Source organism: Pithys albifrons, chromosome 7 (genome assembly GCF_047495875.1).
Source record: "Pithys albifrons albifrons isolate INPA30051 chromosome 7, PitAlb_v1, whole genome shotgun sequence".
NCBI classification, from domain to species: Eukaryota; Metazoa; Chordata; class Aves; order Passeriformes; family Thamnophilidae; genus Pithys; species Pithys albifrons.
In genome coordinates, this window is record NC_092464.1 from 9563707 (window position 1) to 9707885 (window position 144179).

The 144179-nt window shown below is 40.3% G+C and overlaps 2 protein-coding genes across 4 annotated transcripts in view; both read left to right on the forward strand.

Moving 5' to 3' along the window:
• The first annotated feature begins 19186 nt into the window (after positions 1-19186).
• Positions 19187-87715, forward strand: UBE3C (ubiquitin protein ligase E3C). Its single transcript, XM_071559872.1, has 23 exons — positions 19187-19364; positions 28324-28377; positions 31026-31100; positions 31792-31938; positions 32670-32785; positions 33893-34050; positions 37109-37262; positions 38026-38246; positions 38518-38672; positions 39253-39440; positions 43882-43968; positions 44573-44730; positions 45287-45519; positions 50479-50583; positions 50937-51024; positions 54304-54401; positions 56670-56802; positions 58022-58269; positions 70621-70833; positions 78821-79009; positions 79102-79168; positions 80041-80171; positions 82993-87715. Exons 1-23 carry the CDS (start codon positions 19299-19301, stop codon positions 83161-83163), a joined length of 3255 nt encoding a protein of 1084 aa, XP_071415973.1. The 5' UTR covers positions 19187-19298; the 3' UTR covers positions 83164-87715.
• A 9117-nt stretch (positions 87716-96832) lies between these two features.
• DNAJB6 (DnaJ heat shock protein family (Hsp40) member B6) overlaps positions 96833-144179 on the forward strand; it is a 60422-nt gene continuing 13075 nt past the window's right edge. For 2 of the 3 annotated variants that reach the window (XM_071561155.1, XM_071561153.1), the window contains exons 1-8: positions 96833-96928; positions 106862-106970; positions 107702-107811; positions 110467-110526; positions 110822-110932; positions 123088-123219; positions 124090-124234; positions 126242-126312. In XM_071561155.1, the coding sequence (XP_071417256.1) occupies positions 106906-106970; positions 107702-107811; positions 110467-110526; positions 110822-110932; positions 123088-123219; positions 124090-124234; positions 126242-126312 (694 nt within the window). In that variant the 5' untranslated portion in view covers positions 96833-96928; positions 106862-106905. Of the gene's footprint in view, positions 96929-98140; positions 98208-106861; positions 106971-107701; positions 107812-110466; positions 110527-110821; positions 110933-123087; positions 123220-124089; positions 124235-126241; positions 126313-144179 lie in introns of those variants that run through there. The other variant, XM_071561154.1, reaches the window with a different exon arrangement.

A 144179-nucleotide genomic window follows, 5' to 3' on the forward strand; every position in this document is an offset into this window, starting at 1 on the left:
GAAGAAATTTGTCTTGTTTCTTAAATAAAAGGTTTCTTCTACTTCATTACTGCTTTAAAAGCAGCAGAGATTTTGTACCTTGATCATTTCTGTCTTTCCAAGGTGGGGTTGAGTAATTTGGAAGGTGCATGCTGTGGTTTCTCTGATCACAGGTGCCAGGGTGGGAGTTGTCTGTCTCCAAAACAGAGAACTGATGTCTTACCTACCAAATGGCAGCAACTGAAATGAAACAACTGTTAAACCCAAACCCTCTTGGAAGCCCTTTGACAGACCATCAGCACAGCTGCCAGCCTCTTGTCTCTTGTGATGTCCTGACTCACCAGCTGCAAGGCACCACAGATTGCTGGTACAGCCACGAGCTGGCTGAAGTAGTCTTAAAACCCCCAAATAATAGCATACCCTAAATAAATTTCACATGAAGCCCAGGCTGCATAAATGCAATGGATTTCCTACCCTGAATGTCATGAAAAAAAATCAAACAAAGGACACAAGCCCAGTTTAAAAGAGAAGATTTCAGGAAATCTTGGTCCAGTAAAGGAGTAATTTGTGGCCTTTAGACTGCTTCATTCCATTTCCTCCTTTTCTTCTCTATATGTGCATGGTAATGTGTGTTGTAGATGGTAACACATGACATAATGCTCACATCCACAGAAGGATTGGTACAACAGTCTGAGGTCATATACACCTAAAATAGCTTAACTGGGAGAAGCCACTATGGGACTATGCAAACTTTTGGCACCACCTCCCTTCACTGTAGAGCATGTGATCATTCATGGGAAGGTGTGGGATTGATGGTGGATTTCCTTAGGTTTATATATGGTGTCAGATCTATTTCTCATGGTGCTCTGGGATTGAAACCTCTGGCTGAACATCTTCACCATGGCCCTGGAGCTGCTGTATGATGGTGCATTGAAACAGTAACGATGGGTTCAAATCGCTGTGGGAGAATCCCTCCCTCCTTCCTCCTCCATAGGAATGAAGGAGGTGTTACTCTGGGTCACTCTGAAAGCTCTCTTGCATGACTTAAAAATTATAGCAAAATCCATAAGTATTTGAGTGCTTTTCACTACTGGCTTGGGATCACTCTTGGTTGATTTGCATTTCAAGCTTTCCTCTAGAGCCATGGACGCTGTAACTTTGCAGCTTTGGAATCCCACAGAGCCACTGGCCCTAGGAGCTGAAACAATGGCAGGAGGACAGAAGAAGGGCAAATTTTGGGCTCAGACTGTGGCAATGGGGTGTAGTGAGGGGCTTTTTGGCCATGAAGCTCTCACCTTGTAGGAGATGAGTTTATAACTCAGTGAAGTGCTGAACCACTCAACTGGCAAAGCTGAAGTTACTCCTCTGATAAAATCTGTTATCTCTGCCACTCTCTGTGTGACTTGTGCTGGAGGAATACAGTGCACAGCTTATCTTTCACAAGTGATGAATACAAAACCAATTGTGTGATGCAGTATTTGCCACAACAAAAACCCCCAAAACTTGATGACAAACTAATTTGAAAAGTAATTTACAGCAGATACATTTTGGGAAGAGGATTCTATGCCAAGCTCTGGAATGTAAAACTGTGGTGACTCTATAAAAGCCAACAATTACACATTAGTAAACCTTAAAATATTCCATGTCCCAGATTTTAGAATAATCTACAAAAGGGTAATTTTTCAACCTACACACTTCAAAAATAACCGTTAGACAGCTCCAAAGAAGAATTTATTTGCCAATAAAATTTTCCAAAGGAACTGCTTTAAAAATGGTTAGAACATAATGTAATGGATTTATCTAACATTTTCAACTAATGGTTTTGGTTTCCTATGACTAAGACTTTGGGACAGAGACATCTTATTATTCATATATTAGAAAACAATTTCATTCCTATTTTGAAAACAAATGTCCATGCAAACCCAAGTTCTGTGCTGCCTTTTCAGTATTTATCATCAAATCCATTAATCCTCCAAACTTTAAGTCCATTTGTGATTAGATTAATTTGTCATATTAGACAGTGTTCCTTCTAAAACAGTAATCAGTGGAACATTAAGTGAGAACACCCACACGATGACCTACAGATTGCAGAGACAAGGCACAAAAAGATATAACTAAACCAATTTTTAATCCTTCTCCAAATTTATAAGATTTTTAAACTGCCAAAATTTAAAAATAGTATACTGCTCCTGCCATGGACATAATTAAAAAGGAACAATAAATCCAAGGAATAAGAGATGCTACATTAGCAGATTCACACAACTGGAATGTACCTTCTGTCTTTGTTTTGCTGCAGTCCAGTACCCAGATTTCACAGCAGTAAATCTCTGAAATGTATTTTTTTACCTTTAACACTGCTTTTCATATGAAGGCATCAGTACAGGGGAAAGATGACCAAAGCTTCGTATTTTTAAAATATTTTTAATAGACATTTTTATAGATAAAACCATCTACTAATAAATTGAAAAACAATGAAACACCCAAAAGAAAACATTGATTTTCTTATATAAACTCTTAGTCAAATGCATTTGTGAATTTTCAGAAAACTTACTGTAGTCAGCTGCAGCACTCTGTAACACACAAAAAAGATCTAAATTCTTGCTTTAAGGACATATCTCAATGCAACCTTCAATGGAGAGGCACTTTGGTGGTTTCACATTAAATTGTGCCTCCAAAACTGCATTTGTCATCTTGTCAGAGAAATTATTTGTACAAGACAAATAACATGATAAGTCTTTGATTCTTTCTCAGCACAAGATTGCTACTAACCTTAAAGAAATTATGCAACGTTGGAGTAGCTAAATTAGCTCATCCCGTTTTAACTCTCAGATTTTGAAGATGAACATTATAGTTCTTTTGGATGATGGAAAACTGCACCATTTGCTAACCATTGGCCTGATACTTGGAGGGGTCAGTGAATTAATTTAGTCTTGGTAGTGTCATTGCTACAGAGGTAACAGAGTTTATACTCCTCTAAGTTTTTTGAGGTAGATTCACTTGAGTTATACTGTAAACTAACTTCCAAATTGTGTCCATATTGTTCTGCATTTATTCATTTGTCTGACAAAGACAAGTTTTACAACTAATGGCAGTGGTAGAAGTCAACCTGCTCGGTAATTTCATTAAGCACCAAGTGTGGACCGGGCTATTTCAGCACCTTTCCCCCAGTGGCTTTAATCAACTCGAGTTCAAGGCATTATCTCACTAGATTAAAAGTTTCTGAGTGGGGATTTGACTATGACTAGAAACTACATTTCAATCATGACATCAGCTAGCTCTGGTGTAAATACCAGCCATGTCTATTTTCTTTTAATTTCAAAAGTATCTGTCACTTGATTGCCTGAACACCAGTAAACAGAACTTTTTTGAAGCATCGTGGATTAACAGTGAAAAATAAAATGTTGAAAAATGGAACCATTATGGGATTCAATAACTTTGACACGTTTGAACATGAACAACAGATGACCTCACTGCAGAACTACAACAGCATTTTCTGCTTTTTAGGTTAGACTTCCATGCTGGAGTAACCTTGCAGCACAGCCTGTTTACAGGAACAGGACACAGAGATCCACCCTGAATTCTGCTGATCTCTCCTAGTGCTTTCCTACCTGATCTTGGGAACCTGTGCAGTCCCTGCATTGTCTCTTCGGGGTAATAAATACTTTCAGCCTTCTCTCACTCTCTATTAGACTTAAACTCTTAAAAGTAATGGCTGCTTTTTAGTACTTTTTCAAAAACACCAATTTCAGGAAGTCTCTAGATGATCTACCATGACCAAAATACTTTGAATTCTTGGCATTTCTCCCTCTTGCCTGTCACGTTGTATGTTTTTTGCAGCTATACTTCTTGTTTTCATCTTGCAGCATTTGATCCTGCACACCTCAGCACTGCTGGTCATCAGTGAGTGTTTCCTGATCACCTTTTGCACTTTGCCACAGTGATTTTTTTATCATATTAAGTTATCAAATTCAGGGTAAATACATTATATATGTATTGTAGGCAGGAGACTTCCAAAGTTAATGCAAATAGAGCAATAATTGCTCTTTGAATATGATTATACTTTCTTTGTATTCACTCAGCTACATTTTTTTCCCTGGATACCACAGTCATGCTGTGGAAAATGCTACTTTCCATCAGGCCTTGTTATTGGACTTCTTGAGATTAATGTTCTTAAAATCAAAATACAATCCACAGAAGATGTTACATGTTGGAAAATTGTTATCAGAGACACTTTATTTAGTACATTAGCAATCAGCAGTGACATTCTGCTATGGCACATCAAGTGGAGCATGAGACTGCTCTGCAAAACTGTCACTCGAGCAGCAACACTCTGAAACTAAGCAAACATGTTTTCTTGAGTTCAGAAGTTAAACATACCTGTAAGATTTGGTTCCCTTTCCGGTTTTAATTACTAGATACATAGCGGACAGTGCAGTGCCAAAAAATACATATCAAAAGCTATATATTTTTTTGCATCCCATGGTATTTTGTTTGCTTGTGTGGCTTCTGAAGACAGGAGCTTTACCTGGGAACTATGTCAGTTTGATGCAGTCAGGAAAAAAATGAAACTTTATGATGACAATTTCTAAAAATAACTTAATTACAGCTAACAACTAGCTAATATTCAGGATCTTGTTGCTCTATCTCTATAGTCAGTTAAGTAAGTATCTGAAGGTTATCTGTGGTAATTACCTGGTGACTCCCAACCACGTTAAACACACCATGTCTTTGTAATTTTAAAATAATTGGAGTCAGAGGATTTAGTTAGCTGCTAAATAAGTAACAACAAATAGCATAGTCACCTGAAAATTATTAACAACTAGTGTAAGCAACAAGGAGATCAGATAGATGGGCCAGTCTTCTTTTGAAACAAATCCATGACCTGCTGTTGTTAAAGGTTCAAACACAGGAAGGTGGTGTTTGGGAGGAGCCCCCTCAGAGAATTTTTCTCACCATACCAACACAAAAGGTTGGGCTTGGAGTCCCAGGAGCGAGAACAAAAGACAGCTAACGATTTTCAGATTCAAGCTTAATGGTGGGGTGGGGGTGAGGAAAACAGAACCCCAGCACCCGGGGGTGGGGAGATTTTTTGTTTCTTTCTTTGTTCCATGTGTGCTGGTTTGACTTTTTGGTTTGTTTTTTTTTTTTTTCCTTTCGGCAGCTGCAGAAAAAGAGCCACATCTTGCTGGTGAGCTCTCTTTTTCTGGCTCTGCTCTTTGCTTTTCCCCCTCCATCTCTGGGCACCCTGAGCTTCAGAGAGAGAGAGAGAAGAGAGGAGAGAGACAGCTGATTCAGGACACTGCAGACTTTTCCCCCCTCTTCCTGGGGACCGATTTGGACTGCAAGGAGATTCCTGGAACTATCACCATTTCCTCCACTCCCAGCTTTCCTTCTGTGTTTGGGACAAAGGACAAGGAGAGAGAGAGAATTCATCTGAGTGCTCACCGGTCATCTCTGCCTCGCTGGGAAAAAACTGAGAACTCACCCTGCAGCCAGCCAAGGTGTGACACTGACTGTCCATAAATATAACTGCCCCTGGAGGAACCTACCATTTTGGGGTTGTTCTCTTTTGTTTTTACTTGTGGTGTTGGGGGAGTAGTTCGCTCTGGTCTGTTTACAGTTATATCTATATCCACATCTATCGATCTGTCTGTCTATCTATCTATCTTAGTTAAGAACAGTTATTCTTAATATCCTTTTTCTAATTAAAGTTCCTTTTCTTAAATTTAATAAAGAGTGACGTGATTATTGTGGAGGAATCCTCTCCTCTGCTTTTTGGTAAACATTTTGGGGTTTTTCCCTCAAACCAAAGCTGTTCACTTGAAGTTAATTTTAAAACATACTTTTCCCACAAAGCCTTCTAACTTAGCATTGAGCAATTGGCATTTTGCCAGCTCAAACCAAGACACCTTCCAAAGATAGTCTATCCCGGAAACAAAATTAAAAAAAACTTTATACAAACAAAATTAACAGGAGGAGTACAGTAGCTGATTGCATTGAACCTGTATATTTTTTACTCTTTTTTTTCCTTTTATTTATGGTTTAGGCTTTATGGTACTTTGATGGGAAGGAAAAAAATCAAGGTGAAGTTGTCTGATATAATCCGTCTGCTTTACAACATTACATTTTCCTTAAAATTACTTTACTCCCAGTTTGTGGAAGAAAAAATTCAGTTGAGTAGGAGTTGTCAAATCCGAGAGGTCACCAGAGATGGTTTCTCACTCCTCCCCAGCCTCGGGCTGGTCTTGTACAAAGTTTCTATCAATGACTGTGCCACACATATGACTAATTTGACAAAAATTAAAAGTTGAGAGGCATTGTTGACAATAAAAGGAATCTGAATATCTATGAGAAAGTACTGAGAAACCGAAATTACTGGAATTCAAAACTGAGCCCAAATTTCTTTGTGCAAAGTGTCCTGCCTTAGGAGAGCCATCAGAGGGGCTCCTGCTGCAAACTGAACTCATCATGAGAGAATGTCTGAGGAAAAGGAGGATCAGGATGTACCAGTGAATATCACGATATTAGGAGACAACAGTGTCATGCAGAGATAAGAAAAGCCAAAGGAAACACGTTCACAGAAGTACTTCAAAGAGTGCTCTGCAGCAGAGCACTCAGCTTTACAAAAAGTGTAAAGAAGGTCTGTCTAATGAGTGGAGTGGGGACCTGATCTTAAAAGTTCCTGGAGGTGGCCTGAACAAGCCCAGTTTAAACACCCTCCAAACTGATTAAGCTCCCCAAACCAGAGGAAAACTCCTTGTTTTCTGCTGCATTATTTCTCTGTTGATTTAATCAGCTAAACTGAAAGGTCAGACAAGAGCCAGAACCAGTTGCACTGGTAATATACACATGGACAAGAGAGGGAGGAGGAGAACAAAATCATCTCTCTAAAAAGCAAGAGGTTGACAGGTTGACTCAGCCTGTTTCTGGCAACCTCACCTAAGGCAGCAGAGCGAGGCTTCCTCAACCTGGCAGAACTCGATGGGGCAGAAAAACATTTTGCCTATCAACACTTAAACTAGATAAGACAGAGACCAGTGCTGTAGTATGAATAAAGGGATATAAACTGGCCATGAACAGAGCTGGGCTGTGAGTTAGAAGAATGGTTTTAGGCTCTGTATCAGCCACATTCTACAACAGCTTCTGATGGGATTAGTCAAGAAAATGGGAAAGACATAAACAAACATTGGGGGATACCTAATAAATACTCAAGTGAAAATTTGGAACAGAGGGTGTCACTTGTTCATCCACAGAGCATTTATAGGCATGCAGCAACAGGATTCTGCTGCTGGAGGATGTTACAGAGGTGACAAGGATAAATGGACTCAAACAGGGATTGGCCAATCTGCTGAAGGGAAAACAAATCAGTTTTCCCTTCAAACAGCCAAAGTGCTCCTATGATGGAACTCCATAAATTTGTGCAAAGGATTATATGTATGGAGCCTATGGTAGCAGGGCACCAGGGTGCAGAATGCATTTTTAAGTCCTAAATCCAAAGTGTTTGGATCACTCCAAAGACAAATAGACCAAATTCCATGTCATGTATTCCACAAGAGACCAAACAAGCATTTTTACTTGGCAAAAATATTTATTTGATTATTTATTTATTTGACATGGGTACCAGATAACACAAATCAAGCACAGCTTGTAGGCAAGCTTCCATTTCTCAGTTAAAAGTACTTTGTTTTTATTCTCCACCATCCATTACTGTTATTGATTCCACTTGCTGTAGGGACTAATTGGTAAGCATAGAAAATGGAACTGATGAAAGTGAGTCTATAATTATTACAAAATACAGTTTTGTAGATGTTGTATCCATTATTTGATTCACATAATTTAATTTTTATATTACAGGTTTGTGTTCCAGAGATGCATAATACACAAAATTTAGCAAATGGTCATATTTGTGTTACAGAGTTCCATAAAAATATCCAAAAATTATGAATGAGACCCCAATAATCATGATATAGCCTTAAAAATATTTTTGAAGGAATCAAGAAAATTCAGACTGCATTAAAGTCAATGACAAACCCCTTGTAAAGTCAATGATGAAATCCATATAGGATTACTTTTAATTGCCTCTTGTTTTTTATGAGCCTTCAGGACTCACTTACTTACCATTTCCAGGCTCTGTAATCAGAAAATTAATTTTCCTCTTTAACTGACTGCTGGAGTCTTCCTATAGTCTAATAGGAGTTGACGCAATAAGAGAAGGACAAGTTATCATTAGGTTTGTGCTGTCAAATGGAGAACAAATAACTCTTTGAAACTCATCCTGCAGGAAAAGGGTAGTGTCTCACAGTGAGATCTGGTGAACTGGACAGGAATGCTCTCAGAATGAAGGGCTGGGAGTGTGGTTCAGTCAACTCTAAAAAGGTGGAAGGACCAAGCAGAGACGAAGTCTGGGATGTAGATCTTGGCTGAGCTCACTTTACCATTGCTCCTCAGGGAGAGACAGGTCTGCTTTTGGGACTATCTACCTCCATCCTCGTTGCTGCCACTTTTTATGCCCTGTGTCCTCCTGCAGAGGCAGGAGCTGCTGTTCTTGTTCTCCACGTGAGAGCAGAGCTGCTGTCCTGCCCTGGGCAGTTATTGTTTCATCTGTGCTCGCTGTCACTCCTGATTGCTGAGCTTCATGTGGGATGGAGGGAAGCAGAAGACAATCCTTGGAAAGTATTTAATTATCAAGCCACTTTTGTTCAGTTTAAACTTCACACTTCACACAACGGCACTGGACTTGATGTCATTTTACAGAAGGTGGATTTATCTTCTGCTGTTATTAACTGACTTTATCTTTTAGACCTGATGTTCATTGCTGGTTGAGCCTCCTGGGAGCTGCTTCATTCAGGAACAGTCATAGTGGAGCAGTGAAGAGTTCTCCTGAGGCTGGAAAAAAACCACGGAGGATAGCTGGAAATATCTGATTGGAAGATAAGAGCTCAGCCTAACAAGGGAAAAAAAGAGAGAAATCTGCGAGAAAAAGGGATGGCAGGAGGAGACCAAGAGGGACAGAGATGTTTTAAACTAAAAATAAAACTCAATTCTGAAACTTAAATATATAAAGCTGTCTATTAAAAATAGTACTAGATTACATCTCTACAGTGCCAAATAATTAATAACTTTTAATAACCCTAATAAATTTGGATTTCATCAAAACCTTGTTGCATATCATTGACTATTTCAAGCAAGGACTATGAGTTCTTAAGGCAGACTAACACCTGTGTTAAAATGTACACTGCTGACATCTTTCCCAGGTACATAAATTATCATTAAAGAGTAATAAGAATGCCAGGATGGACTTCTCAGGCATTTTCATGTAGGAGCCCTAGCATTTAAAATTAAATTCATTAATTGTAACTACTGTACATTTGTGATCCCTCAGCATACAAACTAATTCATTGCTTTTGCAATCATGCCAGTTTTTGTTAATTACGGTTCATGATTTATTTAATTTGATCAGGGATGTATCAGAGTGCCCTAAACTGGACTGATAAAAGGTCGTTAGTTCATACTCTCCAAGACAATTTGGAATCTGATAATGAAAAATGTTTCTAGGCGCCTGACAAAAATTGATTAGCAAAATGGTCTCTAATTGTTTAAAGGAAAGCTCCATATTTTCTTCAACCCAGCCATGTGAAAGTTCATATGTTAAGAAGTTCTTCTCACTCTGAAGTGGCTCTCAAATACATTTGAAGATAAAAGGCTGATTTAAAATTATTGTTGGCATTGCTCAGGGGAGGAGGGAGCCACAGTGCTGTCGTCATCTGGAAGGCTTTATTTCTTTTTTCTCTTTCTGTACACAGCAGCCAACATCACAGTCTCTGAGTGAGACTCAAATATTACCAAAAGTGTTCCTCAAAAAAATATTTAGGTAGGAATATCTCTGCTTTAGAATTGTGAAAGAGAGCTAAAGATTGTGAGGCTGATCTGACTAAGTCACTGTGGCTTAGAGGAGACTTCCCTTTGCCATCAGAAAGATGTCAGCAATTGAGCAATAATACTGACTATGGCCTGGTGCATCTCCTTGTAAAGTCAGCATTGGATGAGTCACAACTGTGATGTCAAAGGGAATCCAGAGCAACCAGGTCAGATGTAAACAACCACACTGTTATGGTTAGGGGAACTGAATCACAGAGTCAGAGAAGAGTTGAAGTTGGAAGGGACCTGCAGACTTAGTTCAAGTCCTCTGTGCAAAGCAGGGTGACAGACTACTCAGCACACTGTGTAGGTTTGAACGTCCCCAAGGATGGAGGTTTCACAAGGTGTCTATCTGGGTGTCATGCCAGTGTTTGAGCACTACCAGCATGAAAAGTTTCTTCTTAATATCTAGTTGGAAATAATCTAATTTTCCTCATTGCAACTTGTGTCCATTGCCCCAAGAGGAGTCTGGTTCCAGCTTCTCTATACAATCCCCCTACATGGTTATAAACTGCATTAAGGTCTTTCCTTCAGCTTCTGGTCTCAAGGATGAACAAACACAACTATTTTAGCCTCTCTTTGTATCATACAGTCTAGCCCCTCATCATCTTGTTGGTCCTCTGATGGATTTGCTCCAGTATTTCAAAGTCTCTCTTATCCCAAGGAGCCCCAAATTGCATGGAACTCTCTAAGTCAGCCTCATAAGTGCCAAAGGGAAGATTCACTACCACCAAGCTGCTGGCTGCACTCCAATTAATACAACTTGCCACACAGTTGTTTTTTATTGCTGCAAGGGTGCACTGGCGACTCATGTTCAACTTCTTGCCAAGGTGGACCCCAGGTCCTTCCGTGCACAGATGTTTTCCAGCCACCTTACTTCATCACAACTGTATGGAATCCCAGTGGAAGTGTTGGGCATGTAAACTGTTGTTGTAGTTTGGGATTATTATGTAAATTCTCTCCCCTGCCACTTAACTGCCCAGGCCAGCGGTTAACAAAAGAAGTAGTTAACTGTGATCGCTGGGGTGGGGGCAGGTTTGTCTCTTTTGGTTTTTTTTGGATATTCTCCTCAGTCTTGGCTCGGCGGAACGGGGGAGTGGGGGCTCCAAGGAGGCAGGCTGCCCTGCTGGTTACTGCTGGGGTTTTCCCTGGCTGTCTTGCCGCTGCCTACTTCGGATTACTTTTTCCTGCCGTGCTGCTACCTGCCTTGGATTTGCTGCTGGTTGCTCGTACCTGTCTGCTTCTTGGACGGGGAACACAGGGGAAAGAGACTGAGTCCATCTGAAAGCCCACTGCTCGTCTGTTTCGCTGGAGAGGGACTGAAACTCACTCTGCAGCCAGCGGGCTGTGACAAGGACACTTAAGTATAACCTTTTCTCCCGGAGGAAAACCTGCTGGGTTTTGTTGTTGTTGTTTTTTTTTTTTTTTTCCTCTTATGGTGTTGGGGAAGTGGGTTGCACTAGTCTGTTTACATATATATATATATATATATAGCAGTTATCCTTCTTGTATTAAAATTCCTTTTCTTAAATTTGATAAAGAGTGGTGTGATTATTGAGGAGGAGGCCCCTCCCCTGCTTGTGGGTAAAACATTTTGGTTTTTCCCCTCAAACCGAGACAACTGTATTTCCTGAATCCTGGCTGTGGCATCTTCACCCCTTCTAATGGTATTCTGAAAATCTGAATTTACTGGCAGAGATCAAAAGACAAAGGTAGTTTCTGTGTCTTTTTATACAGTAGATGTTGACTACAGTCTTCAGAATGGGTAAAATGGGAATTACTCAAGTCTCTAGTACTTTTTTCAACAACCTTCTGTGACACTAACAGTAAATCTGAGTAATTTTACTGCTCATTTGTCATTTAGGTGTTAAAGTCTGTTTAGAAGTGTCTAGGCAATAATGCTCCTTCTTGAAGGATGAAGGATAGATTTCTTCTTTATTGTGTGTCTTGTCTTCAGTCACATGGAGGGTGAACTCACTCCAACCAACTTCAGCCTCGCACATGGCAAGTGTCTACACTCTCATCATGAACTTTCAATCAACACATCCAGTGACCTGAACCTGTTACAAGAGAGGAGTTTAGAAGAGGAAGAAAGTGACTCTCTGTGTTGAGAGGTCTAGATGAAGAGGTTAGACCAGATGCCTAATATTTAGACAGCTAAAATTAGATTACACTGAAATATATGAGTAGGTAGGAGTAAAATTCAGGAACTTTATTCTAAGGCAGCATAAGCTGTCTTTACTCAATTCAGTGTAACCATGTCCATTTTTATCAATGGCTAAGCTAAATGGATGGATCTGAGCCATGGAAAATCTAAGCCTAGAGGTGGAGCTATACAGTTCATATAGGACTAAGCTAAAAACTCCATGCAGAAAATTAATTTGAATAACTTTAGTGATGCACAGATGTAAATCAGAACAATTTTCTAGGATTCCATGGCTAGCTGTAGTAAATTCCCCAGAATAATTTTAAATATCAGAATACTATTGTTTCCTCTTAGTTATATAAACTGGTTTCTGTGGTTTTTTCTTTCTTCCTCTAATCACTTTCCACAAGATCATAATTTTTGGCCCTCAAATACATTCTGAATGAGTCTTCACAATATGAACTTACCATCTGCTTTTAATTTCCATCTGTTTCCAGATGAAGGCCACTCCCATCTCAAAAGAGATGGTCAGTGAAAACTGATCTGCTTAGTGGGCATGGTCTTGGCATTTGTTTTCATTTATTTTTTTCACTGTCACAAGAGCCAAGTCCTTGTACAATGAACAACCCGTCTGAGTGTTCATCCTTAACAAAGGTTGGAGTGTACTGGGATCTTTTTGAGACATTCAAGACTGTTAGCATTTGTAATTATGAGTGGTTTGTCCTGAAGGACTTCTTTAAACTCTTTTGAGAATTCTTGCACAAAAACACTTCTGTATATTCTTGTATCAATACACACACATGTAAGTATGCATGTCTGTATGTGCTTTTCTGGATCACAAGGAAGTTCAGGGGACCTAATTCAAAAAAAGAATCTGGTCTGGTTTTCCTGAAACCACATGAAAGATTTGAGTTTGATAAAGTTCTTGTTTATGTGGGCACCAAGAGAGGGTGAAAATACTCCAACCAATTTAAATAGGAAATGAAATGGAACACGTTTTAACAACAGCTGGATGTGTACTGGCCCATAGCACACACGTTTCTGTCAGGATAAAATCAACTTGTTGGAATTTGCTTGGAATAGCAATTTTTATAGTGCTTATGTATAGGGAAAGCTTCCAGGTGTATTAAAGGTGAGCCAAAGATAACAAGGTAAATATGAAGTTATATTTGTGCTCACTTGAGGGCAATTCTTTACAATTGGATCTTGAATGCTTCATTCCTATTAAATAGATACTTCACTTTTGAGGTAGACTTGAAAAATTGCATCCTAATCCTTTCATTGCTACTTAGCTGAATATCTGGAATTATATATGTTTATATTTTTAAACCCTAGAAAATAAAATAGGATTTATGGTTAACTAACGCTTGCCAAACAACATAATAATGTCTTGCAATTATAGCTATAAAACTATAATAAGCCCTCGCCCCCAATGCTTCTCAGAAGACTGGATGCTGAAAATAAATATCTTGCTGAATTAGAAGCTGTGAATGAAATATGGGCATCTCAGGGGGGAATTTTACCATGTAGATATTATAAGGGATCTGACACCCCAGGGTAGCAGCAGTCTGATCCTAGAAACTATGGGTACAAGGTTCCTTAGTCTCTTCACCTCAACATTCCTTTAGAGGAATACAGTGTCAATATTGAGGAAGGTACAACTTCTTTGACTGTTTTACAGCCTTAAGAACATGAACAATATGCAACCAACAGATATTTGAAAATTTTTAATGGAACCCCAAAAATCTCATTGCACCAAGCCAACAAAACAAGGAATGATAGCCCCAGACTGGAATCCAAATGCTTTTCTGGAGTTTGCTGATCTGATTGGCTCTGTAGCACAGGATGGAGCCCATCCATTTTTCAGAACTGGGCTAAAGCCTTGAACAGTTGTTTTGGTAATGTAGATGAGGGTTTAGGTCTTAATAGTTCCTACAATTACTGCTGAATGTGGCCTTGGCTCAGGAATAAACTCCTTGTATTGAAAAGATTTACTACCCTAACTATATCTGTATCTCAATTTAATGAAAATGTTAAGGATAATTTGATGGTCTTTTGCCAGTGTAATTTTAAATAAAATGTCTTCATTCCTTGGCAGTGTCTGTTGGCACTCAGATTTAACTAAAGGAAGTGCTTAAGTGAAGTGCTTTTTACATTGCAGTCTTGCCAGTATCTCCTCTGATAGAATACATTTAATTTTCAGTGTTTTACCCAGAGTAAATAAATTAAAAAAAAAAAATTACCTCCCACCATCAGTCCATATGATAGCAAACCATACTAAAATCATTACTAGAAATCAGATATTGGCCTATCACAGCATTTGGACTAATCTCAAGCCTCATCTCCTGTAAATTAAAGTATTGCTAACTTATTTACTGTTCATTTATTATGCACTTTTCTAAAAAATCTTTCTGTATCTTGGGAAATAATGTAGCACATAATAAAGTGCTGTCAGGGCATCTTAGATTTTCGTCTGAGTTCAGCAAGTCAGCAAGAAAGTTTAGGACACTTTATTATAATTGCCCAGGGAATGGAAAGTAATGGTAAGATGGTGACAATTTGGCCATCATACTTTACAGAATGAGGCAATTGCCAAATATATTCTTGATTGCTTACCCTGTCTAAATCAGGACTGTGTGTACAGAATGAGGCCAGAAGGACAATGCATCAGAAGTTAAATTGTTTGGGAATTAGTTTGAGAACAAAAAAAGGTTGTCAATATAAAATAGTGCTCACTCAAAGGGTATTTGTAATAGTATGAGTAAGTAACAGTATGAGTAATATTTATTTTCTTTTTAAATATTCTTTTATTTTTAAAATTTAAGTGTGATTGATATGTTTTAATATGTAGAAGGAATATTTACAAAAACTATAAAATCTCCCTGGCAGAGGCAGAGTGTGCTACTACTTACATTAAGGTACCAGAAGCTCCAGAGTTTAAAAGTTCATAAGTCATCTCAGTTATGTTTTCCTTAGTACCCAGCACAGCTCAAGATCTTCATAACTGCTAGGAAGGAATTATTTTTTCTTGTTGTTATTGCTGCTCACCAAATCTTCATTCCTCTTTTTCTTCTGCTCCACAACAGACATTTAGAAGCGTCAACAAGAGACTTTTAGAAGATGGCTTTCCTCCAAGTGAAAAAGGAAGATCTTACAACAGCCACACAGGCACCCCAAATTTTCTTTGGTGCCTAGAGGTAGGCCCTGGAGAGACCCTACCGATAAATTTCTCTGTAATGTGGATTGAATCACACTTCACCCATATTTTTGACAACTGTGACTATCTTTATGCTGCTGTTTCAATTTCTATGGGTTGTATTTAAAAGAAAAAGATGGTACTTGCACACACTGGAAAAACTTGATTTCAGGGAGTGAAGAAAATGTTGAGTAAAAGCATCTTTTTAAGAAACTGCATCTAATAAACAATTGGACTTCTGCAGGCCATCTGGGAGCAGTGTGTACATACATCTGCAGAGGCAGAAAGGTGTAATCACAGGGCAGAGAACTGTGCATAGAACAACACAAAAAATCTTGTGAAATGTGCAAATATGGGAAACAGCATATGAAGCTTCATTGCAGCAGGTGAGGGAGTCGGTTGCTAACACAGCATTCATACCATTATTCCTAGATCCTTGAGTATATGTATGTCAGGCCCTGGGTCACACTTGGCACCCTCTTGTCTTCCTTCAGGGAACAACCTTGTTCTTCCTGCTCCCTGGGGATATTAAACCATTCTCTGCTCTGACTTTTTGACAAAGTGACACTGAGTTTTCTGACTTTTATCCTAAACATAAGTATATATATATATATATATATGTAAAATAAAACACATTTACAATTTCTTATTGCTTCCAAAAATTCACTATATTCAAGATGTAATACTAATTTTATTCTCTTATATAAATTTTTATTTAATAAAACTTCACCTCCAGAGACACATGCAAATCATAGAATCATAGAATGACTTGGACTGAAGGAGACCTTAAAGACCATTTATTTCCGCCCCCTGCCATGGGCAGGGACACCTTCCACTAGACCAGGTTGCTCAGAGCTCCATCCAACCTGGCCTTGAACATTCCCAGGGATGGAATATCCACAACTTCTCTAGGCAACCTGTGCCAGTATCTCACCACACTCACTGTTTCTTCCTAATATCTAATCTAAACCTGCTTTCTGTCAGTGTGAAGCCATTCTCCCTCGTCCTGTCACTACATGCCCTTGCAAAAACTTTGTTTCCATCTTTCTCATAGGCTTCCTTCAGGTAGTAGGAAGCCACAATTAGGTCACCTTGAAGCCTTCTCTTCTCTAGGCTGAACCATCCTCCTCTCAGGTTTTCCTCATAGGAGAGGTCCTCCATCCCTCTAATCATCTTGGCAGCCTCCTCTCAACTTGCTCCTTCAGGTCGATCTCCTTCCTGTGCTGGGGACCTCAGAAATCACCAAGACTTCTCAGACATTCATTAGTTGGGCCCATGTAATTTAGCAACTACTTCTTCGGAAGGTAAAAGGCAGGGTCAGCAGAGAATCTTGTGTTCTGCTGAAATTAGAGCTGAAACATATCAAATGTGGATCAGTCAAAAATCTGTTTCATAGAAACCCCACTCTCTGCAGTTCCATGTTTCTTTGGCTTCTTACAGGAGGAGGGACTGCATCCCTAAGCTGGCTTAGCTACTGATAAAAGTTGGCAAACATGATCTAACAGGTTGCTTGTGTGCTAATGAAAATGGATTAATTAAATGCTAGGGACAGCTAGACTAGTCCTTTTCTGTATGAGACTTACGAAGTTTATCAAGCTTTAAGTCCAACTGAAAAGTGTGCTGTCATGTTTGGAATTAAACTTGCTATCACTGCCATACAGAGTGGTGGGATATTTCATCAGCAATGCAATATGTTGAAACCATGAACAAACATTTGATGTGGTATTTCACAATACTCTACACACCATCTGCATTCGTAAACAGTATTTAGGGAGGCCTGGCTTGCTTATACTGAGACTGTGTTATCTGGGGAAATGCTGGGCTAATGTTTACTCTTGCCAAGCACTCGCTCCCTTATGAAAAGTCTGAAATTTTAAAATTTAGACTCTTCTGAGTCATCTAAATCCAAAGAAATCTCAAGAAATATTTTTTTGTCAGTCAGTTTGGCAGTAGTTGAACAGCTTTGTGCTCATGGTATGAACAGCTGCGAAGCACACACATCCTCTCCTGACATGGATCCTTGCCATTTGTTTGTTGTGATACACCAATGTGAGAATTCACGAGTTAGGTCTCAGTCGAATTTCCGCTGAAGGAAATGAAAGCTGGATTTGGGCACCATGAGCTGCAGATGGAATAACTACTTTTTATTACTGCTGTTGTCTGTATCACCTCTGGATTTGGGAGGATTCAGTCACTGCATTGAAGAACGGAGAACAGGCCAAGAAGTGTAAAGGAGCCCGAGGTGTGGCTTCACTGATTGGTTTTGCTGCTTTCACATTGCAGCCTTTTTCTCTTTCCACTCATCAAAAATAGTGTGGCCAGCATGACCAGGGCAGTGACCCTTCCCCTGTACTCTGCATTGGTGAGGCCACACCTTGAGTGTTGTGTTCAGTTCTGGGCCCCTCAGTTCAGGAAAGCTATTGAGGTCCTGGAGCGGGTCCAGAGAAGAGCAACAAGGCTGGTGAAGGGACTGCAGCACAAGTGCTGTGAGGAGAGGCTGAGGGAGCTGGGGGTGTTTAACCTGGAGAAGAAGAGGCTCAGAGGTGACCTCATCACTGTCTAGAACTACCTGAAGGGAAGTTCTGGCCAGGTGGGGGTTGGTCTCTTCTCCCAAGCACTCAGCAATAGGACAAGGGGGCACAGGCTCAAGGTCTGCCAGGGGAAATTGAAGTTGGAGATCAGAAAAAAATTCTTTCCAGAGAGAGTAATCAGGCATTGGAATGGGCTGCCCAGAGAGGGGGTGGTTTCACTATCCCTGGAGGTTTTTAAACTGAGATTGGCCGTGGCACTGAGTGCCATGATCTGGTAAAGGGGCTGGAGTTGGACCAAGGGTTGGACTTGATGATCTTGAAGGTCTTTTCCAACCCAATCCATTCTACAATTGCAGCTTTTTGCTCTTTCCACTCATCAGCTGCTGAGACCCCAATGCCGTGCACAGTCCACTTGCACTTTCTCAAGTGTATTTTCACGTCTGTATAAGCACAAAAGCCTGTACCGGTGTGTTCAGTGTTCAGGCTTCACACTGGTCTGGAAACCCTTGCAATAGGGCAATGTCCATCGTGTGTCCATCGTGTGTCCATCGTATGTCCATCTCCTCCCAGAGAGCAGGAGGCTCAGGCAGACCTTGTCGCTCTCCACAACTCCCTGACCTGAGGGCATAGCTGGGTGGGGGTCAGGCTCTTCTGTTCAGGCTGGACATGAGGAGGAACTTCTGCACAGAGAGGGTGATTGGACTCTGGCATGGGCTGCCCAGGGAGGTGGTGGAGTTGCTGTCCTGGAGGTGCTTAAGGAAAGCAGGACATGGCACTCAGGGCCATGGGGTCTGTTTGAGACTGTGGTGTTGGGTCACAGGTTGGGCTTGGTCATCTCAGAGGTCTTTTCCAACCTAATTCTGTGAGTCTGCGACATGCTTATCCTACATAAAGTATAAATTATATATAAATACATGTGTGTGTGTGTGTGTAAGTGTGCTACCCCAGCCCAGTGGCGCTGAGCAAGGCCGTGCTGTGCCAAGGCCGGGCTGCACCCTCAGCTCAGCGTCTGGGAGGACGCGGCACGGCAGCCCGTGCTTAACCCACACGCGCAGAGCTCCTGCGGGCGGCGAGATCGCGGGAGCTCCCGGGCCACCGGGATCGCAGGAATTCCGCACGGATACCCCGCACCGGGAGGCGCTGAGGGCCGGGCTGGGGCGGGATCGGGGCGGGGCGAGGGCCCGGCCGGGGGCGTGGCCGTGGTCGGGGGCGCGGCCACACGTCGGGAGCGCGCCCGGCGGGAGCGGGCGGCCGCCATCTTGTCTGCGCGGCCGGCGGGAGCGCTCCCGCTGCCCCCTCCTCCGCTCCCTCCTCCTCCGTCTCCCTCCTCCCACCACGCTCAGCCGGTCAGGAAGGGGGCGACCGGGATAACGAAGGCCGCGGGGAAGGGGGGAAGGCGGGGGACGGCGGGGAACAGCTCCGCGGGGGCGGGCGGGCCGCGGGGCGCCAGCCCGGGGGGTGCGTGCGGCCCCTCCACTCCGCCCTGCCGGCCGGCCGGGCCCCGCTCCCCATGGGATAAGCTGTAAACATGTTCAGCTTTGAAGGGGATTTCAAAACAAGGCCCAAGGTGTCCCTCGGAGGAGCGAGTAGGAAGGTAAGGAGCGGCGCCCGCCCGTCCCTGTGTCTGTCGGTCCCCTCGGCCGGTGGTGTCGGTGCTTTCGCCGTCAGGGCCTTCAGAGACGGGAGCGGCAATGACTAAGGTTTAATACAGGGGGAAACCGTCCCCTCCTGGTGATGTGTTTATCTCCGAGCTCCCCATCTCGGTGTTAAAATTTTTAGTTTTTTTGGTGTACAATCAGGCCACACACACACCATCCCAGGCTTGTAGTGTGGTAAGAATTGTGGGAAGCGAGGAAATGTCTCCTTGGCTCGTCCACCCCCGCGGGGCGATCGATCCAGAGTGTCGCGGCCGGTGGCACCTCCCGAGCAATCCGTGTCCAGGTGTTCCCAGGAGGGAGACCTCCTGTCATTGCCCTCCGGAGGGAATGTCTGGCGTGCACCCGCCTCGCCGGAGGGATGTGGGACACACACAGAGGGATGTGGGACACGCACAACCTCGGGATCCGCTGGAATTGCAGGGGAAGGGCCACCCACGTGAGCTCTGTCAAGTTCACGTTCAGTAAATATCGTGTGCAGGGTGAGTAGCAGTTAATTGTCAGCTGTACCAGACTATTGGATCTCCTTGGATTTGTGGATGGAAAGGAAGCGGGATGGCTTATTTAGGTCTTGCTGATTGGACAGGGTAGTCAGATGGTTAGTCAAGCGCTGAAGGGCGCAGGACCGAAGAACGAGAGAAAGGACAAAGTGTTTTTAGAAGTGGCTTGATCTGTAGGGGTCACTTTAATTCAGTGTGAAAATGAAGATCCCCGTGTTGTCATTGGAGATGACTGTGTGGGAAGTAAATCAGTGTTTTCACTAGTAGTTTTGAATTTTAATGGAATAAAATTAAGTCTTAAATTTTTGTTATTGTGCACTGTGAGTTAGGTTCTTGGAAACTTTTCAGGTTTGACACTACAGTTAGGAAATGGGCCAAAATTCTGCACTATGTGATACTAAAGTCACAATGCAGTTTGCATTTTGGTGTATTGTCTTAACATAAGGGCAATGTGTAGCAAAATTGTATCTGAATTGTGCAGTTTTTTTCTGATTGACTTTCTGTTTATCTTGTGACATTTTGGTTCATTATGCTTCATACAGTGGCACTACATGAGTCAAAATGCCGTAAATATTCCCCAGCTGAAGAACATTGGCAGGACATGCCCTGGTCCTCAGCCATTCACTTTAGGTACTTTGTGACTTTTGACACTGAATTGCTCATAGTGTTTCCTGCTGAACATTCTGCCTTCTACAGAAGTAAACAACTGCCATAACATCTTCTTTTACACTTATCGATTCATGAAAATTCATCAGAATTGCGCCTATTTAATTATATGGAACAAATTTATTAGCTGTTATAAATTTTCAAGGGCAAATATTAAAGGGTAAAGGATTGGAAACTGTAACTGATGCATAACCTTCACTCGGTGCAATACAGAGGTTGTGTTTTTTGATCAGATTGATGCTGACTGGCCCCCAGATTTCATGATATTCCATTGGTTCATTGAAGTGCTTGTGCTGAATCAACACAAAACAGTCAGAGCTTTGGGCATCGTGGTTATAAGGACACTGTGCCCTTGAAATAGCTGCTTATTTTCAGAAACTATATACAGTACCACTGAAAGAATTTATTTTAACAATACTAAAAGCTACTTCTACAATGAACTTTACTTGAACTTCTATGAAAACATTTTATAGCAGAGATCGATGTGGCAGCTGCTTGTGTGGGTTTCATGGGTTTCTTGTTATTTTCCAGCATGGGCTCCTTGTGATCATGTTTGTCGTACCCATAGGCTTTTATTTTTATAGAAGGCCAAATTATAAAATGCTTCCTTGCAGCTTCTTGTCCCCATGCTAAAACCCTCCAATCTGTGACCAATGCCCTTGCTCTCCCAAAAGGTGTATAATTTTCGAATGATACAGTTTCAAGTTCCAGCCCTGCGCTTCTGAGGTGCTTTTGGTGGTTAGTTGGTTACTGAGGCTGCCTCCTGTGATTCTTTGGGTGGAATAAAGCACAACTCCCAATAGTGTGTGGAGTCTGCTTAATGGTAAGAAACACTCCCCATTTTGGGGAAATTTTGCATCTGTTGTTGCACCGGTGTAGCTACACTGGCAAACCCCTCCTAGCAGGGACACCCCTTTCAGGAGCCAGTCTGTGTTAAAGATGCTGGTGGAGTCTGATACAACTGCACTAAAATAATGATCAGAAATAATCTAAATAATGGTCAGCAAAACTGACTATTAAAAATGTGGCTTTGCTGATGTAAGAGCAGCTGCAAAGAGTAACTGTGTTGGTCACAGCTGAAACCTGTCTGACACCACCACTGATGTCTGTAGCATTTCCTCAGGCCTCACAAAGGACTTCAGTAAGTTCTGCTGGTACAGGCACAATGATGTAAATGTAATTGGAGACATATGGGAGTTAGGTACTGAATCATAGAATCGATTGGGTTGGAAAAGACCTCAGAGATCATCAAGTCCAACCCTTGGTCCAACTCCAGCCCCTTTACCAGATCATGGCACTCAGTGCCACGGCCAATCTCAGTTTAAAAACCTCCAGGGATAGTGAAACCACCCCCTCTCTGGGCAGCCCATTCCAATGCCTGATTACTCTCTCTGGAAAGAATTTTTTTCTGATCTCCAACTTCAATTTCCCCTGGCAGACCTTGAGCCTGTGCCCCCTTGTCCTATTGCTGAGTGCCTGGGAGAAGAGACCAACCCCCACCTGGCCAGAACTTCCCTTCAGGTAGTTTTAGACAGTGCTGAGGTCACCTCTGAGCCTCCTCTTCTCCAGGCTAAACACCCCCAGCTCCCTCAGCCTCTCCCCATAGGGCTTGTACTCCAGTCCCTTCACCAGCCTTGTTGCTCTTCTCTGGACCCGCTCCAGAATCTAGTGTGCCTTCTCATCACTAATTTTTATGACATTTTTGAATTATAAAAACAGAGCTTCAGGTCTGTTTTTGCATTATTTGCATCTTATGTCCATGTGTGTTATGATAGTCTGAATTGTGGATCAGTCCACCCAAATACTTTGCCAAAAGAAGTAGGTTATGAGTATCACTTGTTTTTGTTCTAGTCATTGGTTTCAAATTAATGGTCTCAAAATGACTCTACCTGTGACTGATACTTTAAGAAAATTATTGTAGTGTTATAATATTGCATTGTACATAAGTGTAAAAATATAAGTGATACTGTCAGCATTTGGGCTTTTTCCTCCGTATTTTTTTTCAAGAATCTGCTGGTTCATTTGGACTGTTTGAACTGTTATGTATGTATTTGGGGGTGTAGATACAGTGTTTTATTTACAGTGTGGTAAGTTAATTGTAGTGGGAATTTTTTAATTTATTTACTTTTATTTTCAAGGTGCCTTATTATCACCTTTAAAACATGTTTGCCTGCTTTATGAGGCTCTTCAAAAGGTATTTTTCAGATTTAGTTTCATTGTAACTGGCAAAACATACTGTTTTGCTTCTCAAGTAAAATAATTCCCAGTAGTGAATACGATTATTGGAGTTCAGTATGGGAATGTCTTGAGTGACTCATGGAGCTCAGTTGGTTAAAACTTGGTTGTAGTGATGCCAAGGTCATGGGTTCAATCCCCTATGTGGGCCATTGACTTAAGAGTTGGACTCGATGCTCCTTGTGGGTCCCTTCCAGCTCAGAATAGTCTGTGATTCTGTGACATGGACTTTTTATGCCAGACAGTAATTGTTGCCTGACACATTGTGGCTGCAGGATATCTGTGGTGTGTTAGGCTGGAATAGAGAGCTGTGCTTGAAGAGCTGGCTTGGGGTGCAGTTCAGGTTGGACTCACCCAACCCAGCTGGGCAGGGGACTGAGGCAGATGGTCCTTCACCTGAGTGTTTCCAGCCCGTCCTTTGTGTCCGGAATAGTGACCACATTCCTGCTGGGTGCAGTTTGGCTGGGCCTGCTGGTGGCAGCGGGCAGGTCCCACTGGTTTGAGCATGAATTGGAGTCTTGGTGTCACAGTGCAGGGTTGGTTTAACCAGGTCTCCTTGACTTGGTCCAGTCAGGCCCAGTGTTCTGTATTAATTCTGTCAGTATTAAGAATACAAGTCAGCAGTCCTTTAGTACCTCCGTGGAAGGGGATAATCAAGGGATATACCAGGGGCTCTGTAGTTTCCACACCATTTGGTTACGTGTAAAACGTATTAATGACATCTTGTAAGTCTTTACCAGGAAAAATAGTTAAAAGAATATTCCTGAGGCAAATTTATGTATCACTTGAGATATCTAAACCGTGCTTTTTGTGAATCTAAAGGCTGTTTAAAATACAGTGTTTTTAAATTGTAATACATTATGAGATGATTTTAGAAACCCCTCTTGTTGTGATACGTATGAGTTATCAGTGTCATGAAAGTGAAAGCGAAACCAACTTCATTGAGTTTGGTTTTTTTTTTCTTTTTCCTTTTTTTTACTGGAACACATGGAACCTTACTAATGAGCAAATAGTGATGGCTCCATCTGTATTTTAAGAAGTCTCTGCAGTTTCTTCTGATATGAACATTTTTATCAGTCAAACATCTTGAATTTACAAAGTTTGTTTTTATTTTACTCTCATAGTTACTGATGCACTTTCTTAACTAGTAGCATAATATTAAGCATTACATTCCTGTGTATTTTTCCCCCTGCTCTCAGCTGAAGATGTAGAACTCCAGAAGCACCTTGTTCTTTATTCTCCACATGAAGTAACTTCTAAAAGAAAATCTAATGTTTTAAAACCAGTGGGCTGTATTAGGCTGCCAGTGTATGGAGAGATCTGCCCAGGTTGGGATTGCTTATTGTGAGAGATCTGTATAGAATATAAGCAATGATGGGACAGAGTTAAAAAATAGTTTTGTTTCTCTCTTACTGACCGAGGAAAATTGTTAATAATTTCAGGAAGGAAGAATTACTATTTTATAATAACTTATTTGAACCTACACCACGTCACAATGGAAATAAAATGATGATACTGATTTCTAGTGCAAGAATTCCAGATTACAGTTACAAATTCACTGTTTGGTTTGAATGCTGGAAAAGACCTGCACTACTTTGCTCCCTACAACCTTTGCCCTGTAAAGCACGTGATGTATATCCTTATGCAGGTACATCCCTCCTTCTGAGTCAGAGCTGTGTTTTGTCCAGAACATGGAAATGTCAAAGCCTAAGTCTTGAAATACTCTTTGAATTTCCTATCTGTGGTGTGGAAGTATGGGGAAGTATCTGTCTGTCAGTAGGAAACTGTACAGTTAATGTGTATTAGATTTTGGGGGATTTTTTTTTCTCTCTAACGTTTAAAATTCTCTTCACTTGAAAGGAGGCTACTGAAGATGCAGTAGTGGTTCGCTGACAGCAGTGATTGCACTGCTACTCTCAGTTTTGTGTTATTTTTTTCATGTCCAACACAAAAATTGTTGCTTTTTTAAATATATTTTTTCTCCTTCTTGTTGCTGAGAAAATGAAAAGTCATGGAGTGGTTTGGGTTGGAAGGGACCTGAAGTACCCGGTTCCAACCCTCTTGTCGTGGGCAGGGACACCTTCCACTAGAAGTTCCTCAACTTGTAGTGTACAATATACACCTTAAAAACCAACAGAGGTAAACTGAGTGTAATGTTAAAAGCAACTTGTTTGCATTCCATTTGGCTTCTGGAGCCGCCAGTCAAGTCCTGGTTCCATTGTGTGTGGTTTTTTAGGTACCACAATGAAGTAGTTCCAGATCCTCCTGACATCCTACAGTAAAATTTCAGCCAAAATGCTGTTAGAACAAGCCCTGTGGTGTTTATTCTGGTTAGGCCAGAGCAAAGTCCTCCTTCTATGGGCACAGTTCAAAATACCTTCTTCTGGAAGATGGTCTTCTCTGCATATAAACATGTCTCTGGTCATTTGCATCATGATTGAGGAGAGTCACAAACTGGTCTAAAGGAGAATATTTCAAGCTGCTGAGCATGTTTTACTCAGGCGTGTTCAATGGGGTTTAAATTGTTGAAATCCAGTTTAAGACCACCGCAGGATCGAGGCAAGGAAGTTGGGGGTAGGAGGGAGCCAGGTGTGATCTTTGGGACTTATGTCAGACCATCTCCTGCCGTGAATGGCTGTGCCGTCAGCAGGCAGGAGGAGGCTGTGGAGCAGTGACTGTGGCTGGATGGATGGGAGTTGTCAAACGCTCTTGTGCTGTTGTAGTTCACAACAGAAACAGAGCAACAGCTGCTGAGTTTGGCTCTTTTTCAGGGTGCTGGTTGACAGGGTGCAGTTGGGGGAGGATTTCAGAGATGAGTGTGCATTTCGCTGTCAAGAGAAGTAATTTTGTTACAATGCCCCTTCTTACAGGTGAAGAAGATTATTTCATGGTTCTCATCTCCTTCCCACAGCAGGTTTATTTCTATTGCACGTGTACTGTTGCTTTTTAATTTCTGAAGAGACAGTGTGTTCCAGTTTGGTTTAATAACTCTGAAGGAGATACATTTATCTAGGATTAAATTTATATAATCTTTAGCCGTAGTTATGATCTGTGTTTTTTGTGAACAAGGACAACAGTATTATCTGACTCATAATAATTCTGTAAAGGTGGATTTACTTACCTGAATATTTTATTGTCTTAGGACAGTTCCTCAGTTGTTTTTAATTTATACTTTAACAAGTTGTTTTTCTTCACAAGTACTCCAAGTAACTGACTGAAAACTTCACTTAGTTTTTGAGGAGTGGGTTGGATTAGGGCATGCTTGCTTCAGAGAGACCAAATTCCTGATCAATGCAAAGCTAGGGATACATTAAGTGAGGGTGTCCTGCCCTGATGTAGTTCCCTCCTTCTTCAAATGCTTTAAAATTATTTGTTTCTCATAAACCCTCTGGACACTTATTTTAATTTACTAATCACTTGCATTTACTGGATTTGATTGGGGTGTTTTGTACCATTCTTTTCTTCACTTAAACATGGAAGTTTGTCTTCCTTTTTTTGTGTGTTCTGCCTTTTCTTCCAATTCTCACTTTATATGATCCTGTTGCAGAACAATCCCTTCTAAATAGGGACATTTTAGTAACTCCTATAATGCTGTGGGTCTCAACTGTTGAAAAGTCCTGAAACTCTTTCTTAGTTTGGTCAATTATTTTGTCTCTGTGTGTGTGAGTGTGTGTGTGTGTGTGTGTGTGTGTCAGTGTGTGTGTGTGAGTGTCTGTGTGTGTGTGTGAGTGTCTGCGTGTGTCCCTGTCTATGTGTGTGTGTGTCTGCGTGTGTCTGTGTCTGCGTCTGTGCGTGTGTGTCTGCCTGTGTGTGTCTCTGTGTGTGTGTCTCTGTGTGTCTCTGTGTGTGTGTGTGTGTCTCTGTCTCTGTGTGACTCTTCCCTGATGTTACGAGGCAGACTTGGTGCTTTTCCTGATGCTTGAGTGGAGATACATCATCTTATGTATTGATTTTGTATTTTGTTTATAGTGGGTTTAACACATGGAAAACCCTGTCTTTAGAGAGCAGTAGCTGTAGTTAGTGGTGTCTTTGGCCATAAATACCATCTTTAGAGGAACAGATGGTTAACCTTCTTGTGGGATTTTTTTCTTTAGGCTTGCTCCAGTAAATGATCTGAAATACAAACCCAAATGCAAATTGCTTTTTTTACAACTGTGTTAGTGGTTTGTGCTATGAGTGTTTTCTATCCTAAAGAAAGTAAGAGAATCATGACTTTGCTTCCTCTGGATCAGCTGAAAAGAAATGCAGAGGAGTTTTGCCCTCATGTATTTCAGCACAGTTGTTTCAGATACAGTTGAGTATTTTATAAACATTTGTTTGTCAACTTCAAATTGATTTTTATATATTCAAATATAGTACAATTTTCAGCTTGATAGTGTTTTATTTAACTTCTCTAGGCTAATAAGGGCATAGGGAGAAAAAGGATGTCATTATATGTGTCCAAGTGGCAAAAAAGGAAAATAGTTTCAATAAATCTATTGTGTATTTTAGTTGGGGTTTGGGGAGGTGCCATGGTACTTTCAGCTCTTGTTGTCTGCAGTGAGAGCTGAATATTCTCCGTCAAAATTGAATTATTTTGTATATTTTCTTGGAAATGACACAGAACCATCCAGTAAAAGATTCTTGCAAGCAAAGCCTTGTTTATATGTGTAATGTGTGTGCACTGATTTAAAGATTTTGGTTTAAAAGCTAGTGCACAGATTTTCTATTTCAATGGTATTGTCTTTCAGGCCTCATGAATGTTTAAATGCTCTTTTTTTTCTTTTTTGGTATTGGAGAGATCACTGTCCTGAAAGTTTCAATTTGTATCCTTAACTTGGCTGAAGAGTTCATAATTTTAAAAGAAAAAATTCCTGTCATTTGTGCTGTGTGTCTCTCTTGACATCTTTCCTGGACAAGTTCCAAGGAAAAGGATAAGTAAATATAAGAGCTTCATGCTTTCTTACATGTCAGACCAAAGCTGGGGCCTTGGAACAGGATGTGATTGCTCTGAACATGCCACAGCTTGCTGTGGGCAGGTGGGTCTGCTCCAGGCAAGGAAAACTCTCAGATGTTTGGTCCTGTCTGGTGGGATTGGGACCTTGGTGCGCTTCAGCCTTGCCATCTGTACATGGGTGTTGCTTGGCGAGGTTCTTGGGATGCTTAGAACACAACCCTGGGCAGGGATCAGTACAGTTTGCCTGTCCCTTCTCACAAGGACACAGCTTCCCTCCATCACTGTTTCATGTATTTATTAGCAAGGAAAATGATTAATACCTACTTTTCTCCAATCACAGAATCACGGACTATGCTGAGGATCGTGGAGTCCAACTCTTAAGTCAATGGCCCATACAGGGGATTGAACCCATGACCTTGGCATTATAACAACCATGTTTTAACCTGAGCTAACTTCATCTATTATGAACAATCCCTGGAGTGAAGTCTAGCTTAAATATTGTGAATGAAGCTGAGTTGTGTTTAACTGAAAACACAGTAGTATTTTATTTGTGTCTTACAGGAGGAAAAGGCTTCTCTCCTGCATCGTACTCAGGAAGAAAGGAGGAAACGAGAGGTAAAGTAGCCTATAAGTGTTTGCATGCCCAGTGAATTTTGATTTAATGTAACATTTGCAGTGCAAAGTACTCTTACTGCAGTTCATGCTTAGTTCAGGAATGTTCTGATTCAGTTGCAAGTTCCAGTCCAATTGGTAAAACAGTTTGACTGCTTTTAGGGTGTTTCTTGGGAGTGATTTTCATCTTAAAAGAAGGTGGTTAAGAATGCACGAGTTGGAAAGGGAATTTCCCCCTTTATTTTGATGTTTATTGGAACTAGTCCTTGTTGAGAAAACGTAGATATTTGGCTTTGCAGTTTTTACCTTGTTGGTATCTGTTAAAATGTATTGGTCTCAGTAATCCTTGGATGACCTTCAGTAGTTCACTTCCCCAGTGTGTACCTCGGTTCTATGAAGGAAAAATCAGAGCAGTGATTCCTGAATGCATCCTAAAGTGCTTTGAAATCACTTGATAATTAACAGCAGCAAAAGCTGATATGTGAAGTTTTAGGCAACTTTAATACTGGTTTCTGATGGAAACTGACTGCTATGGATAATTCAGTCTGGAATAATGCATAGGAGGAATAGACATGGAAAGCCAAACCCAAAAATTAGTAGTATGGAATTTAAGCTCATGTGTTAATTTTGTCATTCTCCCCTCCTCCCTCATATGAGTTGAAAAACATTTGGTGTTAAAAATTATTTTAAAAGTATAACTATGCTGGTTTCATGCTCATAAAGAAAACAGATGTTTGGCCCTTAAAAGTCTGTTTGATCCTTGCTAGATTAAACACAAGTTCTGCAGTGACTCCTCAGTTTCTGAGCACAATGAACTGCTTTTATCTCTTCCTAACATGGGTGTATAATTGTGGACCAAGTTTAAGTAAACTTGTAGGATTTCACCAGCTAGTTCAGAGTTACGTGAATGAAATTTATGGACAAGGAGTCCTTACCAACATGTGTAAAATGTGGTTCACAAACTTTTATCCATACACTGAAATATCCCTTTCAGTTGCTCAATTCTGTCTTCTGCAAAGCCAGTGCAGAGTCAGTTTGCTCACATCTCTGTTTGTACACATGTATGCAATGATTTTCTGTGGCACATTCCCACAAAATGAATGACCCCTCTGAGAACAAAATCAGTTATGGCTCTTTAAAAACTGCCTGCAGCAGAATCTTAGCAGTGACCTCAGATTTAGAACCTTTGCAATTACAGGTCACTAATTGACAATTATGTATTCTGAGATAAAACCCATAGGTAGAGAAAAGGAGAACATGTCCCTGTTTTAGTTGAACCTTTACACTGTGGTTATGAAGAGATGCTGCCTCTCTGTAACTGCAGCTCACTGCTAATTGCACTTTTACTGTAGATGCTTTGGAGAGAAAAACACCCTTTGGCCTATCAAAATTTTGGTTTTGGTTCATGCTTCAGATGTGATTGAAATCTTCAAGGATATGCTTGTGCAGAGAAGTTGCTTTAGGAACAAGAGTTTCCAGGAAAAATAAAACAGGCCTTGAATAGCAATTTTGTCTGGTGTTTCTCTGGTCAGTTCAGGTTCTGTTCTTAAGTTGGATGTGTCTTTATGGGACAATAAATTAGAAATCAAAGGTTTTGTGAGTTAAAGGTTTACGTGAACTCTCCTAAGTGTATTTTAATGAAATTTAGGAAAACATTTTTGTGTTTTATTTTGCTTGGTGTCCCTCAGAATTACAGGCATATTATAGTTCAAGGATAGATGATTAGGTTAAAATGTCACTTTTTAAAGCAGACTTCGCAGTCCTGATACCTTTCCTTCCTCAACCACTGCTTTATAGCTCTAGGCTCTTGAGCAACCATTTACTTCCCTGTTGTCCCCTAAGAAACTATATGGGCATTGTTAGAAACATAATTACAGCAGCCACTTCCTGTGGATGTTTATTGTGACGGGATGTGCTGAGGGTGCTCTCAGGGAACCCTCAGAGTGCTCCTTCTGCAGCGCCTCAAGCAAGTTGGCTTTCAGTTCCTCAGAAAGTGAGACTAAAGGAGTGATTTTAACTGCTCTTTTCAGCTGCTGAGGAAGACACATCATAAAAGGGCTCACTTGATATGTCTGGTTTAAAGAGGAGAGGAAGAATTCTTATTAATTTCCATATTGTGCTCCTGAGCTCAGAGCTTTAAGCCTCATTTTCCTTTTGGCAGAGATACTGTCTCCAAGTAACTAATTTTTTGTTTGTTTTCCCTGTGTCTAAACTTCACCAGCATCACAATACTTGTGTATTATTGGAATGAAAACACATGAGTGGGTCTTCAGGATTAGTTGATTTATGAAGAAAGAGGAGTGCTATCATAGAATTTGATGAATTTTTCAACATTTTTCAACACAGTATTAAGACTTTAATAAAATACATTAACAATAAAGTGATGAAAATAATACAATGTTTATTTTGATTTCTGTAGTAGTACATACTTATTATAAAAAATTCGTTTGCAATATCTCAATGGTAAATTTGCACTTAAAAAGCATCTCTGGTTTATCCGTATTGGATACAAGCATTAAAGTATTTAACTAATGATTACTGCTTAATTTTAATTTAAAAAATCCTTTTGAATACAAATATATTTGATAAAATGGTAGAAATTAGAGTCAGTCCCACAATGTTGATTTCAGTTTTCTTGCTTTGTTTTACAGGAAGAAAGACGGAGGCTGAAAAATGCAATAATAATCCAGTCATTTGTGAGAGGGTACAGAGACAGAAAACATCAAGTCAGTACTTATTTATTTGTTTGTTTGTTTGTTTTGCTGAAAATGAGACTTTCTAGTAATAAATAATTTCATTGAAAAATATTTTTGAGTGTAAAGAATTCATTGAAAAATCTTTTTGAGTATTTGCATATTCCACAAAGTGGAAATTCTTTTTTCCCTGCTTGACATTTTCACTTGAAACTCAGAATTTTAGTAGACAGATGTGTATTCTGCAAATCATGAACATAACAGGACCTCAGTGGGATCGTGCAGTAATTTTTTTAGCTGATAAAACTGATGGAAACCATTAGATATAAAGAGCTTTCACACACCAGTGAAGCTTTTAGTTTTTTCCCAATATAGATGAGGTGGTAGTTGGAGTCAAAAAGTTCTTTCTAAGCTGCCATTGGGTCGATTCTTCTAAGAAAGACCTTTATCTGTTTAAATTTTTTAATTTGAGTAAACTAGATCAAAATGTTTGATGTGATGTTTTTGATAAGCTGCAAATTTGTTGCATGTGTATGTTCTGAGCTGCAGAGTGGAACTGTGATACCGTGTGTATGTTTTGATCTCTTATCAAATATGTGTTGCATCTGTTTTACTACTTTGCAACCTCTTTGGATGGGAAACTAAAATGAAGTTGTAAAAATGTTGCATCTTTCTTTTAAATCACAGCCATTATTGATATATTGATGCATGTTTTATTTTTAAGTACTCTATCCAAAGAAGTGAATTTGATCGCTGTGCTAATTTGGCCCAATCGGGAGGAACCTTTTCCACTGCTAATGGAGCCAATTTGACTCTCTTAGTTCGGCAGTTACTCTTTTTCTATAGACAGAATGAGGATTCCAAGCGTTTGGTGAGTACTGTTCATACCTTGATTCATACTTGTGTTTCATGCACTCTCAAAGTAGACTTCTACTTAGAAGATTTTGAAGAGATGTAAAAAAAGCTTTGCCCACTTTAGTAAATTCATGTAAGAATTCTGCCTTTTGCTGGCCTGCAGTCTTCTGTTTTTCATTTCAGCACTATAACTTAAAATCAGATTTTACAGGTGCACACACACACACACACACATACAAAATATGTGAATGAAACCTTGAAAAATCCTGTGCTTATTATTCATAGTAATTTTTCTAAAATAATATACTATTAGAATTTTAATTTTTTAACAATATTTTCCACTTAGCCCCCTAATCATCTCAAGGTATTTGAGTGATTTTTTTTTTCTTTTCCTTGCTCAATAATGTTGGCATATCAGTTATAAAGTCACTGCCAACTTCCCAAATGTTGGATGAGTGAATGTGACTCAGTGTCTATTAATAATGGACATTAAAGAATTATGGCCATTTAAAATCAAAAAAACCAGATAATTTTGTTGCAAGATAAAGTTACTTGTAAGTGTAATTCAGTCTTTGAAAGTTCAGTACTAGCAGTCGTATAGATGGTGTTGCATAACATTTTTTTTTTAACTGAACATGATTCAGTCTGTTTTCTTTAAGTCCTCCAAAAGTACCCACAACAGCACTGAAGTATTACTGTCCAAGTTGCAGTACACAAAACACTAAACTTCTGCATATCTTGTTGCAGGTATGGTTGTGTCAGAATTTAATTAAACAGAGTTCTCAGTTTGTTAAGCAATTGGATGGTCCAGACAGACTTACTTGCTTATTCCAAATAAAAAGACTGTTGGGGCTGTGTTGCAGGTAAATTCTTTTTTTTATTTTTTACTACTATATAAAAAGTGTTCAGAAATTATGTTGGTCACTTGTTTGTTTCTTTTTGCAGCAAGTGAAGCATTAAATGTAAGTTTATTTTATGGAGAGGACTGTTTCTGTTAAATCTTTGTGTGGGCCATGGTGGAGGATACATATTCCTGTGCTGAACAATGCAATATTCTCAAGCTCTGTTGACTTTCAGGGTCAACATGTGCTTAAGGGATGCTCCCCTAGGAAAGGCTTAAGGATGTTCTTACCTGCTTTTATATTGTGTATCGTTAGGAATATTTGTGGAAATCAAGTTTTGTTGAGAACTGATAAGGGTTTAGAAGTTATTATCTAAGGTAGACTGATGTTTCAAGGATATTCTTTGGATACATGTTTCAAAACTAAGATTATTAAAGATGCCTTCCCTCACACTTTATTTTGAATTTGAAGCATATTAAACAGTTACATTACTGGCTTCAGCATTGCATTTATTTTTTTGTAGTGGAAGGACTGCAGGAAGGTAAATCTGTTAAGGTGACTTGAACACCTGGGAGCTAAAGCCTAGAAAACCTAGAAAACCAATATATATTTTCTTATCAATAATAATCTTCATAATTTCTCTGGTTACTGGTAGTTGTTATATAAGCAACTTGTTAAAAGGATGGGATTTTTAATATTTCAGTCTGTAATCAAAGATATTATCATATGGTGTTAGTTATGCATGTGATGTTCCCTGGCATTTGTTCCCAGCCCACATTGCTCTGGGGCTTTCATGGCTTCAGTTTTAATATGTACAGTAATATATGTTGGAAAAACATGTATTATCCTTTGCTTCTCTTCCTGTTCGTGCAGTAGACCTCCAAACTTTTCAAATAATTGGGAGCAAGAATTTAGTAGGATTTAAAGGCAGAGTGCCATATTCATAGAAACCCTAAAATCAGGAGTCACTATTGTAAAGTTGCCAACAAAAAGGTGTAGCTAAACTACTGATAACACCTGGAAACCAGGTAGAAATAAATTAATTAAAGGTGACTGTGAAAGGTTTTTTGTAATCGTGAAATAAGATAAATATCTTGTTAAATAATTGTAATTTAATTTCATTTCTAGGCTATTGCAGAATTGCAATGATGACAGTCTGAATGTTGCACTTCCTATGAGAATGCTTGAGGTATTTTCATCTGAGAATACGTATTTGCCTGTTTTACAAGATGTCAGCTATGTGACATCGTTAATTGAACAAATTTTGCACTACATGGTTCAAAAAGGTGAGTGGCGAGGAACTTGAACTTCTGGGAAATACTCAAAAATTAAACAGAAGGTGTAATAACCGAAGCCCATGTTTTTTAATCACATTTTTCCTTTACCACAGGGAGGATGAATAAAGTGCTGCATACGCTGACCTATACATTAGATGGATACTGTGCTTTTAATGAGATCACTGGTTGAGAAATTACTGCTTGCTTTCCTTGGAAATTCTGTCTGTAAATTGAATATTGTACCAAGTTACAAATACAGACTTTTACCACAGATTTTGAGAGTAGATGGATGTTCCCTGACAAAAGTTTATTCCAGTAGCTGTTTACGCGCACCCGCAGACGCGCACCCGCAGACGCGCACCCGCAGACGCGCACCCACAGACGCGCACCCGCAGACGCGCAGACGGACACACACGCGCAGATGCGTGCGTAGACACGCGCAGACACGCGCGCAGACGGACACACACACAGACGCGCGCGCAGACACGCGCAGAGACGGACACACGTGCAGACGGACACACACGTGCAGACGGACAGACACGCGCAGAGACGCGCGCAGACGGACAGACACGCGCAGACACACGCAGAGACGGACAGACGCGCAGACGCGCGCGCAGACACGCAGAGACGGACACACACACGCAGACGGACAGACGCGCAGACGCGCGCGCAGACACGCAGAGACGGACACACACGCGCAGACGCGCGCGCAGACACGCAGAGACGGACACACGCAGACGGACAGACGCGCAGACGCGCGCGCAGGCACGCAGAGACGGACAGACGCGCAGACGGACAGACGCGCAGACGCGCGCGCAGACACGCAGAGACGGACACACACGCGCAGACGCGCGCGCAGGCACGCAGAGACGGACACACGCAGACGGACAGACGCGCAGACGCGCGCGCAGGCACGCAGAGACGGACAGACGCGCAGACGGACAGACGCGCAGACGCGCGCGCAGACACGCAGAGACGGACACACGCGCAGACGGACAGACGCGCAGACGCGCGCGCAGACACGCAGAGACGGACACACGCGCAGACGGACAGACGCGCAGACGCGCGCGCAGACACGCAGAGACGGACACACGCGCAGACGGACAGACGCGCAGACGCGCGCGCAGACACGCAGAGACGGACACACGCGCAGACGGACAGACGCGCAGACGCGCGCGCAGACACGCAGAGACGGACACACGCGCAGACGGACAGATGCGCACACACGCGCAGACGGGCACACACGCGCAGACGGACACGCGCAGACGGACACACGCGCAGACGGACACACACGCGCAGACAGGCACACACAGAGACAGACACACACACTCTCTCATGGGCACACAGACACACAGTGGCAGATCTAACCTTCAGTTGTGTAAAAGTTGGTCATTGTGTTGCAATACTGTTCTCTGGAAATGTTACCATTCGTTATTACTCTAAATCTAAATCACATTTTCATCCTTTGGACACCAGAGACACCTTACAAAGAGATGGTGACCTGGCTTTTATTGCACTTGTACTGTCATCAGCAAAACTGTTTGCTAAACTGCAGTGAGTTACACCTGTGCAAACATGCCAAAAGTTAATGAGTTTTGTAGTTACCACTCAAATTATGTTTTGTCTCAAAGAAACTTTATTATTCTGGGAATGCCCTAAAAATTAATTTGCCTTTCTGATATCGTCGCTTGAACTGGCAAATACATTTTGAAATAGACGTCTCAGATGCAGCCTGATTGGTATAAAATTAGTATAAATTGGTATAAAATGCAGAAAGAGCACCTTCCAATGTGTTAGCTAGTTGTTGGAATGATTCTCTGTAAGTCTTAAAGTACATTCAGTAGACTAGATTATCTTATCCTGTTACTAAGGATTTGGTTTTAACTACCATATGTTGAAGTCACTGTGAGAAAAAGAACTAATTTTATTGTAGCACATTTATTTTACTTGCCGTGATATAGCAGAAACTATAGAAATACTTGGGTTTGTCTAATTAACTTCTTACATAATAAATGTCTTCCAAAATGCATATATTTTTAATATAATACTCATCCCTCACAACTGATATATGAAAGTTTATCAAGATCATAGAATCATTAATTTTTTACTAAAATGTAGTTTTCTGATGACCTATACTGAAAACAAAAAGAAGCAGTTTTGTACAACTACAAATGTTTTGTCTCTAGTCATTTATGATGCCTAATTTGTAAAGAATCTGTTACCAGCTTTTGTTAGTGTATGGTTTAGCATGTAATTTGTCTTTCTCATGCACCTTGTCAGCATTGCTAAGTTATTCCTTTATGGGGACTTCCTGCATGTTACTTTGTATGCCAAATTAGGTGATCCCCAGCAAAGCATCTTTGACTGGACTCTTGATGATGTGACACTTATTTGTGCCTTTACAGTGTTCCTGTAGTTGTGAGACTTGTGTCTTAGTTTAGGAGTTCACTGAGCAAGGGGAAGTTGGTTTAAAAAGAATGAATCATGTGATTCCATTTGTACTTCTGTGAGAGAAGTACAAACGACCCTCTACACGTGTCTTTATGGCTTGAGGGGTAATGCATTTTATTACTGTCTGAGAGCCCTGTTTTGGAAACAGTGATTGTGTTCTTCAACCTGCCATGGTGAGGTGCTCATAGAATTGAGACATTCTGCCAGCAGGACTCTTACCTGTGTGGTGCAGCCATGCTTTGATCCTCATTTCTGGAGTGGAAGGACAAAATGGACTACAGGCACTTAAAGGAGAAGAGAGAACATCTTCTTCATAGGTCATTATTTATAAAAATCAAATTATTCATTTCATCAGAAAGAATTGATTGGTCTCTGAAAATCAAACTGACTCTGAATACTGACACTTGTGAATGATTTTATAATGTGATATTTCCAGAGAGGTTGCTGATAGAGCCCATTAGTTGTGTGAATATGACTTGGACTGTTGTAAAATCTCTCCTTAAGTCAAGCTTCGTGCAACAAATTGTAAAGTACTTTTCAAGTTAAGTATATGTTTTTTTATAAGGAAAAATAGAAAACTAATTTGTATTTAAAAAGTGATTTTCTTTTCTTGCAGGCTACTACAAGTCGCTTTATTTGTTAATTAACAATAAGCTTCCCTCAAGTATTGAGTATTCTGATGTTTCTCGTGTCCCTATTGCAAAAATTCTTCTGGAGAATGTTCTGAAGCCATTGCACTTTACATATAGCTCCTGTCCAGAACGTGCAAGGTAAGAAAATATCATATTAGATATTTGTGTACTCATTTGCCATAGTCAGAGGTGTGGGGGGTTTATTGATGTTGTGTGTCTAGCCATTCTTCCAGTGCAGTTTGTTGATTTATTTGCAATAGTATGGATTTTTTGGTAACCCTGTATATCAGTAAAACAATGTAGTTTCAGGTGTGTTTAAGAAAAAGGCAATAAAATGCTAAATGCTACAATAAACAGCATAGAGAATAGCAGGGATTGTGGTACATAGGAACATGGAAAAGCTTAGATGAGAGCTGAGGGCAGATGAAAAGAATTTTAGAGTTAAAAAGAACTTTGTGACAGTTGAGCTGAGATTTATGAAGAGAAATAACTAAGCTTACAAGCAGAAAGAGTCAGGTATGTAGACAGAGGGAACAGAAATCAAGCTGATTCTATCACATGTGGAAGTGTGTTGTGTTAAAGTAGGAATTTGTGTAAAGAAGACTAATTGTGCTATTTAGATTTTTTCATAGATTATAAGCAATGTGTTTAACTTCAGAATAGGTTTTCATGAGTTCATGAAAAATTTAAAGGAAAAAATGACATGTAAGATCATCAGGAAAAGGAGTTAATTTTTTACAAATCTGAGAAATTTGGTGTGCTAGGACAGGATTAACGGCATTCATCTTTGCAGTCCTCTTGATTGATATGTGCAAACTTACAAGTTGATCTGTTATCCCATAGGATAATTGTGGGAAATTTTGCCTATATTTTCCATAACAACAGTTTTTCTTCTTTTCAGGCAGCAGATTTTTGCAGCCTTCACAGAGGAGTTTCTGGCAGCACCTTTTACAGATCAAATACTGCATTTCATCATTCCAGCGCTTGCTGATGTGCAGACCATTTTCCCCTATGAACTCTTTCTGAATGCACTATTATTAACAGAAAGTGGATATTCAAGAAGAAGTGATCAAGCCCCTTGGCTTTTCTACTTTGTGTTAACAGTTGGAGAAACATATTTAGGTGAGCGAGCCGAGTGGCCAATTAATTGTTTTTTTCATATTGAAGTTAATACTTTATGTATTTCCGCAAGATTAGCAAGTATAAAGGGCAGCTTGGGGAGAAAAGTATTGGAGAGATCTTTTACTGCCTGATCAGAACCTTTCCAGTAGAAAATGCACTAATTTGATAAGATTTGGTGTAACTTGTTTTGGTGAGGTATTTCTGGTAGAACACGTTTCATGGTACGGTGTGATCTGGCTGACCATCTTTTGTTTCCATGTACATGCTGTAGGATCCCTCTCAGAGGAAGGACTTCTTGTCTATTTGAGAGTACTCCAGACTTTCCTCTCTCAACTGCCTGTGTCTGCTGCTGGTACAAACTGCCAAGATGCAAACAGTGATTCTGAAGATGAGGATGAAGAGATCAGTAAAATGACAACTGCACCGGTGAGCAGTATAGGATTTCTGTGAAGGAATTGGTATTGTAGCAGCAGCACAGATAGGCAAGAACATGATCACTCCAAGTCCTGCATTTTTCTGGCTGTGTGTGGAAGGGGGCATGACTGTTTGTGGTTAGCAAGTGAAACTTGTTGCTTACATTAAAAACAAACCCTTTATTATAATAACAGATCTTAAACTACAGATAGTGTGTCTGCAGAGCTTTTACTTAAAAAAATTTAAGCTTATCTTCTTTAAATTTGTATTTTGCAGAGACTTTTTACTCTCTATATTCTGTAAGTCTGAGATGATGCTAAGATACCACAAAACATACAAACCTGATGTTCCAACCTAGTGTTTTCTTCCTTTTTTTTTTTTCTCATGGAAATACTATAAAAGCCTGGGGATTTAGGATGACTCTTGGGTCTGATACTTCTAGGAATGGGATATACATACGTGCTTCCATTCTATGTATTGTACAAGAAAACTTTATGTTCTAGTGATGTTTGGAAGTATTATTTGATATTGAAAATGGGATACTGGATAATTAAAAAGAATTAAAAGCAAACTTTTCTTTATGTGTTTAAAGGGTGATGGGAGAATATCAGTTCAGTACATAACTGAGGAGTGTCTAAAGAAATTGGATACAAAGCAGCAGACAAACACTCTGCTGAATATGGTTTGGAGAGACTCAGCTAGTGAAGAGATCTTTACCCTGATGGCATCAATCTGCCACACGCTGATGGTGCAACACCGAATGATGGTGCCAAAAGTCAGGCAAGTATAAATAATAGTGATCTTGAACTTTAACACATCTGAAATTGGGTTTATTAGATAGACCTTTTTAAATACGTTGGGGCTTTTTCTTTGTTTTCTTTTATGATCAGATGAAATAAAAAAGAATTTCTGAATTTAAATCATAATTGCACACAAACCAAAGAGTGAATTCCTTGCTTCTTATTTTTCTTCTTATTCATTGTGCCCTCAAGATTCTTGGAAGGATGTTATCCATTCCCTTGCTCACAGGCAGTGTTGAGTATCATTCCAGTGGAAATCGGTCCAGCTTGTTTTTAAAACATTGTGCTATGGATTCCACAGTCTCTGTCCAGCTGAGCATTGAAATCAACTTGTTCTCTCTACTCTCTAGTATATAACCAAAACATCTTGCTACAAATTAAACCAATTCCTAATTATTGAAAAACATCATTGTTTGGGAAGGGCTTTGGCACCTGAGATGGAGATAAAGGACATGTTCATTTGCACAGTATTCTTTTACAGAGATGGCAAACCACAAATGTCAGAACAGTGGGGAGATGATTTTTCACCTTGTTATTATCAGACTGAGGCCCATAAGTATTAACACTGTTCTGGTGCAAGTAGTTTTGAGTAAGTATTTAGTTGCTGGTGGTAAAGTAAGTATTTAGGGAATGCTGTAACCATAATTCAAACTGCATTGTAAACAGTGATACAGAAAACTAATTAGGTGCTATCTTAGCCCAGTGGTGTTTATAGCTGTTAGAGGAAGTAAGATGTCAGTGAAACTGTTGATTGCTCGATTAGGGTAATTAGTTCTTTGTAGACTAATTGCATTAGAGCAGGATGTGAGACCTGAAGATCATAGCAGCACTTGAATTAGTGTTCCTGCTTTATTGTTGCATTGCCTTGGATAGTAATTACTGAGCTGAAATGCATCAGTGCTTTGACTTGAGGTTTGCTGGTGAACTGTGTGGAAAAGGGTGTTTAATGAATAAAGAAGTCACAGAACTTTAATTGTATGAGTATGGCATCTGTTTCCTCTGAGAAGCCGTAGCAGGTCTTTGCAATTATTTGTGATAACAAGCTATTTACACATTGGATACTTCCAGGAGTTACGAAAGGTCTACTCAACATCTTCTGTTGGAAAGTAATTTACAAATTTTAACTTTTGAATAGCTCCAAAACAGCTGAATTTTAGAAATAGGTAGTAGAGATACTAAGATCTGTGTCAGTGATACCGTGGAATTATTCCATGGTCAAAATTATGTTAATTCACACAGATATTTGGTAAATTAAAGTAGGCATTAATTACTAGTTCTGATTTCCAAGTCAGCCCCAAGTGGTGGGATCCAGAGGTGGATAACTGGAAAAACACATTTCTTTGGATTAGTTCTTAGGAATTTTAATAAATTCTGAGTAAGTTCTGGAAATACTTAATAAAGCCCAATTAAAGAAAAAGATCATTTGGAAAATTAGGTCATTATGGAAAAAACAAACTGTAGCTTGTGTTCAATAAATCAGATGAGAGATGTAGAATAAAATCCTGATTGTAAAGAAGTCATTGGGAATTGTGCTTGGTTTCAGAGGGACAGACAGGGCTTTCATCTTTTCACTGTGAAGTTGATAGACATTACCGAATACAGTTATTACAGGCTTGGAGTGTAGTTCTCATTATAGAGAGACAACACTTTTTTTCATCAAAACTGTGCTTTCAGTAAATAGTAAATTCTGTTTCAAAATATTTAGGGATGTAACTTAATACTTTAGACTTCAGGTCATCACAGCTGAATATTAGATAGTGATGGAAACCGTACTGGACCATCAGTTGCTGTCAGTCCGATTGGTGCCGCTGAGCGATCGCTAATCTGGGTTTAACTGTTTCATACTGACCGTATGTCACTACTATTTAATTAATATAACATTGCTAATCTCAGCCTGTGGTTCAAAATTGTTTGGAAAATGACATTGTGGTGTAATCTGAGCAGCCTGTCTTCATTCGTGTGCTGAGATTTAGGCTTTACGTGAGGCCCTTGGAGCAATTCTTTAGGGAATGGTCTGACACTGTTGTGTTTTTCTTAAAACCAGAATCATTGCATATGAAGTATTCACAGGGTTTTTTTAAGCTTTGCTTTACATTTCTTGGTCCAATACATGAAGCAGCCTAAAGAGCAGGACAGTTGGTTTGGTGATGACTTTGCTGCTGCCTCGTGTTTGCAGCTCTGGAGTGACAAAATCAGCTGCCCCGGCACCGGTGACCTGTCACAGGCTGTGAGAGCTCCTCTCGTTCTGGGGTATTCTCTTCATTAACTTAAATGGTCTCAGTGGGAAACTGCGCCCAGTTTATGACCTAGACTGAAAATCTTGCCTTTAACTAATTAACTTGTAGTGGTGCCTCAGCTAAATTAAGCTTAATGGGTCATTTAATCTGTCCCATTGCACAGGAGGAATTTGACACTTTTTTTAAACCAGAGGTGCCCAAAATACCGTTCTGGCAAGTACCCATAAATCATGTGGCCTTTGTGGACAATTAGATACCCAGAGAGAGAAACAAGGTTATAAATAAATGATTGTTATGTTCTTACTTTTGGGAGCAGATAATTTAATTTGGTATGATTAAAATTGATACAGGAATCACTGGGTTGAATTTAACTATCATAGCCTGTGGCTGAGTCCATGTGCATTTATCCTTTTGAAAGGAGTTTGTCCTTCCTGGTAGCAGAAAAATGGTTCTTCTCCCAAATGACAGTGCTAAATCTTAATATTGGGCTTTACAGAAAATCTATTAATGAATCCATTATACAAAACATGCGTAATGATCTCATAATAAAAGGCATTCAGTGAGATTTTCAATAAAATGCAAAGCCCCCAGATGGGAAGGGTTTAAACTGCAGCTGCTTGGTTTGTTTTTAGGATAGTACAAATATTGAATATTAAACCCCTGATCTTTTTTTTTCCCTTTTTTCTTTTCTGAGGGTGTTTTTTTTCTTTAAAGGAAAAAGTGGTGAAGCCTTTATGGGCACTCAGACTTTCTATTAACTGATCTCTAAACTTTGTGGATTGATAAGGAATTGTCCTCAGGATATATAAGCCATCCCTGTGAGGTTCTGCCATTTATCAGGAATTCTTGCACTGCGTTATTTTGATGTAGTTCTGCCTGGAAAGGCTGTTTTTAAGCAGATGTACATCTCTTCTCTGCCAAAGAAAAAGACCAAAGAAGGCAGATTTTTATCTATTTTAATTATACATTTTTGTAATTTTTACTTTTTGATTTTTTAAAAATTTGTTTTTTGGTTTTTTTTTTCCAGTGTGAAGCTAAAATTTTTGAACTTTAGCACAGGCAACTTCTTAAGCTTTTGCAGAGATAGGACTTTTCAAAGCTGTGCTTGCATTTTGTGGTGGATTTGTTGATTTTTTTTCCTTTGTTGCACTTCTTATCTTGAGCTTTGAAAGCCAATTTCTGTACTTATAGTGGGAAGGTAGCAGGTTTTTTTTAATTCCATCTTTCCTTTTGCAATGTGTTATATTTCAGGTGAATCTGGTGATGCAAAACATTTGTAACACAAGGCAAATTCACCAGTTCTGTGTTTAGTTTTCAGTTTCATGTTTATTTCCTGGTCACAGTATGGAAAGTTTAGAATTGATGAATTCATCTGCTCCATATTTGTAGGTATTTCACCTTAACAAAATGGTTGCATTATACCATTCTCTACCAATTTTGCTTTTTTGTATTTAATGAGATTTTCAGGAAAGGGAAGTGTGAAAGTTGAATACATTCAGCATTTCTGGAATTGGGCCATGAGATAGAGCAGTTGCTACAACTGACTGCCTGGATCACAGATATGGAATAAAAACAGCTAAAACTTAGACAAAGGTTATTATTATAAGCTCTTAAGGTTTGTCCTTTTTTCCCCTTCATTAGTGCTGAATATTGCTAGAATGAAAATGTGAATTACGTTATGATGGGTTCAGTGTCCATAATGTTTGTTCAGATCTGCTAAAACTATTACATAATTTCCAGGGGCGATTGTAAAATTAAGCAGTTTTCTCTTGGAAGCCACTGAGACCTGACGGCGCTGGGCCAAATCACTCTTCATTTCAAAAGCTGAAGGTCACTGAGGAAATTTCTCATTTCAGAAACCAAGACATCTGAGCTGTCATTCACATACTTAAAACATTAAAATGCAAATCCTTATTTTAAATTAGCTAGGTATGATAAGCCTTCTTTATGTGAAAAGGGAAAATTTTCACCCAAATGTCAAAATATTGAGACTTCAGAAGGAAGTAGAATTCCCATGTGTCTGGTTGAATTTTTTCAAAAATTCCACATAATTAAAATATAACTTAATTTTACAGTGAAAGTGATCTTAAAATGTAATTTTTTGAGAAAAGTTCTTACAGAAGCATTGTGTTTTGTGAATGCAGTATTTTGGAAGACACAATTTATTTGAACTTCCTCTTGCAGGCTTCTTTATAGTTTAGCCTTTAATGCCAGATTCCTGAGGCATCTTTGGTATTTGATATCTTCAATGACTACACGAATGATTACGGGGTATGTATTGCACCATTTCTGAACTGAGTCTTGGTTAAAATAGAGCTTATCTATTGAAAAGGGAGTGGGACAGTCAGAGGTGTGGTTACCTCCTATGATTTCATAAAACTGAACAAAATCTTCGAAACTGGACAGTAGTAAATCTAGAAAATACTTATTTAAAATAAGTTGAATATTTTGTAGTTTTTGGAGTGCTTACCAGCATCAATGTAACAAACACCAGACTGCAAAGTCCTTCATCCTGAGTCTGTGAGTTTTATTTTACATACTTGGACTTGTGCCGAAATTGATGGTGGCAGAAACATGTTCCGGGAGCTTGAGGCAGATGAGTTTCTCTCTTTGCTTTGTGTCTCGAAAGTATCTGCAGTCTGTAACAGTTAATGCCAAAGTTTATCCATCACCAGACAGTGAAATACCAGTGACAAGAACTTGCAAAGAGTAACCTCATTTTGCAAGAATTGGAAATAGTTAAACTGAAAGCACCTTCGTTATTTTTGCTGTGTGAGCCACTACCATATTTTGTTTTTTACTAGAATGCTTAAGGTAATACTTTTTTAGAGTATTTAAGTAACCATCTCTTTTATATTACATTTTATATTTTAAGGTCTATGGTGCCACTCCTTCAAGTGATTTCAAGGGGCTCTCCAATGTCTTTAGAAGACTCCAGCCGAATTATCCCTCTCTTCTACCTTTTCAGTTCTTTGTTTAGTCATTCACTTATTTCTATTCATGATAATGAGTTCTTTGGTGATCCAATAGAAGGTGAGTTTCAAGCATACTAAATAGCAGTGCTTTGCAAAGTGTTCTTGTGTAAGGCTGGAGTTCCCTGGGCGATGATTTGCTGACATCCCTGAGGAAGGCTCTGGGCTGGCTTCCTGATGGTCCCTGAGCACTCAGCTGTCAGCTGGCTCTTTCATGTGATTGCATTTAGAAAAAAGAGAGAAAAATTGATGGGCTGAACATTGGGAACAGGGTCTGATATGGAAGTTATTAATCACTGTAATTTTTAATGAGTTAGTGAAGAGAATGAACTTCTTCAGGGCTGAACCTGTAGTCTAATGTATAAATTTAACATAGCAGGAATCACAAAAGAAAATAAGAGGATATTGTAATTAAAATAATTGTGACTGGAAACACTTCCAAGACTTGATCTCCTTTATAAACGTTTACTGATTCTGGTTCTGGGTGATGTTTCTTTTCTCTGCCTTTAGATTTGGTATGTGAATATTACAGTTTCACTGAGATAAGTATATTTTTTAAGTAATAAAATAATTATGAGAAAGTCATTTAAGGAAACTTAAACTTATGTTTTATGTAGCTGTAGGTCAAAGACAATCATCAATGATGCCTTTTACACTAGAAGAGCTTGTAATATTGTCACGCTGCCTTCGAGATGCATGTCTAGGAATCATAAAATTGGCTTACCCAGAAACAAAACCAGAGGTGCGTGAGGAATACATTGCAGCATTCAGAAGTGTGGGAGTAACAAAGAATACGGAAATGCAGCAATGTATCCAGACGGAGCAGAAACGGTGGATTCAGTTATTCAAGGTAAATTGTGCCAATTTTCAGAACATACTTAAATACAATTTTCAGGTTTCTGCTGAAAATAGGAGATCTGTTTTGTTTTTTCCCCTCTGATTTTAATGTCTTGTAACAAGGAATATGGATTTGGGAAGGTTGTTATTTGGCATATATGAACTTCAGTAACTTAATTCACAGACTTTCACAGAATCTCAGACTCTTCTGAGTTGGAAGGGACCCACAAGGATCATCGAGTCCAACTCTTAAGTCAATGGCCCATACAGGGGATTGAACCCATGACCTTGGCATTATTACAACCAAGTTTTAATTCTCATAACTGACGCATTTTCATTTGCTTCTGGCAACTCTTAATTTTCTTGCTGATCCTGTTTACAAAAAAGTTGCTGTATAAATTGTGGGGTATAACTTGGACTCCCATTCAGCAAAGTACTTAAATGTGTCATCACAACCTTATGCAGGTGTGAAATTCTAACAGAATCTTATGATTACTGAGGTATTTCTGCATTAGAGACTTCACTATATTGGGACCATCTGTATTGGTTTGGTTGGTGTTCTACTAAAATCTGACGGTACTACTCCTTTTGGATTTGCTGAAATACTAAAGGGAAGGTGAATCTGGCTTAGCAAATGTGAACTTAATGTATGTTTTTCTGGATACCTACCAATATATTTCTGCTAGTTTTATCCATGGCATCCTACCTAAGACATGAGTTAAGAGAAGCTGAAAACGTTGGCAGAAAAAACCCCTAATATAACTGTTGCTGAAAAAAAGGGAGTGCTTGACTTGTCATGAAAATTCTGCAGCAAACACATCCAGTCAGCTAAAATTGCTCATTAAAGAAGTGGGAGCAGAAGAAATGCATTTTCCAAATTGAATGCTAGATTTACAGTCTGTTTAATACTGGCGACCTCTCGCACACTAATGTTCAGTTCGAGTCATCAGCTGTCCCTTCAGGTCTTTTATCACTGCTTTTGTCAAGCTATCTATTTAATTGAAAGAAGTTAATTGAATGAAAATGATCAACTAAGCTTGTATTAATATTGCTAATGGAACTTTCTTCTTGGCCATGTTTGGAGAAAGATGTCATGCTAGACTTCAGGAAAGGCCCATTAAGGCTTGCACTTAACCTGATGTGCTAATTAAGGAATGCTTATTCATTCTACAAGTCTGAGATAGCCTCTATCCAGCCTATTGTGCCTGATTTTACAACACATTTCACTTATGAGCATAAGCATTAATAGCAGTGAGAGTAACTGATAATGTTTTGATTGCATCGAATACAGTCCTAATGCACCACTGAATTTGTAATTTGCACAGATTGATCTAATATATGTTTGCACAATTTAATTTAATTACTTGTCTTTAAATTGCAAATAAACTTTCGATTTAAAGGTCACAAGTGAAAACCTCAATATGTCTATTTTTCTAAGAAAGATGGATGTCAGGGGTATTTTTGTGTGTGCAGTTCGTGTCACAATATCTTCCAGCTGTGCACTTTAGTTTGCTACTCAGTCTTTGTGTAGGCTGGGTAGATTTCAGGTAAATTTGATCATATTTTACTCAGGAATTAAATTTGCAGTGAAACTGTCTAAGCTCAGAGTACTCTCATTGTTTTCAGGAGCCAGGGTTGCCTTCCATAAGCTGAATTATTTGAGAGTATCTCAAAGGCTCTGGTGCTACCCAAAAAAGAAGCTGATAGATAGCAAAGCTTTCCTCGTGTGCTTCTTCAGAAACATGTTGTTACAGATGAAAATGGAATGTGGCTAAAGTTCATCTCATCAAAGAGACTGCTGTGCATAGCACAGTCTTTCCTGAGGGCAGCCTCCAAACAGCTTCTTGCCAGAAATCAGGCAGCCATTAAAACAAAGCTAAAGTACTTCATTATGAATTTAAATAGAAAACACTTTTCTTTCTTTTGCATTATGTTAAATACATACATATAACTACCTGAAGGGAAGTTCTGGCCAGGTGGGGGTTGGTCTCTTCTCCCAGGCACTCAGCAATAGGACAAGGGGGCACGGGCTCAAGCTCTGCCAGGGGAAATTTAACTTGGAAATCAGAAAGAAATTCTTTGCAGAGAGAGTAATCAGGCATTGGAATGGGCTGCCCAGAGAGGAAGTGGATTCCCCATCCCTGGAGGTTTTTAAACTGAGATTGGCTGTGGCACTGAGTGCCATGATCTGGTAAAGGGACTGGAGTTGGACCAAGGGTTGGACTTGATGATCTCGGAGGTCTTTTCCAACCCAATCCATTCTATGATTCTATGATATATCTCAAATGTATTAAATTTATCTTTGCTAAAGCTTTTGCAAGCTGCCTGCAGACAAAAAGACACATTCTTTCTTCACCTGTGCTTTTAATTCTCTTTTTCCTTTTTTTTCTTTTGATTCCCCACACTTGTTTTGTGTATTTTCCATGCCTGTGCTGTCTAATGAAATACATTTGTGTATAAATGAAACAAATGAAGAAAAAATATTTACACACATGAACACACACAAATAGAGGCTTTGCTTCTGCGGGGTAATGGTAAATCTGTTAACAATGAGGCTGCTGACAGTGAGGTGCATATTTGCTAACAGATTGGAGGTCATTGGTAAGACTGACATGTACAAATGTCTTCGTTGAACAGAATCTCCTCTTTTTGGCTTGGTACAATAATGAATAGCTTAGTCAACTGGTACAGATTCCATAGAAAAGCTTAAGTTATGAGTACATGAAAATTGATTTTTGTCAAATAAAATAATTATTTCACTATCTTGAGTTAATCCTATGAAATTAAGTTGCTAATTTTACTGAATTTTAGTTTAAATGTTACTTATACTTTACACTATTGGAAAGGACTCCCCATTTTAATATTATTTATTGTACTACATCTTCCCTTTCAATAGAATACATACTTAGGAAACTTTTTACAAAAGTGTCCTGAATTGATGTGGCAGGTGTTGTCAGGGCCCATGCTTTCTGCAGGAGGAGCTCCAATCTCACCTGATCTGATTCAGCTTCCTTGAGCTGCTTGTAAAATACCTTATTCTCATGCCTTTCATGTGGATAGTCTTCTCTGATTTTATTTTCCTTTTAAAAAATGTTTATCTTACTTACAGTGGGACCACAGAGTTTCAGTGACTCATCTCACCTGCACTGAGTTTTATAAGGGCAAGGTGATGGAAATTCTTGTGTAATCAGACAGTTCCCCTAACAGCATTCTTTGTTGTGTCTTTGTTCAAGATGTTACTTTAAAAACTGGATGTTAAAAGGTCTATTTTGTAGCATTGAGACACAGAATCCTTTACAAGGCCCATTAAACTCTTTGCGACTCTTGACACCTGTCCACTAACACAGTCTTTTTGCAAGATTATTTCAGAAAAGCTTTGTGTACGGGTTTTTTTTCTATTAGTTTTTTAAGTGTTGTACTTACAAGTTGCAAAACAGAAGGCTGCCCGTTGTAGCAGTGATAATGTCTTCTTAGGCTGGTAATTTAATATTCTATTGATTCCACTTAGTTATGTTTTATGTAGTGCTGGTCTAACGTGATTCAGCTTTGGACAGAAGGTATGAAACCAAGTATGGCAGTTGTGCTTGAGACGAAGTACTTGTTAGCTTGGTATCTCTACCGAATTTTATTTTTTTCCTGGATTGGAGGAAGCCGCCAAAAAAAACCCTAAAATTGCAAGGACACTCTAGTGACCATCTTAACTATTTTTCTCAGCCTCCCAATTTTCTTTGGAAGATGTGAATAAACTAGTTATCTATTCCGTTTTCTCATTTCCTGACTGTATGGTTATAATAATAACAGAACTAAATTTCATAGTTCAAATTCGTTATGAGTAAAAATGAGTTAAACTTGATGGTTTAAGCTGATGTGCTTGTGGTTTAGAAAAGTGCAGGTGTGTGCATCATCACCCCCTGTGGTTCAGCTGATCGTCAAAATTTGTTAAACCCCTGGTACTGGGTGCTCTCCAGGTGAATGCTGGTACCTTCTTTGGGAAAAGGCCTTACTAACACACTAAAGGCCTTACTAACACACTAAAGGCCTTACTAACACAGTTTTCTTTGGAAATAGCATTATGAGAACACACTATATGTGCATATTCAAATTACAACAAGCCACCCCACACGTATTTTGGGGGCTGGAGGTGCTTTTTCTGCTTTGTATTGTAATCACCCAGGGGCGGTCCCGTGGTGTAATGGAGAGCACTCTGGACTCTGAATCCCAAGGACCTGAGTTCGAGTCTCAGGGGGACCGTCCCCTGGCAGTTCAAGCCTCCCTGCCATCTGATCCTGTCAGATCTCAGGGACTCAGCAGGGTCAGCCCCGGTTAGTACCGGGTGCTGTGACAGTCCTGAGGACTTCACTGTCACTGTCCAAGCTCGCTCGGCCGTGGCAGATGGACCTCAGGACTTAAACGGTGGGGCCAGTTCTGCACACGCTGTGCCTCACCTAAAACATCCACTGTGCAGGCTGGAAGGGCACGTGGGGAGAGCCCTGCCCAAATCTTTGTTCACCAAGTCTGGCCATACATACATGCTAATCACCTCTGAAGAACATTTGGTAACCATCCTTTTTGTGGAAATGGTCATCTTGCAATCTGCTCTCAGGCCTGTGTGGGCTGGGCCCTTCTCAGAAGTGGTTTTACTTTCTGAATGTGGTGTGTTGGGCACTTTAACAATCCTATGGTGGGGTTTGCTGTGCAGTGTAAAGAGCTGAGCTGGTCACACCAGGGTCTGTTTCAACGGAGACAAGAACTTGGAGGGTACAGTTTATTGGATAAATTTTTAGCTGCTTCTGGATGAGATGATACGTATTTCTGCAGCCAGCTTTGAAAACACTAAAACGATTCATTGACAAGAAGAGAAACTGTAGTGCATTTTCAGATATAGACCTTTACCCTGCAGATTTTCTTTAGATCATATGATTTTATTCAAAGTGTTAAATGTATATTGAATGGGTGTGTTTCTGACACTTAGGTCATCACAAACTTAGTGAAAATGTTGAAATCTAGAGATACAAGGAGAAATTTCTGCCCACCAAATCATTGGCTCTCAGAACAAGAGAACATTAAAGCAGATAAGGTAAGAGTCATGTCCTTTTCCACAAGGCCTTACAGGTGCCAAAATTTCAGTGGTAGAGTGTTTGATTCCCAACAGTATAATTGATGTTGCACAGATTGTGTTGTGTAAAACCTGGAGTAATGTTGCTTTTTTCTAATACACAAGTCTTGTATCTGTTAAGAAAATTTTATGTTAAATCACATTTTCAATCCACGAAGGAAAACTTGCTGTGCAGTGCAACAGTGTAAGTCATTTGCATTTGTAGCAGAGAATCGAACATTTGGATGTGACTGCTATATATATTTACTATGTAATAGTAAGTTATAATGTGTAATTAGGTCATGTTTAACTGTAAAATACCATTAATTTATTAGGTTACACAGCTGTATGTGCCATCCGCCAGACACGTCTGGAGAGTCAGGAGAATGGGCAGAATAGGACCACTGCAGTCCACTTTGGATGGTAAGATACTGCCTAAGCCATCTTTACTTTGCTAGGTCAAAATAGCAGTTTGCCTTTTGCAAAGAAAATCTACCTCTTCTAGAGCTCTGTTGAGTATTTTGTATTAAAGTCTTGGTAGCCAAAAGCAAGGCAATCTTTCATAATTTTGTTTCAGATATTTAAAAATGTGTATTTGTATACATTTGTGTATGTCTAGAATATTTAATGTTATTTAATAACAGTTTTACCCAAGCCTCTGCTGCCCTTGATGAGGGGATGTGATGAGGTGGACAAACATGTATTAATATGTATAAAAGGCAGTTGCATAAGATAGAAAAATTAGTACAGTTGTGGAAGATGTAAAGAATTGAGGTTTTGCTTTTACTGTTTGCTATAAAGAAGGATCCTTATTATATATTAAACTGTAACAAACAAGCTTTACATGGTAAATTTTGATTGCTGTTTATAAATATTGTCTCTAGTTAGACAAGAAACTTAACCCCTTGAATTACTCAAAATATCTGGATTTTATGGAACTTCCAGAGAAAGATGAGAGAATTGAACAAACAGCAATCAGGGTAAATCTAGTTGTTCTGAGATGCTTTCTCATGCAGACAGTCTGTTCCTTTCAGCTTTTCATACCTTTTTAGGTTCACTATTGTAGAATTTTACCTCAGATAAAATAATGATTAAATCAGTAATGCTTGTGCAGATTTAATAATGAATTAAAAATGGGGCCTTTAAGCAGCAAAATGATTAATCTGCAAGAACCCATACTTTCTCTCAAGGTACTGTAATCTGCTTGAGTTAGCTCAGCCTTATACAGTAGATCATGTAGAGGAGAATATGGCCTTTGAATGCTGCTGTAGAGTTGTACTGAATTAAGAGCTTTGTCCAAGGTTGAAACCTAAGGACTTCTTATAATGATATATTTCAGCAGCTATGATGGCGAAAGTTTATTTTGATTACCTTATTAGTGTAGTTTCCAGATAACAACTGCTTTAATCCAATGTAATTATTCCTCAGAATTTTGAGTAGTGTAATTTATCAGTTTAGTTTCTTTCTTTGGAAAACACCTATTTTAAGTGGTTGATAATATGAAGTCTTAAAAGCAGGTGTTTTTAGCCAAAATTGCCAGGCTTCAGCTGGCCTGTGTCCTGTGACCCTTCCAGACTCCACAGCAGCAATCCGTGTTCTTCCATTGCCCTACATGGCTCTTGACAGCTGTGTGTACTGTATCCAGTGTCAGACCTGTTCCACATTTATTACTTACACATTCTCCTACTGCTTTTCTTCCCCTCACACATACGGTATCTCGAGCTCTGCCTTGTTTTCCTTCCCACAATAGCACCATTCCCTCTGGTTGGTTGGTTGCCTTGCTCTGGGCAGTCTGTGGATAAGGAATGCATGTGCTGTGGTTGGTTTGGAGCACCTGCATGCCCTCCTGTCCTGGCTGCCTGTCAGACACCTGACACACTGAATAGAGTTCTCCTTGCTGTTCCTGTGTTGAGGTTCACTGAAGGAATTTCTCTGCTCTGTCCAATTGAACATTTTCACAGTACTTATTATTCTGGGATCTCCTCTGTCAAAGTTGAAGTTCAGCTGATCAGCTCAAAAGGTGTATTTGGAAAGAAGATGAAATGTGTTCATGTAAGCCTCGTTTTCATATGAAATCAGGCTAAAAAAAAAGTGCAATGAACATGAATGTGTGAAAACAAGCAGGTAACAATGTGCACATGACTTGTTTAATCTCTCTTGACTCCATATGGGTTAAAGCCAATTAGCATGAAAGTACTGCTGAATCACATATGGCCATGTTTATTTGTGCTTTTTCATTTACTTAAATGGCAGACTCGTGGGCTCTGAATGCCCTCTGTATTGATGGCTCCATCCCATATTTCTCTCTAAAGAAAGAAGCTGTGATGGAGAAATGCAGATAAAATTGACTAATTGACTGAAATAATTGAACTGTCAAAGTCATGTAGTAGTTTACCTTTGCTGTACATGCACTTTTTTATTTAAAGTGCTTTTAACTGTTAGCTTAATAGTCTGCATACATTGACTTTAATTAAAAATGTTTACTAAGTAAACTAAAGGTAATCACAGATAAGCATTTTGTCAGAAATTCCAATGGCTTGCAATGTTGAAATCTGCCCCAAATGAATATACCTAAAGTATAGTGGTGTTTTGAGTCACATCCTATTAAACTGGTGCTTAAAATTGCCTTCTTAAAGTGCTTTGAGGAGTTAAAAACCCCAAAAAACATAAAAAACATAAAGCATTTACTTATTTTGTAATATGGTCTATGAGTAGTCTAGACTCTGGAGTCTTTTTTCAAAAAGATGATTGTTAAAGGTGAAAATGAAACAACAAAGGAACTGTGGGTGTTGTTTCCTCTGTAGACTGAAGCCTGGGTGGACCTTTAACCACAGTGTCTGAGTCAGTGAGCAGTGCTGATTACAGTTAATTAATTTATGGTCAGACATGTGCTCAGCAGCTGAGTTTCCTCCCATGATGTTAAAACAGGATTATAATTTCTACATTTGCATCTCTCAGCATTTAGTTGTTTCCTATAAACACCCTCTGTGGGTGTAAGAAGGTTCAAGAGAGCTGCACAGGGGCTTGGGAACTGCACCTGAGTGAGTCTCTCTGCTGTGGCTCCCTGAATTCTTCTCTAACATTTTTTTTACTTAAAGTACATTGCACAGTTTCTTGAAGATGTTTTCACTGCTTCTGCAGTGACGGGGATTTAATGTGATCACCATGACCTTGCTGGTGGGAGAGAAATAAATGCTATCTTTCTGTTTGTTTCATTAGATTTGGTTTAATTCTTAGATTTTTCACCTAAAATGACTGGATCGAAAGTAGATGGTGGAATTAAAAGCACAAGCTTTAAACTGTTTTGATCATTGGGATGGGAATATTGTGTATTCCTCTGATGAAAGTTCTAAATCATTGCAACTTACAAATTGTCTTCTATCACATATTTTTTCTTAATTCAAAAGCTAAAATGTCAGGAATAAGAAGATATTCTTCTCTGGATAAACTAAAGAGATGCAGAAGTCCTTATTTTTATATGCATTTTGGTTTTAGTGTGTTTTCACTACTTATATTTCAGTTTGCCTGTAGCAACTAATGTATAAAAAACGGTAAGGCTTTGTGTGACTAAGTAGTAAATAAACTATTTTAATGTATGTATTTTTATACAAAGTAGATGGAGTCACTTCACTTGATACAAAATAAACTGTTTAAAAAAAATGTTCTTTCCAAAATTTTTAAAATTATTATTTCTGTTTTAAGTGGGTTTGGAACCAGCACCTCTTTCTGTATCTGAAGAACGACAACTTGCAATTCTGACAGAGCTACCTTTTGTAGTTCCTTTTGAAGAAAGAGTAAAGGTACCTAATTTCTAATTTAATATGCTATTTGTTTTTTAGCTTTTATTGTAAGTAAGTGTACAAAGATCACTTAGTGAAGTAGAAACTGGATCAGTTCCCTGCAGAGGGATGGGCAGTCTGTACTGGTTTTCTTCAGTATTCATCTCACACCTGAACATTTAATTACTTTTATTTAACAAGCTATGCTGCCCTTTATAATGCTTCCATTAGAATTAGAAACATGTATTGGGGGATACACAGGAGCAGTTTGCAGTCTCAGGTCAGTGACTGATCCACGTGATTGCACTCCCTGGTGTGAGCAGAGCGCTCACCAGTGGTGTCTATAACGAACAGACTGCAAGGTCACCACTGGAGGCTTTTGGGCAGTGGGTGGGTTAGCTCAGAATGTCCATCTGGGGAAAATAAAGCCTAGAAATTAAGTTCCTGCATTCATAGCTGAGTTGCTGAACTTCAGGAGAGTGTGTGTGTGTGGTTCGGCTTCGCGAAGGAAGATTTGGGCAGGGCTGTCCCCACGTGGTTGTGCCCTTCCAGCCTGCGCAGTGGATTTTTTAGGTGAGGCTCAGCGTGCACAGAACTGGCCCCACCGTTTAAGTCCTGAGGTTCATCTGCCACAGCCGAGCGAGCTTGGACAGTGACAGTGAAGTCCTCAGGACTAGAAACTACAGCACCGGGAATTTCCCAGAAGGTCTCCCATCCAAGTACTAATCTGGGCCTGACCCTGCTTAGCTTCCGAGATCTGACGGGATCGGATGTCAGGGAGGCATTGAACTGCCGTACATACATACATACATCAGGAGAGTATGGAACTTGAAACATGCAATATTCTTATACTGGGCTGATTGGATTTGCTTTTGAATGGTTTTTAGGTTGTATATATGTGATTGTTAGTTCTATGACATATTTCATTTTACATCATAAATATTTTTAGAGCTTTTATTCTGTTATATACATTTTTAACTGGTTTTGTTGTCAGCAATGTCAATTATCTGAAAATTGCTCCCTGAAGTGTCTTGGAAACGTTAAGTTTCGGGACACCATCAAGGAAATGAAGAATAATTCCAAAGGGAATGCCAGTCTGTACCTGTCAAAAAGACAGTGACAGCTTTGGTAGAAAATGAGTGGTTTTTCCCAGGCTTCTATGAAACTGTTGTTCCAACAAACATCTTAATACTGTCTGGCCATATTGCACTAGAATTACAGGGAAACATTCATTGTTTCTCTTTCTGGAGCTTAGTACTATTTTTCTTGTCTTCCTCCTGTGTACCTTAGGGAAGCATCTGGCTTTGCCTATACTATAATATTCCTGGTTGGAGAGCATCTTCTCCACCAACAGCAGTTGCCCATAGAAACAGTAGATTTGAGACCTTACTCCAGCTTTGTCTGCTGTGGTGAGATTTCCTCTTTCATGGTAAATGTGTTGTTTTTAAGCATCCCTGCAGACTCTTTCTTCATCTTTTTAGTTAAAAAGTAGTCTGAGATGTTATTGGGACATTACATCCCTTGGTAAATGTACTAGACTATTTACTGAATATGGGAATGGTGCCAAGAGGGAATAAAGTAAATATATACTCACTGAATTGAGGGAATATTTTTATACATTAGACAACTCCCTCCTGTGCTACATCTTGACATAGGAACACAGTTAGCTACAGGTACTCTTCAGGTGAACAGGTTCCTGTTGTGAAGACTTAAGAAGGGACAATGTAAAATTCAGTTTGTACTTCATCTGGCATAATTTTTTAATCGGTCTGATGTTCTAGTTCTTATTTTAATATAGCAGTGCTATCCGTGATTTTGCTTTGAATTACTTGTTCATTGCTTGTGAGAGGGGAACTGATACCTAATTTCTTATTACTAAGCATTGCAAACAGCAACAAAAAATTATTTACTAGCATTGAGGATTATCTCTGTGTGTGCAAAATACCAATGTGACTTTTTCTTTGTTTTTGAATACTTTGTGTTTCAGAACTTTGAAAATTAGGGAGAGAAAAAGGTAATCACTGGCACAATGTCTGTAGATGTGCCTCTTTATGTAGGAAGTACTGAGGATGATATCTTGGCACAAAAAGGTTTTTTGCATATCTGTCCCCCCTTGTTCCCTCCCCTGGGTCATGCTCTGTATTAGGTTTCTGCAGTTCAATGAGAGAGAAGACAAATCACTTGAAAGTGAGTGCCAGGAGCAACTCAAAGGAAAGTAACAGTAGTGAATAATCATCTCTCACTGAATATTTGCAATGACATGACTGCTCTTTTCACTCATTTCAACAGATTTTTCAAAGACTGATCTATGCTGATAAACAAGAAGTTCAAGGAGATGGGCCATTTTTGGATGGAATTAATGTCACTATCAGAAGAAATTATATTTATGAAGATGCTTATGATAAACTTTCTCCTGAGAATGGTAGGTTTACAATTAAGTTATCAGCTTGTTTACAATACATAACTGTGCTTAACATGTAGTTACATATTTCTTACTTAGTAAGCTGCATGTATATCAGCTCTGAGTTGTGAAAATTCCTAAAAAGTTAAATCTCCTCATTTTTACATTTCTCATGCACATGCTTCCTGATTATTGCAGTCTGATTTTCTTTCCAACCTACTTTTATGGGGCTTTTCTTCCCATTTACCTGTCCAAAAACTGTACTTTGTATATTTGTCAGTGTAGTTCATTAGACATTATCAGCTTGGTGATCTCTGCCAGCAAATACACATGGACTGGGCAGGATTTGGCAGGTACAATAGAGCTGGTGAAGGGTCTGGAGCAAAAGGCTGGGGAGGAGTGGCTGAGGGAGCTGGGAGTGTTTAGTCTGGAGAAAAGGAGGCTCAGGTGGAACCTCATCACTCTCTACAACTCCCTGAGAGGAGGTTGTAGCCAGGTGGGAGTTGGTCTCTTCTCCCAAGGAAGAAGTGATGGGACAAGAGGAAATGACTCAAGTTACACCAGGGGATGTTTAGATTGGATATCAGGAAAAATCTTCACAGAAGGGGTTGTAAAGCATTGGAACAGGCTGCTCAGGGAAATTCTGGATTCACCGTCTCTGGAGCTGTTCAAAAATGGGTGGATGTGGCACTTAAGGAAATGGTTTAATGGCAGTTGTGGTGAGGGTGTTGGTGGGTTGATGGTTGCACTTGATGATCTTAAAGGCCTTTTCCAACCTCAGTGATTCCTTGATTCTGTATATACAGTGCTGTCCAGTGCTGCACTCACACAGAGTTCAGAATCAGTGGGAATACAGCACTTATCAATGGCTCTTCAGGCAGGAGAAAGCTGAATCTTGCATCAAAAATATTTTATATGAATAGAATTTTCAAATTCTTCTTGGGTCTCTCAAATATTTTACAGGATTTTTTTTCTTCCCCTAACTGCTGTCTTTCCACTCCTCCTTGTGATGGCTCTTAAAGCAAGACAATGAGAGTCAGTGCAAATGAGACAATGAGAGTTTCAGAAACTGAATATTCCAAAACTCAAGCCAGTGCTGGACTTTTGCTAGTCAAGTTACTAGTTCAGTTTTGAATATAACATTAGATGTGCTTGTATGTGTAGTTAGATGTTTTTTTACCCAAACAAGATTGAAACAGGGAGCTGCATTTGAGTTTGTCTCTCACTTCTTCCTCTGCAGAACCTGACCTGAAAAAGCGCATTCGTGTTCACTTACTTAATGCACATGGTCTTGACGAAGCTGGGATTGATGGTGGTGGAATTTTCAGAGAATTTCTGAACGAGCTACTCAAATCAGGATTTAATCCTAACCAGGGATTTTTTAAGACCACCAATGAGGGACTTCTTTACCCTAATCCTGCTGCACAGATGCTCGTGGGAGACTCGTACGCCCGACATTACTATTTCCTTGGAAGAATGCTGGGAAAGGTAAAAGCAGTGGTGTGTAATATAAAACTACAGCAGTACTGAAATTATTCTGTAATATTTTTTTTTATTTAGATGGCATGGATGGGAAAAAAATGATTTTTCTACACTTGAGGGAAAATAACTTTCTGATGTTGAGTCTGAACATTATTTCTAGATATCACCTACATTTCTTTTCCTTTTAACAATCTATATTTGAATAATACAGAGGGTTTGCAATAACATGACTGCCAGTTGAGCAAAGTGGGAATATGTTTGCTTTTGTGTATGTCCTCTTGCTTCAAGTTGATTGAAGCCACTGGATGTACTCTGCTTATAGTGCTTTTTGAACTGGACCCTTTTGCAATATGATTGCTGTTACATTTTCATCATTTGGAATATATGAAATTAATATTTTACTGTTTCTAGTTGTACAGGGTGTAGAATTCTTGCTAGCATTTAAAATTTGCCAGGAGCATTTACCATGCTTGAGAGCCACATGGAAATTAATTTTTCAGATACCGTGTTAGGGTGTTTGTACATTTTGCATATTTCTTGAGTTTCAGTGCTTGATATTTTGGTGATGTGAATGTTCAAAGGCTGACAGACACTTGTTGGGCTACATGAAAAATGAGGGGGGAAGCAAAGAAGAGAGGAACCATTACAAACATTAATTCTATTCAATTTTCTTTTATGGTCAGGTTTAGTCCTGAGGCTGTTTCATTCTAAGCCCTTGAAATAAATTTTGTGATGTGAAACAAAGTATGGATTACAAATTCTATTTTATAAAAAACAAAGTGCATTGATTGCTACTTAGCCATCTAAAACTGAAGGTACTAATAATGTAAAGTCCCATTCAACTGCCTGAGTTATTTTGGAGGCTAAAACGCTGCTCACCGGCAGTGAGATTTAACCTGCAGTTGGGTGTGTTTGTAGTGTAGCTGAAAGCGGTTAAGTGGATATTGTTGGCAAACTTGAGCTGTTGAAATGATCTGAGGGTGTCCAATGAACTGATTTTAATTAAACTGCCACTTTGTAAGCAAATTCTCTGCTAATGCATCCGACCTACTGCCATATCCAAACTCCTTAAAGAATGGAAATTTCAAATTGGCCATTTCAATAAAATGGTCTTTGAATGGTGTTCCCGCTCTTAATGGCAGATGGATTCAGTAGTAATACAACAGTTTGTAATTGTGACCAATATTACTCACTCAAGGCTTTATTTTTTTTCTGCATGTATAGATTTTTGGAGTGGGGAAGCTCATACTGTGGCATTGTAAGGAAGTTTCTTCACCACAAATATGTTTTGTTTCTATCCAGGAACAGAGCAGGGCTCGACTGGTAGGGGAAGTTTGAAATACTATTTAAAAAAAAAATTAATTTCAAGTCTTTAATTTCCTCTGTCAAAACAACACATTGCCTTCTGTAATTGAATTTCAAATATTAGAATAGAGGCAGAAGTTGCAAAATGTGTTTTATCTCACAAAGTGCTACAAATACAGTTTTACTTCTGTCTTTTTAAAATCCGAGGATCTATTATTTAACATTTTGAAAGCATAAATTGTTTTTGTATTTGCAGCATGTTTAGATAAGGTAAGAACTGGCAGTGTTACTTAATAATTACCCCTACCCAGGTGCACAGACACCTTTTTAGGAGTGTATTTAGAGACTTGATGAATTAAACAGAAAGATAAGGCACGACCACACTATTCCAAACCTGCCAGTATTGTGCTCTTGGTTAAGTTATTGAATATTCACTCATCCGTTTTCAAAAATGTGTCCATTTTATGCTTTGCACAGGGTTGTTTGAGAGCAGTAGTGGATTATTAAAAGCCCCTTTGTAAACAAAACAGATATAATGCAAAGGAAGCAATCAGGCATCCACAGCAATTTCTTATTTGTGGAAACCAGTATGTAAAGAGTTCTGCCACCCGAAACTCGCACCTAAGAAGCTTCAATGTTATCAGAAAACAAATACATTAAAATATAATAATTTATAGAATTTATCTGTCTCTTGGTAACCATCTAATACGAATACCCAAATGCATTTAACTTTCAGTACCACCGAGTTACACCCAGTTCAGTATTTCTTCTCATCAGGAAGTTTTCTAACAGCCTGGCATCTTCTCTTTTAATTGGCCAGTTCGGAAATGGAAACATCTGAAAATTTAAAACTTAGCTTTAAAGATGGTGTATCTAAAAATGTAAATTATTTAACCCTAGATCAATTATTGACTATTTGAGGTGTATTTTTTTAGTTAGTGAAGAAGTTCCAATTTATGTGCAAACTGCATGGCTTGTTCATGGAACTTTTATAGTCACTGAATGAGCACAAGGTCTTGTAGAAGTAATACCATGTGATCATGTAATTGCACATGTTGTCTGAAATCTTTCTTTAAAAAAAAAAGCAGGAATGAGTTTACTTAAACAACAGCTAATCAAACACTTCCAGAGTTTACCTTTCTCAACTTTCAGTGACTTTACTCTGAAATGTAAATATTATGTTAGCATTGGTGCCTTTTAAGCATTTTCCTTGCTCTTCCTTAAAAGTAAAAGCTCAGCTCACCATGCACCCTCCAGTGACAGTTTCCCACCACTGGAGGGGTTGGAAACTTGGACCTCTCATTTAGCCCACTGGAAGCACAGCAATGACTCCCTGAGTCCCAGGCTTTGCCTGAGAGCTGGAGGTCCCTGGGCTGCCAGGAGCACTCAGGCAGAGGAGTTCCAGCCCCACATTCTCATCCTCTGTGGGAAGTAAAGTCTTCCTGGCCCATGTGGTGTCCCAGAAGAGTGGATGATCTGGACATTCTAAGCCTTTTCCTCTCTCACTGGGTAGTTTTGGGCTATGGGGAGACACCTGGTGTGGTTTAACTTCCTTTGCACATGCAGTAGTTGTTCTGGCAGCTCTAAACATCGTGCAGACTTTGCTGCTGCAGGTTTGGCAGTGAAGTGGACTTGGCTCAGGACAACACAAAAGTTGCTGTTTGGACAGGCTGCCAAAATTTCAAGCAACGTAGCCAGAGCAAGGGAATTTGGAAGCAGCACCTGAGAATATTAAATGAGGATTTTCTCCACTCTGACTCTTGAGTGGTCTGCTGCAAATGTGGGAAGAGGAAAGCACTGGTTATCCATTTCAACAGAAACAGTGGTTGGTAGAACAGTGACAGAGAATTAAAATCTGAACTTCACCATGTTTCGACCTAAACCCAGTGTTGTGTTTACCGTGTTATCTTTCTCCATTTCAGTTCACATTTGCATTTATTCAGTGATGCTACTGTGGCAGATGTTGAGGAAAAGAACAGTCTGCATTTGGAATTCTTTGACATCAAGCAGCTAATTCTTAGGATAATTTACCTAAATTTCTTGAAGTATCAGCATTAGTTTAAGAATACGGCAGGAAATCCATAGATGAATATGATAATTTTTATGGTTTCCTCTTCTTCCTTTTTGACATAAACCTGCTAGTCCTTGCATTTATTTTGTTTTGCAGTGACTGTCTTTGCATCTTAAACAAGGCGATTTTTTCTGACACTTGAGATTTTTGTTTAATACACTCAGCATCTTTGGTTATACTGAGTTTTACCATCTCCACCTCCCTTATTCCAGCATATTGAGGAGCACTTGTGAGGGATGAACTCAGGCTGCTGAATAACATCAATTTTTTGAAGTATTAATTCCCCTTGTCTAAGCAATAAGACCTGCAGTCCTGGGAAGACACTAAAGTTTTCTGAAAAGATCTAAAATTGTTTTTGCCGAAGTCCTGCTTTTGTCTTAAATGGTTGGGAAAACAGTATGGAGGACAAAATGTCTTTTGAGAGTCTTCCTTAATGGACCCAAATTAAGAACTTTCATAGAAGAGGCAGCAAGGACTGAGAAAAAGCAATGTGTTAATTTTGAATTTTAGCATTATTTTAATGATGGATAGATGAGACAGTCTGGGTTTAGTCTTTAATTATTAATGGCACATAGGAGGTCAGGTCAGTAATTTCCATGGCCTGGTGGATATTATATTGGTGAAGGTCTAACTTGTTTATTTTCATATGACTTTTTATAGGTTACTATACTGATTTAAGATATAACAGACTGTTCTGTGCACATATCTAAGTGTTGTTAAAGATTGTAATTGAGGAAAACAGTTTTAAAATAGATCCCTTGGTAAAATTAAACTTTAGGAGAGTAATAGTAGATCAAATACAGTTTTCATTACCCTAGAAGTAAATGTGGGACCTAATTATTTATTAGATTATTTTTCTGTGTCTCAGAGAGTGTGCCTTATGCTTACTGTTTGTAACTCTGAATAGAGCTGTGATAGCTTCTTTGTGGTGTGAGATATTATTATGTCTGTCTGGGAGGTACAATTCTGAGGTTAGCAGTGTCTGTAGAACCCATTCTGCTGAAGAACAAAAGTAGTTCTTGAGCATTCTTGATCCTTATTTAAGATGGACTGAATCAGTGGGAGTCTTCTCACAGCAGAATCTGGATCAGATCCTAAACCCTTCACTTATAAATAGGCTGCACATATGGATTTAAAACGTTCAAGGAAATGTGTCTATCAACATATTTGAGTGCCCTTTCTGCACCAAAAGCTCACAGAGAGAAAACAAAGCAAGAAAAGTGAACAATGAGAACTGGGTTTTGCATCCTTGAATGTTTGACAGGATGGTGCATCAAGCATTGCACTGCTGCTTTCTCTGACTGTTGAAGGGTGAGGGAGTTTTTCCTTATGATTTTTAGACTGCTTGTTCCCTTTTCTTGCTGTCCACTTAATTAGATCCACTCTGGCTTGTCTTAATTCAGTACACTCTTAATGGATTTATGCTGCAGCCACAATTAATACAAGTACCTAGAAAGGTGGGTATGAAATTAGTGATACTGATACAAAGAGGAGGTAATTTGTGTAAACTCTTTGTTTTATTAATTTCAGTTACCCTGCATGTGATTTTATAGACTCAGCATTTTGCTTAAAAGCAAGTTAGCTGATAATCATTTGTCTCAGGAAATCCTGAATCATCTGAAATGGAATCAAAGCAGGAATTTACCATGTAAGGTGTCATGGTCCTTTAGTTACATGCCATGTGCAGACACACAGTCATAAGAGAGCAAAACTGATCCCTTACGGAAGTTATTCCATGATTTATGAATGCACATGTAAACTAATCTGAATCTGTTTCTGACACAGTTACTCAGTTTGGCAATTCCTTTGTGTACTGGTGCATTTAACACACCCAATTATCTTTTGATTACAGATAGCTGTGTTAGTACTAACCTTGTAAATATATGTCTAGTCCTAAAAGACTGCTGAAATGTGGTATTTTAACTCTAAATCTTTAGGAAGGAAAAGTGTGTATTGATGGATTGTGATATTTATTGGGGCATAATGTATTTAAATTTTCTTTAATGCATATGTTAGTGATTGTTTACCGTGATAAAGTGCATAGGGGTCTCTGCAAGGAGTTCTGCATGGAAAGAATTACCTCATGTCAGTGGTCACTCCTCAATTAAAAGTTCCATTAGCAGATGATTCCTGCTTCTGGTTTGTGTACTGATTGCATTTTATTGCCTCTAAATCAGGTTCCTAGACAGGGAATAAATAAACAGTTAGAGTGTGTGGTAATGGTATCCTGATCTCTTTTCACACTTGGGAACACCTACATCCATTTCAATCAATTAGGTTTGGAATATTTACTGAAATTCTTAATTCTATTTGAACTGTCTTTAAAAATTACTTGTTTCACTGCTGTTAAAATACAGATTTATCTTAGAGGTTAGTTATATAGCAGTAAGTGTTTCAGTATTTCAGAAAATTAAATGAGGAGATGTCTTCCTTTTATCTTCTGATCTTCCTAAATTATGTTTAAATTTGAGGCAAGAAAAATCTATTAAGCTTTTACTGGAACTTCAGTAATGAATGATAACTATCAGTTATCCAGTGCTCCCACAGGTATCTACAGCCCTTCCCTCTCCCATCCCTCAAAACCCCCCAGATGACATTGTTTTATATAATTTATATGGCTTAAGTTACAGAGATCACTGTTGTTATTAAACAGAAAGTATCAAGCTGATGAATTGGTGATTTGCTGCAATTGCTGGCATTTCTGAAGTATTCTTTTGGTACTACACATTATAGTAATTAAATGTCCTAAATTTTTAGAATAAAAATACTAGCATGACTTTCCACTTTAAATGCAAAATTAACTCAAGGTCCTTACACTTGATATGCTTCAGTGGAGTCTTTGGAAATGGCTCCTTACATTTTCCTGCTATTGTGTTCAAGAGTCATTTAGGAGTTTGTTCTGTGCTTGTCACTCACCTGCCATCCATTCCAGGGATTTACACCCACTGCAGCACATCTGACAGCAGGTCCTTCACACCTGAGTCTCACTTGAACTTGTCTCTCTATGAACTTGTACTTGCTGACCTTCAAATTCCCAGTGAGTGGGAAATCTGAAATAAAACCAATTTAAAAAAGGCTTTATTTTTTTTCTAAAAAAAATATTCTGAAATCTTATTAGCACTGCCGCAAGTGCTATTAAAAAAGCTCTCAGAAGTCAAATTACAGACATCTACCCATAGAATTCTGGACTCCTACTTTTTTAAAAGACAGAAAGGGCATCCAGTATTTGAACAAAAGAGTGAGCTATGAATTTGCGCAGTCTCATAGGGAAGATAATATACCAGATTTTCTGTTACTCTGGTGATACGAATTTATCTCAATGTCTGCTACTGGAGAGCTCAGAGAACTGGAAACAGTGACTTAAAGCTCCCAAGTAACAGACACAAACTGGAGAGAATTAGTTTTATTTTACCACATTGGCATTAGGAACAATATCATTTTGGTTTTGGCCACATTAAAGCACAGTATTAGGCATATTGGTAAGAAGTTATTTCATCTATAAATTTCTAAATGTTAGCTTTTAAAATGCTTCAAAAACATGAGTAAATGTTAATTTTAATGTAACTTAAATTTTTAGGTTTGTCTTTTTCATTAGGGTTGAAAAGTCTTTGCTACCCCCAAAGGCTTTGAGAGTGTGATATTTCTAGGATATAAATAATAAGATAGAAGGAAGTTTCTAATGGTTTTGCTATTTTTCGATCATTTTTATTAATGGTTCTGTACAGCTTTGAAGATCTATTGCACTCTGTAAGTGCTAAGTATTATTTAATAGTAAGTGTTTAAAATTACTGAAATAGAAGAGGTTGTGGCCTCGGGGGCTGATTATGGAATTTAAGCCCAGTCATTTTCTGCCTCAGCCCAAAAGTCGTGTGTCTTTCTGGGGATATGACTTAAGCATTGTTTGTGTTTTACAATGCAGTTCTGGTTTGTAAAGGATTAATGCAAAGTAGGAGCAATGGCTGATTATTTTTCTTAAAAAGTATTTTAATTAGAATAATAATGGAGAGAATTAATTGGAGACCTGAAAGTGTAAGTAGCAGCACTAAAGCTGCCTCACAGGGAGAGAGGAGGGTCTGGCTAATTCATCTGTGAATTTGTTTGTGCAATTTGAGCCTTATTCAGGATGTTGTAATGCTCATGTAACCTCTCCTATGTACAGCTAATCTGGCTGAAATGACCAGAGTAGCTTAAATTTTGTTCAAATTTAAAACATGGCATGAAATCTTTTCTTTCTGAAAGAGCCATTTCCTAAGTCTTGGGGTCACACATGATTGTGTGAGTATGTGGTACTTCAGTGTCACCATGATAGTTCCCATGTATAGTCCTGATCAGGTGTTATTACTGTGTTGAACTAGGAAGTTCTCCTTGGCCAGAGAACTGTCATTGCTCTCCTTTTCTCACTACAGACTGAATACAACTGTCCTTCCAGCACAGATTTTTCTTCCTTAATTTATTACAGCTAATTGCATGCCTGTATTCTGAAAGGTGCTTGCCTTGAAAAACTATTCCTTGTTCTCCACATCACAGATGTTTAACGTCTGCAATTCAGTATGTTCATAAATATCTGAACATCATATTTTCTATCACTTTAGATGCCCACATTGTGTTCTGTGTCCCTGAACTGAGTAAAGGCTTTTGTAGCCAGTCCATGCTGCAATCAGTTAGTCCAACTATACTGTAATCCCAGGTAGCTAAGATAATTTAGAGGAGAATCAATAGACTTCAGACTGCATGTGAAGTGAAAACCTGTTAACTGTGATAGGCTTTCTGTTATTGTGCTTGTTTTCAGTATTCTGGGATGTCCTGCAGACATTGGCACACAAAGGGGGAGAGAGGTGTGTGAAGTTCCTTTTACTGAATCCTACTTTTTCAGTAGTGAAATAATTGCTCTTGGCCTTCTAACCAGAAAAAACCTTATTTTAAATGTATCTTAAGAAAATAAAAAAGGGTTGACATAACCAGGAGAAGACAGGGGTGGGGAGTACTAAAAATAATTTGTTACTGAAAGCAGACTTTTTTGTTGTTTTGGAAGCTTTTAAGTTATTTTATTTGGTATCTAGAGATGTCATAACTTTGCCTAAGGAGCATCTCTAACCTACGTGAGTTTGAAATAGTGCTGGAGAATATAGGTTGGCCCTTTCAGCAGACATAACCTTTTAGCAGCTGGGAGTGTGGCACTTCTGCCCAGCTGGAATGCCAATATCCCAGCCTTTCACAGAGGCAGAATTAAATGTAGGCTCTGTTAAGGTGTTTGTGTTGACCCCATGTCTAAACATTAGAGACAAGGAGTCTAATGCCACATTTGACCACCAGTTGCTCCTTTCATGACTTCCTACTTGGATTTTTTTGCATTATGTAAGTCAGTTGCCGTTTATGGGACTTGGGACAATGAGATCAAGTCCGGAACTCACTAGAGACGACAGCTGGGAGCATGAACTCTCAGAAAATATTGTAGAAATGCATCAGTTAAAGGAAACTTGCCAAAGGATAAGAATACTTGAGTTTGAGAAGAGATTAATTTTAAAATATATATTGGTTAAATGTGCTGGCTTTGATCACTCAAAGTGGTGTATGAACAGTTTGGGTTAGGCAAACAGAGGAAGAGCAACACAGTTTCTTCCATCACTGTTGTTGCTTATTGGTTTGTGGAGGAAAAAAGAGGACAACTTCTGTGGGGAGAGCATGGCCTTATATTGTATGAAAGTACAAACACAGGTGTGTTGTTACAGTGCAGCTTCATATTGCAGCTAATTGGTCATACGTCTGGTTACCTCTGTGAGAGCTGGTTACCACCCCCTTGCCTGTCACTGCTCCTGAGCTCCCGCTTCCTTCATGGTGATGCTGCAGAAAGCCAGTTCAGGGAGTTCAACAGGCAAAAACCCCTAAGCTTAAAAGCTCCCTGAGCCAGTTCACTAAGGAAACAGAAGGAAGGAGTGGAGTCCCCCTTTAGACCATTAGATTGGCTTCAGTAAGAAAAATACCCATCAGGGTGGACTTTAATGAGCCGCTGGCTGCTCTGAGATGGTGCTCATGACTTTGCTGTTCCTGCACAGTTTCAGCTGTGGCTGGAAGTTGGATCTGACTGGGATTTGAAAGAAAGCTCAACTTCAAATGGTGGCCATATGTGTCCATCAACCCAAAACCCAACAGCCCAACCTAAGCACAACAAAATAATCTGCAGATTTCAAACTGTTCCAGTGTGTTGTAATGGTCCTGTAGCCTCTATTGTACAACTGCTCTTCTTGCAAACAAGCCCAGGTGAATCAGCGAGCCGATTGTTTTCATTGCCCTGGCGGGAATGGGTGCAATCACATCGTTCAGCAACAACAGGTAGTTTGATCAATTTATGCTGACTAAGAAACAGAAAAGGGAGATGGAATCTGAAAAATAAAGTTCCAGTTTATTTAGTCATATTGTACACAACATCTCTCAGCGTTGTGCTCAGTGATGGAGCTGGCATGGTGGAATTTACCTCTCTGAAGGAAAACCAAAGTTTATCATCACTTTATGTACCAGAGTTTTAGTGCATTTTTTATTAAACTTTATTAGGACAGCTTAACTTTGAAACTAATTAAAACACTACTGTTGTTCTTCTTTCCAAAAATACTTTGTTTTGAATATTGCAATCACTTAGCTAAGAGAAGGAGTAATTAAAGTTATTCTCAAGTTGCACAATTTAGTTTATTTAAAAATGTTTTATATAGTTTTTAGATGAAGTTATAAATGTTCACTTTGGAACTACCTGAAGATTAATAGTGATGCATTTGAAATGCATTATTTTTTTATTGATTCTTAATGTAGTAAATTACTGAAGTTATTTGGCAGCAAACAGAAATAGCCAGTGATGTTGTTCACATTTATTTTCCTGATACCGTCACAATTTGCATTAATTGCATTGCAGCTGCACTCACTTATATTAAAAAGCTTCTACCATAATTAATCCTTTTTATTTCAAATCATTTTGGCACAATTTCTAGCAATAAACACTCATAAAAGACAGACACTTGAAAAATAACATACAAGTTTCTTCAATATACCTATTGCTGCTTTTCCTGACAGGGAATTATTGATAGGCTTCTAGGATCAAGTGTTGCAAGTGGCGAAGACTTAAGACCAGTTTGAAAAATGCTAAGTGGATTATTTTGCATAAAAAATAGACAGGTTTTGAATTTGTGTAATTAACCTGTGTTTAGAAAATACCTTGATTTATGTCTACATTTGTATTTCAGTTGCATACATTATGGAAATTTAATTTATAATCCATTTAGCTGATGTGATCATAGTTTTTAGTGCTATCATTTATTAGTCCTTGTATATTAAATGCTCTAAAGGCTTAAACCTGCCTTGTGTAAAAAATTACACCTCTGCATTTACATTTTATGAGTCATAGATGGAATTCCATTTTAAATTCGGGTAGCTTTGATATATTTAAGGAATTACAATAGCTTTATTGTTACTAATGCAGGAACAGCAAACACTGACCTTATACATTGCAAATTAATGATTTATCCCTCTAGTTTGCTTTTAAAGTCAACTATACAAATGAGGATTTCGACTTCTACACCTTGAATAAATCATATGGCTCTAAATATAATGCACCCTTTGGCTTTGAACTCGTTATTCTCAATTCTTTTGCAAGGTCTAACTCACCTCATAGAAATGTTCTTTCAAAAGTTAAGGAATTGTGTGTATTTTTCTTACCATCTTTGTTGGAATACCATTGAGTGATTAAACCCACATTTATTCTTCTTTTTTCCTTTTTTTTTTAAGTCTGATTGTGCTTCCTTTTCTAAGTTTGCAGCAGATTATGGAGGAATTAAGTAATGCCAAAGTGCTGCTCTTGGAGTGTTAAAAGGGAATGATCAGTGATGTTGTGTTGGGGATGCCTTTTGTGATCAGCCTGGCAGGGATAGCAAAGATCTGTAAAGATTTGGTTGTCATTGGCAGAGCTGCTGATGTGGCAAACACACTGGGCAATGGGAATGGCTGTAGACAGAGGGCATGTGCCAGGAATTTTTTTAAAGCCTTGGTCCTTTATTCAGAATAGATCTGAAGTTTCCATCTCTCCTGCTTTTGAGAGCTACAATGAGTACTTTTTTCGCCCAGTCCAGAAGTTGTTACAGACGTCATGGAACGTCTGCAGAGTTGCTTTGCCTTACATCAAAGTGTACTCATACAGTAGTTTAGCTGAGAGTGGTATTGCTGGAGTTTTGTGCATTTTTGAAAATTCCTGAGGATACTTTCAGTTTACAGTAAAAATACATTTTTCATGAGTGGTGCGTGTTTGGATCAGGTGCATTTTTAGTTCAGTAAACTCCTGACAGGAGTAGCAGTGTCAGGCATAGAAAGGATTAGAAGGATGACACAGTTGTAGCTGGTAAACTCTTGGCTGGGAAATGAGGATGGTTTGATTATGCCATGAAAGTAGCAGAATTCATGAAAAATGTGCAGCAGTGAATCTCGATAACGTCCAAGAGACATAGTTTGGAGTAGTTTAAAAAATGTACTGGGTTTACAGAGTTACTTTTAAGGGGATGACTGTTCTACAGGCAGCAATTGATATGAATGGAAGAGCATTGCTTGTGATGATGCCAATGGAAGTAGAGAGGTCAGCTTTCTTTGTTAGACATTCTAGATGCAGTTGCATTGTCCTGTAGCAAACTTTGCTTTTCTTGCCAATCTGTGTGATTTGGACAAGAAGATTAATGACAGATAAGCAGTGAACTTACATTTTAAATCCTCACATAATTAATTAGTGAGATTTGAGACCTTGGTATTTCACAAGAATACACACATTTCGAACTTCGAACGAATATTCTTAAATTCATGCAATATCTGGGCTATTTCCACACCAGAAGAACCTACTTAGGCTCCACATTAAGAAGGAATTATGGAAGAGTTAAGAAATAGACAATGACCTTCAGAATTCCTGCATGTACAACAATAAAATCTAATGTGCTTTTCATTGCTTTCTTTTTCAGGCTCTTTATGAAAATATGCTGGTGGAGCTGCCATTTGCTAGTTTTTTCCTCTCAAAATTACTTGGGACAAGTGCTGATGTTGATATCCATCATTTAGCTTCATTAGATCCGGAAATGTACAAAAATTTGCTTTTTCTCAAGAGCTATGAGGGAGATGTGGAAGAACTTGGACTAAACTTCACTGTGGTAAATAATGACCTTGGGGAGGCACAGGTAAGAAGGGCTTTCAATTCTTTTTTCTTTCATGTATGACTGATGAATCATTGCTACCTCTATTAATTCAGTTTTTAATTTAAATGTGATAGGAAACGACTGTTAAGGGTGCTGTGAGGTATCAGTAGGGATTCTGACTCAATATTTGGAGTAGACAGTAACTGTTCTTAAAAAATAACTGATGATGATTTAAAAGGTCTGGTCTTTTAAGTAGTAGACTGTGGTGAGTATAACAGTCTTACATGTAGAGTTGTATTGTCTGAGATAATTTCTTGAGCAGAATATTTTATGTTGGTTCTTCAATTGCACTTGAAATAATTGCAGAAGTTAGATGTAGATGTACTGCCTGGTTTTGAACTGGAATTAGCTGTTATAATGGATTTAAATAATAATGATAGTAATGACTGTTGTGAGATAAGCATTGTCTCTTTGGTCTGTTATTTTCAAAACAGAGAGCCTGAATTTTGACCAGTGTTGACTTTTCTTTGTATACCCCCACTCCCTGACCCATTTTTTTGGTAAAGGTTGGTGTTCAGTGCTTCTAAAAACCAGCTGGTTAGGAGCTTAAGTGTGACTTCTTAATGCAATTGTACTGAAAATTTGATTATGGCTTTTATTTGCTGTGTTCTGTGTACTAAGGATCACTTACAATAGTAAATAAATGTCAACAGAGGTTTAAAAGCATGTCTCTGTGTGCTAATGCAGTTAACCTCCTTAGGTAAAGTGGTTTGTCATGCTTCCTCTTTCACTTTTGAGGATTTAAAATGGTGTACTCAAAAGGTCTGCTTATTCTTAGTAATGGTATGTAATTGGATCAAAAAAGTAAACCTGACCACACTGTGATGTGCAGCAGCATCCAAATTCAGCCTCCTGTCCTGAGGGGAGGCAGAGACTCTGGAAGGGATAAGCAGTTCTCTGGGATGTGCCTGATGGTCAGGGAAGCAGGAGAGGGGACTTCCCTGATGCAGCAGCATCACTGAGATGCAGGAACTAGTCCTGGAAATTGTTAGGTTGAATTCTCTGCTGCTGGTGAAGTCATAGCAAGTTTGATGGCCAAGACTTCTGCCTGAACAGCATCAGGCTTGCACTTTATTTTATTCTTGTCATCTATTTCCCATCATTTTGGAAGATGCTAAAACCTGGTTTTAATTTTACAATAGAATTCTCAGATTTGGGATTCCTAAAGCATACTGAAGGAGAGAGTTGAGAGTTGCCCGATACAAGCAATGTTTAACATTAAACATATGCCATATGTCATCTTCTCCCCTGGATTACACTCCCTCCATGAAAGCATCTTAGCTGCTCTGTCTTTAGAGAAACACTCAGAAATTGGATATAAAGACGTGCTACAGATACACCAAAAAGCACCTTCTTACAGTGCCTGCTCTGTTGTACCCTGTGCTGTGAGTGACTGGTGCTGAGCTGAGCTCTGCAGTGCCCAGGTTTGGGTTACCAGGGTGCAGAGCAGACAAGGTGGCATTGCCCAGGAAAACCTGAGATTTTAAAGGAGCAGGGGAAGTCTAAATTCTAGAGCCATTTGTTTAACTGCACTTAGAGTAATAGCTTTGTTGGTCACAGCTAATAAAAATCTGGTTTAGGCTCTAATTAAAAATGAAAAGTAGCAGATATTTTCTGGAGAGGTTTTGGTTTCCATACTTTATGAATCTACTCAGTGTGTCCTCAAAAATTAGCCACACACGTTAGAACTGACCTCAGCAGAAGGACATAGAGAGGGGAAATAGCTCAGAAATAATGTAAAAGGAAATCCAAGTTAAAAGATCTTGTCAGATCTAACTATTGCAACAAAAAGCTGTAAAAAGTGCATTCTTGCCAAGAAGCCTAATCTGCTTGTTAAAATTCTCTGAGGGCTATGGCACATTTTCAAGATTTTTGATTTGTAATTGTTTAGCATAATCTTAAAAGGAAGATTAAATATAATAGAGAGTTTCTATGTAACTGAATGAAATGTAACTAAATGATTCTATGATTCTAAATGTACACTAAAATAAATATTCTGGTGCTTGTTTGCTGTGTTTATACTTTTGAGAGAGAACAATATACTCATGAAGTATAACCATCTTTTTATGGGACTGACTGCATGTTATTATTGTTCAGCAGAACCCATTGGTTCTTGTCAGTGTCTTCTGTCTTTCAATGCAACAAGTTGCATTTTATACTTCCCTTCATTACCTTAATAAACCTCAATGGATAAATACATTTTGTGTGCTATTTGACTTGTAAGCACTGCATTCTGATGGATTGTGCCAAGGTAAGGCTAATTCACTTTAGGAAAAGAGCTTAATTTGCACTCCTTATTTTGAATGTACATTATCTCTAGTTTTCAGCTAAACAACCACTTTAGTGTTTAATAAATTAGTGCCCAATGAATGCATCATAAATCTATCATTGTAAATAGCTGTCCCTATGGCAGTGTCCATCCACCAGTTGTGGCACAAAAGCATTATCTGCAATGAAAGACACATTCAAAAGGGGCTCTATTGCCTCTGTCAGTAGTAGAAGGTAGAAATTCTATTATCAGTGTATTGATTCCAATCCTGTAATGTGCTTTTAGATCCCATTAAACTATTGTCAAAGTGCATTCACCAGAAGTTGAAAAAGGTACTTAATAATTTGCACATTAGACCTGCTAATTAGGGGAGCTATGCCATCAGCCTTATCTTCCAACCCCAAATAGCTTTAGCTTTTGATAAAGAACTATCTAATGCAGTGATACCAGCCTGCATTTCAACTATTGGGTCTCCTGCATAAAATGGTGGCCAGGGAAAAAGTCTTAAAAGGGTGTCAGGTGCCTTCAAGTAGCTGTGCATATTGATTTACTTTTTCCTTTTATCTTGTAGATTCGATGGTGATAAAATGGTTATGAAAGGTCTATAATAAGAAAAAGGTTAACAAATTCAAGAAAATACCTTGTCTTTTCAGATCTCTCTCCCACCCCTTTTCTCAGTGAGGAGGGTGAGTTTTGTGGCTGTCCAGGGGAAGAGGGGAAGATGCAAATATGCATTTCCCTGCCTTCAAAAATGTTTGATACTGCACTCCAGCAAGTCTTTGCCAACACTGATTCATGAGATTACATGGATCTTAACTTGAGTGTGATCAGAAGATTCTATAAAGAGTAAAAGTACTAATCCACAGAAAAGCACATGATACACATGGCAGCAGTTTCTATGAAATCCATGTTATGGAAGTTGGTGTTGGGAGACCTTGGGCTGTTTAAACAGGTGTGAATGCCATTGCTCTCACTGAAAATATGCTGACTCATTAAAAGGGAGTTCTTTGCCTTTAAATTTCCTTGAGAGGAAATTTTGAAGGCTTAAAGGTAGTTCTGAAAATTTCTGTCTTGGCAAACTCTTTCATAGGGTACAGCAACTTGGATGAATCATCTTGGGGGTTTTGCAGAGGCAAAGTATTTAAGCTGAGGCTGATCCTTCTCAGGCAGGTTCATAACACGGCAAATGCATTCTTAGGCATTCATGTGCAACTCCTGCCTGAACATCTGCAAAGCAGATGACAGGGAGAGAAAGGGAAAAAAACCCACTTCATTGACTTATTTTCAGAATGGGGAAAAAACTTTAGGGGTTATATAAACAAAAAGTGATCAGAGCTCAAGAAAAAGATAAGTATTTTCATCTATCCAAAACACAAGTTTTATAGGAGTTTTTGACTAAGAGAGCTTTGCAAAACTGCACTGAAGGTTCTGTGATTCTGTCTTATGCCTTCATGCACATGAAAAGAACATCTAGATGACAGGTCCCTTTTCCTAAAGTATTACCATTTTAGCCTCCAAGTATTCCCCTTTTCTCTGTTGGATTGGGAAGGAGCTGTCACTGGCAGATCTGTGTGAGCAACCTCAGCACTGAGTGTGTCTGCCAACAGAGACTTGCCTTTTTCTGCCCATGATCACATTGCAATTCAGCTTTTTGTGACAGATTAGCCAGAGGATAAATGCCCTGAATTCTGCTTGAAAAACATTATGGTATTCACTGTTTTGCTGGTTTTGGTGTGTATTTAATTCATTATTATGATAATGTTCAAAATAGTAGATACAATAACTGAAAATGGTTATCTGAACTGTTTGCTTGAACTGCAGCCATATATAAAGTAGAGATATATTTTGTTTTACATAAACTGTGGTGGGTTTTCCAAGTAAGAATATAAGTCGATTATATTTTTAGTATGTAGCTGCAGAAACATGAAATTCATAGCCAAGAAAAATGTGAAGTGCAGGGCACTGTGGTTCCAAGTGTATGCAACCTTCAGTTAGAGGCCTGATGCTGCAATAGTTCTGTCTGCGGTACTAAAAAATGCAAAGCATCTTTGCGTTCAGATTTTTGAAGATATGGGACTTTCCCATCACATTTTTTAATACCCCGTTATTTTGAAAACACACTTTGTGTGCAGGGAATCAAATTCAGTTCTCTCTTGTATTGTCTGAATGATCTGAATACTTACCCAAATATGTATATGGTTAATTTCCTTTAATATGTATAGTTTTGATCATGAACCAAGTTAAAATGCTTTTGTTTGTTTGTTTGTTTAATCTGAGCTCTACGAAATAGAAACAAAGGTGATGACACAAGCCTGTAGTTTCCTACCTAGCCTGGCCCATCCCGTGCCGCTGTGTTATTGCCTTGCACCATCTAGTGGCCAAAATGGGATGGAGAAACGTGCAAATGCAAGCTGATACAGCTTTTAAGATGTGCTGTGGCTTTTTGAAAAGGAACTCTTCAGCAATCAGCCCTGACTTTTAGAACTAAGTGGGAGTCGTGCAATAGTTCCTTTAAAACGCCATGAAAACTTTGAATGGCTGAAAAGTGAACTGCATCGACATTCACCGTACCTTTACTCCTACCAAGTGTTATGGTTTTCTGTCTTCTGTTTTACATCCTTCTTAGCCTTTATGGCATAATATATTTATTATTCATGCTACATTATTCCTTTTGTTTCAGTCTTGGATGATCCTTTGACAAAACAGTGATAAAATCAACCTCATGTTGACAAACTCTGATAATGGATAGTCAGATCACTGGAAAACCCCAGGGGATACAGTTACCCGACTGCTGTGCTCTTGTGGCAGTGCAGGGCTGTGGGGAGGAAGGAGAGCTACAGAAATGTTGGATCAGAAATCAAAGTTTGCTAATTAAAAATATAAAAATAAAGGAATGATAGAATTTGTTAAAAAACCCCTTTGTTCTGTTTTCTAAAACTAGTGGTCAGAGAGTACAATACTTTTCTTCTCTGTTTTGGAGGAAGAACATTATAGGGAGAGAATAGCTTTTGTTATAGAATGGACACAGCTTTCCTGACATTCTTAGAACACTGTGGAGCCAATGTTATTACAATACAAATGTAAATTAATCTGTGTCTCATTTGTGTTTGCTGACCTGCAGGGAAGGTCAGACATTTGACTTCACTTAGTGCTGGAATGAAAGTTAAAATACAGCAGTTTTCTAAATCATCTTGCCAGTAGTTCCCTTTTGCTATTTAGGAAAGAGGTCAATTCAAGCTTTTTTTTGTCTAAATATTGAACTCACAGAAATAATTATATACAAATGGAGTAATATCTATTAGTCAGTGTGTTGTTGGTGTCCCTATTCTTAAGAGAAGCTTGATGAGTTAGGTGATACAAGTATGTTTAATGTGGCCCAAATCCGTGTGTCCACACCTCAGAGAGAGGGATTGTATTGGATGAAGCAGTGTCAGAAGAACAAGGAGTTCTGCAGTTCTGCAAAACAAGTAGAGAAAGTTTGTAAGTGGGCAGAGAGCACAGTGTTGGTAGCACTGAGGTCTCCACACTGATCTGTTCATGTGGAACATCGTTGATAGCTCTGATCCTGTAAAGCTAAAGAGGACAAGAATTTAATAAGTAAGAGAAAGCTTTCTGATCTTGTTAGGCTTTGTAAAAGGGTATTTTATGGGAGGAAAATAAAGAAACCTGACTTACTTTAGTTCAGTAAAAAAGTCTCTGGGCAGATTAATGATGCTGCCCATAAGCAATACATCATGGATATAATTAAGGAGGAAGGAAAGACCTGGATAAGCTGTAGAAAAATATTGAAATAAGGACAATGGGTATGGACAAACTTTTCCTGTTAAATTTGCAGACATGTTTCTAGTCAATAATTGGATTCATCTGATAATTAACTTTCCTGTGATAGTAAAATTACTGCAGTGGGATGAGACAGTGCATTTCCAGACTGTATTGTTGCCTGCAGTAGCAGAGGAGAGAGCAGTGCAGGGGCCCCCTCTCATCAGGTGTATCCACTGTTTCATGGAACAAGTCCCATACACATTAATACTCCTTGTGGACTCTACCAGTAAAAATACCTCACCCTCAGGCCAGTCAGTGGCCCCAGACACCGGCCCATACTCCTGCAGTGGACAAGTTTATGCCTGCAGGGTATGAAACTGTGTCAGGAATGGGGTTTAAGCAAAGTCAGTACTACCTGCACGCAGAGATGATGGAGTATTGATGAGGTTTTTTTACTCTAGACATTAACAAAAGCAAGAAGCTTGCAGTGGAAGCAATAAAGTGGGAAGTAAGATATATTTTTAACACCTATTGTAATTCAGTTTGTGGTAGCTTACCAAAGAAAATGGTAGATATTCCATCACAGGATTGCCTGTCTAAAAAATGTGCTCTAAGTCATCTATGGATTTATGGAGTTAAATACAGGAATCTCTAGACAGAATCCTCTGGCCTGTGTTATCTGGGAGGTCAGAATTCACAGGTCTTAATGGTCTATTTCACCTCAAAAAGCTATGAATCAAACAAAAATCTGAATACTCAAAAGCACTGTGAATTTTTAATCTTACCATTTTGCACATTTCACGTAGCATCAGAACAGCTCACATTGTTAGGTAGCAAGTTACAAAAGGAGTTATTCATGTGTTTCATTCTCTGTGCTCTAAAGATGTGGTCATTATCACACACTGAAATGCACAGTTTTAAAAAAAATTACTCCAGAGTGTAGAAAAGCAAACGGTTTCTGGAAGAGTTCACAAGGTGACAGTATGTCAGCTTTTCAGGTTTTTTAATTCTCCTCTTAGTACTCAAACAATCTCTTCCATTTGGACTGCTTCACAAAATTGACCCTGTGCAGTAAAGAGCAGAATATGCAAAGGCCTTGAAGTATTTTAATAGCAACTACCTTTGATCCTTTGATCTTAATGCAGTTACAGTATCTTTTGTTTGGGGGGTTTTCATTAAAAATTCTACCATACTGAGATACCTTGGTGTACTTGAAGGACACAAGTTAAGCTTCTTCACAGAAAAAAAGGTTAAGTCTTGGTCTGTTTCTTTTTTACTTTTGTTGAATGTGCTGAGCATGTGTAGTATGGATTTTCAGCAGTAGGAATTGTGAATGTTGAGCATTCTGTACATCAGAATCAGTTTTAACTCAGCAGATGTTGCTTTTACCATAATGTGACCCTGCAGAACTCATCAGTACCAAACAGGTAGAGAAGAGCCCAGCCAGTCCCACACAGTTTCCCTAATCCAGCTGGAAGGAGAGTGCTCTATGTGAGCTCTGTGCTTGTACAGGCTGCTCTTTCTTCATCAGTGGAGCTGGGGTGGGCTTGCCATAGGGCATGTTGTCACCTGAGTTTCTGTCTGACTTGCACTGGTGAATTTAGTATTACACACTGCTCCCATTAAAGAGCTCTGACTGTGCTCAGAATGCTTTCTGGTGTTAAACTACAGGGCCATGTGACCATCTGCATTGGCACTTGGAGGTCTCGGTCTAAAAACTGGATGCCACAGAACGTGCTTTTACAAGTAAACAGATAAAAAGGCCTTACCTTTATAACTCATCATCTTTATCTTACTTTGAAGTGAATATTCCTGAGTATATTCTGGTCAATCTCAAATACATACGTCGCATACTAGAATGTGTTCTGTTCAGTTTTATGGTTCCAGCACACAGAATTGAAGGTTCTCAGGGTGATGAAAATTGCTGTTTATTTACAGGTGGTTGAGCTGAAGCCAGGTGGGAAGGACATCCCAGTTACCAGCGCCAACCGCATCGCCTACATCCACCTGGTGGCAGACTACAGGCTAAACAAACAGATCCGGCAGCACTGCCTGGCGTTCCGGCAGGGACTGGCCAACGTGGTGAATCTGGAGTGGCTTCGCATGTTTGACCAACAGGAAATACAGGTACTTCTGCTTAACACTGCAGAAAACAATTGCTTTAGACAGAATTAAATCCGAGGTTTTGCCTGTAACAATCTGATTTCCTTCGCTATTAGGTTCTGACTTCTGGTGCCCAAGTTCCTATTAGTTTGGATGATCTTAAATCTTTCACAAATTATTCAGGTAAGCATATTTTGCTTAAATAAAAAACCGTATTATTACTGGCTTGGGAATAAATAAGCTTCCTTTTTAACCTAGCTTTTAAAAAAAAGTTACAGGGTCATTCTTGTTACATTTGGCCAAACTCTGTGGACAGGCCTGAATTTCAGAAGATTGGCTAAAATTACAGCCCAGTTTTATCAATGTTGGGAAAAAGGGATATGCAGTTGATTATATTTACACACTTACATGCAACTTTATAGCTGGATAATTAGAGGACATTCCTTTTCTAAATTAAAGTTAGTCAATGCTTGTGTCTGATTACCCCAAAAATAAGTTTACAAGTGACTTTGGGATAGTTGTTTCTATCAGCACATTCAGATACTTACCCTTTCTGCGACAGTCTGAGGAGACAACTCATCTTTTTGCCTTGTGAGAAGTGCAAGGTGTCTTATGTCTTACTTCATTTTTTCCCCTGCTTTTATCATGAATGTAGTCAAAAAGTAGCTACTAAATCATCAGTTCATATCTGGGCTTACTTCAAGGTAAGTTGATTCATTCAGTAACATCCTGGGTCATGCAGATTTTGCACACTCCTGGAGTAAAAAGCAGTAATCTGGAGTTACTAGCTAAACTAAATAAAATTAATTTAAAGTAGGATTCAATGAAGAAAACTTCAGTTAAGAAGCTGAGGGATATAGTAGCCATAGGTAAGCAATGAAGCTGAAAATGCAGTGATGAGAGATCTGTAGATACTGGAAATTAGCACCAATAATACTGTAACTGCTGGTTACAGTATTTTCCCCAAACTTCTGAAGATTGATGCTAGGTTTTCTGAAGAATTTATTCCTTACATAAAACTACTGTACCTCTAAAACATTTAAATCTCATTGTAGGTGGCTACACAGCAGACCATCCTGTAATTAAAATATTCTGGAGAGTTGTTGAAAGCTTCACTGATGAAGAGAAACGCAAACTACTCAAATTCGTTACAAGCTGCTCTCGACCACCTCTTCTGGGGTTTAAGGTACGTGTCCTCTCACTCCCAGACAAGTTTTTGTAAATGCTGAGATGCTGATCCAAGCTTTTCTTGTCCAGGAATCTGCAATTCGAGAAGAATATTCCTCTGTCACTATAAAAACAGCTTCAATGTTTGCATTTGCATGTGTAATAAGTATAGTTTTCAAATACTAAATGAAGTGTTACTCTGTTGTTTTCTATTTTAACTGTGAAACCTGCAGTCCCATTGGTCAGAGCATTTGCTGTGTGTCATGGAGGGTCCTTGCTGCCATCTCATGTTCCTGTGCAGAAGCAGAATTGCTGCCAGTTTCAAGGAACTGGTTGAGTTAAGAATAGTGTCTTTCAAGTCAGGCAAAAGACAAATGAGGATATAAAAACAGCTGTTAAATATGAACCTCTTAAATTAACCATTTGAAGTAGGATATGTATTTTCTTTTAATTTGCATTTACCTGCTTTTAGGTCACAGCTTATTACCCTTTGTAGATAAATATTTTGCTGCTGTCTTCAGATTTCTATTTATAAGGAAGTTTAAGTATGAAGAAAGCTTTTGTCTACTGCTCATAAAACTAAGGAGAGGCCAAGGCAAGTTGAACACATTTTGAAGCTAAATTCTGAGAATGTTTGACCTGTGAGTTTCACCGAGATGCAAAATTTTGGTTAAGAGCTGCCTGTGGACTTCATTTCCTCTAAAATGTGGGAACATTCAGTGCTGTGTGGTGGTGTTACCCTGGGGAGGAACTGGCACTTTCAGATGGTAATTTGTCTGACTACTCCATGTGTCAACTTCAAGATGAAACGAAATGTCTTAGACTCCACAAAACATACTAACTAGATCACCTTTAACAGTAAAGGGTGTCCATAGATTTGGATATGGAGACAATAGAGATGGCTGCTAAAGTACATGAATCCTGTCTAGAGTATTCGTTGATTGATTTATGTGACTGATTATTTAAAAGCCTGCAAGCATTTTTCCTAAACTCCTCAAGTCCACATGAGTGTCACTGTACGGTTCTCTAGGAACGAACAGGACAGCAGGAAGGACAGTTAGAAAACTGTGGGATGAGGCCAAGATAGAACAGTGCACATCAGTCGTGTGAGGGAGGCAGAAATGGGAAACAACTGTGTGGAAATCAGTTAAACAGAAGTCTCCATTTGTTGTCATCCTCTTTATTTACAAGGGCAGAGGAGGAAATGCAGGTGTAGGTACCCAGCTTTGAGGCAGCCAGTGTGGCATTTGAAGAGATGGAGGAAATGAATCCAAAGTCTAAAAATATTAAGACTGACGGTGATACAGCCAAATGTGGGAAGCTGAAGTTTGTGTGTGCACCTGGGAGATGGGCCCCAAACTGACTTTAAACATACATGGCTAGGCAAAACCAGAAGTGCCTGCAGTAATATCTTGTTGGTAGGGATTTACCATCAACCCAGGGGCTTGCCAGGAAGTGTTTGCCAGAAAAGGAAGTGGGTAACTGGTGTTTCCATCAGCAGTGTCTTGCTAGCCCATGACAGTGTGTTGAGCTTCGCAAGTGAAGAGTGTGAACCCACAGGAGCGCTGAGTATTACCGGCCAAATAACAATGTATTCCTGTTGATGTTATAAATTAACACAAAGGATCTTCAAAATTTGTTTGCACTGTTGTATTGTACTTATACTGTGTTTTTCTGAGAGAAACACAATTTCTGGTTCTCACTCAAATCTTCTGTGTGCTTTGTATTCTGGCACGTTTTCTTCAAGTTAGTACATGTTAATTTAAGATAAGGAAATGTCTTGACATTCGTAGCTTATAGATAGCACAGTCTAGCTTTGCATCATTTAAAAATTTTAAACTTTCACTGCCAGAGTCAGGCTCAGAATAACATTTACTAAAGCTAATTAAAGTTTAATAAGTTTAATAAATGTCATTGTTGCAGACCAAAAAAAAAATCATTAAAGTGTGGTTGAAAATTGTTAAGTTCCAATCAGGTCACATAATAAATTGATGATACTTTGCACTTCCAAACTATTGCAGTTTCCCGCTGTACAGTATTTAATTATGCAACAAATGGTGCCCTTGGCATGACATTTCAATTTAGAACTCCATTTTTCCATTTTTAAAGCTAAAGTGGGGGAATTAAATTAGCATTTTGAAAGGAACACTAAAAATGCAGCATTTTAGCTGTGAAATACTTTTAAGGCCTCCATTTGAACAATAATTTAGCTTAGAATCTCATTGACCTTTTGCCTTTGGAGCTGGAGTTTTTCTCCTGTTTCTAAAATCAGAACTTTTTTACCTCAGGCAAGCATTTAATAAAATGAATACTATCTTGCCAGCAAAAGCAGTGCTTTAGAGTTAACAAATAAATACATTTTTCACTATACTCTTTCTCAGAAGAGAAAAAATGGATTATATTAAAACAATTAAATATTACATACAAAATATCTTTAAAATGGGTTCTTCAGATCAATAGTTATCACATCAGGAGAATAATCAGGGTTTGACAAGGTTATATCATTACTCTATACACATGAATGTTACATTATTGTAGCATTGTAAATTTGTATGATAGACTGTACAAACAGTAACAAATCATTATATTTTCCTTAGACCCCAATAAATTGCTTTATGTTTTGCAAATTATTGGATTTTGGTGGGGACAAGGTAGAGGGAGGCACTATGCAATTCATGGGTGGGTTTGGTGCTATCAGGAATGAAAGAAAATGCCATTTTGTCATTGTGACAGGTGTTAATCTGGTAATTTACTTCCTAGAAATGTGTGCCAGCTGCTACAGGGTAGGTTTTGACTTGTAGGTCTTGTTTTGATATGTTTGTTGTTGTTGTATTTTCCAGGAGTTATATCCTGCATTTTGCATTCACAATGGAGGATCTGATTTGGACAGGCTACCTACTGCCAGTACCTGCATGAACTTGCTGAAGCTTCCTGAGTTTTATGACGAGAATCTGATGAGGAGCAAACTTCTCTATGCCATTGAATGTGCTGCTGGATTTGAATTAAGCTGAGTCGAACCGATGCTTTTTTGGATGATCTGCAGAGGAACTAACCAGTGCCTACTCTATAAGCAGCACCCATACCCAAGCAGTTTTAAGGGAATTCTGTCTAGATTTTTGCAGCTCTTGTGTCTTATCAAATGCCCTCAAATAAGTTTCATTTCTAAACACGATTTCTTAGTTAGCTTTCATTACTGAGTATTATGTTGACACTGCTTTATAATTTAGAACCATGAATGCTGTGTGCAGTGTGGCTGATTTCTGTGTTTATGTGAAGAAGGAGCACATTTAAAGAACAGTGACATCTCAGTGAAATTAACCAAAGAAAAAGCTTTGGCTTTGTGCTGTTCAAACATAAATAATTTTACAAACTGGCAATAAAGTTGTGTACCGTGTAGTGCATTGGGATGAGACAGGGCTAACATCCTGCAATTAGTCTTTGAGATGGAAGGGAAGCAGATGTTTGCAGATATCCCAGAACTGAGGATGAAAATGCTCATTACTGGTAACCTAACATCTTTATTTATGTTGTAGAATTGTTTACAAGTCATGGAGACTTGGGCAGTCACCAACTGTGTGAATTTTAACAAGGGCAAATGCCAGATTCTGCACCTGGGACAGGGCAACTCTTGTTGTGTGTGTGGACTGGGGAATGAAGGGCTGGAGACCAGCTGCCTAAAGGGCCCTGGGGGTCCTGGTCGATGGCAAATTGGACATGAGTCAGCAGTGCCCTGGCAGCCAGGAGGGCCAGCCTGTCCTGGGGGCATCAGGCACAGCATCGAATTCCCAAGGGATCCAAGCTGGAATTATCAGGGATCTGAGCCAGAATTCCGAGCCAGAATTCCCAGGGGGCTGAGCCGGAATTCGCCAGCTGGGTGAGGGAGAGGATTGTCCTGCTTTGCTCTGCACTGGGGCAGCCTCACCTTGAGTATTGTGTGCAGTTGCGGGCACCACAATGTAAGAAAGACATTGAACTATTAGAGAATGTCCAAAGGAGGGCAATGAAATCAAGGGTCTTGAGGGGAAGCTGCATGAGGAGTGGCTGAGATCACTTGTCTGTTCAGTGCGGAAAAGAGGAGGCTGAGGGGAGACCCCAGTGCAGTTACAACTTCCTCGTGAGGGGCTGAGGAGGGGCAGGCACCGATCTCTTCTCTATGGTGACCAGTGACACACCCAACAGAATGGCCTGAAATTGTGTTAGGGCAGGTTTAGTTTGGGTATCAGGAAAAGGTTCTTCACCCCAGAGGAAGGCTGGGCACTGAGCAGGCTCCCCAGGGTCACAGCACCGAGCCTGACAGTTCAAGAAGCATTTGAACAATTCTCTTGGTCACATGGTGTGGATCTTGGGGAGGGTCCTGTGCAGGGCCAGGAGTTTTACTTTATGATCTTCGTGGGTCCTTTCTAACTCAGCATATTCTGTGACAGTTGTTGCAGAACCAATTTTGTTTTATACTACCTTCCCTCAAGATGGTAGGCACTGAGATAAAATGGGTGTAATATTATATTTGTGCTTTCTGAAACACCTTGAAGAAATAGGATTCACATTATTTTAAGCTGAACATTTGGTTGCATCATTATCACTTGGACACTGTTCTGAATGGATGTGAGTATACAGGATTTCTCTGTGGTTTTCTCTGCTCAGTTTTTGTCTTTTGTGCCCGTACAGGTATTTTTGGTTGGTTGGTTTGTTTTAAGTGAATCAGATTCCTATTGCATACACAGTACATACAGGAATCATCACTTTGGAAGAATATACATGTAACAATTATTAAAATTATTTGAACCAAAGTTACCAGGCTTTATCTTTTATGTTTGAAGCCTGTAGTGTTCACATTCCTTTTCCCTATCATTTATTTCCATTTTAAATGCCATATCTGTACCATAGACACTAATCACTTTTTTTTTTAATTAAACAGCTTTTATATCCTTTTCCCTGCAGTATTTCTGCTGAGGAAAGTAAGTGAAATATGCTGCTTAATACAACTCGATAACTGGGGTAAAAATTTCTTTCATATGGAAGGAGCTGATCCTTCAGTAGTAGGCACATCTTAGGGTTTCGTATGCAAACTGCAGTCAGTGTAAAAAGAGTTGTAGTTCAGACTGTAAGATTCATCAGTGCATCCCTCTGAACTTTAGTTTTATATTATAAATCATCAAAAATTACAATCAAATTTGTATTCATCTCTTATGCAAAAAAATATTTTGCTGTTACTGGAAACTCCTCTGGATTTCCTATTTAATAAGCAGTAACCAGCAATATCCTTTTAAATGTGGGAAAAATGAGTGATTTTATGATGTTTACTAGTAACCATATAAAAATGTATAATTTCTTAATTTGGGTAATAAATGAAGTGTTAACTATTCGTAGTCTTGATGTACAGAAATAAAACAATTGGTTTTCTTTTTGGTTTTGCTTTAGGCTTTTTATTTATGTTAAGTGTTACGTACCCAACCTATTCTTTATCCCAAATTCTTTTCTTGTATATTTTTCTACATAAATTATGGAACTTGTAAAGAAGTTGAAAAAGAGATCAGTAATAGTGGAACTGCCTCCTCCTAATTGCAAAACCTGAACACTTATTTTAGATAGCATTATTTATTTTAGGACCTAATGCTTTAAATATTTTGAAATTATTTTTCAATTCCATTATTTTGCTACATTGGGTAGTGTTGTATCTGTATTTTGTAAAATTAAATTAAATTTTTCTATTAAATAATTGTATTTTGAAGATTGTGTTGGAGTCATGCCAAGTACTGGTGACTGGTAACCTTTGCTTTCTGCTTTTGAAAAGGAGACAGTGCACACTATTCCTGTCTGTGACCAGGGAAGCAGCGAGTTCATCAGGGGGAAGCTGCAGAGAAGTGTCATTGCAGGAAACTTCCACAGAGAGCTTGAGTTTGCTGAAAATGCTCTGACATTTTATTTCTTCGGTACATAGCACTCAGTGACCTTCTTTGTGTATTCTGTACATTAAGTGTGAAATTCTGGCAGTGGCAGTCACTGGGAGCAGTTGCAGCCGAGATCTCTTTCTGCAGGTGTTCAGCTGGAGGTCTGTGCTGCTGCTGCAGCTTCACCTCCCTCAGTGTCCAGACTGCAGTGGGAGGAGCAGGGGCTGTCCTTTGGCAACCAGTGTTTACGGTTCTGCCTGCTGTTTTCAGAGGGTCAGGATGAATCATGAGTTCCTGATTTTCCATGGTCTCTTGCTGGATATTTTAAGGAGCAGGAGATAAAGGTATGAGGAGAAAGACAGGCACATAGTTAGTCATGTTCTGAGGAGCTGGGGGGTCAAAATGATCTCTCATAGCACTTATGTAGCAAGAATTGTTTCTATATGAAAGTGGATTTTCTGGTTTTTAACAGAAGAGCAAACTGCCTCCTAGCTGAGATGCTCCCAGAGTTTAGGTAGGCAGAGGCAGTAAGCACTCTGCATGCAACTAACCTGAAATATTCTTGTAGATTTGGCAGTCAGAATTAGAGCAGTTACCATTATGGGTTTGGGGTTGGTTTCTGTACAAAACAACACTTAAAGTAAATTTCTGTACTAGAGTGTTTCATCCTCCTAGTTCAGAATGACAGCATTTTATAGTTGGTTTTTGTTTTCAAATAAATTTTGGTTTATAATTTTGTAACCTGGTCTAAAAACATTTTTATCAAGGTCTATATGATGGAAGAGGTTGCAAATTTTTCATCTCTACAAAATTAAAAGGCATTGAAAATGGAATAAAGAAATAAAACTAGCATTTGGTCTGTTTATGTGAATAAGAATTTTGCCAGGTGGGGGTTTAGTCCTGTTAGCTGGATTAAAAAAAGTAAACAAACCACAACAAACCAAAACAGAAATGATAGGCCTTGTTCCTTAATGCTGGTTGTCTTCCATCATGGTCCTGAAAACTAGACTGGCATAAATGTCACAAAACTCCCTCATGATTTCTAGGGGGCATTTGTATATCTGTGAAAGAGGAAAGATTTTCCTCTGGTTTCATGCATAAACATTGAGCTGACAAAGTTTGATTTAAACAGTTATTTCTGTGTGGGCTGCTCCATAATTTTAAAAAAAGAAAAAGAGCTTCCTGATGCTATTAGTAGCAATGTGGGCAGTTTTTTGGCACCACTGGAGTAATATAGCACAAACATCCTAATTGGATCCGATAAAGGGGTTTGGAATTCACAGAAGACATTTTGAGTGCACTGAGCTCATATATTTCAGTTTATACCAAAAAACTGTTAAATGCCAGTGAGACAGCACATGCTCTTTTCACCACTGAAAAATAGTACAGCACAGGAAAAAAAAAAGGAAAAAAAACAACAGAAGAATATTTTGTTGGACCTGTAATTTTTTTTGTATTTATAATTATATGCAAAAACTTTACAACATTTGCTGGTATACATGAATCTGTGTTAATAATGGTTTGTGATGTAAATGCTTGTTACCTTTTTTTTCATGATGCTTTGCCTGTCAGTGAAGGAGAGAAGAAATGAACATGGTCTGTGAAACTGATCAGGATATCTATATTTTTATTGACTTCTGCTTTTGTGAATAAAATAATTTGAGTTTTCTTGAAACTATGCTGAAACACTCCTTTCATTTTTTGCAGTAAATTGGGCGTTCTCTTTTTAAAGATTGATAGTGCTGAATAGGTTCTAAAAGAAGCTCATATTAACTGCTCATTGGTCTTGAAGTTATTACTGTTGGAACTAGTTGGGTGCCCAGGTGGAGTCTCTGTCCCTGGGGGGATTTAAAGGGTGTGCGGCTGTGGCAGTCAGGGACATGGTTTAGTGATGGACTTTGCAGTGCTGGGTCAGGGTTGGGGCTCAATCATTGTAGAGATCTTTCACAGCCTGCTCTGTCCTGTGATTCTGCTGCTTCAGGATGATTTGTACCTTCAGTTTTCAAGCTGTGAAGTTCCCAATTTGTCAGCCAAGGTGCAGGTCAGAGGTTTAGCTTTGTTTCAGTGTGTCTCTCAAACAATATAGCTAATATCATGTTTGTGCTTTGGAAAAACTTCTTCAGTCTGGGAAGAACAGAACTCCCTGGATAAAACCTGAGAAGCTGTAATTCATAGTGAAGAATGCTGCTCTGTCAGCAAACATACAGAAACACCTCTCTCAGCTTCTCCTGGAATTTTAGCAGATATGTGGGCTCACTCCTCTGAAGGTGCAGTTTAATTTTTATCTCCTTTGATAATTAAAATTTTATAAATATCTGCTTCCCTTTGCGTATTTCTTTTCATTGCTAAATACATTTTTAGTTCCACTGTAGTATTTATAAAATTAGTATTGTGCATTTTCATTTTTGAATACTTAAAAATAGCAGCATATTTGCTTCACCTGACCTGCCACTAAAAATGGGGTAAACATAAAAAGACAGAAAACACATATTTTAGGGCATTTCATAATTTGTAGCATTAACAGAAGCAAATGCCCAGGTGTCTTGCGTGTTTTTCAGTATGTATCTCCTAGTCTGGAAAGCTCTTTAAGTTTCTCAAGTGTGTAGAGAGACAACACAAGGCAACAAGTGATTATGAAGTTCTGTCAGTTGAATCCATTGGAAAGAACAGAATGGTTGAAGTCAGCAGGAATGTCTGGGTGTCACGCAGTCCAACCCCTCTGCACAAAGCAGGGTCACCTACAGCAGGTTGCTCAAGACCTGATCCACTCTATGGTGACCAGTGACAGGACCTGAGGGAATGGCCTGAAGTTGTGTCAGGGCAGGTTTAGGGTGGATATTAGAAAAAGGTCCTTCCCCCAGAGCGTGGCTGGGCACTGGAATGGGGTTCCCAGGGAAGTGGTCACAGCACCAAGTGACAGAGGTCACGAAGCATGTGGATGATACTCTCAGGTACATGGTGTGACTCTTAGGGATGGTTCTGTGCAGGAGTTGGACTCTGATCCTCATGGGTCTCTTCTAACTCAGCATATTCTGTGACCTTGCCTCTTGGAGTTGTGAATGTCTCCATGGATGAAGAATCCACAATTTCTCTGGACAACCTGCTTTCAGTGTTCAATTAACTTTGCAATAAAGCATTTTTAACCAATTTTAAACAGATTTCTTGTATTCCAGTTTTTACCATTGCCTCTTGTCCTGTCACTGGGTAGTACTAAGGAATCTGAGCCTTCTCCAGCCTGAACAGCCCCAGCTATCTCAGCCTCCCCTCATATGACATGTACTGCAAAACATTAATCATCTTTCTTGATGAACACAGCAGCATCTTCAAAATACTTCTCTGGACTTTGATGTGACTGGGGACCGACAACACTAACTCTCTTCCTTGTCAGGTGCTTGTAGTTGTTAATCAGTGGTACTTACCAGGTAGGGTTTGATTTAAGATTTTATAGATTTACTTTTTTGATTTCTAGTGCTGCTCTGACTTTTCAAGGATTTTTCAAATCTGTTACAAGCATGAAACAACAGACTCCATAAAAACTGAGCTCTGAATTATTTTCACATTTATTTTTTTATAGATACAATGCTAAACATTGGTGCAAAAAACCTGGGACTAGTGCTAAATGTTAAATCACCTAAACGTGTATCTAATTCTTCTGCCACCAACAGGATCAAATATCTAGAAGAGCAACTTCTTGGACAAACTGCTGTGATTTGGCTGTTTTCTAGAGTGTGGGTAGCCCAGAATCCAGCAAAGCACATCACAGTCACACAGGAGAAACGGGAATTCTGACTGGCACCAGTAGGACGTAAAGGCAGGCACAGATGTCCTGCAGATTGATTTCATGCCATCAAGGGATGAGCTTTCTTACATGATGGATAAATTGTTGTGACATTTATTGTCAGAATAGTTGCTCTCCAGTCTGGGACTAAGTTTCCCTGTCCACAGCTCCGCAGAAAATACACATTCTCTTTGCAGAGTTTGTTAATGTATTTATAGAAGCAGCTTTCTCAGATGTCCTACTATATTTAACATCATTCTTTTCTGCATTCCCAGAGCAGCTGTTTGTTCGTTCTGTGTAACATTTAACTAAAAAGTAGTTTTGCATTATTTCTATTTTATTCTTTGTTTATAGTTACACATAGTTCTTGATTGCTGAAGAAGGAAACAGGCATTCACCAGATGGTGTTATTTCAGGATCATCTTGCTACTGCTGCTTGCCCAAATGTTAGACCTGGGAAAAGCGTCTCTCCCCAGTTGCTATGTAGTTTTGCTGTATGTTGTCAAACAAACCTTCTGCAGAATTGTTTTCTTCTAGCCCTTGTGTCTTTAATTAAGAATAATTCTTTTCATTACATGAAGAATGATTCTTTTCATTACTCTGCTTGCTGTTTTCCCCTTCTGCACTTTCAGGCAAACAGCAGCAGAGCTCAGAGTTCTGCAGAGATATTTTAAGTCTAATTATCTAGTAGATCTATCTGGCTATTGATGAAAAATTACACAGAATTAACTAATATTTGGCATTGGTACACAGATAAGAAAGCATATCCCTGATGAAGTCAATGAACATAAATGCTGATCAAGCTGTCCTTGCAAGGAATAAGCACTTGGCACAAGCTGTGAAATCTTTTGACTGCCCACAACAGCTCCTGGGTTGTTGTCTGCAGACCCCACATAATCAGCAGAAAACATCTGATGCTTCAGGAGGAATTGGCAAAACCACCAGCTAGGCTGAAATACTCTAACCACTTTCCAAAGCATCCACTTGGCTCAGGCTTTTGCTTACAAAGAGGAGTCCAGATAAACTCGCAGCCTCTAGATTACCCAAGATGCAGAGTACCAATAAAAATTGAGGTTGTGCTCGGCAGAAAAACACTGGAGAAAGCTAATGAAAATTGGTTATTTTGTGCTCTTAATGCTTCTACTGAAAGTTTTAAATGCTAGGTGTATTGCCCATATTTCAAGTCTAATTGTTTCTGATAAGCTATCAGCAAAAAGTTAATGCTTGTATTTAATTAAGCGGCACTTTCCAGAATTACTTTGCCAGCAATACTGTAATTAAATGACATGAGAACAGTCTTTGATACATATGCTCATATTCTTTGTTAATACCAAAGATAAAATCTGTAAATCTGTAAATAGAAAAACTGGATGCATTAAGCAGCAGGGCAGAGCAGCAGGCTGGGAAGGCTACAGCCATTACCACCTCAACAGGACTAATATTAATGTCTCTCTAATGCAGCATTTTTAAGCATTTCTTGTGTTCTGATGTGCTTTTCATAATTGACCTCCATAAATCATAAGAGATGATTTAAAAAAAGAATCTGGGAACTATGTGAATTGCTAATACCTCCTGGAATGCTGCCATGTTATTTCCATCATTAGGTTATAGCTACCAGTTAGGCCTGAATTCGTCTCACTTAACTTCAGCCATCTGTAAGGTGGCTGTTGAGGCACTTCTGATGAAGAAAGGCAGCCCAGGGATGGAGCTGAGCAGTTCCTTCTTTACTAAAATACGTCTCCAAAGTGGGTGAAATGAATTGTGCCTTCTCCTCCTCTCCCTCTCCCTAGTCAGTGGCCTTAAACCAGATGCTTGAATTTGAGACTGCTGAAGTCAGAAGTCAACCCAACCACAGCTTTGCCTCATGTTCCCAGGTCAGAGTTGCAAGTTCTTGCATAATGAAGATCCTTCCATAACAGAATTTATTCTGACTCATGACTCAGCACCTGGATACCAGCCTAGATCTGCCTGGATCTTTGATACCAGCTTTGACAGACCCACCAGACCTTATCAGCTTTGTTATTGGAATGTTGATGCACTGCCAGCAACATCAGATTTAATGCTCCTTATCTTCTGCTGCAAGCAGTTAGCCATAAAAACATAGAACGCTTTGACTTTATACTTTCACAAATACCTTAGAAGGTTTCCTAATCTAAAAGCTTTTCAGTTTTAGTCCTATAAATAAATCTAATTAAACATATTAATGAAGCCAGTTATGTGATTGCTTTGGATTGGTATTGCCTCTCACAGTATCCTTTCTGGACAAACTGCCCAGCACACAGCTGGATGAACACATCATCTGGTGGGTGAGCAGTTGGCTCTGGGGTCAGGCACAGAGGGTGACAGTGACTGGGGTGACATCAGACTGGTGACCTGTCACTAGTGGAGTTCCACAGGGCTCCATCTTGGGCCCTGTGCTCTTCAACACCTTCATAAATGATGCAGGACTGGAAGGGGTACTAAGGAAGTTGGGAAGCACTGCTGACTCCCTTGATGCCTAAGATCACATTATCCTGAAAGAATCCTAAAGGCTGAGCTGACCCCACTGAAGGTCTGGAGGGGTAGAGACATGTGTGCTGCCATTTGGGGCTAAGGCCAGGAGTGCAGTGGCACAGCAGCCTTTCCTTCACTGCTCACCTACAAGCAATGTTGTTTTCATCACAAAACAAACAGAAGCCAGGAAGACAAGATTGTGTTCTGAAATTGTTGAAATGTTTTTCTGTTAAATTCTACAGGAAGTTGATCCAAGGGGGTAAAAATATGTTAATGTATTTACAGATTCTTCCTGTTAGTCTTGCACTCCCCAAATTACTGATAACTTGTAATCCATGGTAAAGTGTTTCTGTGCATGAAAAAATGCATAGGGTTAACTTTTGTTGAGATGACTTCAGGTGGAATGCATCGTCATTGACCAAGATTATCTACCCCCAACAAGGTGGGGCTGGAACCACAGGTGGGAGGCAGAAACTTCTCCCTGTGGTAGGAGCAGTCTGGTGCATGCTGGGTTAGAGGCAACCTCAGCCTGGAGTCTCTGGAATTACTTACTCTCCATACCTGAGGCTTTGAGATATTAGTAGAAATCCCTTAGCTGCTGCCTCTGTCCCGCTGTTCCGCAGTGTCACCAAGCTGATGGAACTCCTGTCTGCTTCCTGCAGAGACGCTGGGAGCGGCTTCTGTCTGTCTGCAGTTCCAGAGCTCACCAGACCAGATGCTCACAAGTGTCAGGTGGTAAATCTCAGAACTGGGGCACTGGGGAGGTTCCTGTAAGCGGTTCTGCAGAATCCGACTCAGGTCAGCTGGGGACGAGCTGGGGTCACACTGTTTTCTCTACAGGAGTTTTGGGGGTGCTGACTTGGCACCTGAATCTCTGCAGTGTGTGCTTCAGTCTCCCTGCAGAACCTCTCCATGGGCTGTGTCTGTTGCAATCACCTGCCTTTCCTTGTGACACAGAGAACAAAAAATTAAACACCATGCACAATATTAACAAACCTTTAAAAATTAATCAGTTATTGTTCGGTGTTAGACATAATCTGAGCTATCAAAGATCATAAGTTAAAAAAGAGGTGCCCTAATAAATGATATTTGTAATTGGTGGCTCTGCAAATTACCTGCCCCGTAAAGTCTGAGGAAATGTCTTTGTATCCCACTTCAAAAACAAGCATAAATGAAACAAAACATATTTTGGATTTTTTTTATTATTACATAAGGGATTATATATATATATATATATATATATATTATTCCTATATCAGAAGGGTTCTAGTGGAGAGCTGCCCTGTCTAGAGTCAGAACAGAGCTAGAAAGTGTATGGGCAAATTAATGTGATGATAACAATTGAGTTAAAGCAGCCACAGTCCTGGTTGCACTGATGTAGACAGTGTTTTGATTTCAACCCTGTAATTCCCCATGGAATCATTCTTCTTTGCCATGTCGTGCTTGTGTGGGTAAATAGAAAATTTTATGATTGGCATCCATCATACCTTAAATTTAATATAAAATCTGCTCTATAAACAAAGCAAAGTAACTGCCTCATGCACTACTCTTGTTTACTGCAAGTCACATTTTTAGGACTCTTCATACTTTGTTCTCCCCTGTCATTGGTTATGAAAGATTGTGGAGAAACCTCTTTATTTCCACATCAAGAAATGTTTAAAGCATTACATCAAAATTTTGTATGACCTTCTTCTGCACCTGCTGCTTGCCTTTGCACTTGCCAGGCTGGGAATCCTCCGAGGTTTGAGCTTTGCCTGTTAGGAAGAGCCTGTCTAACCTACCAGCCATTTGGGTTTGTTTTTTTTTTCTTTCCAAATGGATCAACAACTTGGACTTCACAGCTACCTGCTGATGAGAAACTAATAATGGAGCAAGGTGTCTCCTCCATCTAATTTTGAAGACTTGTTTCCATGACCATAATTTATCATCAAGTCTCACGGAACAGTATTTATTTTGAAGTTTGTATTTCCCAAAAGCACCAAGCCTATACTTAGGGTTGTCCTACTACTTGCCTTGTTGATTTGTTTTAGGTTTTCCTCTGCCTGGCTTTTGTGTTTTTGATGTGACCACACTCCCACACAAACACCTCCTAAGTAATGAGTAGCTTTTTCATTGACTATATTTAAGAAGCACATGTTTTATGTGTGGAAACTCCCTAACTTCACTTTGGTGATCTATAAATTAATGCCTCCTCCGCTTCTTAAATAAAGGGCAAGAATTATAATTTTACAGCAATTTTAAGCATGGACAAAATCCACATTTTAAAAATAGAATAATAACTTGGCTACTTATACTTTGCTCTCAGTCAAGACACTCAGAAAACCACGTGCTTGAATATAACCCAAAGGATGCTCCAATACATTCACCCAACACAGGACTCTGTCCAGGTGCCAGCTGGAGAGGGAAGAATCCACCCTCAGAGGAATTCTGTGCCACAGTCACAATTTTTGAGACTACAATTGCCACACACATATGGGGGAAGAAATTTAGCTGTTTAGACTATTTTCAAGGCCAAAGATTGAAGAATATCAAAAAGAGACATAAACACAGGGCAGAGTGACACAGAAGTCAGAACATTAGAAGAACTCCAGAAGTCTGAGGAAGAGGAGAATGATGAAGAGGAGGTCCCACTGACCCCTGACTCAAATCCTGAGGGAGTGGGACTGGGGTGGGACAAGGGCAGGATAAGGTTGAACTGGAAGATGTGCAAAGTAATGATTGAATGGATTATATTATAAAAGCCACGGAAATTAGAGTTTGCCCACACGCACCCCGATGTATTCCTGGTCGAGCACAGCTCATTAAAGTCACCACCTGCTTATCTGATCTCCTACAAAATTGGCTTGAAGTTTTTTCACAGACTTTTCAGCCAACAGAAGGGACCACAGTGGGTCATCTGTTCCAACCTTCCTGCTCGAGCAGGGTCATCCCAGAGCACGTTGCACAGGATTGTGTCCAGACAGGTTTGGAATATCCCCAGTGAGGGTGACTCCACACCCTCTCTGGGCAATCTGTTCCAGTGCTCAGTCACTGCACCATTTAGAATTTTCTTCCTCATGTTCATGTGGAACTTGCTGTGCATCAGTTTCTCCCCATTCCTCTTGTCCCAGTGGATGGCATGACTGAGAAGAGCCTGATCCATCGCTTGACACCCCCAGTTTTTAAGACAAAAGTAAGATGCACAAGGGGGAAGAAATTTTGTCATCTTACTTCCAGCATCCAAACTCACCCAGTCACAGAGTTTCTTAAAATTATCAGTTGTTTCTTCTCCCTTTCCCTCAGCAGCACACCTGGGCATTGCTTTTGTGTTTCCCCTCTGAGGAGGAGCCCAGTGGGATTTCACCTGGGGGCAGAGGTGCTGCTGTGAGGGGGGAGCAGTGTCCAGGGAGCTCCTCCCTAGCCCGGGGGAGCTCCTCCCTAGCCCAGGGGAGCCCCTGCCAATTTGGGGGTAAGGAGTGTTCTGACAGTTCAATTTCTGTGGTATTTCAACAGCTCAAGCCAATAGTGCAGATCATGTTTATTTGGGTGTTAAGGTCATTTACCATATACCAAACACCTGAAAAAAGGGAAGTTTTGTGTTTTCTCAGTGCTCAGTTCCAATCTTCCCTGCAGTTGGCACTGGGATGGGCACTTTGTGGGGCAGCATCTCATCACTTTTACAAAGAACTGAAATTTTATTACTGCTCCAGCATTTGCATGTTGTATTTCAGAAGCTCAGCCACTTGTTCCCTCTGTAATAAGCACAACTACTTTGAGAGGCACCTGCATCTGCAATGGTCAGAAGGAATCCCAATATTAAAAAGATATTAAGCTATTAGGAAGCATCCAAAGGGAGGCCATGAGGATGGAGAAGGGTCTGGAGGGGAAGCTTTATGGGCAGTGGCTGAGGGCACTTGGTCTGTTCAGCCTGGAGAAGAGGAGACAGGGGAGACCTCATTGTGGTTACAACTTCCTTGTGAGGGGCAGGGGATGGGCAGGCACCGATCTCTGCTCGGTGGGCACGAGGGACAGGACCCAAGGGAACAGCCTGAAGTTGAGTCAGGGCAGGTTTAGGGTGGATATCAGACGAAGTTTCTTCCCCCAGAGGGTGGCTGGGCACTGAACAGGCTCCCCAGGGCAGTGGGCACAGCACCAAGAGTTCAAAGCACGTTTGTATGACACGCTCAGGCACACGGTGTGACTGTTGGGGATGGTCCAGTGCAGGGCCAGGAGCTGGACTTGACAATCCTTGTGGGTCCTTCCAACTCGGCATGTCCCACTCCTAGGATTTTATGGAGCAGGGAGCAGATGCTGCTCTTTGGGATACACAGATCGCCCCATGGACAACCGGGAGCCAAGCCCCGCCCCCCGGGCCAAGCCCCGCCCCTCCACAGACAACCCCCGCCTCCATATCTAAGCCCCGCCCCTCCAGGGCCAAGCCCCGCCCCCGTGCCCAAGCCAGGTTCGGTCCCGGCCCACGCCGCCGGCAGGGGGCGCTGCGCACCCGCCCGGCACTCTCTGCGGGGCCGTTCGAGAAACTTCCGGAAGCGGCGGGGCGGAAGTGACGGCGCGCGCTGTCGGCGCATCCTGTTCGCGGCCGGTGCCGGCGGGAGCGGGGCCGGGCTGAGCGGCCCGCGGGTGAGCGGGGGGGACACGGGACGGGGGGGGACACGGGGGGACGGCGGGATGGCGGGGGACACGGGGCCGGGACACGGAGGGGACAGGGGACGGGGGGGGACAGGTACGGGGGGGGGCACGGGGCCGGGACACGGGGGCCGGGACACGGGGCCGGGGTGGCGACAGCCCTTGGGAGCGGCGGGAGAGCCCCAGCCGTCGGCGCAGGCCCGGGGGGGCCGCGGCGCTGGACCGGCCCTGGAGGCTCTGCCCGGCCCTGGGGATCGCGGGGTTCGGAGAGGAGGCGGCCCCGGGGGCCCCCTCCAGCCCTGGTGGTCGCGGGGGTGCGAGGAAGGAGCAGTCTCGGGGCTTCCCTCGGCCCTGGGGATCGCGGAGTACGGGGAAGGGGCTGCCCCGGGGTTCCCCCCGTCCCTGGAGGGGATCGCGGGGTACGGGGAGGGAGTGGCCCCGGGGATCGCGGTGTACGGGGATGAAGCAGTCCTGGGGCTCCCCCGGCCCTGGAGGGGAGCGGGGATCGCGGGGTGCGGGGATGGAGCAGTCCTGGGGCTCCCCCGGCCCTGGAGGGGAGCGGGGATCGCGGGGTGCGGGGATGGAGCAGTCCCGGGGCTCCCCCGGCCCTGGAGGGGAGCGGGGATCGCGGGGTGAGGGGATGAAGCAGTGCTGGGGCTCCCCTGGCGCTCGGCGGGGCAGCTCCAGCTGCGGGTCCCGGCATGGCCAGTCCCAGCTCGCGTTGCCGCGAGGGGAAAACATCCCGCGTTCCCCTGCGCGGTGGTTTCAGCGTCCAGAAGGTGCGGGCGAGCCCCGGTTCGTTGAACAGCCCTTGAAGCTGCCGGGCGGCCCTGCCGTGCCCTCCTTCCCGCAGGCAGGGAGGGAGGGACGCGGTGCTGCGGCGAGGCCGCCTCTGCCGGGGATTCAGGTTAGATACCAGAACCGTTCTCCCACTGCTGGGGTGGTTGGGCCCTGGAATGGAGTGCCCAGGGTGTTGGAGTCACCCTGGAGGTTTTTAGGCTGTCTGGACCTGGCGCTGCGGGAAGGGCTTTAGTGGCTTAAGGGACACAGTGGGGGACGGCTGGCCTGGGTGTTCTCTTCCAGCCGTGATGATTCCGAGCTAAAGGCAGTGTTTTCCCCTGTGGTGGAGGCAGTTCAGTGAAGTTGTGCTCAGTGTTTATTACTCAGGGCAGGGTCACTGGCGAGGTTTGTTGAGGGTGAGGTCGGCAGCGGGTCGGGTGTTTGGGACTCGCTGTTGCCAAGTTCTGAGCCAGTTGAAAACTGACACGGGCAGGTAAGGAACACGGTTTGCCGTGAGTATTTGCTGGATTCAGAGTGGGCAGAGGGCTGGGAAGTGATTTATGGACAGTGTTCATGTTTGCAGCAGCACTTACAGACTGTGTCACTGTCTGAGCTCTCCGTGGCTGCTGAAAACCTGTGCTGTGTAGGGATGAGCCACGCTAACAAAGGTGTTAGAGAAGGTGGCTCAAAATACTGAGCAAATGTGGTTTAAATTCTGATAATAGTAAACTCTTACTTAGACAGATCATAATATCATAAAAGCTGAGTTTATAGCAGTGTGGATGTGCACGTGGCCAGGCTTGTGACATTGCATAGTCAATCAGTGATCAAAGACAGAGGTTTTAGGGTCTAAAGTGTCAAGAAGTGTTAAGGACAAGGTGTTGACACAAAGGGAACAGCTGGAATGAAGCAAGGCTCTGCCTCTCTGGTTCTGCAGCAGAGGGTGCAGTCACTGCTGCCTGATGACCTTAATTTTTGTTTACCCTTTGAGATCCTTGTACTCTGGTTAGGGATTTTATGTTCAGCTGATGATCAAGAGCCTGGTAGTTAAAGAACCATTTAGTTTGATGGATTAGGTTGTCAAAGAAGATTTGTTTGGACCAGTGAGTAAATGTGTTTACAGATCTTGTCTCTGATTTCTTTTTTTTTTAAACATTTTTTATTTTTTTTTCTAACTTTAAGCAACCAGACTTAACTGTAGCACAACACTGGTCTAACCTTGTTTCATCCTCTTGGCTTCAATGCTGCTTTCTCAGTGGACAATAAGAGAGTGTTGGAAATGGAAGTTAAATCAGTACTAAATTTTCTTAAATGATCTCAGATAGTGGAGGAGTCTAAATTGCCACTTTTACTGGCAGCTCTGTTTGAACTGCAGTACTAATAATTTCTCTGTGAACTTCAAGGTTAGCCTTGTTCTCCATCAGACTTGTGTTTTTAGCATTTGTGCTCTCAGGCTACAGCATGTTCTTATCCAAACAGCTTCTCTCTCCGGTATTTTCTCCAGTCTTTCCTCGATTGATGCAGTTTGCTGGTTTGTTGTGGCTGGAATTGGGCTGAAAGCTTCCAAGGCATCTCCTCTGGGTAACACTGAAGTTTTAGTTAGAAGGCTAATGTGCTTTGCTACTGATTTTTTAAAATAGATATACATGTATCTTTACTAGTTTATTCTTTCTGTCATCCACTAGAAGTTTTGAAATGGATATGGAGAGAGGGAACACCTTCCTTATGTTCCATCATTATAATGCCAAGGATGTGTGAATTCCTAACAGTACATGGACTGTCCCGAGAAAAGAAACACCTGGTTTTTGGTTTGCTTTGCATCTGTGCTTACCACCCTGGTGCAGTGAGGTCTGCGAGGGGTGAGGGCCGTGATTGTGCCGTTCCCGAGTCCGGAGATGTCCCAGTTGTGGCCCGGGATCGACTGAAATGTCCCAGCGGGTCGGGCACCGAGCGCAGCCACCCGTGAGCGCCGGGGCGGCTCCGGGGCCGGGCCCTGCGCTCCAGCCTGAGCTCCTCCTGCTTCCCACCGTGCCAGCGGGGCTGCTACAAAGGGAATGCGCTGCCTGAATTCGCAGCTTAGTTGTGGGAAGTTTTATATTCCAGCATTGTGCTCCCTAAGTAGGAAGTGCTCCATTTCTGTAATAGCATTTGTGAAGAACCTCGTCAGCTGCGTCCTGAAAGCGTTTTCTGTCAACAGCTTTTCCTTTGTCTTATTCAAGGAATGGAAGGATTAGTGAGAAATTACTGAGCTTTGTCAAAACTTGTTGGATCTTGCATATGATGATTGTTTATTTCAAGATAGATTTATAATAAAACTGTAGTTGGGGGTATAAGTAGGTTTAAACTGCATTTTTCTTTTGAATGAAATACATTTGAATGGATGTTAGTTTTTTTTTACATTTAGACTTAATGAAAACGTTATTGTTCTTCTGTTTATTTAAGTGCTATGGAATAAATAATCCATGCATATGATTTCACTCCTACAGTTATGAGTTGTAGATTCCATTTCTGTTTTGTATTTGTTCTGAATAAATACTGAAATCCCACTGATACTGGTGAGCACTCAGTACCTAACAAGGATCTTAAAGCTCATTTAATGAGAAGTAATTCCTACCTACATTGCAATAGTTTTTATTAAAACTTTAACTCTTTTGATTAGAAATTTTTTTCTATCTTAAAAAGTAGTTTGAATCCATGACAGGCTGTCAGTCCTCTGAAAAAGAACTTGCTTTCTGCTTTAATGAAGCTTTTTTTTTATTTTGTTTGTCTTAAATAAAATTATGACCCAAAAATACTCCAGGGGATGTATAGAAACTTTTAACTGTTTTCTTTTCCCTAAAGGATCACCTGATTGCATGTGATTATTTGTCTGAGGCTTTCTGGGCCTGATCTTTTGGTTGAGTCTTTCACTGTTTTTAATTGCTTATTCAAACCCAGATCATACATTTTTGAAAACAAGGTAGGAATATTTTGACTTTGTATAAAGTAGCCTTTTATGGTGAGCTTTAGGAGGCTGCCAGTGCTGCAGATATTTGTGACCCAACTCCAAATTTGGACACCTGAGTTGTTGTGTTTTGGAAAAATGCTCCTTTGCTTTAAGGAAAGCTCCCTCATGAGTCCCCCTTGGTTTAGAGCCGGCTCCGAGATGAGATGGATAAGCAGGAGAGTGTCAGCCAAGGGAGCGAGGGGGGCCTATTCAACTTCCTTGCTGTGTTTTTGTTAGCCAGTTTACATTTCTTTCACAGATGAAGATTTTGGAGTGCTTCTGTTTTCCATTTTTGTTGGTTCACTGTTTTTAATGGTTTCTGACTTGTTGCCCTCTACAGGCTTTCCATGTGCCAGGCAGCGAAACAGACCCAGTCCTGTGGCTCTTGTCAGAGTTCTCTTGCTGCCCCTGGGGAGGAGTGAGGAGGGTTCTTTGTAGCTTCTTGTCTTAAGGGATGAGAGAGCCTTGTACGGGTGTCTCCTTTTTGGTTCTGGTGGGGTTTTGCTGTTGGCTTTTTTAAATGGAACATGAACTGCAAGGTAAAAAAAGCAGCCTGGCTGCCTTCTCCCTGTATGAATGGCATCCTCTCGTGTAATAATAACTGTATCCAAATCCCCTCTGCTTTCTGACATAGAAGCAGGATGTTTGTTCTGAGCATGAGATTAAACTAAGCTTTTTGGAATGTTCATTTTATTAGATTCATCTCCTGGGGATGCTGGCGTAGTATTAAAATGATGAGTATAAACATGGCTATTTAAGTTCATTTTACTAATTTTAATTGTATGGTAAATTTACATTTTTCCATGAAACAATAAATTTCAGGAACCTGTGAAGTTAAACCGTGACAGCTTTTCTAAGCTCAGGTAAGTGCAAGTTAAAAATACTGAGGGTTTTAATATGGTGTGTTGCTTTGTGCACGGGTCAGTAGGAGAGAAAATTTAATGTTTGTGCCTTGTTTGAATGTCTTTGTCAGATTAATTAATCAATCACAAACTTATACAGGTTTTCTTGCTCTGTTATTGCACTCATAAGAATTAAAGTAACTTTCTCTTTGTTCCTTACCATTCTTAAACTTCTTAGAAAGATTTTCTGGTGAAGAGTGTGGGCATTTCTGTGTTAGCCCTGGTACAGCATTGGCAGAACGGGTCTGTGAGAGTTCAGTCAAGAGACTGCTCATGGTCTCAGTTACATGTGGCACATCCCAGACACTGTAGCTAGAACTGACATGGATATTTTGATTTTATTTGGGATTTGGCCAAGGTTTTGGGACTTATGTGGCTTCCTGTTTTAGTGAGTTGTGCTGGGGAACATCTTTGTTGCCTGAGTGGTGTTGTGCTCTGAGGAGTCACGGTGAGAGATTTGTCTTTGGTGACACCAGGGGTCAGATTCTATAACCAGTGTCTGTTTGTTGAAGGGAGTGACCTCTTCAAGCCAGTGAGAGCTCCTTGGGCCACTGGTACAAACGTGTCTTGGACACCTTGGCAAATAGTATTATCTACCCTCTTTGAGATGGGTAACTTGGAAAGATAAGGCAAGTGATTAAAATTCATGCATTGCATTTGATATCTGTTGCTTGTGAGCAAGTGAAGTGACTTCATTTCATCTAAAGTTTATTGCTTTAAGATTGAGAATATTTATATATGTCTCTGAAGTTACTGTTATTAATAAAAAGATTAGGAAAGATGTCTTAACTGTGTAAAAATCAAATGAAGAAATACTAGAAAACTTTGAAAGTGTGTGTTGTTGGAATTCATTGTATGGCCCTGGATCCACAACAGCACTAACATGAGTAGTGTTCATACCTGAAGGAGTGTGAAATTTCATCAGATCCAGCTCAGGTACTGCTTTCTAATGCAAGGCTTGGAATGTGAAAAATCATACAGATTACAATTCCCAAAGATCCTGGGTGTGTGCGTCATTTGTTAACCTCCCAGAGACATCTCTAAGATGCTCTGTTGCTGTCAAGTAGGTCAGACTCAAGTTCAAGCTGAACGGGCAGTCAGGACAGGGTATTTATTCCTCCTGTGTTCCCAGTGGGATGCAATCCTTTACGTGTGTGCATGGAATCCTTCACATGTGTTCATGGCAAGCAGGCAGGTACAGCAGTTGGGTGGATGGCTGTGGACTTGCACAGGATGTTGATCACTGGCTGCATCTGTGAACTGCGTGAATCAGGAGTGTGGAACTCCCATCTGGCTCCCCAGGTGACTGTGCTGGTCACAAAGCTTGGGCTATTCTGGCATCTTTCAAGACTCTGTGCTGCCCATGGCCAGGAATAGATAACTTTTCCTGACTAAGCTGACTGCAAAGGTTGCACACCCCTTGCTGTCTGAATTCCCTCCTGGCTGCTCCAAGAATTTCTTGTTGGGATACTTTCCTCCCTTCCGTATTTAGTGAGGGGTGCTGCTTCATCATCCCGTCTGGTTGTGCATCTGATTACTTGGTTTTCTTTGTCGTCTGATCTTACAAAAGTTCATGGCTCTCTTCATATCTGTCTCTGCAATGCCTCTTGTGCCTCTGTGTAGCAGAGGGTTTATGGGGTGGTTTCAGGGTAACTCTGATGATGGAGCTCTGGGCAAGGCTTGGCTGTGCGAGTAGCTCCTGTCTCATCATGTGCCTCTATCAGTGGCCTTGAGTCAGTACGAGTGTTCAGGGCCACTGCTTGGTAAGCAGAGCAGAGCTGACTCTCCTGTGGGGGCTGAGAAATCTGTAAACTATGGAAGCTTTTGGTTCACATAAACACTTGTTTGATTTTCATGCTCCAGAGGAGGAGTTGGAGTAGCTGATAGCAGAACATAGTGCAGTCACCAACACAGGAACCACAGATTTTTGCAAGCAAACAAGAAGGCCACAAAACAACTTCTTTCAGCTTAAGACTTTTTGCTCGTCTTTTCTTCTGAGACTTTGAAGATTTTCTGGAGATGGAGGCGGGAAATCAGCGAATGTGGGCTGGCTTCCTCCTGGCTTTGGAAAAAACTCTCGAGTGCCTAATTAATGAGCCTTGCTTGCATATTTGCAGACAAATTCTTTGACAGATTTGGTGTTGGAAGATTTTTGTCATGTCATTTTGGTTAGGGTAGTTCAGTGTGTTTTTGCAGAGAGGTATATGGTTTGCATCCTTGACTAGCCTTAAAAATACTGATTTTTTTTGTGTGTGTGTTAATTGGCTGTCTTTGTTGTCTAAGTTGATGGTCATCCCTATTCTGTTTTCTTACAAGCTGATGGTGGCTTTCATCAAGTAAATATTTTAAATAAATTTGTCCTGAAAAGATTGTGGGCAGAGGTCTTTTCTAGTTTGTGAATATTGTTGGTTTTTTGAGGGGCAGAGTGGGGTTTGTTGGTGTGGTTGGTTTGGTGTTTTTGTTCGTTTGATTTTTTCAGTCTTACTGGCTGTTGAGCAAAAATCCAAGTTTTTTTTCAGGGGGCTAAATATTAGCTGACTTTTTTTTTAATTAAGCTGAGCAGAAAAAGCTGCAGTTGAATTTTCTTTGTGAAAATATTGCTAAAACCTTTTTACATACAAGAAAAGAGTTCCTGTGATAACTGAAATTTCAGCAGTGGAGTTTCTAGCAGATAGAAATAACAGTAAATCAGAGATGAGCTCCTTCTGTCACCTGACTGATTAGGAGAAGGAGAATATTAGTGATTTGTTTTAGAGAGCTGCTGCTTGTTTTAATTCCAGACTCTGTATTAGTGGCAAGTAAAAACTGAACAATAACCTCCTTACTAAAGACAGAATATGCAAGCCCCAAGCATACCTTTGGAACACACAATTCCTCTGTTCTTGAAGGGGTTGCTTTTTAGGGCCAGAGTCATCTGTTGAGGGTTGGTCGTGTTGCTTCAGCACTGATTTTTTGTTCCAACTTCAGGCTCCTGTTGTTTATATTGGTGTCTGTATTGAGTCTGAACTTAACAACACTGCAGCATTGTTTGTAAACAAACAGCAAAGTGTTTAGAGACATACACGTTGAAATCAGCATGACTAGCAGTGTGCACAGAGTTCTCTAGGAAAAATGTGATTTATTTTTTGCATCCAAGTTGATTTTTCTATGTGCCTATTCAGCTAGAAGCTTGAGTTTTAAATTGTCCCTCTACTAGAGGTGCCTGAATTGAGAGGAGAGCTAATGAAGTCATATTTAAGACAGGGAGAATATGGAAAAAACAGTGGGTGGTATGGTCTGTACTCCTGTCCTGTGGCTTCCTGCTGTTGGCTTGCTGGTTTTAGGCTGATGTCTCCTGTTAGGAGGGGCTCTCACCTTTAGCCTGAAGGTTGCCTCGTACTGAATTCCCCCCTCTGATTTCTCTCTGTACCTGTGTGTTCCATACGTGCTGTTGCTCATAAGGATTGGCTGTGGGATTTGATAACAGACTTAACCCGTGCTGACCCTGCTCCTCCCCTCCGTGTCACAAGCTGTTCTAATCCTCCTGTGGGAAACAGCAAAACTAGCGAGGCCTGCTGATAGCAAATATTATGGGATATTTTTGGTAATCTGTATGTTTACATACTGAACCCTGCCATTAGTATATTATGATTGGCATTCTTAATGTTCATTTCAATGCATGTCTCCCAACTTCCTTTGGTGCTGGTCACAATATTAACTATACCCTTACTGTTTTTTGTGGTGTGGGGATTTTTTCAAAGGGCAGAGTCAATTAGAGGTCTGTTTGCCTACTACACTTTAATTTTATGTTTGTGGGACTGTATGGTTAAGTAGATGGCTAAAAACACCCAAGTTTTAAGCATGCATAGCTCCTACAGTGCATTTGCCTCTGTGAGTAGTTTGGAGTGGGGAGGCAGCATGGCAGGGTAGCTCTTAGACTGGTGTTTGAGGAAATGTGTGTGGAACCACATCCCTAATTAAAGTCAATTAGGCTCTAACCTACAGCAGCAACATATTTTGAAGATGTACCAATTTATTTTAAAAGGAAGTCTCTCAGTAATGATATCCCAGGATGCTGAAAGATATGTGTAAAACTAGTACAGTACATTAATTTCAGAATATTTCACTGGGCTACATCATGCTTGGTTCTTTAGCATTTATGTGGAAAAACAGGAAAATGAGACTTTGCCTGGGCTAAAATGAAAATCACTGAATGACTTGGGTGGGGGGGGGGAAGTTATTTCATTGAATTTTTGTTCTTGATGCATGAGATAAGAAAATGTGACTAATACCTTGCTGTATTGTTGTGTTCTGAGTGTATTTGGGTGACTTTCCCTGCAACAGGTTGATAACTCATGGAAAATGTCAGTGTTTCCTTGTTCACAAAACTTGGAGCAAACCAGCAGCAGTGGTAGGATGGAAAGGTACTTGAAGTGTTGCTGGAATGGACACTTGTTACACTGTGGGAGAGAAGAAGCCTTTGCGGGAAGAGATGAAACATTCTTGAAACTTTTAGAAAGATTCCTTCATCTTAGTGGTCATTTAATTGGAGTGCTCCTTGTAATTATTCTCTAATACTCTTTAATGATGAAACTGTCAGTATTTAAATAGCTTTTTTCTTTTAACTTGTAAGTTTATTAGGACTCTTGTGAAGACTTTATTCTTTTATACTAAGAAACACAAGGTGGCTTTGTACTTGAGTTGGTTGGTTAACCAACTTGCAGTTGGGGCAGTCTGGCCTGGCTTGTGCTTCTGTTAGTGAACATAAAGGAAGTAAAGTTTGTTTGGTAGCTTTGGCAACGTGCAAATTTTTGTCAAGGTCTGAGTCCAAGAAAGGCTTATTGTAATCAATAGGTGGAGCTTTAGATTTCCAAGAGCTGCACATACATTGCTTTTCTGAAGGGAGCATCTCAATGGAGGTGTAATGTCCTGTAGAGGGGTCCTTTGTTTCTGCTCATATGTGCTTAAGACATGACATGGGTGTCATGATGGCATGCGGTGAACACGATATGTGGTTTCTTTTGCATTCAGAGTTATTAATATATGCATCAAACCCATGATTCACATACTCTTACTAATATACTGATTAAATCTGGCTTTTCGGTTTAATTTGTTCCAGGAACTGCTGTTTACCTTTGTGTCTGTGTACTGTGCTTCAGTGAGATTAAAGAACATAAAAATCAGAGTTAAAGTTTGGTACTAGGAGATACCACACCCTCCCTGACTTCTGTGAAGCAGCTGTGCTGAACAAGTTTCATTTATAAGCTTCTGTTGTTACAGGACTTGGAGGGCTGAGCCGTTGTTACCGAGACACCCCCTGAGAGATGGTGGATTACTACGAGGTGCTGGGGGTGCAGAAGCACGCCTCGGCAGAGGATATCAAAAAAGCGTGAGTGTCTCTGGCACCTGTGCTACCTGTTTTAAGGAACAAATAGAATTACATAGTTTCTGGACTTGCACTTTGTTGTCCTCCCTTGTTCTTTTGCAAATTCCTGCACATGCTGCTTTGTCAGCTCAAACGTTTGACCAGTGATCTTGTGTGACTCTGTAACACACACCAACCTAAGTGCAAGCTTAGCTTTGCCCATCTAAGTAGTTGCAAACTCTTGGCCTAAAATGTTTCCTTTGAGGTTAGGAATTGTGTGCAGGTGTAGCAGTCAAAGCAGGCATTGCTGTTTGGATGCTGCTGTGTATGGTGTTCTTGGAGCTTTATCAGCTTGGACTGTACCAGGGGCTTCAGATGTCCTGGATCCCTCTCGATGCTGCCCATGGTTGGCTGTAGTATTGAATAATTGCAGAGCTCTAAGGGAGGCCCATAGCAGAGATGCTTTGGAATGTCTTGCTTAGATCTGCCAAATGTTGATCATCAGAAATGCACAGGAATAATTTCAAAATAACTAAAGAACCCCAGACCACTTTTTTCTTAAAAGCCTATCTGAGTCGATGGTTCTTTGTGTGCCTGCAGAATCTGATGATACCAGTCTTGATGCAAGATACAGAGCACCAGGAAATTTCCAAATCCTTTAATCCCTGACAACTTGTTTGAAACATTTTCTGTTAATCTGTGCAACGTATTCCATCATTTCAGAGTAAAATGGGCTTTGTTTTCCTTCCCCTCAGGTACCGTAAGTTGGCACTAAAATGGCACCCTGATAAAAATCCAGACAATAAAGATGAGGCGGAGCAGCAATTCAAACAAGTAGCTGAGGCCTATGAAGTTTTATCAGATGGTGGGTATTTTAAAAGGGCTCTTGAATTGCCTTTCTCTTTTCTGGGTATCAGACTGAAAATGCTGATGTATGAAACTTTGAAAGGATATTGTAACTTTGGTTTACCATCCGACTTGGCTACTTGTTTTCAAAAGAAAGGAGAAAGAAAGAAGCTTGGAGATACAACAGAACAAGCAGAAATTTTGAAAAAAAAGTTTCAGGATCTCCCTAGATGAGCAGCCAAGCTAGTTTTATTCTAGAAATTGAAATTCTGTGTCTGCCAGGTCCTCCTCAGAAATTTCTGAAAAGACATCTGTGAATACCAAGATAAAATTAATCCTAGCAGGGAAGGCAATGTTACCATCAGTGCAGGGGTATTATTGTGTTTATCCAGTAAGTCAGGCTAGGCCAGCTCTGAAGTGTGTAGCTGGGCCTTCTGCATCTACTGCTTGTAACTACTAAGCTAGTCTTGACAAAGCCCAAACATACTGTAAACCTTGCTGGAAATTGGGATTGTGTTTGTGTGAGTTCCATAAATTCAGTCAGCTGTGATAGAGATAGTGATAGTGCTTATTTTGAATTGTTCTGAGAGAGGTGCTTACCCTGACCCGTGTAGGGCAGGAATGCAGTTTACAGTTCACCCATGTCTGTGCTCAGAGTATCATTAACTTTTGCCAGTGTTCTGGCAGAGCAGTCTGAATCATAACAAAGTGATTTAAGCTGCTTTGATTATTTTCCTCTGTAATTGACTGCAGCTGTCTATATGCTATTTCTGAAGTGTCCTTGATTTCACCTGAGACACTGAGCATGGGAAAGCTATATTTAAAGCACTGGTGGCTTCTAGATTACCTCAGCCTGATTTATGGAGCTGCAGTCTAGTACACATTATTTCTTTGCTTATTTTTGATACTTAATTGACATGGGAGAAACAGAACTTAATTTATCATTAGTTCATTGTAGACTTGTCTTCTAGAGTACTTTAATCTGATTAAGCTGATTTTTTTGAGCAAGATAAAAATAGGATACAGGTCTGGTTGTTACACAGATCTTTAAGTTCTTTGGAAACAGTACACTGCTAGGATTTTAGAACATCTAAAAGTGCTGCCAGTTTTTGGATCTAGACCAAATCCCAACTTGCTGGTTTCAATTGTTTGTGCAGCAGGAATACCGTAATCCTGAGCCCAGTGGCTGAGAGACGGTGAACCCTTTGCAGACCTAATGAAATTTTCTGACACCATTACAGGCTTGAATGAAGACAGATTTTTGGCAGGAGAATAGTTTTGTAAGAGTTACATAAGCAAAGAATACTGAAATTGGGTGATCATTGAACACACTTCCCTTGTGGTTTCAAAAATGTAATGTTTTTCAAGATGAACGTGGCCTCTGTGAGCCCTCAGGTTGCTGTTTCCTGCTGCTGTCAGTTTATCCACCTTACTGCTTTGGTCTTTTAACACTGATGGGTAGGTTAACCTCATTTGTTTAAAAATTGCTTTCTAGGAAGCCAGTATGGGCAGTGTAGCAACCTTTGGGGATTTGTGTGCTGGGAACCTATTGAAAATTTGTGTTATCTGGAGATGATGACCGTTATATAAAATTTTAATTCCTGTTAGTCAGAAGTGTTTTACTTTGCAGCATCTGTTTGAGGTAACTGCATGTTCTTTCAGTGATGCTGTTTAAATTTTAAAACATTTTTCACTGAAGAGATTCCAGTGGGAAAAGCATGGTAAAATTGAGCATCTAAAATCAGATGCCCTGACTGGTTTTTGGCTGATACTTCCACACCAGTGAAAGCAAAGTAAGCCAACTGTCTGCCTCTTTAAGCTCTTCAGGTTCCCTTCCAGTACCAACAGTGCCATCTGATCCTGTGCAGAAATGCAGAGCTAATTTTTCTCCCTTTTCTCATGAATACTGTAAGGCTGGTCTGCACTGAAATTAATAGTCATTTCATGCCTTCTAAAATAAAAGAGAGCAAACAGTTTGAGTCACATCCTTCCATGGGATTTCGTAACATCACTTCATGCTCCATTATTAAGCTAGAAGAAGAGATTATAATTAATTTTAGGGGGTTTGCAGTCACTCATATAAACACTGTTCCTCCCTTCTCATAACCTCTCTCACAGGGGGCTTGTTCTTGAGCAATAAAAGGAAAACAGGCAATGGTCAAGGTTTGAAAGTTGGGTAGAAGGAAAAGAATGCTTGCAATGGGATGGAGCACTGGAACTGTTTTCCATAGAGGCTGCAGAATCTTCTTGGAGACTGATGAGATCAGGGCTTTATTCAGGCAAGGTCTGACCAACAAAGTAGGCTTGTGTGGAGGAGGAGATTGAATTCCAGAGGTCCTTTACAGCCTCAAAGCTTTGTACCTGTGTGAAGAAGGTGACTGCAGTGTTCTTGTTAGAGGTGAACTTCCTTGTGAAGTTGGTCCTTATCCAAACCTTCTCTGATACAACAGGACTCAGAGCTTGTAGACCTAAATGATAGCAAGTCTGAAGTTTAGTACCTGTTCCTTCTGAACCTAACTTGCTTTGGCAACCTTCAGTTAAAACATTCAGCAGTTACATGCCAGAACCAGCTTTGAGAAGACATTTACCTGAGAATACCAGCTAAGTCCTTTTTTCTTTTTCTGCAAAATCAATGTACCTGTTTACTGACATGATGTACAACTTCTCCTTGTAGCTAAAAAACGTGACATCTATGACAGATATGGAAAAGAAGGCCTAATAAATGGAGGTGGAGGTAGGTGGACAATCAGCAATTCTTTGCTTTCTCTATTTTGGTGGAATCTTAACGAAAATTGAGATTACAACTGTTTTACATTTTTTTTAGTTGTTTTAAAAGGTATTACTGTTAGCTAAAACTAGAGAAACAGTCATAAAAAGTACTGTGTGTACTTGACTTGAATGATATCTGGAAGGGAAGTTTTAGAGATTGTATATATTTTTAAATGATTCAAATACCATAGAGGTCTGGACTTTCTTCTCAGTAAGAATGTGTGAAGGTAATTGAAATTTAATCTTTTTTTTGTTTTCAGGTGGAAATCATCATGATAATGCATTTGATTTTGGATTTACATTCCGTAACCCAGATGATGTCTTCAGGGAGTTTTTTGGTGGAAGGGACCCCTTTTCATTTGACTTCTTTGGTAAGTAATGCACTGGGTTTAGTTATGTGTATCTACAGCATGGCTAAATGTTACTGTTACAATACAAACTAATGCAGTTTTATTAGAAATAGCTCTGAAAATTAGGTAAACAACTGGTATTTCGTATTGTATTTGAAGTTTTGTTTCATACCTGTTTCTTGGTTGATTTTATAGTACAGAACTTACAGGGCTTCTCAATTCATGTTTTGTTGGAAGGCCTGGGTTACAAAACCATAAAATCATGGTTGCTGTGTCTCTGTAGGTTGGAAGGAGCTAATATATACTGGAATTGCCTCTTCAGAATTTGAGCAGACAAACTTAGTCTGTTGTATTTAATCTCCTTTGATCTCTAAATAAATAAAAAATAAAGCTTTGAGAACTTGTGAACTGGACAGGTTGCCTCTAACTGTTACAGCACAGCTCTCAGTGTGCACTTGTGTCAGAGCAGGAACGATTTTCTTGTGTCAGAATAACAACAGCTATACACATAATGTAGGTACTCTCTCAAATTCATGTCACTTTTTTGCTTGGGCTGTAGGGCCCCTAAAGACTCAGATTAAATAGTTCTTGAGCCCTGCATGCTTCATTTAGGGAGCATTCATTGAAGGAAGCAATATGTGATAACATTGCTAGAGTAATGTTTTAACCCTGGTGCTGAGGGTCTCGTGATTTTGCTTGCTCTGGTGAAGGTCTTTTCAGAGGTGCTGGAGTTCTTACACAGCCTCTGTGTGTGTGTGTTCTACTCAGCAAAATGCTGATCTTTATATAAAGCAGAACAGATCCTGTGTTCAGTATTTACTGTGAGAAAGTTCCCTACTGAAAACTGCAAGAAGTGTACTTGAAAAATGAAGCTTTCTTTCTGGTATTGATTAATCTCTATAATAATGTATGCAAATGTTGTAATATTTTTAAAAGTAATTTTTTATTTTTGGCAGCATTAAGGGACTAGTTCGGCTCAGATTTTAATTACCTTTCTCTTGTTCGCTATTTAGGGATCATCAGCTGTTGAGTGACTCTAATGAAGGATTAGAAAAGGAGTTGAATTCAGTGGAATGTTAGCTGATGGATTAGATGAGTGGCTAGAGGAAGAATCTAGTAGAGGATAAGCAGCAGAACGTGAGCAGTTGGATCCAGTGGGAAATCAGCAGAAGCACAAACAGGCATAGTGGGGAAAGCACCTGGGAAAATCCCAGTGAGTGGAATGGACTCTGAACTAGGAAGGTGCAGTTCCTTTACTGTCTGCAGTAGAATAAGAATTATAATAAGTACTAAATAAGGATTTCAGTTTGGATGAGATGGTTGATCTCAGCACTGTTCAGGCCCACCAGTACTGAGTCCAGTTTGGGTTCCCCAGTAAAAGAAACAGAGTTACTGGATAGAGTTCAGTGAAGGGCCACTGAGGTCATTATATGGCTGGAGCTTCTCTCACATGAGGAAAAGGTTGAGGGAATTGCTGGAATTGTTCAGTACAGAGAAAGCCCAGGGAGAGTCTCATCAGTGCATTGGGAAGGGAGGGTGTAAGGAAGGTGTAGCTGGGCTGTTGTCAGTGTTGCCCAGTGGCAAGATATGGTGCAACAACCACAAATGGGAGCACAGGAGGTTCTGCCTGAACTTCAGGTAATCTGATGGTACTGTGAGGGTGACTGAGCACTGGGCAGGTTGTCTGGAGAGGTGGTGGAATCTCCATGTTTGGAGATACTCAGAAGGTGCCTGGATGTGGTCATGGGCAACCCACTCCAGGCAGGTGTCCCTGTTTGGGCAGGGGATCGGACCAGATGAACTGCAGAGGTCCCTGGAAACCTCATCCTTTCTGTGATGGGAGTGGTAGAAAATGCAGAAAAATCTGAGCAACATGGTTGAGCAGGAAGCTGGTGGGGAGGAGCTGGGAGAGAGTGTTTTGCTTTTTTGTTTATTTTTTGATTTAAGATCTCTTAAGTAAAATAGTTGGTTCTCAATCAAATATGATTGTAGTAAATTGTGTAGGTGAGGCATGTTCCAACTACTTCCTTAGCACTTGGAGATTTAACTTGCTGTCTCTGAACATGTTAAGTGTTCATGATCAACCTTAAAGCTGTGAAGTTCTGCTGTTAAATAGTGAGGGGCGTAAAAATCCCTAAGGATTTACCCTTTGGGTTCCTCCAAAGGAAGGCTGTGCAGCATCGCGCATGGAGCTGTCCCTCCTGTCAGAGGGAGGTCCTGCTGCTGCCAGAGTTTTCCTGGGATGTTGCAGCTGCCGTTGCCTCTCCTGCAGAGGAACAGTCATTGCGGCAACATAAACCCCTGCTTAACACCCAAATTTATTTATTCAGAAGCTGATTACTGCTTCATGTATTGGTCACTGTCATTGTCAGCACAGGCTCTGCCTCTTGCAGAGTGAGGTTCTGGCACTGTCAGCAGTGTTATGTGCACTCCAGTTAATGAAAACTAATTGTTTCTGAGCTGTCTCTACTTCATGTGGATGGTTGCAGTGTCTGAGCCTGTGCTGAGCTTTGGATTTTGAGCTTAAGCTTTTGAAATCTTTCTAGTCAGAGGGCTTCAAAGTGGGCATTTTTTAATTTTATTTTCTTTTTCTTTCCTTTTTGCCTTTCTTTCCTTTTTGCCTTTCTTTCCTTTTTGCCTTTCTTTCCTTTTTGCCTTTCTTTCCTTTTTGCCTTTCTTTCCTTTTTGCCTTTCTTTCCTTTTTGCCTTTCTTTCCTTTTTGCCTTTCTTTCCTTTTTGCCTTTCTTTCCTTTTTGCCTTTCTTTCCTTTTTGCCTTTCTTTCCTTTTTGCCTTTCTTTCCTTTTTGCCTTTCTTTCCTTTTTGCCTTTCTTTCCTTTTTGCCTTTCTTTCCTTTTTGCCTTTCTTTCCTTTTTGCCTTTCTTTCCTTTTTGCCTTTCTTTCCTTTTTGCCTTTCTTTCCTTTTTGCCTTTCTTTCCTTTTTGCCTTTCTTTCCTTTTTGCCTTTCTTTCCTTTTTGCCTTTCTTTCCTTTTTGCCTTTCTTTCCTTTTTGCCTTTCTTTCCTTTTTGCCTTTCTTTCCTTTTTGCCTTTCTTTCCTTTTTGCCTTTCTTTCCTTTTTGCCTTTCTTTCCTTTTTGCCTTTCTTTCCTTTTTGCCTTTCTTTCCTTTTTGCCTTTCTTTCCTTTTTGCCTTTCTTTCCTTTTTGCCTTTCTTTCCTTTTTGCCTTTCTTTCCTTTTTGCCTTTCTTTCCTTTTTGCCTTTCTTTCCTTTTTGCCTTTCTTTCCTTTTTGCCTTTCTTTCCTTTTTGCCTTTCTTTCCTTTTTGCCTTTCTTTCCTTTTTGCCTTTCTTTCCTTTTTGCCTTTCTTTCCTTTTTGCCTTTCTTTCCTTTTTGCCTTTCTTTCCTTTTTGCCTTTCTTTCCTTTTTGCCTTTCTTTCCTATTTTCAATTTCCTTTGCACATACACGACTGTTTAAGGTAGTACAACATGAAAATACAGGTGCTTTCAGCTCAGTGAGTGCATTTTATAATGCTTAAGCAGGAGAGTTGTGTGTATTGCATGAATATTTACATTGGTGAACTGGGGCCCTTGTAGATTCTACTGTGCTGAATCAACACTGGTGGGACAGTTCTGTCCTGAAGAAAAAGGGAATTTGGCTTCTAAAACTAGAAGTTTTCAACTTGCTGATCAGCTTTCTGTGGAAGTAGCGACTTCTTCAGGAGCTACTCAGGTTATAATTGATATTCTAAGCAACTGAATAAGGATTGGGGTCATGTTTTCTGAAAATAAACACTGGTGGAATCAAAGATGAAATTGAATAAATACTTTGAAACATTTGTACTTTTTATGCATTTGAAGTGGCACATAGTGAAGCCCACAGAATGCAGGTGGGACTCTCTACATCCTGATTGCCACTGAGTATGTAAAGAGGAGCATTTCATATGCATAATTCCTGTAAATTTATGGATGTGAAGAATTTCTAAAATTGTGCAATGATTTGAGACTGTTAAACTCCAGTGAGCTGTATTGCACTGATATTGCAGTTACAGAGAGTTTTCTTTATAAACAGAGACATCTTATTCATCTGTAGAGAAGAGGAGGATGTGTAAAGACTTGGGTGGTGATTTTTAATTGATGAGTTCCTTCAGACTCTTCAAATGAAAATTCATAATACTGTTAAAGACAGCCCTGAACACTTCTAAACAGAGCAGTTAATGTTACATGATTTGTGTTGCACTGGAGACAGTTACAGTTTCTGTTCACTCTTTTTTTCAGGCAAATTCTTTGTAACAATAAGGGTGCATGAGGGCAGGTATTTTTTTCAACTTGATCTGAATACCCTGACAGATGGTTAACTCCCAGCCTTTGAGACATTGTGGGCTCGTTTTTGTTACTCCTGGTTACGGTGGAGTCTATTCCTGGTGAGCTCCTCTGGTGATAGTTTTCACTCTCTTCGACATGGGGATGGATGGTGGGTGATCCTTAAGACAGGAAGAAAAGTTGATGCTCCAAATGCTGTGCTAGTTTTGTATTGCAAAGCACTGCCCTGGTGTCCCCATGTCTGTGAGCTGGAATTCAGCACTCTGTCCATGCACCTCCTGTGCTCTCACTGCTCTGTGACTTTACAGCTGTCTTTTTGCTCTTAAGTAGGAATTGATTTGTCATTTCAGGAAGTTTGCTTTATACTTAAACTGTATCCTACTCCATTTATAGATGGTGTTTGCCTGCTTTGATTTATTTTATGTTCTGTTTAGTGTTTTGTTTGTATTGTAAACTTAAGGATGTTCTTCTGCTGTGCTTTAACAGTTCATAGGAGGGAAGGATCCCAATGTCTGCACTGGTAATGGAGGTGTGTTGATTAAAGACTGCTGCCTCAGAGATTGTGAGGAACAGAAGTTGGTGTGATTTGGGGTAGGCTGTGCCTGACTGATACAGAATTGACTTGGTTTTGGTTTAGAGACTTTGAGAGTCTCGCTCCAAGAATGGGTTCTATGTTGGAAGATAGTGAGGAATTATATTGAAAGATGGAGTTGGTGTAACAGGATCATAACAGTACCCAACAGGCCATTTAGTACTTTAAACAACTTCTTAAGGAGTCGATTCATCTTTTCTAGACTTTTAAGCTTCACATACTCCCTAAACCATCTCAGCTGTAACCAGATGTATCTGTGATGCCCAAATAACTTCTGTATGGGGTACAAAATACAACTCAGGACCTACAGCTGACCACTGTCTCCAGCAGCAGGATCCAGAAGCCCAACAGGATGTTTCAGGGCATTTCAGGCTGCTTTAGGTGCCTGTATGTCTAGTTAAATAAATCCCACAAGGAACCATGTTTTTCTCCCTAGTAGAACATGTTACTCATGTGATGTGATAAATTGCTCCCAATGGATTCCCTCTCTAGACTTTGATGGCCAAGAGGAGTCTCTTTCAACACTGGTTGTAGTCTTGACGCTTTGCTGTGGTTCCTAAATGTTTTATTATTCTCAATCTACATTTGGAGATAGTAATTTATAAATGTCTTAAATGTTTTTCTTAGATTGTGAAGTAGAACTCATTATGTATTTTCATCTAAATTTAATACCAGGAAATACATATAAACCCCTATGCATTCGGTGGAGTTTTCCCGTGAGAATTCTGGTTACCAGGTTTATGTGGTATTTAAAAATCTGGTCTTGGAAACAAAAGGTAAATTAAACTTAACACCTTTATACAGCTATCTAGATATGAATGTTTGTCACAAAGAATGTCAGCCAGCCAGTTATCTGGTGTGTAGTTTGGTTCCATCAGAGGACAGGATTACTGCAGATTGACTGCTGTAATATTGATTGCGTAAAAAGAAGCAGGAGCATTCTGGAAAAGTACAGAGAGTTACTCTGAGTATCCAGGCTACAGAATCTTCATGTGCCAGGAAAGAGGGAATTCTGTGTGCACTAATCATTGCAACCTCTTCACGATCTGTGTTCTAGGATGTTTTTCAGGAATGGGATACCTTCATCAACCTATTTGTCACATGGACAGAAAGTTTTCTTGCTGTGGCAACACATTTGCATAAGACTCAGACCATGATTTTAATTCACGTGTAATCCTTGTTCTGATAATTGGTTGTTTAGGTGTACTCATGCAAAATGTATTTGTTATTAAAAATGAAAATGGAGGTGCCTTTCAGTTAAAGCTGTCTTGTATGGCAGTGTCTCCTTGGTAATTAATCTTTTTGTTGACATAGATTTGCAGTTTTTGGTGTAATTTATGAAGTGCTCAGAGATTTGCATGGGCATTCATTGCCTTGGTATGAATGTAGAGTTTCATTTCATAACCACCAGTCTTAGATCATAATTACCCCCTGAATGGTCCAAATCTCAGTACTCTGAATTTTTCAGAAATAACTTGATAGGATCAAGGAGGGGTTTTGGAACACAGGCTTTGTCTCAGACAGCATTATCAAACAGGAGCAAGGAATGCTGTGGCTCCATGGCCAAACTAACACAGTTTCTCCTGCGGAGAGGGAGGAGGCCTTGCTCCAAATTTTCATGTTTGTCTTAAAACTTTAATCTTTGTCTAGTGTTCCATTAGATAGATTGAAAAGCTGTTTGATTGCACACTGGCCAGAGTTTGTCTTGGGCATCCCAAGCTAGTTCAGGGTGTTAGTCCCCAAGAAAATGGTTTGATTTGGTTTCCTTGGACAGCAGCTGGCTGATAAAAGTGGTCAGAGGACAAATGCTGAACAGAGCACAAGGAGAGCAGGTCATACAGTGGTGGTGGAAGATTCCAACATTTGAGCATTCATTTGAAATGCTGATTACTGCACTCCTGCATCTTTGTAATTACTGTATCAATGGCATTCAAAGGTACTGTTTTAAGTCTTCTTTTTCTAGAAAATAACTAATCCCAAGATCTCTGATATGTATCATTAGAAAGATTTTCAAATGCTTCTGCTGGTAATTTATTTAATAAGTGGGGCAAACATCTGTTTGACATCTAATTTATGAGAATGAGCAATTACAAAGACCCTGCTGAAACATTAGGCTGGTGAATCAACAGTGCTTAGAGCAGCATCTTGGTGTCTCCTGAGTAAGCGGCATCAACAATGTGCTTATTTTGTAGTTAAGGAAGAAAACATTTCCATGAAAAGTGCTTCCAGGTTTCTGTGGCACATCCAGTTCTGATGGTGTGTTTTTACTGCCTAGGTGCACTCCAGAGCTGTAGCTTGAGGTTCTGTGTGTATTTACTGCAAATCTGCATCTTTGAAACTTTCCAAATAGGAGACAGGATGGAAAGCACCTACTCCAAGAATTCTGTTTTATTGTAGGTATCATATCTGTAACCTTTTGCATGGACATGTTGCTCAGACCTGCATTTCAGACTCTATTCAGCAGGATCTTTACAGTCATTACAGTCTGCCTTGGATAGGAAGGAAGGATGCTGGGCAGGCAGCCTTTGCTCACTGGAACACGGCGGCGCCGCTCGGTGCTGTTGGGTTTGACTGTGCCCTGATGTAGTGGCTGAACAGCCCTTTGAGTTACTCTGTGCTGCAGAAGTGCCACCCTCCTGCACCTGCAGTGGGGGCACAGCTCATGTGCTGTGTTCTGGCAGGGCAGTGGCGTGGCTCTGGTGGCAAAGAACACAGGGAAGAACATTCACTGGCTGGGGAGGGGGTGCAGTGAGAGGTTCCTGAGCCTGTTTTTTCAGGCTAAAATTCTTCTACAAACTGTCCCTGTAAGATTATCGACATCTCCTGCTGCAGCAGTATGTGCATGTGAGAACATTTGCTGACAGCACACAGTTCATCTCAACACTTTCCGTTTTCTGGAGGTGAATGATGGCATTGCAGTGGAATGTGCTGCACTCTGGTCAGGGATAACATTGTTCTGTAACTGAAAGCATCTTCTTGTGCTGCTTTTGATCCTTGGGCACTTCTGCTTCTCCCTACCTTGTAACCAGCACAGTTGCTTTTACAGCCACACTGTCCTAGCAACGAACTGATGTGGCTGAACTTCTTTCATCTGGGGATGTTCTTTTCAGAGTATCAACTCCTGATTGAGTTGCCCAAGCCACGGCCACGATATCAGTGTCACGATAGAAGTGACTGCCATAGGAAATGTGACACTTGTAGTTTATCATGTAGTGTGATTTCAACTAATGCCTTAGATTGCTATAATGAATTTTATGAGTTCTAACAGTCATATGGACTACTTCAAATGTAGGTATTTTGGGGTTTGCCTCCTTTCTTCTCTCCCCAATTGTGTGGTGCCTTCCTGCCCATTCCCTTTGAGATACAGCTCCTGCCAGCACTGAATCAGATCAGCTCATGGAGGCAACAGAACGTAACAACTCAGTGGTTTTTTTTGGTTCAGTGAGTTAATGCAACTTGTTATTTGGTTCAGTGATCACAAGGCAGGAAAGGAGAGTAATCACATCTTTTAAGTGGTATTCTGCAATTAGCTGTGAGGGAGAAAATCCTGTTTCTGTGTTAGAGCTGAGAACTCCGGAGAGTGGGGAGATCATGACCTGCCTTATTTTGAACTGCAGTGAGATATTTATTACAGTAGTAGTTGTTGTTATTTGACCTGTTTAGAGGTGAAATTCTTTTCCTCTGACTACAGAAAACAATGTAAGTTTCCATGGTTTGCAGGGAGCAGGTTTAAAGAGGAACAACACAGTTGTTGCATTTGAATCAGCAAACATTTTTCTTAGAAAGTAAATTCCTTTGGAAACGTTACCACTAGTGCAGTTATTTTCTGCTGGATTTGTTAGTGTACAGTCTTTCATCTTGATATTAACTTTCTGGCTTCTGTAACTAATCTTCCTACCTACTAATAAACAGCAAGAGTTCTGAAGTCCTTAATTTTGCCTGGCCTTTTGGTAACAGGCTACCATGAGTTCTTTGCTTAAGGATTTGCCTCTTTCCCAAAATGTTTCATGTCATCTGCTGTTGATAGATGGGAAGTCTGTCTCATTGGCTTTCTTGAAATTTCACCTTTTATTCTCTTGCAATCTTTGCTGTTTTGACAGCACCACAAATTTTGCATCAGAAATACAGTCCAGCATTTTTATTGAAACTGAATCCAACAGTCTATCCTCCCATAAACTTCTGATAATATCTGAGTTACAATAAACTGAATTTAGTATTTAGTAATACTCTGAAGTGACAGTAGTTTAACATTTTGGTTTTCTGAAGCTTTTAAATAGTATTTATGTAGTATTTTCACTTTTTAGAAAGGCCCTGATGTTTTTTATGTATGTGTGGGTTTTTTCTTTTTAGTGCTTAGTTTTGTTAATCTGATATGCTTCTAATATTCAATAAAAATTGGATTTAAGCACCAAAGTGACTATAATAAGACTTGTCTTCAAAAACCCCAAACCCCTGCGTTTAAACTGTTTGTAAAAAACCTTCCTTGTGAAAAGGTTATCAGGGATGGAAAGGTTCTGCTAAATCACAGCAATAGATCTACAAAGCTGAAATGTTATTATTTTCCTGAGTGGTGCAATTAATCACCCTGATTTAGGGACTAAATGCATGAACAGGGTCTGAGTAGCTGAGAGGTTGCCCTGTTAATGTGTGTGGTGGTAGATACAACAGATGATAGTGCAGCAGCCTCTTCCTGCCTTATCTCAATGTTTTTGGCTTGTTTTTTTCTACTGCCTGCTGTACCTGTCTGGCTGTCAAAATAATAAAGAAATACTTTCTCTGAAAGGTCCTACCCCTTTTCCTGTCTGCCTAATCCGTCCTGCTGAGCATTCCACAGTCCACCAGAGAATCATAGAATCATAGAATGGATTGGGTTGGAAAAGACCTCAGAGATCATCAAGTCCAACCCTTGGTCCAACTCCAGTCCGTTTACCAGATCATGGCACTCAGCGCCACAGCCAATCTCAGTTTAAAAACCTCCAGAGATGGTGAATCCACCACCTCTCTGGGCAGCCCATTCCAATGCCTGATTACTCTCTCTGGAAAGAATTTTTTTCTGATCTCCAACTTCAATTTCCCCTGGCAGAGCTTGAGCCCGTGCCCCCTTGTCCTATTGCTGAGTGCCTGGGAGAAGAGACCAACCCCCACCTGGCCAGAACTTCCCTTCAGGTAGTTCTAGACAGTGCTGAGGTCACCTCTGAGCCTCCTCCAGGCTAAACACTCCCAGGTGTGCAGGCTTGCCAGGGGCTAGTAAGGCATGTCCAGGTTTCAGTTAGGTTTTGGTGTGGCAAACTGGGTTGACATCAGGGATCTCTGTGGTCCTCCCTTAAATAACTTTGTGTTTCTGCAGCTGTTGTGCTGAGGAGGAGAGAGTCACTTGCAGAACAGGCTGATATGCTTGGGGGAGATTAAAAACTTGAAGCCTGTGTGATGAGTTGCTTTGTTTTTATTCAAACTCCAGGTAACAGGAAAATTTGGATTATAAATAGAAAGCTTAACAGTGGGAGTAATATAATATGGATGATTTGCACACGTGAGTGAATGACCTTCATAGTGAACCTGTGAGTCATTCCAGTGAGGATAAGCTGGACTACAAAACAATTACTGCAGTGGTCTTACTTGCTGGTTGATATGCCAGACTGACAAACCAGCCTTTTTTTAAAACTGGCACAGTGGTTGTTTTGGAAATTATAATAATCCCTATCCTTCCATGCCCACCTGCTGGTTTGATTTCTATAAAGGTACTAACAGGTCATTTTAATATTGAGGAAAACTGGTTTTACATGGGGAAAAAACGAAATTGCAAAACAAAAAGCGTCTGAGGTAGAAAAAATCTTGCAGTATCCTAGTGCAGTGTATGGAAGATAGAAGTTCTGTCCTGTGTTGATTCATTAAGTGTGGAAGCAAGGGAAGGAGTGGAGTTATTTTCTGGTTGATTTTGTCATTTTATGCCTTTGCTGATGGGAGTGTCAGACCCTCAGAGGCTGCCCCTGTTCAGCATAAATACACTGTGACATTTCACATTCAAGTAATTGCACATAAACCAGATGGTAACTTACATATTCTTATTATCATACTGATTACTTAATGATGCATGATGCATATTGCATTAACTTGATGATTTGTCATAAGTCAGCTTGGATTTTTGTGGGGATACCAGAGGTGGAATAAACACTCTATTTCTGATGTTCCCTTTGTCATTTGTAGTCCTGAGCAGTCCTGCAGTTACAAGTCTGTCCTTGCTTTCATACTTCTGTTGCTATCACCAATTCTTGCATGTTTCACCAAGAGCTTATTCTCAGCAGTGTTTCAGACTGTTACTTTTTTAATATTGAATCCCTACTTGGAAAACTCAGTAAAATCATGAGTGCTGTACACGTGGGAGAGCTGTCGTTGGTGAAAAGAGTGGCTGTAGTTCCTAAACTTTTCTGGTTTTAATGAAAGTATTATGTTTACTGAGTATCTGTTTTATGTTCTCTGCCACAAGAGAAATAGAAAAAAACAATTTTTAGGAAAACGTGATAAAGTAAATAAAAATTGCTCATATAGGTGTCTGGTGTTCTGTCCTGTAGCACAACACCCTCCTTTGTTTTTTCTTTTTTTTCAAAGTGACTATTGTCTTCCTGATTGAGATGGAACAACAGCTGTTCTGAATGATGTAACAGTGGAACTTGAATTTGAAATAGCATTTTATCCGTGATCTCTTTTCTCTGTTTCCCCCCTCCTTCCTCCTGCTCGGCATGGACTAAATGCCTCTTTGGGACACCTTGTGTAAAGTTGGGTACTTTGCTGCCTAAATGTGCATGAGAAGATGTGTTTGAAGCATCTAATGTGGCAAGTGCTAAAATTAACACTTGGAACACTTCAGGATTATGAGTCATCAATCCCTGGCTGCTGTTTTTGTATTGCAATAATTAGTATAACCTATCTGGAAGTTACTTTTCAGAGACGTATCATGGTGATCCACAATAAATCTTGAATAGAAATAAGTGAGAAAGTTGAGGGACCTGTGTGCAATATTTTACATTAGGTTTAATGGTTTTTAATGCTAAACAGCTAAAATAAGGAAATCAACTACTTTTTATATACGAATAATTATTTTTAGGTCCATAAGTGAAGCAGAATTTAGTCCTGAAGGATCATAGGCATTACCTTTGGGGGACTGTTAGTTCAGTGGCATCAAATATTTCAAAGGAAGAATTTTATGTCTAACAAGAAATGTCTTCTTTCTTCACAAAGAATCCCTAATGATTAAATACAGAATCACTCAGTAATATTGACCTCTTAAATGTTGTCTTCTGTTTTGTAGAAGACCCTTTTGAGGACTTTTTCGGGGGCAGACGGGGTCCAAGGGGAAGCAGAAGCAGAGGTGGTGGATCATTTTTCTCTGCCTTTGGTGGATTCCCTGCTTTTGGAAGTGGTTTTACTCCATTTGACACAGGTAAACATCACAACATTTAAGAAGGAATGTGGTTTTGGTGCTCAAAGGATCATGGTATAATAAGCTGCCTTCTCCATTCAGGAAATTCTGGGGCTGTCTGTTTAAATTAAGCTCTCTTTGTAAGGTGTGAATGTAAATAAAACTACAGTTACAGTATTTGAGCTACCTGAAAGTTCATGAAAGTGAAGACAACTCTGAGAAGTAGAACTTAACTGTGTTCTTGATTTTAGTACTGCAGTATCTACAGCTTTAGGACTGTTTTTGTTCTGTTTGCTTTTTAGGTGTTGGGAGTGTGATGGCTTTTAGGTCCTGAAAATATCCTGGAAAAAATGTGTGCCTAAACCCCATGGTACTGCTTAGACTGGGGTGGTCACTTTGGCTGCTGACCTGTCTGTGTGTCTGGAGGTTGCTGAGAGCTGCTGCCAGGCAGCATCCCTTAGAGTGTCAGGATTCTGGGAATTGGGTGGGATGTTACTGACACAGGACTTGTGTTTGCCAGCCCAGGGAGCCCCAACAGCTGCACCAAAGCAGGTGGTCAAACTCAGTAGGGTTGGTGGTTTACCCTGAGTGGAGGGAAGGGGCAGTGGTTGTGTTCAGCAGACAAGCCTGAGAGCCTTTCAGGGGAGGAGCTGACAGGGGGTTTGGACAGTGCTGTGCGTTTGGAACTGGAACTGTGGGTCCATGTGAGAGAAACAGATGGGGCTGGAGTTGGGTTTTATTCTCTCTGGTGTTTAATAACATCTAATTGCTGATCCTGTGTGGAGGCAACCAAGGGCATCCTGAAACTGGATGTAGTCTGGGGGGATGATAAATTTGGATCCCACAATGGAAAAAAAAACATTTTTAGTCCAATTCCTTCTTTTCCAATAGGTTTTACTTCGTTTGGTTCTCTGGGACATGGAGGCCTCACTTCGTCGTTCTCCTCTACGTCTTTTGGTGGCAGTGGGATGGGCAACTTCAAATCAGTATCAACCTCAACTAAAATAATTAATGGCAGAAAAATTACTACAAAGAGGTAAGTGGTAAATATATTTCTGTGAAATTGTGTGTAGAGACTTACAAGCTATAATTACATGCATATAAATCTACTATATCTTTGCACATGAACATACAGCAACACATCTATGTATGTTTTTTTTACTTTTGTTGTTCTGTTCATTATATTAGTTGGATTTCTCTAAATGCTTAAAAACATTTTGAAAGGTTTTTTTGGGTTCTCTGACTCTTCTTGGTGTTACTGAGTTGCTTAATGCTGGAGCTGGAGCTCTGCAGGCCTTCAGAACATCTTGTTTAGTGCTGCTTCTTTTGTTATGATCCTTGACTACTGTCTGCCCAGTCAACTTGAATTTATGTAAAGGAAACACATGCTTGGTTTCTACTGATTGTGAAGCTTTTAACTGGGGTTTGGGAAGACTTTTCATTTTGCAGACATTATGAAAAAGTTTTCCCTGTGACTTCCTCTAGTTTGCTTTCCTAGGCAGTGTTTGAGTGAAGTCTTTGTAGTAATTTTCTTCTGCCTGTTAAGTAAAATAAGCAACTGAAGTGTGCTTCAGAGAAAAATGTTCTGTTTGTTAGAAAGTGAATTTTCAAGTGCTATAACACACCTTCTTGCCATTTTGTGCTTGTGATGGGGAAATCACTGCATGTGACAAATAGAAATCTTAGTTAGCTGGAGAATAACCTACATGGAACATCATGATCAGTAAATTACAGGAGTACTGAAAAGCAGTTAAATGTAATTTCAGTACTTAGTAAAACTTACGGAAAAGCAAGGGAGGACAAATTTATTTTGTCTAGTAACTTGTGTCCCACACTTCCAAGTGCAAGGCTCTTCTGTGTCTTGTTGTATTGGAGAGTTCCTGTCATCTTGACCACTTGAAAGCAGCCTCTGTCACGTGCTGGTGTGGTCATGATATTTTTCTGTGAGTGTATTCCAGAAAAATCTGAGAAGTGCCTCAAAAGTTTTGAGGGAATTATGCCAGATGGGAGAGACCAAAAAGTGTTTGTGCAAAAGTTTATTTTAATATTAAGAAAAAGGCTATATCAGGTATGCTGCTGTCATATCTTTGTTACCATATCTAGGAAGTGAGGGGAGAAACAAGAAACGTGGTTAGCCACATCTAAGAAGACACATTCACTGTCTCTGAGAAGTCCTGTTGCTTTGTAGAGTATCTGCCCACAAAGCAGCTGAGCCTGAAGAAGATTCATATCCCAGCATACCCAATGAAAATCTTCTCTGAGTAATATTTTGCTTTGGGCAAGAAGCTGTTCCCTCTCTTTTTAATATGGGTGTGTTTTCTTCAACAAGTCTGATCGCCTGAAAATTTTGTATTCATCCATGTGGTTTCCAGATTTGAATCATGAAGGGAGAATTCCCACGTGGCTAAAATTTAGGCATAAATTAAGTGTGCTAAAACTAATTATACATTCCTTATCTTTCCATTTCTAAAAGAAACAAGCATAAAAAGCCCAAACCCACAAAGCTCTTTAATAATCCCTCTTTCCAGTCAGGGATACTTGAATTTTGTGCTATATGTGATGGTCATAAACTTGGTATATAGTAGGTCTATAAATTCCTTGCTCTGATCCAATTAGAAGTGGGCTGAAGGCTGTCTGGCGTGCCTTGTGTCATGCAAAATTGTGATTATATCTAGAGTATTGTGCATTTAACAAATGGATAGGAACTAAGTGTAACATCAAGATACTGAGTTCCAGATAACCGAGTCTCGTGTCAGCACAATTGTGGCAGGGTGTGAGGTGGCAGCAGTGACTGTGAACTCTACAAACTGGAGGATTCCAATTTCCATAAAGAATTTCCTGCTATAAATAAGCAATATTGGTGGGGAGATGAAGATGGTTACTGGTTGCAGCTCCTGCACTGGTAAATACAAAAGCCTGACAACTGCAGCTGCGTTGAGCAGGCCATGCTGTGTTACAGTTCCTCATCTAAAACCAAGGTCTGGGGTGTGTTTGAAACTGCTTACAGTGCTTTAAAATGGCTCATGATGTTTTTGTCCTGCAGGATTGTTGAGAATGGACAAGAGAGAGTAGAAGTTGAAGAAGATGGCCAGTTAAGGTCGCTAACAATAAATGGTAAGGAGCAGCTGCTACGCTTGGATAACAAGTAATTCAACGCACGCATTTAACAGAAATTTTAAGCTATAACAGCCACCCTTTGAGGATTGACAGGAACATTTTTTGAAGATTTCAAATGAATTCAACTTTCTGTATATCCGTACTCAATCTTAAGTAGTATAAGTAGCTCACGGAAGCTCGTATTTGTCATAGACTTTTGAGTTAATTGTTGGGACCACATCAATTGGACCATTTTTTGTCCTTAAAATTGTTGTAAACTTCTGTATGCACTTTTCTTTTCTTATCTGTGATCAAGGTGAACCATGATCCTTCAGTAGTGCTAGGGCGAGATGTACACTAACACTAGCATGAATCTTGCTTTTTCCAACTTGAAATGTGAGCCAATTAGTAGTTTTAAGTCTGCTGTGAAGTTAAAAGTTCCAGGATAACCTTTTTAATGATTTCAACTTTTTTTTTTTTAATGTTTAGTAGTGAACAATGTTAATACATTTCTGGTAATGCATTTCTGGTTTAAATAAATTAAGGATGTTTTCTAGTTGTGCATGACTGCAGACAACTTAGTAAGTTTTGACAAATGTTTAAATGTGTAATGTAAGCAAAAGGTAAACAAAAGTGAAGCCAGTGAGCTGAGTCTTTTGTCATTTGCTAAAAAAAATTCAAAATGAATAAATGCTGATGTTTGTGGTGCATTCTTTCATGAATGGCATTTGTAACCTTCTTGTGTCTGTGTGTGATTTGGGCAACTTGGGAAAATGGTGCTTTTTTTTTTCCTTACCATCTTTTTCTTCAGTCTTAAGGATGAGGGCCTTTTTTCTTTGCAGATGTTTTCTTCAGTGTGACTGAAAACATGATTTTTAATTTCTTTTCTAAACCTGTATTTGAAGCACCTATTTTTAAGAAGCATTCAGAAGCTGACTCTCTAACTCCATCTTTTACCCTAGTGAGGCTTAACAATGTTTTAGAAACTTTAGAAAGTTTTCTAAACTTTCAAGTTCTGAGATGGCTTCAAAAAAATGATCTACAGTGAACATAAATACACAATTGCAGGAAAACATTTAATAATTTTAAAAAGGCTTTCTGAGTGATAAAATTTTTAGCCATTTAGTGATCAAATAATAATCACTTTGAACATTTGTACTAAATTATTAGCACTCTCTTATTTTTCGTCCTCAACCCAAAATCAAAAGGTGGATTAATGCCCTTTGTTCAATTAATGGAGTGAGAGAAGTGTTCATTTGTAGCTAAGACCAGATTTTCAAAGTTCAGTGAGAGATGACTTGGTGTGTCACCGACAAAGCATGCGAGTAACTAATGGCACTTGTTCACAGCTGCAGGCTCTGGGTAGTTCCATGCACAAATCACAGATGGGCAGTTCTCATCTGTGCCCCAGCTTTGAACATCTGGCTCTCACAAAACTCTTCAGGGTGGCTTAGTGTTAAAAAAAAAAAAAGCATGGTGTTTTCAAATGATCACCCAATGCCTTCATGCTGAACACCATCTGCTTTGTACTAACAAGTGTGTGTTGAGTATTAAACATGCTGAAAAGATGTGCTCTTGTTTATTATGAAGGAAAACCATCTCAACTTAAGCCAAACCAACAACAAAAGAAAGAAATTTGCAGCAGTTATTATATTGTGCTTCTGTCCCTCTACCATTAATGCTAATTTGATAGAGCCAAACAAAGTAACCTGTAGAAGAAGAAACAAATATGTGATTTTGTTTTGGGACTAAAGAAGTTACGTACCTTCTCGAGTTCTTTGCAGAATTCCTGTTACTTCAGTGTTGGGTTTCTGGTGTAGAAGCACAAACTCAGTTTAGAACTAAACAGTTCTTTCTTGTTAATGCTGTTTTTGATTTCCCCATGTATGTTACTTCTTGATCCAGATAACTAAACAGGCAATTTATTTCAAAATCTGGCTTTGTTGTGATGTCTTGAGTTATTAGAAATGTTAATTTATAGGACACAGTGAACTCCTTTAAATTATGTAAACTGTAAAAAAGTGCTTCAAAATTGATTAACCACGTCAAATAAAATTAGGACAATCTGGAGTTGAGTTTGAATGCCTTCTTGTGGACACCCATAGGTTTTACATTAAACTGCCAAACTTCACCTTCTGGTTTAATCCCAGGCCATCTTTAACATGTAAATTCCCTCACTCACATTAAGAACACAATTTGGGTGGCACAGCTGCCAGTCTTAAATCTGTACCCATGTGCTTGTCTTAATCTTCTTGCCTAGAAAAGTGTGGTCCTTCTCGCAGTGTTACACATAAACAGGTCACTCCAGGGGTCCAGAATGAAATCTTTTAGCACTGTCAACATGCTCAGCATCCAGTGTTTTGGACAGTCTCTGTTCTGCCTTCAAATCCCGAGGCTGGTTGTCAGACAAAGCTGGACAGAATGCAGCAGTAAAGTGGCAGTGCTGCACTTTCTTGGTAGAGACAGAAACTGTCAAAACACAAGGAATGAGTCAGCAGAAGGCAGAATTAGGCAGTAGAAATTCCTGCAGTGGTGAGATACCCACACACCAGCCTTTGCACAGGCTGGGGGTTGCACTGGGTAGATGGTCTTGGTCCAAGTACGTCATTGGACTGGCACTTCAGTTACAGATGTAAAAGACTTACACTTGATCTAAACCAAACAGTCTCCATCTCTTCTAGCATTTAGAAGACAGGTTGGTAACACCACATCCAGCTTTTTTTAAATGCTTCTTGCATCCAGCTTCATTTTTTAAACACAAAATAAATCCACATTCTGTGTTTCCTGTGAAGTCATTTAAAATTATTCCTGTTACATATTAGGAATTTCTTCTCCTGAATTTAATTATTTTCTGTTGAACTCACTTACTAGGTTGCTTTGAAAAAAATTTTGTTGTTCCTTTCGAATATGCAATTTGCATGGACATACAAGACCTATTTAGTAGAAGTGGTGGCTCACTGAGGGCAGAAAATTTCCTTACACTTCAATTTTGGCCAAAATAGTACAAAATAGTAAAAACAAAGGTTCTTAATTCTACTAAATGCTAAACATTGAATGTATGGTGGGATGAGGCAGCTTTCAAAACCAGGTGCTGTTGGATTAAAAGTGCCATTTCTTCATACATGAGGGATTAATTTTGAATGTTTAGGGACACCATGCCATTTAAATTCAGATTCTTCCAGTGGTTTGGAAAAACTTAAGATGGAGTTTCTGAACCCGCTAAGCCATTTACTCTTTCATACTCTGCTTCAAAGTTCATTGGTGGATACAATAACTTTGTAATGCTTCCTCCTGGCCCCTCTTTGGTCCCTTGTGCATGGCAGCAATTTCAGTGCACTGCACTAACTCGAGTTCCTCTCTAGATTGCATGGCACCCACACATTCCACTTGGCTTTACTGAGCAAGTCTGGGATTTTGCTTCACATTTTACAATGGTTGCAGCTCTCGATGTTCTCAGTTCTCACAATACCTTCTCTGTTGGGAATCTGAGGTGTTGTTCTGTGGTACAGTGGACAAAGCTGCTCTGCAGAGCGTGTGCATTGCATTTGTAAGGTGGATGTTGCATCAACTTGTGATTAATTGATGAACTCACTTGTCATTGGTTGTGTTTGGCTATCTTGTTTCCTTGCCTCCAGTGTTTTGGTGTCAGGTGGAACTGGAGGTTTGTCTTTTGTATCTAACTGTGCTGTGTTCCAGATCATCTCTAGGGTGGTCCAGTGATGAAGTTTTATTTTGTATTTTTGGAAATGGGAGTTCTGTTCCTGAATCTGTTTCTGTTCTGTCTGAGAAGTGAGCTTATTGCCTGTTTTACCTGAGTTTAATCTGTGGTTGTAACAGGGTAGTGTTTCTAAAGGTGGTTGTGTTGCAAAGTGAATGCGGCAGCTGTTTGGTGCTCGTGGTCAGAGAACCTTGGAGAAGTGCTCAATGTTAGTGCGGTGCTTTAACTTAGAATACTTGTTAACCTTTTTGTGGAAGCGTTTCTTAGTTCTTTTGGAAAACTTATCTCTTTGGTTGTGATTTTTGGATGTCTCTTGGTATTAAGTCTTATTTTTAAGTTGCGGTGTTCTTACAGGGTAGTGGCAATACGGACATCAGTAATCTGCCAGCCAGCAGTAACCAAACTTTGAGACTTTGGTTTTTTTAACATAAGAAAAGAAAGCTTGTTTGCACTGTCTGCTGCTCCCTCTGGTCTTGTTTACTTTGGGATTGAATTGTGACCACAGCCTTGCTTTACACAGTACTCAACATAAACAGTTTGGGGTTTGTTGTTATTGCTTGTTTTCAAGTGGTTGTCTTGGGTACAAAACTTACCTTCCACCCCAAATGCCAAAATAGTCCCTTTGTTGCAATAGTGTTGGCAAGAAGCATGTTTACTTCGTGAGCGTTGCAAACCATACCTTTTGAATTTATAGTTTTCTAGTGGATTTACTGCTTGGTCTGCTTTGGATTTGGAAAAAACACCTTGGCTAGAGTTGGTTGTTGAGTGACGTGCACTCCTAAAGGTTAGAGATGAAGGTGGTTGGTACGTGCCCTGCTACATAGGTCATACATTCAAAAAACAGTAAACCTCACGTTTGAGATGAAAAAAATGGAAATAAAGTCCTGTGATGATCAGAGCTATAACCCTGAACCTAGACAAGCTGCTGCTGATTCACACTCACTGAAACTTCTCTGAAAACTGTTCTGGCAGACTCAGCACTGTGTTAGGTGTTATCTTACTTAAAACAGCTGGTAGAAAGTTAATCAAAAACGCACACGAGTACCCTGTGCCCTGCCATGCTTACCATGGCCAGGAGATATGCAGGGTGTGATAGTGCCCAGGTCTGAGAGCTGGGATGTCATGGTGAGAGGGAGATTGCACTGATGGCCTCGGTGCTAATTACCTTCTAAATAAAGGGAGCGGAACACTTCTGCCTGAGAAGACGCCAGCTTCGAAATGTCATTGTGGGGATTAAAGTGTATTTAATTGAGAAGTAAAACATTTTATTAGAAGGATGCTATTAAGCAGAATTGTGTCTTTAGTTATCTGGGTTTTACAATAATGTCAGCTTTTGCAGCATATTGAGTTCATTTTAAACTCACTAAAAATAGATCATTTTTGAGCTTGACTTAAAATTGACAATCAAGAAAATAGATTTTTAGAAGCTTCCAGTAATAACTCTTAAAACTTTGCTTTGTCCTATAATTTATCCTTACTGCGGAATCACAGATGAGGTCTCTTTCATCTGTTGTTTTTGATGAAGCCAGCTTTAAAGGAATTTTATAAAAATAAGAAAAAAATGAAACCCAAAAGTTTACCAGCAGCGAAAATAAACCTGCATCCTTTCATGAATTCTGAGAGAGATTAAATACACCTGGTTTGTAAAAATTCAAATAAGGATGCCAGTCTGGTATGAGATGTGACAAATGACAGTTCACTGGGAAAGCTTCAGTTCCTCCTTTTCTTGACTGTTAAAAGTCAACTGTGGAATCTTCTGCATTGTTCTTACTTGTGAAATAATTTGAGTTACTAGTATGGGAGAGGAATCCAGCCAGGGTGACTGGTCATAGAATTCATTTTGTGGAACACACTTTCCTGATGGCCAGAAGAGAGAATTATTTTGCCTGTGTCTGTAATGGAGTTGGTTGAAGGTATTACTAAACCAACTGAAGATGCAGAGCAGTAGCTCTGGAATCTCCTGTCTTGGTTGCAGTCACAAGCTTGATTGAATTGTGGTCCAGGAGGGGAGTTTACCTCCTGGTAAAAAACAGAAGTCATAAGGCTGTGGAGGCTTTGTGATACCTGGTAGAGAAGCTGGGCAGCCCCATCAGTCTTCCAATTCCCCTCTAGAAATACATGTCATGTCTGTGTTAATCTTTGTAACTGATATATGGAGTAAGATTAACTTGCTAATTTATGACACATTTGAGTAACTGTCACCACAGCCACCTCTGGCAAACTTTGTTACTTGACATGTAGTTGGAGGCTGCCTTTTACTTCTTACAGAAACTAAATCTGTCATCCTGGTGTGATATTTGTCATACTCAGCAACAGAGCACTGTGCCTTCCTTTTGTGAAAGAGCATATCCTTTAGTATCAGTCTCTCTCATTCTTCCAGGAGGAGCTAGACTAAAATTGCTTTGGACTTCTCTAGGAAGGTATTTCTGGAGGAAAATGGAGAAAACTTACATAGCCAAGGCTCAGCCTGTCCCGCAGCCTGTCTGAGCCAGAGGCAGAGGACTAAGCCTTTTGTCTTCAGAGGACTTTGGCCACACTCTCTCTAGTAACACTGCCTCTCCTCAGAAGTCACTTAGATGCTTTGAGTTATTTGGACATGCCCTGCTAAGTACTCACTCAGACATCCCCAGAATTAGTCTGCTAATCTCAGTGTATACTTTTCTTATGCTGGAGTTTACGGGAAATGCAGTCAGGTCCTTACCACCAAATATACTGCACTTCAGTGATGAAAGGGTGTTATCTCTTCCACACAAACCGGGAGCTGGCAATTCAGGAGAGCAGCAGAGGGCTAAATTCACTTAAAGCTGGTTTGGCTGTAACTGATATTGCCTCCAAGCATGAGTAGGGTTAACAAACCTCCTGCCCTCAGTTTTTGACTGAGCTCCTGGGTGAGTGCAAAGAGAAGGAAGGTTTTTCTCTAGGGGAGATTCACCTTCAGAGTTAGAACCAGCACCAAAATGTTTCTTTCATTAAGCACCTCTAGTGCTACTTCCATCTTTTCTGGGATTGGATGTTTTAGCCCTGAGAAGAACAGCAAATCTTAAGATCCTTGAAACCAGTCAGGGAAAAGCAGGAAAACAATGCAGTCTGTTTTGTGCTGTTGAGATAAATTTCAAGGGCTTTTTTTCCTCGTCTGGCCTTTGCCTTTCTCATCAGGAAAACACAGTCACGAGTTACCCCAGTGAATGCAGAAGCGGGGGCCGTTTGCCTCTTCTCCTCTTCACCCTGCCTGTTCTCTGCTGGCCCAGCCTCTGGGCTGCTCTGGAGGCTTCTTTGCCCACCAGCACAGGCAAGGGAGGTGCTTCTGCAGCCTGAGGATGCTGTGCCAAATTCCACTCTGATTCTAAAAAAATGTGTACACCAGTAAGAAAAAACTGTGCGTATTAAAGGTCTCCTTGTTTGGAAGAAGAGTATAAATATTTGTCTCAGGCTAGACAAATTCAAATGAGAAGATAAACATACATTTTTAGCACATGGGTGATTAACTGTTGGAAGAACCTGCCAAGAGCAGTAGTTTCTCTGGCTTTCAGTGTCTTAAAAGACCAGCTTTTTGAAAAATATCCTTTAGTGAGGAGGGAGTGTTTGGGCTCTACAGAGAAGTAGTGGAAGCTCAGGAGCCTGGGGCACAGACTGAGATGCAACAGAGCACAGTGTCCCTTCAGGCCTGCCTTTGTGGTCTGTGTCTCCCCTTTCCCTCCTGATGTGTTTCTGTTAATGCACCATCATATTCTCTCACCGTGGTGTTGTGACTGGGGGACACTTTGGTGATGCTGAGGCCACCTCTCTCTGGGGAGGTGCCGAGGGGAGCTGGGAACAGAGGAGACACCAGCACGTGCACCCCCAGGGCAGCCTGGTGACTATTGCCCTAAAGCATCCCGGGTGGGATGTGTGGGTGCCAAGAGTGGACTTCACGTGGGAGGAGACATTCTGGATCTGTTCAGGTAAGTTGCTTTCTTGTAGTGAACAAATCATGTGTTAAGTGATGAGGAGGAACCAGGAGGGCAGGGTCCATCCATGATGATTGTCCCAGGGAATTAGATTTGGAATTTGCATTACAGTGAGCCCTTGTGTATCTCCTGTCTTCTTACCAATAACAGACTGCAGAGTTTGAGGCAGCCTAATATCAACTCCTGAGATGAGGATTGGGAAGTCACTTGTTAATCAATTAAATGATACATTGAAGATGCAGATGACAGAATGAACTATTCACTTTCTTAAATCTGGGCAATGTTTTAATGATACAAAGTTTTTATTTTTAGTGTATGTTCAATCTTACATGGGGAGCACTATGTGCACTTTGAATTTTGAGTGACTATGATGAAAAAACCTGGATTTTTGTTAATCAAATCACTTTTGTTAGTGTGCTAAATGCCTAAGACTGTAATATGTCAGAAAAATAGTTCTACAGGAAATAGCCAGAGAAGTCACAGGGCTATGTGTGTGAAAAAACTGTGGATGGTTTTTGGGTTTTGTATATACACAAACCTGCATTTGTTAATTTTATTTCAAAGAGAAACTAGAGAAAAGGCAAATTCCTAGAATTGGGTCATACAAGCATCAAACATAGTTTGGAACAAAACTGAAATGTAAGCTATTGCATGGTAAAGTCCTTGGTATCTCTTAAGGTCCTTCCGGATTTTCTGGGGAAGGTGTCCTGCTTGAAGAATGCTGGAACTCTAGAACAGTGCTAGTTCTTCAATGGTCAAATTAACCATATTTTGAGATCTAAGTATTCAGATCTTAAAATAGCCTTTGTGCAATCTCCTTTCTGTGCAAGTAATAAAAACTGTACGGCTTTTGCCAGTCACCACTGTGGACACAGCCAGCTGTAGTGACACGAGGAATCTTGTTAATGGAAAAGCAAACAAGTGGACGTGCTGTGCTGCTCTGCCCTTTTCTGGCTTAAAAGAAGGCTCGGACAGAAACACCTCTGCAGTTCCAAAGTGTGTATGCAATGTACACCTCGGAGGTATTGCCTGCTCTTCAGCAGTAAACTGCTGCAAAACTAGTTGTTTTTGAAATGTACCAGAGCTGTAACTTGTAATAGCAAAACAATCTATCAATTTTATCCATATTTTCCAAGGACCTTCAAAGATTTGAGTTGCACTCTGTGTGGAACAAACTTCAGTTAGAAAAAGCAGTTTTGTTTCCTGTCCCCTGTTAAATCGCTGGAAGAGACATCACCAGGTGTTCTCAGGCTACATACAGTGATTTCTTTTGAGAAGCAGGTGGAAAATGACAAGTAGATGCTTGTTTTTACCACGGTTAAGTAAAAAGAAAATTACTTGTACTTTATTATACATATTCATATTTTTGAGGTGTTACATCAATGTCAGCTACTACTATATGGTATTGCTCTGTTGTGAGGGGAGAAGTGTCTAAATTTCCAAAATATTTTTGAAACATTGCTATTGCCCTACTTTGATCCATCTTGAAAGTATTTGCCTGAAGAATTGGAACAAAGTCCCTTTGAAAGGTTAAAGTCATGTAATTTGTCCTGAAGCCTACTGATAGCAGTTTCATGGCCATTAATAATTTATTATATATAACTCTGCCTTGAAAAGTGTCATAGAACAAAGAGTGCATTTTAAGTGCCTTCTAATGCAGTGAGTAATCGAGAAGGTGCTTCTTATAATCACTCCTTAAACCAAGAAGCTCAGCTCAGGGAAATAAAGCATTTTTCTGAGAAGATGCAGGTGTTTAAAACTCCTTGCTTTTCTTGATGAACAAAATTGAGGACGTAGGATTAACTGATTACTCTTACGTGGTTTCCACCCTTCCCTCTTCTCCAGCACTTGCTCTGAGATCATGTGTGTGCTTTGCTCCCGAAATGTTTATGGAAGATGATGACTACATCCCTGGTAACCCTTTTCGTAGAATAAATCACAAAGCCCAGTGCATGCCCGTGCTGGGTGCTCTGTTGCAGGGGAGGTGCTTGTTGCCCTGGACAGAATAGTTTCCAATAGTGGAAACTTCTTTTATAAGCGCAGTTTGCAGGGGGGAGGGTGGATTTTGCCTTGTGCCTCCCAGCTTCTCCTGAAACCAAGAGCCAACCTTTGCTCATGCTGGGCTCTACATTCAGCTCACTGTTGTGTTTTCTGGGTGTGGTGGCAAAACTTCCCAAATTGCTGGTGTCTCTGGTGTTGAGTATGGACCTGTAAGTGGCACAGGGCCAAGCTGTCGGCTTGAAGTGCAGCTTTAATGTAGGTTAGATGATAGATTGTTAACAGAGGTCAAAGCCTCTTGGGTTTTCTATTTTTGTGACAGTTCTGGTTAATCTTCCCTTAAAATGTAGGCCTTCCATATTTTCAGCTGACTTTGGGGTAGAGGTGGGCACACTGAACTATCATCAATGTCCATATATTGGTGTTACAACAGTGTGGTTTGACTTCCACTTATTGTCTCAGTTGAAATTCAGTGCTTTGAAGGCTTTTGAAAACAGATTCCAGCTCCTGGAAGGTGATGTCACTGTAATTCTGTTTCCAGTCCACTCTTCATTCTTGACTAAGCAACTTTTCCCTTTAGAAAAACAGTTGATGATTCTTTTATTTAGTATTTTTAAATATTACTGAAAAAGGAGATTGTTTCTGTAGAGATAGCTGTGTCCAATACCAACAGTTCAGGCAAGGTCAGGATTTTAATTGGAATGTGATGAAATGTTCTCAAATGTGCAAAATCTGGGACTGTTCATGTCAATCACTGGCTTGCATGATAACAAATGTAGGTGAACATCAGCCTTACCTGTTGTGTGTCTGTTTAGGCTTCCTTTTGCTGTCACAACACTGACTGCAGGACATTTTCAACCCTACAAGGGGAGCAATAATGAATCACAAGGCCAAGGAGAAACACTGTAGTGTAAATGAAGTTTGACATCTTCAAACTTAGTAAAACTCTTGGCAGGTGTTTCTGAGAAGATTCCGAGTTTGCTGGCGTTTGAGCAGGAGGTGGAGCAGCTCTGCTGGATGCTGCACTTTGGGCTGCCAGTAGTACAAAATTGTCTTTGTATTTAAACAGCTCAAACCTGCCGTTTGATGATTTGGTTTTAAAGCTTTTCAAATATTTATATCGTGGTATAATAAACCCACTGACAAGTAGTCACTTAAATATTTGGAAAGGTTTCACTGCCATTACAGAATTACAGGAGATGTGGGTACATCATTACACTGGGTGATTTTAAGCTAAAGCTCGTTAAGGCAACTTCAGGAGTTGAGTTGTTGTTCTGTTGTGCAGTTCTGGTAGGAGCACCCCTTCCAGGGCCTAGTGCACATTCTGGTGTGCTTTGCACTCTTCTGGAATGCAGAGCCCTCCAGTTTCTCTGCCTTCATGGTGGCTCTTAAATACTGGTCCCCTCTTTTTTGGCTCCAGAGATTGTGGTTGGCAACGGTGTTATTGTCCTTCATCCCACTGATCTCAGAGGTGTGTTAAAGGAGGAGAAGGTGGGATGCCATTGCAACATCATAGAATGGAGGCAGTCATTGCTCTGGGCATGGGCAACTCTGGGGTGTCCTTCCTGGGAGACACACGGGTGCACCAGGCAGGTATTAATGTCACTATTCAAACTCTCCTTCTGTTTCCAAAACTTACAAAGCTCTCTTGGTAAAATGTTCCCTGCTCCCAATGGATCTCTGCAGAAGGAGCATATAAACTGACTGACTGATGATACTGTTCCCAGGCACAAAGGAGAATTGTAAGTATTGTCAGTGTTGGATGGTAGTTGTGTTCCTGGTTTGCTGTTCAGTGTTTTTTTTTAATTGAGAAAATATTCATTTTTGTACTCTTGTTACTGGCTGTTTTGGTCAGAACTTCAGTTTGAGCAGCATACACAGAACAATTTCTTTTTCTATGTTTAAATATATGTATTTATATGTGTGCATGCATTTGCATGTATAAACATTCGGTTATTGATAGGACTTGAAAAATTAGTTATTTCTAAACTATGGTGGGTTTTAAGGCACAGGCTGAAGATCTTGACTGTGGGTGGGAAAGAGTGTTTGGAAACTTTAAGAGCTCCCTGATGGTACAGAGATGCCAAACAACAAAAAGTGGTGCATCTTGGGAGTTATGTCCCTTTAAGGCCACTGTACAAGTTCATAATTATATACAGTATTTAATCAGTATTGAATGTCAACTTGAAACATATTTTTAAAAATCAGACTTCTCATTAGCATGTCAAAAACTGAACAGCAACTAATGACTTAGTGCTCCTGTCATGGGAAAGATGTCAGAAACAGGATCAGGTTCTGTGGTAAAGGTTCACGAAACACTTTGAAACTCATTGAGCCTTTAGGAGAGACAGCCTGTTACTACGAGCATGTGTTGTTTTCAGGATCATGTAAAAGATGGTGGTCTCTGGAGTTCTAACTCTGAATCAGGGATGTGTGCAGGCACTGGCAGATGGGATTTGCCTGCCCTAGTCCTAGTAAGGCAGGGCTGGGTGGATGAGGAATAAATTGCACATTGAAGGGTATAATTGGAGAGGGCAGATATTTATTTTATTTTTTCTTTTAGTAATTAATATATGAAACCCTGTGTCAGAGCCTGAAGGCTCAGGGTAGAGGGGAGAATATTTTTCAAATGATTAACCTGAAAAGATGAGAGCTGGCAAACTGAGCATGGACAGTGGAATATAAAAGGCGGAGCTTGCTCTTACTGTCTTGTGTCTGTGAGATTTCAACGGCACTAATGGCCTTTTGATGAAAATACAAACTGGTGATTTTGTGCTTTTGCCAAATTACTATGGAAGTGTTGACAAAACAGCTGGGGAAGTAATTCATCACATTTTTCTGAAGTCACTCATGAGATTCTTTTCTTTTTAAATTTAACTGCCTGTCTTTTTCTTTTTGTATCTTTCTTTTACGGTAATCTGGGTTTGCTGTGCATTAAGGGTTTGAAAACTGGTTTAAAGCTGGTAATCAATGGAATAATATGTTACACAACTGTATAATTTGGAAATTAGGGCTTGCTCAGAGCTGTTCTGAAGATGCTCCTTTAGTGAGGGTCACTAATGGGAATATAAGATGACGTCTTGATACCTGAACTCATTAGTTTTTATGAGTTATGAAGGTAAAGAATTTTTATGAAAGTAGAAGAGCACTTTTCCTCTGCTTTTGCTGTCTGAAGAGCTTTCTAATTAGAAGCCATTTCTGATTGACCTGATGGTATTTCCTAGGAGGGCTGAAGGCAAGAAGCAAAGTTTTCTCTTTGGGGGCAGTGAAGGAGCTGTTTTGTCTGGCACTGCAGAACAAGTGTCCCCAGGGCTCTGCTCAGGCACAAGGAGAGAGGAAACACTGCTGGAAGGCACCTTGTGTCTGACAGGGCTGCAGGTAGTTGGGCTGTGAAATTTTTGGTTTTTTCCCTCTAGTAGCAAGTATTAAGTTTCATTATAAGGGCTGACTTGGGCTGGGTTTTTTTTCTCTCAGTAGGATTTTGGTTTGCACTTCAAATGCCATTTCAAAGTGAAACTTGTTCTGCATGGGTTCCTCATGGTAGAGATGAAACCCATGGAGTTTCTATCTCAGGTTGAAATATAATTAAGATGAAAAATCCCCTCTGTTTCATGGAATCATAGGATGGTATGGGTTGGAAGGGACCTTAAAGGTTATCCAGTTCCAACTCACTGATATGGGCAGGGACACCGTCCACTAGACCAGGTTGCTCAAAGCCCCACCCAGCCTTGAACACTCCCAGGGATGAGACATTTCCATCTTTTCTGGGAAACCTGTGCCAGTGCCTCACCACCCTCACAGTAAAGGATTTCTTCCTAATACTTGATCTAAACCTGCCCTCTTTCAGTTTGAAGCCATTCCTCCTTGTCCCATCACTGTCTGCCTTTGTAAATACCAAGCCAAATCAAGAATTTTCATGTCAGTGATACCAGTTCTGCAGGAAGAGGGGCCATGTAAGAGACAGAGACAGGTACAGTGGTCTGAGCTCCATCTCAGCTACATGTTGTAAAAGGCGTGTGTTGGGGAGAGGAGCCCCGGTGCAGGTTTTTAAGGGGGCCTGGCAGCACTGCAGTGTAGTGGTGTACAATGAGACCTGCAGGAAACTGTGACAGACCCCTGACATGACCCTGAAAAGTGTGGAAAGCATCATCTTTTAAGTAATATCAATTGCTGTTAAAAAATCAGGTCCATTCGCTCAAACTCTGAGCCTGAAATCTTGCCAATTTGTATTTAGATGTGTCAAGCTGCGAAGTTCATTCCTTGTTCTTTGCTTCCTTGCAAAATTCATGCAGAAACTAATAAAGTGCCCCTGTGTGATAAAGTCTTTTAAAATTAATAAAATTCACTTTGAGCAGCAGCATGCAAATGGGGTCATCTCTCTGCTGGCTGGAAACAGGGATTGGTATTACCTCCTGCCATTTGCATTTCCTGCATCCCAGATCTTTTAAGATGAGAGCAGTTGGTATAATCTATATGGATGCCCTGATGTGCTTCCAATGGAAGCAAAATAGCTGCAAAAGTCTGGGTGTGCTCAGCCTGTCCTTTTCTCTGGCCTCAGATATAATGTAGGACATTCACTGGGCTTTAAAAGATCTTATGGTCCGCGAGTTTGGGCAGTGAGGAGGTAGCTCCAGTCTGTCCCAGCAGCTCCCCTCTCTGTGCCAGGCTTCAGAGCTCAGTGCCACCTGATCCGGTCAGAGAGGAGTGGCTGCTGCCATCGATCCCCAAGAGCCACTCCAGGGAACAGCACGATCACATTTCCTGTCAAGGTACCCCTTTGCAGCACCGTTGTAGTCAGCATGTGCTGAAAACTCGTTTAATTTTCCCAATTTGTTGCAGTTTGGGGCATCTTTGTGGTGAAATGTTGTCTTGAGGGAGGTTGTGACATGCTGGGAATGCAGGATTCGTGTTGGTACATGCTGGGCTAAATACAGGATACAGTTGAGTTCTTGTCTGTGTGTGGGGGTGGTAGGTAAAATCCAGATGACTAAAAAAACAAAAAGAAACTCAAAAGGTTGAGCTTTCTAAAGAGCTGCTGCGGGGCAGGGAGGGTGAAGGAACCCTGTGCGGGGCTTTCCCTGCCCTGGGTGTGTGCCACATGGGTATGGTTGGGCTGGCACTGAGCAGCTGAATATGAGGGCAAAAATAAAAGGAGCAGGTCCACTGCCAGTTTTTGAAGCCAGAAGGGCAGAGGTTTGCTGTGGGAGCCCTGCCCTTTCCCGACACTGGACGTGCTGCAGCCATGCCTCTCCCAGGACAGATATAGCACTGCGGGAGGCGCTCCATCAGTCTGTCCTGTTTCCCAGATCCCACACCCATGTTTTTTCCATCACTTTCCAGGACTTTGCCATCATCTCCCCTACTCTATCCTGCCTCTTCTGAATGTCTTTTTTTCCCCCTCCTCGGAGGAAATGCCCTGCTCCCATGGCAGGGCGGGTAATAGTGCTGGTCTTGGCCTGGGAAAGTGCAGCCCAAATCCCCACTTATAAACTGAATACAAGTTTTGGGGTTTGAGCAGGGACAGATAATGCATGTCCCAGTGCAGTGCTTTAGGTGCTGGCAGAGCTGAGCTGTTGATGCCAGTACAGGATGGGAGATGGGGAGAGGAGGAGGTGAGACATGGCAGGAGGTTTCTGCAGAGGGTACAGATTGAGAGCAGCCAGCATTTCTAACCAGTTGAGCTCTCTGGGTGCACCACTTCAGTTAAATATTTCCTTGAATTTTGCAGGAAGGACATGTCAGACAGACACCAAGAAACCCTGAATCTCCTTGTGCTCTCCGAATCATTGAGAAATGTGCAGTTGCTCTGGAAGGAAACTGATTGCCAGTAATTGGTGGAAGCCACTGATTTGTGTGAGCCAACTCAAAACCTCTTCCTTCGTCCTGTCCTTCAGCTGATAAACGGTTGAAATAAACTCCCTTCACAGTTTACAAGCGCTTTGCCCCAGAACTGATGGTGCAGATGGGGCAGCTGCTCTGGCATTCCCTGGATAGTTTTTGAGTCATTTCAGGCTCTTTCAGCTTTCAAAACTATGCATTTTTTTTAATAAGAGAATTTTAAAAAAGGCTGTTCTTTCTTATGAGCATCACATCGAATAACAAGAGAGAGATTTTTAAAGGCTGTCACTGTAAAACTCAGAGACATGTTCCAAAGAGGACTTGGTGCAAATTTTGGCTTCTGTCGAGCCTGCCAACCCCCAGAGAGCACAGGCTGAAAGAGGGTTTTATAACTCCTGCTGTTAAGCGTCACAGTATTTGTGTTTCCTGGCATTTAGGAACAAGTTTAAGAACAATTAATCAGAAGAACTTGCTCAACATAGCCTGCAGTAATGGTGAGGGAGTATTTTCTTGGCTGAGCACATTGTCTACAATTTCAGGACGGATTAGGGGGGTTTGCATCCACATGTGGTTTTAGAAAATACCCTGGGCTTGGTGTTTCATAATGAGCATCCCACATTTCCAGTAGAAATTAAAAGAAACTGGTGATTTGGCAACTTTCTGAAGGCAACTTTTGAGTGTGGTCCTCCAAGTTAGACCGCTAGTGCTGTGTCTTCAGTAGAGTTACTTGGTCTCCTGTTGCTTTTTCTGTGCTGTAATACTTTAGATATGAAGCTTTTAAGAGAAGAAACAAAAGATCCAGTTAATCTTCAGGATTTTTTCAGCCCACGGGTAATCTGGGCATGTGGACAGGGCAGTTAAGATGATTCTCGGATGCAACGGGTTCCTGGAAAACACGAGCTTTCCCAGCCATTGCTGGACTTTAGTCTCAGAAGAGCCCTGGTAGCTTCTGCTAAGGTAGATATTAACACCAGAGCTGTTGTAACAGTGGAAAAGTTTATCAGTAGAAAAACCTCATCAACAGGTTACAAAGATCGTAGTGCGATTGACTTCAGACGTATTTAAATGGGGATTTTTTTCTTTCACTTTTGGTTGCTCCTTGCATCGCGGCTCAGCCTCCCACGGCAGCGGCAGATGTAGCTGAATCGTCATCAGAAACTCCAGTGCGCTCCATGGGCACGGGGGAAATTCCAAGCCCCTGTAATAGCAAGGGGAGACAAAAAATCAAGAAAAGAACAAAAAGTCAGGTTTTGTTTTCCTTCTGCACTCTGCACGTTGTCAGTGCACATCGGGAACAGCTCAGACTAACCCCGGCCATCCAGCAGAGCCTTCTCTGGAAGCAGCAGTGCCGTGCCCTGCTCTGAGCTTACACTGCCCCTTAACTTTGTAGTTTTGAAGTATTAGAAAGACACTTTGCTGGCCATCATTCAAGCAAGATTTGGATGGGGTTAGTTTCCTGCAAGCCGCCTTTGCACAGGTGGGTGGCAGGAGCTCAGCAGGTAAATCGAATGCCCCTCACCACCTGCATCTCCCGATGCTGGTTACAGGGCAGGCTGTGGTGTCCGTGACCTCAGGGAAGTCTTCCTTCGGATGAGCAAAGTGGTGCGCCTCCTTTTTCTTTCCTAACACAGGGGAAACCCAGATTCTACATACATTTCCTTGGTAAGGTGTGTAAGAACAGCGCGTGTGAGTAACAGGGCCACGTTCGGGAACCACGAGGGCTCCGCTCCCTCCTGCAGGGAAGTGACCCGACATATGCAAATCAGCGCTGCGACATCCTCGGGATGTTTACCCCGCCGTGTCCGGCATCCTTCTGCCATTACTGGCTTGTCATTAATTACTGCTGATTCCTGATAGGCTCTCGGTTCAATTCCAGGACATGCATGGATGTTACTAAGATGTAACACAAAATAATAACGGCTGGCCCGTGCCGGGCTGCTTTGTGCGCAGTGCTCTGTGACTTACCCGTCCCACCTCACCTGGAATATCTGGTTTTGTTCTGTGTGTTACCTCCGTCTCCCACGGAGGGGTCTGAGCACGCGCAGACCCCTCGGTGCATCTGGCGGCTCCCCAAAGCGCCCACCTCGCCCAAGAGTTGCACTCTCAGTTCGCGTTAGACACGTAAAATCGCTGTATTTTCAATACCAAAACAGAAGCTTGGCAGCGGCTGTTCTGATAACGATACCCTCGCGACAGGCAATATTGCCCTCTACCGGTTACCTACAACTAGAAGGGTCTCTGTTTTCCCCTTTCCTGCAACACCTTTGCTATGAGGAATTATTTTCCAGCCCTTCTTGCTTGGAGCAGAAGAAGCGTTTATTCCTAACACAGCTTTTTAGGATGCTACAGCTCATGTTTCGTTTCTTTTCACCAGAAGCTGCTGT

Coding starts and splice junctions, on each gene's coding strand:
- UBE3C (XM_071559872.1), top strand. CDS start 19,299: ATGTTCAGCTTTGAAGGGGATTTCAAAACAAGGCCCAAGGTGTCCCTC. Junction 32,786..33,892: donor CTGTTGGGGCTGTGTTGCAG/GTAAATTCTTTT, acceptor TTTCATTTCTAG/GCTATTGCAGAATTGCAATG. Junction 51,025..54,303: donor ACTGCAGTCCACTTTGGATG/GTAAGATACTGC, acceptor TTCTGTTTTAAG/TGGGTTTGGAACCAGCACCT.